This window comes from Pseudochaenichthys georgianus, chromosome 19 (assembly GCF_902827115.2).
Source record: "Pseudochaenichthys georgianus chromosome 19, fPseGeo1.2, whole genome shotgun sequence".
NCBI classification, from domain to species: Eukaryota; Metazoa; Chordata; class Actinopteri; order Perciformes; family Channichthyidae; genus Pseudochaenichthys; species Pseudochaenichthys georgianus.
In genome coordinates this window covers 28173314-28317492 of record NC_047521.1, presented here as the reverse complement: position 1 = coordinate 28317492, position 144179 = coordinate 28173314, and the positions used below count along the sequence as shown (strand labels likewise).

The window sequence follows — 144179 nt, the reverse complement described above, 5'->3', positions numbered from 1 at the left end:
GTAAACGGTCAATTTACGGCTACAAACAGTCACTTAACGGTCATTAAACGGCTACAAACGGTCACTTAACGGCTGCAAACGGTCATTAAACGGCTACAAACGGTCATTTAACGGCTACAAACGGTCATTAAACGTCAAAATATTAAATATTAAAACGTGTCTCACCTTCATGAAGTCGATGTATCCATAAACTTCTCGAAGTCCACACTTTTAACCCGGAAAACAGCATTTTACGGTTGTCTTTCAACACAGAAACAGCTCAAACCTGTGTGTTTGTCTGATTATCAGTTCAACATTCCTCTGATCTTTGGGCAGAAAACTGAGAAAAGGCGAGATAACAACAACAACAACGTTAATCTTTTCCCGGACTTTGTGTCCTAACTAGTTAATCAAATATAAAAGATAACTACATTAACGCGTTTTTTCTTAATTGTACTGTAATACTAACTTTATTACTACAGTTATGACTTCAGTTCTAAAATCATAACAAACCGTTTTCAAGGCTGCACCTCGTGTGTTACACCTGGAAGCGTCCGTGTGGAACACTGACCTTCAGTACGTAGGTTCCGCAGTAACAACTGACATTTAGATATAAGATAGTACAAACAATAAGCCATATAATAATAATAATAATAATAATAATAATAATAATAATAATAATAATAATAATAATAAAAAGGCAATAACAATAATAATAAATGTTATTGTATTCAGTGTTTTTACAAATACATTCCATGGTATTTGACCTTTTTACATAAACATTTTATGATTTTATGACTAAAATGAGAAAATAAGACTTCAATAAAAAAAAAATAGACATGTTTTTCATATAAAATGTTTAGCAACACAACTATTTTTAAATAACAATTACATATTGTTTGTAAATGTGGACAAAGATGTTCTGTTTGCGTAAAAAGAAACAAACACAAAGATACAGGACTTTTAATGTTTTCACTTCCTTTATTATCTTTGTGAGTGTTCATGTTTTGAGAGGTTTGGGCCAGCCTAAAGGAGCAATGTTATATTTTCTATTAAGAGTTTACTTATATGTCCAAATTGCACATCTTGGCCCTTTCTCAATTCTCTAATTTCCCCTCCTCGATTCCTCGACTCCTCAACTCCTCGACTCCTCGGTCCTCCGGTAGTAACCCGGAAATGGATTTCAGCGCCCCATGTTGAAGGACATCTCATTTCTCTAACCACCTGCTGCTTCCCCTCCTCTCTCCTCGGCCCCCTCCTCCTCCTTTATTACATTTCTTTGTGCACGCTATTTTTCACAACATGTATAATTTATACTATAAAAAAAGCCATAAAGCAAAACAAACACCTGTAATGCAACATACATTTAATTTGTTTATTTGCACAATCAACAGCAATCAAATACAGCAAGCATGCTAATTTACATATGTGGTCTCGAGGGAGACGACATAATCAGACACATCTGAAGTCACAATTTACAAGTGCAAATAAACAATTCACAACTCATTTTCTATTTCTTAAAATTGTTTTATAGTGACAGTGTAACTTAGGCCCCGTTCACACGGAGACAAAACCGATTTCGAACCGAAGTTGATTTCAAAAAGGTCTTCCGTCCACACGGAATCGGCTCAAGAAACGTGTCCGTCCACACGAGACCGCTCGAAACCGCTGGAGACGCTGTAGTACATATGCCGGGCCTGTAAGTGGCGCTGTACTTCCGCCACAAAATACACCAAAAGCAGCGAAGAAGACCTTGCATGGGCATAAGGCATAAACAAACAAGCTGTAGATGTTGCACTAACATCTGTAGCATGGTCAGTAGCATCTGGAGCACGAACGCAACCCTGTGATCCGCCATTGTTGTTGTTGTTGGCGAAACGCATCAGCACTGACGCGGGGTGAGCAGGAGAGGTGGGGAGAGGCGGGGCTATGGCGTCATCGATTCAGGAAATGATCGTATAGGTCGTACACACGGAGCCGCAAGCGTGTCGTCTCCAGACTTGCCCACTTTGGGAGCCGGTTTCAAAGTTGATCGGTTTCGGAGGCTCCGAAGCCGTGGCTCCGTTTCGGCTTCGTGTGGACGAGCCGTCTATTGGATAAAGGACTTTAGCGGATAAAACTGAAATCGTCTCCGTGTAGACGGGGCCTTAATGAACATGTGTAAAAAATACAAAATGTAAAAAGTTTGCAAACATGCTAATTTACATCTGTGGTCCCTCGGGAGATAATCAGACACATCTCAAGTACAAATATACAATTCTCGAGTACAAAAGACAACCATCATTGCAGCACACGTTAATGGTGATTGCAGTTCTGGTTTGCCTTGAGACAGTTTTTAGAAATGGGTCCTGAAAGTAAAAACAAAATGTCAAATCAGACAGAAAAAAAGTTCAAACTCTATTTTTGAGTCTCAACGCAAACACCTGAAATGCAACGTGTAGAAAAAGTGCTTGCTCTGCAGGTTTTTTGAGCTGAAAAGGCTACAGGATGTGGTCTCTGCTGGCTTTTCTGCAAAGATAAACACAAAATGTCGTATTTGAAAGGAAACGGAAAGCAGAAGGTGAAACACGTCTCAGCTGCGGATGAAATAAATCTGTTTGAGGGGAGAGATTGAATGAGGAATCTGAAATCAGGAAATAACAGAAACAACGTTTATTCTCCTCGTTTGTTTCTATTGATCCTCTTTCCCAACACTCTTCATCCTCGATCACATTGAGATCACACTTCAGGATAACATTTGGAAATACAACATTTCAAAACGATTACACTTTAATCCTGATTATAAATGCTAATATTTCGTTTTTAATTATTGATTTTTAATGTTTGAGATTACATTTCAAATGTCCAAATGTAAATATGTGAATATGTACATTTTCTTACATTTAAAAAAAATATTTTTAATATATGGGAAATATATATTTTTTAAAATATTTAATACAAAAAAATATATAGATTTTTTGTTCATATGTTTTAATATTTTCACATGCACTTATTCATTTTCAATTTTTTTCTATTTGTTTATGTTTTAATATTTTGTATATATATATATATATAAAATATATAGATTTTTTTTTTAAATATAGATATAGATTTTTTATTATTATATATATTTTTTTTTTTTAAATTTCCAAACGTTTTAATTTTTTTCTAATATTTTAATGCTTTGATATCCCATCTTCCATGACATTTCTAAAGGGTCCATCTGAAGTCCAGAGATGTGACTAAGGCCCTTTCTCATTTCACTAATTTCCCCTCCTCGACTCCTCGACTCCTCGGTCCTCCGGTGGTAACGCGGAAATGGATTTCAGCTTCCCCTCCTCGACTCCTCCGCCCGCATCTCCTGACTAAGACATGAGGATAGGAGTCGAGGAGGGGAATTAGAGAAATGAGAAAGGCCCTATGTACGTGTGTTGAGGACAGGTTTTCAAAGTTTACATTTTTCTAATATTTTCAAAAATGTTCTAATATTTTCTGATATTTTCACGTTATCTTTTAAAACGTTGATATCTCATCTTCCCTGGCCTTCCTAGAGGATCCCCCTGAAGCCCAGAGATGTGACTAAGTACGGCTGGTGCTGAGGACAGGTGTGCTGAGGCCTCGGGGGTCGGGGGGGTCCGGGGGGATCAGCGGCTCGACCCTGTGTGAAGCCTTTCTTAAACTGCAGAAAAACAAAGAGAAAACATTTTATATATATATATATATATATACCTGTCCTTTGATTAAAATACAAACCTTTTTTAATACAGTATTAATAAAACAAAATAAAAAACATCCCTTATTGAATCACTTCAATCTGGAAGTGAAGACAGATTAAAAAAATAATAGTAATATAGTTATAATTTAAGAAAATAAACATTGAAAGGGACATCTAAATAATAAACAAACAAAAACTAAATTTATTAAATTTAAATGTATTAAAAAAAAATATATACAGATATTATTTTTTAAATAGTTTTGACCATAAATGTGCATTTTTCAAAAAAACAAACACATTTTCTTTTTTCATTCAGTATAAATAAATACAATGGAAAGCCTTTAATCCGAAAGCATCTTTTCTAAGTGAAGTAAAATGAATTTTAATAATAATAAAAACAGAAAGAAGAATAGCCCAACTAAGTCTCTTCTTTGCAGGACTCCAACAGCAGGCCCACCCGGCGTTATTATCCTTTCAGTTGTCTCTCGTTTATTACTGAAATGGTTTAAACAGTCGTACTCACGCGTCTGTGTCTCAGAACCATGGCTCCAGTGAAGAGGAGCACGATGACGGTGAACGCCGTCACGCTGAAGGCGATCAGGACGACATTCAGGATGTGATTTCCGAACCCGCAGAGTTCCTGCGGGTCTTCCTCTGGAAATAAATGATCGATAAATGTGAAACAGCCTCACTGAAAAAACTGAGACGTTGACTTTAATTAAATATATGATGTCAGGGGGGTCAAACTCAAACACACCGTGGGCCAAGATTAATAAATGGGTACTAGGGGAGGGCCGGACTGGTTCAGTGTTTACTGCAGAACTTATTGAAATGAACTTATTGCACATATTAAACCTGGAACTAACGAAGCTTCAACTATTGCCTATAAAAACAACATTAAATAATCAGTCGCATTCATTTCTTATGGCTCTATCTGCAGCTTCTCCAGAGTCACTTCTTATGAGTACATTTTCCCACAGGCCAACAGCAGCTTCAACAAAACTATTCCCCTCAGAGAGAAACCAAACATGCCCTGTTGTCGAGAGAGAGAAAGTGCAGAAGGAAGCATCCATTGAAGTCAGTGTGCTGCTCTGATGCTAGCTCAGACACTTGGCGTCTCATCAGGGTGCAAGGTCATCAATGTTTGGGGTCCGGCTCTGAGCGGAGGACACCCTCAGGATGGAGGGAAGGTGTGCTGCAATATACCGGCGGGCCAGATCTAATAGTAATTAGAAATTATCCATCCATCTTCTCCGCTTATCCGTGGTCGGGTCTCAGCTCCAGCAGAGAGCCCCAAACGTTCCTTTCCCCTCATCACCCAGCTCTGACTGGGGGGTCCCAAGGCGCTCCCAGGCCAGCGAAGAGATATCATCCCTCCACCTGGTCCTAGGTCTACCCCTCGGTCTCCTCCCAGCTGGACGTGCCTGGAACACCTCCCTAGGGAGGCGCCCAGGTGGCATCCTAACTAGACGCGAAGGAGAAATTATCCTGCAGGCCGAAATTAAATCCACCAAGGGCCTGATTTGGCCCCCGGGCCTTGAGTTTGACACGAGTGTATTATGTCAACAGATTTCACATTACTGCATTAGGTTAGTTGAAAGCAATAATATGAATATGAAATAAGAAATATTGGGTCAAATGTACATTATTGCTTTCAAATAATACAGTAATGAAATCTGGTGACATAATACATTTAATGAAAGTCAACGTTTCAGTGCTTACGTTGACCCAACACAATATAGTTCGTATACTGTATGTATTTTATTTTGTACTCTTTAATGGATGGATGCAAGAACAATTTAATTTTCAAAATAATTTGAAGTATTGAATTTACAAATTGTATTTTTGTTCAACAGGTTAGACACAATTTACAAGTATTGATTGTGCAGTAACATTTTGTTGAAGTACTGAAACGCCTCCATCGGATTCCTCTGTTTACTTCCTGAAGATGGTGACATCAATATGGTACACTAGCGCTTCTATTGGCTAGCACTCCAACACATATCTCTAAGAGGTTGACCAATCACAACAGAACCAGCCAGCTAACCAATCAGAGCCGACTGGGCTCTGGTTTCAGACAGAGGGTGAAAAGAGGTGCTGTAGCACAGACAGTATAGATAGCCAGTAGAGACACTCCATACTGATATACACCTGAACATCAGCAGGAGAGGACTCTTTAAAGTAGAGACACTACATACTGATATACACCTGAACATCAGCAGGAGAGGACTCTTTAAAGTAGAGACACTACATACTGATATACACCTGAACATCAGCTGGAGAGGACTCTTTAAAGTAGAGACACTACATACTGATATACACCTGCACATCAGCTGGAGAGGACTCTTTAAAGTAGAGACACTACATACTGATATACACCTGAACATCAGCAGGAGAGGACTCTTTAAAGTAGAGACACTACATACTGATATACACCTGAACATCAGCAGGAGAGGACTCTTTAAAGTAGAGACACTACATACTGATATGCACCTGAACATCAGCAGGAGAGGACTCTTTAAAGTAGAGACACTACATACTGATATACACCTGAACATCAGCAGGAGAGGACTCTTTAAAGTAGAGACACTACATACTGATATACACCTGAACATCAGCAGGAGAGGACTCTTTAAAGTAGAGACACTACACACTGATATACACCTGAACATCAGCAGGAGAGGACTCTTTAAAGTAGAGACACTACATACTGATATACACCTGAACACCAGCAGGAGAGGACTCTTTAAAGTAGAGACACTACATACTGATATACACCTGAACATCAGCAGGAGAGGACTCTTTAAAGTAGAGACACTACATACTGATATACACCTGAACACCAGCAGGAGAGGACTCTTTAAAGTAGAGACACTACATACTGATATACACCTGAACATCAGCAGGAGAGGACTCTTTAAAGTAGAGACACTACATACTGATATACACCTGAACATCAGCAGGAGAGGACTCTTTAAAGTAGAGACACTACATACTGATATACACCTGAACATCAGCAGGAGAGGACTCTTTAAAGTAGAGACACTACACACTGATATACACCTGAACATCAGCAGGAGAGGACTCTTTAAAGTAGAGACACTACATACTGATATACACCTGAACACCAGCAGGAGAGGACTCTTTAAAGTAGAGACACTACATACTGATATACACCTGAACATCAGCAGGAGAGGACTCTTTAAAGTAGAGACACTACATACTGATATACACCTGAACACCAGCAGGAGAGGACTCTTTAAAGTAGAGACACTACATACTGATATACACCTGAACATCAGCAGGAGAGGACTCTTTAAAGTAGAGACACTACATACTGATATACACCTGAACATCAGCAGGAGAGGACTCTTTAAAGTAGAGACACTACATACTGATATGCACCTGAACATCAGCAGGAGAGGACTCTTTAAAGTAGAGACACTACATACTGATATACACCTGAACATCAGCAGGAGAGGACTCTTTAAAGTAGAGACACTACATACTGATATACACCTGAACATCAGCAGGAGAGGACTCTTTAAAGTAGAGACACTACATACTGATATACACCTGAACATCAGCAGGAGAGGACTCTTTAAAGTAGAGACACTACACACTGATATACACCTGAACATCAGCAGGAGAGGACTCTTTAAAGTAGAGACACTACATACTGATACACACCTGAACATTAAAGCATCGAGAGGACTCTTTAAAGTAGAGACACTACATACTGATATACACCTGAACATTAAAGCATGTCCCAGTAGAATATTGGGTGCATTTTCATGATCATTTTGTGGTCTTTTTATATGAATGTTTAGTGTGTGCATATTCAAACATTAACAACTGGTTTTATTTACCTCTGACGATGATGATGGTGCCGTTGGTGGCCAGTTTTACGGGCCCTTTGTCCACGTGGCTCCAGGTGCAGAAATACAGGTCGGTGTCCTGCAGCTGCATCATATCGATCTTAAAGGAGACACCAACGCCTCCGTCCAGCTGCTTTCGTTCAGATACTTGAATCCGTTTTTTTAACTCCTCAGTCATAGTCATTTTTTCTATCGTTCCCTTTTGAAAATACAGGAAACTGACGTCTGTTCTGCTGTGAAAGTTCCTCTGCAGAGACAGGCTAACGGGGTCCGACAGAGAGGTGTAGCAGGAGATCTCAGCGGAGGAGTTTATTGTCTTTATGGAGGTGGAGGAGGGCTCCTGAGAAACTGACAGAATAAGAGAAACTGTTACTGAAGCCTCAAGAGGACAATCAACATAAAGGATTCTACACAGATTATTTGCGAAGTTCCGCGACAGGGCAAACATGTCGCTAACATATGTGAAAAAATGGGTACTCTTCTTTAACTGATCTGATTTAAAGAGTCCTCTCCTGCTGATGTTCAGGTGTATATCAGTATGTAGTGTCTCTACTTTAAAGAGTCCTCTCCTGCTGATGTTCAGGTGTATATCACTATATAGTGTCTCTACTTTAAAGAGTCCTCTCCTGCTCATGTTCAGGTGTATATCACTATATAGTGTCTCTACTTTAAAGAGTCCTCTCCTGCTGATGTTCAGGTGTATATCAGTATGTAGTGTCTCTACTTTAAAGAGTCCTCTCCTGCTGATGTTCAGGTGTATATCAGTATGTAGTGTCTCTACTTTAAAGAGTCCTCTCCTGCTCATGTTCAGGTGTATATCACTATATAGTGTCTCTACTTTAAAGAGTCCTCTCCTGCTGATGTTCAGGTGTATATCAGTATGGAGTGTCTCTATTTTAAAGAGTCCTCTCCTGCTGATGTTCAGGTGTATATCAGTATGTAGTGTCTCTACTTTAAAGAGTCCTCTCCTGCTGATGTTCAGGTGTATATCAGTATGTAGTGTCTCTACTTTAAAGAGTCCTCTCCTGCTGATGTTCAGGTGTATATCAGTATGTAGTGTCTCTACTTTAAAGAGTCCTCTCCTGCTGATGTTCAGGTGTATATCAGTATGTAGTGTCTCTACTTTAAAGAGTCCTCTCCTGCTGATGTTCAGGTGTATATCAGTATGTAGTGTCTCTACTTTAAAGAGTCCTCTCCTGCTGATGTTCAGGTGTATATCAGTATGTAGTGTCTCTACTTTAAAGAGTCCTCTCCTGCTGATGTTCAGGTGTATATCAGTATGTAGTGCCTCTACTTTAAAGAGTCCTCTCCTGCTAATACAAAAGGTGCCCACAGTTTAAACTAGTCGAAAAACAAGTAAGCTAATGAGACACATCTCAATCTGTCTGTCAGATTTACCACAAACACACACCCATGTTTCTATCAGGTGCCAAAGCAAACAAGGTGCTGTCGGCACAGAGTGGAAGTGAAAATGCAATCTGTCAAAAACTCCAGGAAGTTATCTTCTATGCTATCAGTCAACACTTGCAGCAAGATTTTCTGGCTGTTCTGCAATCCTCTGAGCCGCAGATATAAAACAAACGGTCAAAGTTCAAGTTATTTGTCCTACCTGTATGAATAATAAGTCAAAGCAACAGCCGGTGAGACTGAAGACGGTCTGATTCCTCCAATCAGAAGCATGCTGATGTGATGACACTGATTTATAATTAGTGAAATTGAACATCTAGTTGTATTCCTTTAAAATATATATGATGTCATGCATTATCATCTTTAAATAACAACATGGATAACTAGCAGATATATGTAGGTTTAATATATGCAAATGGTGTTGGTCTGGACCGAATATCAACTTGCAGAAAGTGTTGCAACCGTCCGCAGACTCCCCTCAGCTCTTTTAGAGGTAGCTGCAGGATATACTAAAATATATATATTTTTTTAAATGACTAAAAGGTTAAGCTGCAGAATGGATATGTATGTTTGCCTCATTAATCTTCTCACAACCTCCCACTGCTTAGCCTTATGACTGTTCTCCACTTCCTGCAGTCTGAGTGTCTCAATGCACAGTTATATATGTTAACCGAGGTGTTCAAATATTCAGTGTTGTCTTTAAGTCATGGATGTTTTTAAAGAAGTGCATGAACTCTGTTTCTGTGGGTGTTTTCACTTCCTGCTGCTGCTGCTGCTGCTGTACTTCACTGCAGGACAAACACACTGACTGATCTTTTGCTGCTTTATATTTATTTCACAAGGCTAATGTTGGGCTATAAAGGAACTACAGCACGGTCACATGACTTCACGTCACCACCGCTAAGCTAACGGAGGCTAATGTTGGGCTATAAAGGAACTACAGCACGGTCACATGACTTCACGTCACCACCGCTAAGCTAAAGGTGGCTAATGTTGGGCTATAAAGGAACTACAGCACGGTCACATGGCTTCACGTCACCACCGCTAAGCTAAAGAAGGCTAATGTTGGGCTATAAAGGAACTACAGCACGGTCACATGACTTCACGTCACCACCGCTAAGCTAAAGGTGGCTAATGTTGGGCTATAAAGGAACTGCAGCACGGTCCCATGACTTCACGTCACCACCGCTAAGCTAAAGGAGGCTAATGTTGGGCTATAAAGGAACTACAGCATGGTCACATGACTTCACGTCACCACCGCTAAGCTAAAGGAGGCTAATGTTGGGCTATAAAGGAACTACAGCACGGTCACATGACTTCACGTCACCACCGCTAAGCTAAAGAAGGCTAATGTTGGGCTATAAAGGAACTACAGCACGGTCACATGACTTCACGTCACCACCGCTAAGCTAAAGGTGGCTAATGTTGGGCTATAAAGGAACTGCAGCACGGTCCCATGACTTCACGTCACCACCGCTAAGCTAAAGGAGGCTAATGTTGGGCTATAAAGGAACTACAGCATGGTCACATGACTTCACGTCACCACCGCTAAGCTAAAGGAGGCTAATGTTGGGCTATAAAGGAACTACAGCACGGTCACATGACTTCACGTCACCACCGCTAAGCTAAAGGAGGCTAATGTTGGGCTATAAAGGAACTACAGCACGGTCACATGACTTCACGTCACCACCGCTAAGCTAAAGGTGGCTAATGTTGGGCTATAAAGGAACTACAGCACGGTCACATGGCTTCACGTCACCACCGCTAAGCTAAAGAAGGCTAATGTTGGGCTATAAAGGAACTACAGCACGGTCACATGACTTCACGTCACCACCGCTAAGCTAAAGGAGGCTAATGTTGGGCTATAAAGGAACTACAGCACGGTCACATGACTTCACGTCACCACCTCTAAGCTAAAGGAGGCTAATGTTGGGCTATAAAGGAACTACAGCACGGTCACATGACTTCACGTCACCACCGCTAAGCTAAAGGTGGCTAATGTTGGGCTATAAAGGAACTACAGCACGGTCACATGACTTCACGTCACCACCGCTAAGCTAAAGGAGGCTAACGTTGGGCTATAAAGGAACTACAGCACGGTCACATGACTTCACGTCACCACCGCTAAGCTAAAGGAGGCTAACGTTGGGCTATAAAGGAACTACAGCACGGTCACATGTTGGTTTGCAGCTACTTTGAATGCATGTTTCTTAGCTGATGATTTTGTATTTTTGCTTCTGCTTTTACTTCGTCCACCTTTGTTTATTCTCATAATCGTCAGTGTGTGATATTAAATATGTCTTTACAGTATATGTATGAATTCAAATTAAATGAAAATGTATCATTGCTTAGTTCACCAAATATATATGTTGTTTTCATTTTGAGGAATGCAAACTAAAAATGTATATAAACAAAACATTTAAAATAAATAATAATATACATAATACATATTTAAAAATGACATATATTATTTGATATTAAAAATAAATATAATAACATTTTTAGGATGTATTAGACTTATAGCATTATATATATAAATTCTCTATAGTAAATCGTTGTACAACAGTTGTATTACCTTTAAATACAATATTTACCTTTATACGGTATCAGGGTAAAATGAGTACATGTCGAACACAGGGGATATTTTTCTACAGAAATACTGGGTTTATTTAAAACATTCAGTCCATTTTACTATAAAAAAGAGCAACAAATATCATCATTTTTAAATTGAATGTTAGTTTTAGAGAATAGAAAGAGATGCTTCGGCTCAGAGGTTTGAAAACAGGAAACGAACAGGAAGACGTGACTCGTCTTCATCATTGTGGATGTTAAACAAAAAAAACAGAATTCCACATTTTCCTCACACACACACACACACACACACACACACACACACACACACACACACACACGTACCTGTCCAAGTGTGCAGCAGGACCTCAGCAGGCAGGCAGAGGATCCCCAACACACAGCTCCACCCGAGGGCCTGCATCCTCTCAGGCCGAACACACACTGACAGAGGAAGTGTGATGGTGTGTCTGTATCATCTGTGCGTGCGTGCGTGTGTGTGTGTGTGTGTGTGTGTGTGTGTGTGTGTGTGTGTGTGTGTGTGTGTGTGTGTGTGTGTGTGTGTCTGTGTGTGTGTGTGTGTGTGTGTGTGTGTGTGTGTGTGTGTGTGTGTGTGTGTGTGTGTGTGTGTGTGTGTGTGTGTGTGTGTGTGGGCTGCATTAAATCAAAGAAGTTAAACTGCTTATCGACAACAACTTTATTTTACAACACCTCATGTCACATGTACAAAGACTTATTTAGCTTTCACAGTAAAAAAAAATATTGCACAGTATAAAACAACACTTTCTTACTTGGTTTGTTTTTATTGCAGAGTTGATTAAGTGGCTTTGTAGTGCTATTTTGTAAAGTGGGTTCAAGCTCCAGAAAATCTAAAGGCATCTTAATGTCCAACTCTTGTGTATAATATGTACAGATATAACCCCAAACATATATATCTTACATATATACACATGGTTAAATACATTTTCTTCTGTATTCACCACCCACCTCTAAGCTAAAGGAGGCTAATGTTGGGCTATAAAGGAACTACAGCACGGTCACATGACTTCACGTCACCACCGCTAAGCTAAAGGAGGCTAATGTTGGGCTATAAAGGAACTACAGCACGGTCACATGACTTCACGTCACCACCGCTAAGCTAAAGGAGGCTAATGTTGGGCTATAAAGGAACTACAGCACGGTCACATGACTTCACGATACCACCGCTAAGCTAAAGGAGGCTAATGTTGGGCTATAAAGGAACTACAGCACGGTCACATGACTTCACGATACCACCGCTAAGCTAAAGGAGGCTAATGTTGGGCTATAAAGGAACTACAGCACGGTCACATGACTTCCCGTCACCACCGCTAAGCTAAAGGAGGCTAATGTTGGGCTATAAAGGAACTACAGCACGGTCACATGACTTCACGTCACCACCGCTAAGCTAAAGGAGGCTAATGTTGGGCTATAAAGGAACTACAGCACGGTCACATGACTTCACGATACCACCGCTAAGCTAAAGGAGGCTAATGTTGGGCTATAAAGGAACTACAGCACGGTCACATGACTTCACGATACCACCGCTAAGCTAAAGGAGGCTAATGTTGGGCTATAAAGGAACTACAGCACGGTCACATGACTTCACGATACCACCGCTAAGCTAAAGGAGGCTAATGTTGGGCTATAAAGGAACTACAGCACGGTCACATGACTTCACGATACCACCGCTAAGCTAAAGGAGGCTAATGTTGGGCTATAAAGGAACTACAGCACGGTCACATGACTTCACGTCTCCACCGCTAAGCTAAAGGAGGCTAATGTTGGGCTATAAAGGAACAACAGCACGGTCACATGACTTCACGTCACCACCGCTAAGCTAAAGGTGGCTAATGTTGGGCTATAAAGGAACTACAGCACGGTCACATGACTTCACGTAACCACCGCTAAGCTAAAGGAGGCTAATGTTGGGCTATAAAGGAACTACAGCACGGTCACATGACTTCACATCTCCACCGCTAAGCTAAAGGAGGCTAATGTTGGGCTATAAAGGAACTACAGCACGGTCACATGACTTCACATCTCCACCGCTAAGCTAAAGGCGGCTATGTATTTAATAATACATGGGATTTTTATCGTGCTTTTCGTAATGCTCAAAGACGCTTTATTTAGCCACTTATTTAGCCCGCCGTTTTTTCTAAATTTCCCATATGGGTATTTAATGACATATGTTATGTCGTAGAACAACAATCTCTTCTTGCTGGGTTAACCACAGACCTTTTTTTTTGCAACCAAAAACACATGGGAACAGGAAGTGCAAAAATGCTGACTCATTCCCGGGTTTCAGGACTAATTCTTGCAGCTCTTTATTGTTTATTGTCATGCAGGACTGCACGCTCCATGTCAGGATCGTTTTCTTGTGGCGTTGCCTTGTTGATACGATTAATGATTTTCTTTCCAAACAGGGCACCAAAAAGCACCAATGCTATCACAGGGACGAAAATCCCCAAGAGGACCGGAACATGAGTTTTGGTCGTCTCAATTGGACCTGAAAAATAAACATCGAGATTAAAATGTGGACTAATCCAATGTATTTTAACTTTAGATGGATAATAATGATGCACGCTTTACGCACATTTGCTAAAAGCCAATAGGAAATGGGAATGTGAGGACACAAGTCGGCCATCTTTGAAGGATACCATCGTCCGCAACCCATTGACCAACCTGTACTGTACTAACCTGTTGAGTTAAGAGGTGCATAAACCCAACTTTAACTTTTTGAACATGATCCATTGTGAAGATTTAACAGCCAATTCCACGACCAATAAGCCATCAACAAATTACCATCCTATTTTTCCTGACGGCCGGAAATACTAGTTGTGTTGTCATTGTCTATATTGTCGCCGTATTGTATAATTATTTGTTTGTTTTACTTTAATGTGGGTTTATTTATTTATGTTTATTTTCATGGCTCTGTTGTTTAAGTTATATTGATAAGCATTTTGTTGCTGGTGGAGGGAGGGAGGGGGGAGTGTAGTGAGTGTACTGTGGTACTGTGATATTACAATATAAATGAAATGGCATCGATTACTGGACACTATAATGAAATAAAAAGACTGTGACCATGGAATAACAATTTATTATTATCCAACATGGAGGGTCAACGTGGGAAACGTAGCAGCAAGATACGCCTGAATGTTTATTGTTAATTGCTAAATTGACACAAACCAATACGGAGGGATTGGTTTCAACCCAGTAAAGCTCTTGCTTTAGACCAGGGGCATCCACACTGCGGCCAGTGGTTCATTTTGAATTGGCCCGCAGCAAATTCTAAAACTATAATGGAAAATGGGTCACATATGAAACTTGTGCTTGTCTTAAATTATACTTCCTGAATACATATGTAAATATATATTACACAGTAGTATTCATGTGTTAATAAGCCTCATTTTCAAATAGATTCAGTCAATTAAACTTGAACACATTTTAAAACAAATCTTTGTCGATTAAAATAAATCCAGATTACTTATTTGCACAACAAGCTTGAAATAGACCCTTCATATTTCCCCTTATTATCTGAGGCTTCCGTTTTTAAGGAATAAGCAGCTAACACTGTTTGTATAAGATATAACACAGTCAACAATTAATCTATTGATTTGTGTTCACCAACACGATTTCCCAACAAAACAAAATACAGATGTCAGTATTCTGAGGCTCCGAGCCCCATTAGTTTTCCTCGCGGACGGCAAAAAGACGGGGTGCAGGCACGAAACATGCTACCAATAGAAATACATTGCTTTTAAATCGTTCTGTCTGACACGGAAAAAAGAAATGGGAAAATCGTGTTGGTGAACACGAATCAATAGATTAAATACATTTCGTGACTATAACACGAAATGCCGTGAGACTGGGTTGGTATATAACAAGATAAATGAAACCCTCTGGAGAGCTGTGATGTCAGCTCTATAGCAAATTCAAGTATCAAGCATAATTGACCTACATTTAGCGAACTTATATCTTAACTTATGAGGCAATACACCCTACCTCTATTGAGGGGAGCAGCCCTTCATATATCTTTACCTGTATTTGGCCATCAGTGAAAAGAGTTTTGACACCCTGATCAAAAGGGGTGGGGAACCTTTCTCCGAGGGCCGTACAAATTATTGACCTCTGCTTAAAATACTAAAATCACAGCCCATTCATTTGGCCTTTCTTTCATGCTGTGCAAAGAAACAGCAACCTCTTAGTCCAGATATCTTACCATGACTCACGTATGCATGCACTGCACGGTTGTGGCATGACCACCAAAACAGAACGATATGGACACAAGATGTGTGCAAATGTATTTAGTTTCCTATCCATGTGAACATGATTTAAGTGGGGGGGGACCTAACCTCCTCTAGGGGGGACCTAACCTCCTCTAGGGGGGTCCGGGGGCATGCTCCCCCGGGAAGATTTGTTTTTTAAATGTTGTGAGAGCAACGTTAGGAGATCTATGGATACATCTCTCAACACCCAGATGAAACAGAACTGTAAGCAGATTTTATTTTTCTTTATGGATATTTTACAAATCACTTCCCTTTCAAACTCTATTCTTGTTTATTAATAACAATTTCTTTTTACCGTCATATAGTATTTTATACCTGTTTACTTTATTCTCTTATTTTTGTATAACTATAATGATCATATAAAGATGTGCCTTTCCCTCACTGGTTGGAGAAAATGCTTCTTATACCCGTTAGCATAGCTAGCTAACCAGATGCTAATAACAACAAAGTTATCGACTGTATGATCAGTATGACAGATGAACAGATCGCCACCGGGCTCTCAACTAAAGACACAGCCACGCAGGAACTGCAGCATGTGTTCCCCACCCCGCATCCAGACGCTATCCTTCAAAGATGGCCGCCGTGTCCCAGAATGCAACACACTTACCAGGAGTCGGACTAATGGAGCGAATGGGATCAGGAATTATTATCTGTACTTTGATGTGAGGCGATTTGGCCGTCCCACAGTTAGTAAGGATGTTGACGGTGTAATTCTTCTCCTTCCTGACCTCTGAGATGGTCAAGGACAGGTGACTCGCACGAGCCCCCTCACAGGTGTGTTTCCCGGAGTCATGGTTACACTCTATGTTTCCATGCGTGTCATTCCACAGAGACCGAAGAAACGTGCAGTTCTGTGGCAGGGTGTATGTGCAGTGTATGGTCACGTCTTGTCCCGACGCGGCCTCTGTGTCGTTGCACTTCACCGACACTACAGGGCGAGAAGGAAGAAGGCGTGTAAGTTTATTTGTTGATTTGATCAGCTTCATTTCGAAGGTGTAAAATAATAATACACAAATTGAACATGAGAATTATTATACAATACATTACTTGACAAAATGAATCAGAATCAAATTGATAAACAAACTGATTCTAAATTATGTATAAATAATCTACTTAATTACACATCTGAAAAGGGGTGGGAAGAAGTTTACACTCTTTAATCCCACCTCTTTCCCAAAAACTAAATTAGTAACAAAAACATATCCTTTCTTTCTTCTTAAAGAAATACATTTGTTATGGAAAAAAAAAAACATAAATAAACAGATAAATACATAACAGAGGTAAATGATATATATTTGTAAAAGGTATAAGGACAAAGCAAATGGTTATTCGGTTATAAAATACCATATTCTGAGGAGGCAGCGCTGAGCCGCAGAGGAGCAGCAAAGAGCAAACACAGCCACGTGAAGGTCATCGTGAAGGTCAGCGTGAAGGTCATCCTGGAGGATCTGGAGTCTGCAGAAACCTGAAGAGAGAAAGCAGCAGACGTTAAAGAGGCCCTTTTATACTTTAACGACCCCCTGTTCTACTGTTTATGGATGTCATCATATGCCGTTGCCATGGCGACAGATCCCTCGCCATGAAATACGGTGTTGTCGTAATTCAATGGAAAATCGTCCAAACGGCGCCAGACTTCAGACTATCATTAATGGTCCGGCCCTCAACAGCTCAATGTCAATTATGGGATGTCATCATATGCCGTTGCCATGGCGACAGATCCCTCGCCATGAAATACGGTGTTGTCGTAATTCAATGGAAAAACGTCCAAACGGCGCCAGACTTCAGACTATCATTAATGGTCCGGCCCTCAACAGCTCAATGTCAATTATGGGATGTCATCATATGCCGTTTCCATGGCGACAGATCCCTCGCCATGAAACATGGTGTTGTCCTAACTCAATGTAAAAACATGCAAACGGCACCAGACTTCAGATGATGGCTAATGGTCCGGCCCTCAACACCTCAATATGAAAGTACTGAGTTTTCCCCAAAAGCTGTTGCCATGGCAACACACCCCTCGCCGTTAAGCACAATATTGCTATAACTCCTGTGTAAATGGTGAAAAAGTGTTCAAATTTCACGTGTGCTAACCGTCAAGCCCTCGAGACATATATGTGTCAGTTTTGAGATTTCCTCAAATGTCGTAGCTATAGTAACAAAATGGTCGCCGTGAAACACCGTTTTCTCATAACTCCAGTTAACATTCTCCAAACGGCACCAAACTTCACAGGTTTGATAAAGATGCGGTCCTCAACACATCTAAGCATATTATGGGGTGTCATCAAATGCCGTTGCCATGGCGACAGATCCCTCGCCATCAAACACTATGTTTGTGTTACTGCTGTAACTCCCATGTAACTTGTCCGATCGGCCTGAAACTTCCCACGTTTGCCAACGGCCTAGTCCTCGAGACACCTAGACACACACGTCGACGTGCGGACAACAACCTGCGGAGCGTCGAAGACCCGCTCAACGCTGCTTGCAGCTTTAATTATTATTATTATCAGTAAAAGTTCGATTAAACATCGGGTGGTGATTTGATTAAGACCTTCTATATCTGAAACCTGATAGTGTTTCTCTTTATCTCATATTCTGTTATTACCAGGAGCAGATTTAATGTGAACAAACAGCAGATGAACCGTTGATTAACTCACAGCTGTTTGCACAACCCTGCAAAACGTTCATGCATCACGTCCTCAGTGAAGGGTTAGGGGACAGTGAATTGAACTCTTACTGTTTGCAAATACAGCAATGACGATTCACTTTCATTCATTATTAGAAGGCTAATGCTATTAATTACGGTAATAATGTATTTATTATAACAGTTACGGAAACAGAAAGTGAACGTTGGACAAAGCCAGGTTCAAAGTATATGTTTCATTTTGTTGTCTTCTTAAAGTCAACGTTTGTTACCGAGCGGTTTTTAGATATCTCTTTGTATAACTTCAGAAATAAGACAATACTGCCATAAAATGTGTATTTTCTTCATGATTTTAGTCATAACGTGTATACATAAGACACCCTCTGTACACAGCTTCACAACTATCTGTGTAGCTTTGAATTATATAATATATGCATCAAACAAAAACCTTTGCAGACTAATCAGAGTAAAGCTGGTAGTTTGATCCTAAGCGCTGAAACAACACCGACAATAAACATTGAATTGTGAAATGCAGTTCTTGCTACTTAAACATGTCTCGTACTTTTACTGCAAAGATACGTCTTCCACAACTACACCGATAGCATCTTCTCAATACACACATTTATTTTCATTTGTTGTGTGATTTTAATGCTCGCTTTCAATTGAAATCTCCTGAATAAACAAACGTACCTATTTTGATCTGATTGCGCAATACATAAAGCCCTATCCTGCTAAACACACACACACACACACACACACACACACACACACACACACACACACACACACACACACACACACACACACACACACACACACACACACACACACACACACACACACACACACACACACACACACACACATATTCAGAGGCACTCACCTGAAGAACAGCTGCTTTCTCACGGAGCACCTGCTGTGATGAAGTGAAGCGATGTACTTATGGAACACTCATTGAAAAGAGGAAGTTGAAGCGCTTTCTGCCCACGCTGCTCCGAGGGGAAAACCATCCGTTGTGAAAACTAAACAATGCCTGAAGGAGGCGACGAGATTAGAGACCAGGAAACAACACGCACCAACATATGGATGCTTTATTTAACGATGAAGAGGTATCACCCTGAAACTCCCCCAGCTGACATTCAGACACATATTAATTATGTGTGTTGTGAAACGTTATTTAGTGTACGTTTCATCATCAGGAATGATCCGCGTGAGCTCATGGATGTTTTCCAGAGGAATGTGGACGTTGGAGTCATTGGTTCACTTCCAAGTCTCTTTGTTTCAATCCACTTCTGCTCTACAAAAGAAATAACTACATATTGTTGGAAACTATTACTTATTTCCAGAGGTGGAAAGTACCTAAATAGATTAACCCAAGTACTAGTTTAAGTGCAATTTAGAGGTACTTGTACTTGAGTATTTCCATTTATGCTACTGTGTACTTCTACTCCACTACAGTTCAGAGGGTGTACTTTTGCTCCACTACTTGTATCTAATACCTCTAGTGACTTCACAGATCTGGATGAATGATGTGAAATATAACCAAGTGTTGAATCAGACTTTAGTTCCACCTGGAGTAAATCCACCAGCTACCCTGCAGCCTACAAAGTACTTCAGACTAGCTGCACCTTCACCAGCTACCCTGCAGTCTACAAAGTACTTCAGACTAGCTGCACCTTCACCAGCTACCCTGCAGTCTACAAAGTACTTCAGACTAGCTGCACCTCCACCAGCTACCCTGCAGTCTACAAAGTACTTCAGACTAGCTGCACCTTCACCAGCTACCCTGCAGTCTACAAAGTACTTCAGACTAGCTGCACCTTCACCAGCTACCCTGCAGTCTACAAAGTACTTCAGACTAGCTGCACCTTCACCAGCTACCCTGCAGTCTACAAAGTACTTCAGACTAGCTGCACCTTCACCAGCTACCCTGCAGTCTACAAAGTACTTCAGACTAGCTGCACCTTCACCAGCTACCCTGCAGTCTACAAAGTACTTCAGACTAGCTGCACCTCCATCAGCTACCCTGCAGTCTACAAAGTACTTCAGACTAGCTGCACCTCCTCCAGCTACCCTGCAGTCTACAAAGTACTTCAGACTAGCTGCACCTCCACCAGCTACCCTGCAGTCTACAAAGTACTTCAGACTAGCTGCACCTCCTCCAGCTACCCTGCAGTCTACAAAGTACTTCAGACTAGCTGCACCTTCACCAGCTACCCTGCAGTCTACAAAGTACTTCAGACTAGCTGCACCTTCACCAGCTACCCTGCAGTCTACAAAGTACTTCAGACTAGCTGCACCTCCTCCAGCTACCCTGCAGTTTACAAAGTACTTCAGACTAGCTGCTCCTTCACCAGCTACCCTGCAGTCTACAAAGTACTTCAGACTAGCTGCACCTCCACCAGCTACCCTGCAGTCTACAAAGTACTTCAGACTAGCTGCACCTCCTCCAGCTACCCTGCAGTCTACAAAGTACTTCAGACTAGCTGCACCTCCTCCAGCTACCCTGCAGTCTACAAAGTACTTCAGACTAGCTGCACCTCCTCCAGCTACCCTGCAGTCTACAAAGTACTTCAGACTAGCTGCACCTCCTCCAGCTACCCTGCAGTCTACAAAGTACTTCAGACTAGCTGCACCTCCTCCAGCTACCCTGCAGTCTACAAAGTACTTCAGACTAGCTGCACCTCCTCCAGCTACCCTGCAGTCTACAAAGTACTTCAGACTAGCTGCACCTTCACCAGCTTTGAGAACACTTTCATGATCAATCATTATAAAACATATCATATATATTATTCTGAAATGGACCAATCTGCACAACGACTACTTTCACTGTCTTTCACTATATTTAGATGAGAATACTTTCTACTTTCACTTGAGGAACATTTTGAATGCTTTTACTGTAACAGAGTATTCCTACACTCCGGTACTTCTACTCAAGTACAACATCTGAGTACTTCTACTTTTACTCAAATACAAGATCTGAGTACTTCTACTTTTACTTAAGTACAGACCTGAGTACTTCTACTTTTACTCAACTACAAGATCTGAGTACTTCTACTTTTACTCAAATACAAGATCTGAGTACTTCTACTTTTACTCAAGTACAATATCTGAGTACTTCTACTTTTACTCAAGTGCAAGATCTGAGTACTTCTACTTTTACTCAAGAATAAGATCTGAGTACTTCTACTTTTACTCAACTACAAGATCTGAGTACTTCTACTCAAATACATGATCTGAGTACTTCTACTTTTACTCAACTACAAGATCTGAGTACTTTTACTTTTACTCAAATACAAGATCTGAGTACTTCCACTTTTACTCAAGTACATGATCTGAGTACTTCTACTTTTACTCAACTACAAGATCTGAGTACTTGTACTCAACTACAAGATCTGAGTACTTCTACTTTTACTCAAGTACATGATCTGAGTACTTCTACTTTTACTCAACTACAAGATCTGAATACTTCTACTTTGACTCAAATACAAGATCTGAGTACTTCTACTTTTACTCAACTACAAGATCTGAGTACTTCTACTTTTACTCAAGTACAAGATCTGAGTACTTCTACTTTTACTCAAATACAAGATCTGAGTACTTCTACTTTTACTCAAGTACATGATCTGAGTACTTCTACTTTGACTCAAATACAAGATCTGAGTACTTCTACTTTTACTCAAGTACAAGATCTGAGTACTTCTACTTTTACTCAAGTACATGATCTGAGTACTTCTACTTTGACTCAAATACAAGATCTGAGTACTTCTACTTTTACTCAAATACAAGATCTGAGTACTTCTACTTTTACTCAACTACAAGATCTGAGTACTTCTACTTTTACTCAAGTACAAGATCTGAGTACTTCTACTTTTACTCAAATACAAGATCTGAGTACTTCTACTTTTACTCAACTACAAGATCTGAGTACTTCTACTTTTACTCAAGTACAAGATCTGAGTACTGAGTACTGAGTAGATTATATTGATCAGATGAACAGTTTCAGTTTCACAGAAAGACATCTCAAGATAAGACACGCAACACAGTTGTTGGCTAGCTGGCAGCTGACCAACAACTGTGTGTGTTGGCTAGCTGGCAGCTGACCAACAACTGTGTGTGTTGGCTAGCTGGCAGCTGACCAACAACTGTGTGTGTTGGCTAGCTGGTAGCTGACCAACAACTGTGTGTGCTGGCTAGCTGGCAGCTTCAAGGTGTTTCCATGGAAACAAATACCTTTCACTTGTGCAATCAAACATGATTCAACACCGTGGATCAGCAGGTGTTGACATCTCTCTTTTCCCGCAGACTTTCGCTGCTGATGATTCGCTTTGTATCTGTGGGCTACAGGGTTGCCAACTTTGGGTACCTGGCTGGAGTGACATTTTGGTATCATGGGTTTAATTACACATATGCACACGAAATGACTGCTATTGTGTCAGTAGCGGGACCTTAGCATATATATAGAATATATATAGAATATATACAAATACACAATATTGGACACAGACTATAAAGGGCACACAGTTTCATTCACTAATGAAAGTCAAACACATGTTTGTTTCCACTGTTTTATTGCACGATAAACAATTAATTGACGTATCGTACGATAAATAAAAATGAACTCGATACATTTCCATTTACATGAGGATGTGACTAGCAGTTTGAATGGATGTACTTGAATTATTATTATATATTATCATTATGTCAGTGGTCTAAAATGGTCATACCACGGTGCCAACAATATTATCGTTTATCGCAATAATTTCCGGGAAAATCTATCCAACAAAATTAATTATCGTGAGAGGCCTATACATGAAACACACACACACAAAAATCTACAGACTTACTCCAAACTGCCAAATATATTAATTAACACACTCTCACTCTCATACTCTTTGACTATTTTGGCCTAGTAGAACAATAAGCAGCAGACTTTTACTTTTGATCATTTCAACTGGATCTTAGATCTGCGCTTGCGCAATACGGGTCCGGCAGTGGCGGCTCCGGAGTATTTTTGTTGGGTAATCTATGGTAGGGCTAACCCATACAGCGGTGGGGCTCAAGTCAGTATTTGCAATGTAATTACACGCTCCCCTTGACAGTGAAACGCCACGCGTGAGGTTTAGATTATTTCCCTGGCTCAATCCAAATTGAACTGTATGAAATAAAAAGGCACATTTGTCTTGTAGTAAATAAAAAGGGCGACCTGGAGCCAATCCTGCAATTTCCCCACAGGTGAAAGAGTTGACCTGCTGAAAGCCCAATCCCTGCAGGGGGTCTGGGGGGATTCTCTCCCAGGAGATTTGTTTAAATACTAATAAAACACATTCTGGTACTCTCTTGAGAAGAAAAATAAATACATCTATTACGACACGACATATTTAAACAAATGAATGCCATTTTAGTTTTGTGTTACTTTGTTCTGAAAGCTGAACCTGCTGCTCCTCACAGAGAGAAGAGGGAAGAGGCTGTGAGTGACTTTACATTGTGGATAAGGGTGGATAGCCCCCATTGTTCTGCGTGTCAACATGAAAGACAGCCCACACATCAATCATCACACCGTGGGGTCTTATAATGTTGCATCGATGTATATAGAGATGTACTACAGCAAAAGTATTCTCCGTCGGGACTTCCTGCAACAACACCACGCCGTTATCTTGATTCTGATTGGCCAGAAGACATTATCAAAGATGTTCTATTGAGAAGACGATCACTACCTGACAAAAGTTTTCAAAACCGTTTCTAGTCTTCGGTATTCTTGTTTTGGCGTGAGAATCGTTTGGGCAGCGTGAGAGCGTGAGGTTGAGAGTGAAAGCGTGTGTCACACGCCAGATGCGTGAGAGTTGGCAACCCCGATTCCTCTACTCCTTATATCTCATATCTTTTCAGGCGTATTCACTTTCTCCTGAGACGCTTTGAGGTGTGACATGGTAAAACTTGGCACCATCTGATGTTTACAAAACGGCAATATTGTCATGCATAAGGACAACAAAGTGCAGTAGTGATCATGCTAAGCCAGGGGTGGGGAACCTCCGGCCTCCGGGCCGTATACGGCCCGCGAGACAATTTGGTACGGCCCTCGATGTCATTTATAAACACACGCAAAAAATGAAAGAAATCTAGACCGCAAACAAATTAAACAAGCGAGTGCCTGTTTTGCCTGGCCAAGGTCAGGGTCCTTGAACACAACACGAGCCTAACGTGTCATCACGTGGTATGTCTCGACTGACAGGGGTGCAGTTCTGACGGAGAGCACCAGAACGCCACTCCAGAAATTGCAGTACCGATAAGTCCATACACATGCCGCAGTTTCTGCGTGTCTGTGTCTTTAGTTGAAAGCCCAGTGGCGATCTGCTCATCTGTCATACTGATCAGACAGTCAATAACTGTGTTGTTATCATTAGCATCTGGTTAGCTAGCTATGCTAACGAATATAAGAAGCTGTGTCTACAACCAGTGAGGTAAAGGCACATCTTTATATGATCATTATAGTTATAAAAAAAATAAGAGAATAAAGTAAACGGGTATAAAATACTATATGACAGTAATTAATAAAGAAGAATACAGTTTGAAAGGGGAGTGATTTGTCAAATATCCATAAATTAAAAGCAAATCTGCTTACAGTTGTGTATGGGTGTTGAGAGATGTGTCCATAGATCTCCTAATGTTGCTCTCAAAGTGCACCAGATTGATGCTTTTAACTTCAACATTTAAAAAAAAATCTTCCCAGGGGAGCACGCCACACCCTGCACGTGCATGCATACGCGAGTCATGGTGAGATATCTGGATTAAGAGGTTGCTTTTTCTTTGCACAGAATGAAATGAATGAGCTGTGATTTTAGTTTTTTTAAGCAGAGGTCAATAACTTGTACGGCCCTCTGAGGATATTGTAAAAATTGAAATGGCCCTTGAGAGGAAAAAGGTTCCCCACCCCTGTGCTAAGCTAATGGACTCACATGCAGGGAAGCACCACGTGTTGCCTTTTCTGTGAACTTTTCTCGCCATGCAACCTTTGAGCCTGTTTCGCTTGAATAATGACAATACAGTGCTTTAAGTTAGGACTCATACTGTAAGCTAATAGCTTCCGGTCACCGGCTCGATACTAACACCCCCACAAATAACCATCTTTTCAGAAAATCCCAAAAAGCTGGTCGTTTTTTTACCATTTTATTTTAAAAACTGTTGATTAAAGTATATTTTTCATGAATGAATTGATTGATGGATTCAGCACTTTACATACTTAACCCTTGAAGCACCATCGAAGGTTTATTTAAGACAGAAAAATAACATTTTACTCACTGATTTCTTACCGTTTTGAGCCTTGTAGACCGTTTTCAGATATATATAAAACACTTCAAATACACTGGAATTTCTTTTGTGGCATTCACAGCATTAAAGAAGCACATACTGGAGGATCTACAGAGCTGGATTTCAAGACGTTAGGGACTTTCATAAGTAAACAGCAGCACACACGTAATAAGGATCCACAGACTCTTGGTTTGTCAGAACACTTTAGTGCTTTACACGTTTGATCTCTGTAAAACAAAAAAGGACAAAACACAGAAACAAATAACTTAAAAAAACACCCGTTTGTGGAATGAAAATGAGAATGGAGTCCATTTCACAACAACTATAACGCCTCTTATTCTGTCTGGACGGATGTCTGAGAGACGGTGAGATGAGCATCTGTTGCATAGTTATTATCTTTCAGCGAGGAGCAGCAACATGATTTACACCGGAATACTTGGATGTGAAATACTCAAAAATGAACATTCAGCATCCATCCTTTGTGGGCCGGGCAATATAGATCCATATTCTGTCATTTAAAATAACACGTCTCTTGTTTACTTTACAGTCATTTGTTTATTTTCTTTAAAGTCATTTTATCCACATGATTGATGTTTTTGCTTTAATCTAATTGTGTAAACATTTTTATATTCTGGCATCGAGCTATTTGCAGTTGGGCCTGGCTCATTTCGTGGCATCTGCAGGCAGTGGCAAGTCCTTCCGGCATCTGCCACAGAGGCCGCTACTTGCCGAGGCATCTGCCGCTGCTCAACGGGAGTTGCCACAAGATGCCAGAGTAAGAGAAGCTTTACGGTAGCTGCCACTCGCCTTCCGTGGCAAATGCTGCTATTTAGACCCGTATTTATCGTGTAAAATGTCGCTGTTTAGGCATGACTTTATCGAACTGATCTGTACACAGGACTGATGATCTGTGCACAGGTTGGGTTGTAACGGCGTTCCGTAATCAGAATACACAAACCAAGTAGCCTAACTGTATTCAGCTCGCGTTACATTTGATAAACAACTAATCCGAATACAGTTACTTTCGTAAACCTGAAGTGAATACATTTTGGAATACTTATTGGAATTATTGGTGGAAAAGTTTCCTCACAAAATGTATCCTAATATTCATTAGCGGCAGAACTGTGTGCACACATGGATGTATAATAAGAGTGTGCACAGCGCAGCAGCATGTCTGTGAGGCCCCGCCCCCGCACGCAGATGAGAGAGAGATCTCTTTTTAAATATATTGAAAGTTAGAAACGGAGATGGTTCGATAAAACGTGCAAGATAACGTTTATGTAGCATTTCTTTATCGAAATGATGACATTTCATAACGGGATCAAATCAAATTGAATGGCCTGCTGCTGCTGGAGGCATGGGGCAAATATAAGTCCTTTGCCTAATTTATAAAGTAATCCTTACTAGCATCTCACTAGCAGTGGCTTCTGCCCTAAGTCTGTAGCCAAGTCTAATAACACCAGCGACAATTGCCAAGGGCGTTGCAATCCTCACTCGCCAATATTTCATCATAGATATAGCACGTTTGTTTATTTTAGCAAACCATGCTCCAAGTAAAATTGAATAGAAATGATAATGTATAATCTTTTTGAAAGACAGAGATCGCACATCAGTCCTGTGTACAGATCAGTTCGATAAAGTCATGCCTAAACAGCGACATTTTACACGATAAATACGGGTCTAAATAGCTGCATTTGCCACGGAAGGCGAGTGGCAGCTACCGTACACCTTCTCTTACTCTGGCATCTTGTGGCAACTCCCGTTGAGCAGCGGCAGATGCCTCGGCAAGTTGTGGCATCTGTGGCATATGCCGGAAGGACTTGCCACAGCTACCACAGAGTAGCGGCCTCTGTGGCACATGCCGGAAGGACTTGCCACTGCCTGCAGATGCCACGAAATGCGCTTGCTGTCTCTCGCTATTTGGTCAAAAAAGAATAGTGATATTTGATATAATTTAACATTTCAAAGCCGCACCATTTGACTGATACTGCAATTGCGGAGAGGTCATTTTTGAGGTTGGAAAGTATATTAAATGTATCATGGTGCAGCCCCACAATACTACAATTACATTTGTACCCATATGTTGCCTTTAACAAACATTGTGCACCCTGAAAGGTGGATATGAAACTAGTCCGAATTGCATTTTGCGTTAAATGCCAACTAATTGTTCAGCTGTGATCCATATCGTCCGGCCCTAAACGCCTCAGCTGTTTATTGCTCTGTAAATGTTCCCCCTCTTCCCTCCCGCACCTCATTGATCTTCTCTGAGAGGATTTTCTGGTTCTCCGGACCCTCCTTCCTCCTCAGGTTTTGGCACAGTTCAATCCTCCCTGTTTTTTTAAACACAGACGTCTCCCCCTAGTGTCCTAACGGAGGAACTGCTTCCTGCTCCGACACGGTTCTTCATGATAACATGGTCCATCTTCCTCCTCCTCCTCACCACTGCATGTGTGGGGGTTGTGTGTGTGTCTGGCTGCTGTAGTGTGTGTGAAGCAGTGTGTGTGTGTGTGTCGAGTCGTGGCCCTGCAGCCAGTCCCGGTACAGAGTCTGCAGAACGGGGTTCAGCTCGGGCAGGCGGACCGGCAGGCTGCTGTAGGCGTCCTCCATCTGCTGCACCAGAGCTTTATCCACACGGCCCCCCCCATTACTTTCAGCCTGACCCCGGCCGCTCAGACACCCTGCAGCAAAAGAGGGGGTGATTAAGTGTTTGTTTGTGTGTTTAAATGGACATAAAAAGATGCTTTAAAAACACAGTTTGACATTTTTCAGAACAAAGTTTCTAACAAGTGTCTAAATAAGACGACTAAACCTCATCATTAGCCGCCTTTAGCTTAGCGGTGGTGACGTGAAGTCATGTGACCGTGCTGTAGTTCCTTTATAGCCCAACATTAGCCGCCTTTAGCTTAGCGGTGGTGACGTGAAGTCATGTGACCGTGCTGTAGTTCCTTTATAGCCCAACATTAGCTTTTTACTTAAAAAACATTAAGTGCTGTATATATGTGCTTTAATCTGAAGGACACCAGTATTTTCTAGACCGTTAAAGGTAGTTTTTGATTCTCGATCTGGCGGGATAACCCTTTAATTGCAAAGTCCTGTATGTGGTTGTGTGGTTACCTCTGGGGCAGGACAGCACCTCCACCAGCTGGTAGGGAACGCGGCCCTTCCTCATGCGGTGAACCAGAGTCTGGATGTTCCTGAAGCCGTAAACCGCCGCAAACTGCAGCAAAGTTTCCCCGTCGCGCTCCAGAGTCACCTCCTGGAAGTCCCTGTTCCTGGAAGACCAACGAGGAAGAGAAGAGTCTCAGACTGCTGTGTCGTTGACGCACCACTGCAACCTATACGCTCGTGTTGGAGGGTCTTCCCTGACTAGAGACTCAAACACTGGCACATCCTGATATATAAGGCTACTTCTTGGTGCTCTTCCTCCCTATCTAAGGATCTACTTTTCTCTAGTGTGCCTCACCTCAGAGACTTGTACGTGATCTCCTGAACCTCCAGACCGAACAGTTCTTTCGCAGCGTGTTTGAAAATGTGCTCCAGGAATCCTTCAGATCCTCGGCCCTCGTGCCTCAGCAGCGCCGCGTCTCCAGCCTCACCCAGCCTGCAAGCACAGTATTTTATATATACTAAATACATGTATATATATATACTGCACACTGCTAAAAACAGACGTGGTGAAATACTCGTAATATTCTACGAGATTTAACGTGGTTGATTTAGTGAAACAGCACAGAATATTGAGATTTCTCTTCCTGTAAACTCATGATAACCAGTGTAAGTACTCACACGTGGTCCAGTGGAAGTGAGTCCAGCTCCTCCACCGACACCTTCCTCTGCTCCATCAGGTGATAGATCTCCCCTGGACACCAAATATTAAATCAATGCATACACACTGCTGCTGGGGTCTCAGAGTCACACCAAGCCTCCATATAATAAAGCTGTATTTAACATAAACCACGAGTTCAAAATGATAAGCGTTTTGTTAGTGTGAATGACTATATCCACTTTTACAACGACTACTAGCACTACTAATACTACTACAACTACTACCGGTACTACTAATACTACTACAACTACTACCGGTACTACTACAACTACTACAACAATAACTAATACTACAACTACTACAACAACTACTACCGGTACTACTACAACTACTACAACAATAACTAATACTACAACTACTACAACAACTACTACCGGTACTACTAATACTACTACAACTACTACCGGTACTACTACAACTACTACAACAATAACTAATACTACAACTACTACAACAACTACTACCGGTACTACTAATACTACTACAACTACTACCGGTACTACTAATACTACTACAACTACTACCGGTACTACTACAACTACTACAACAACTACTACCGGTACTACTAATACTACTACAACAATAACTAATACTACAACTACTACAACAACTACTACCGGTACTACTAATACTACTACAACAATAACTAATACTACTACTACTACAACAACTACTACCGGTACTACTAATACTACTACAACTACTACCGGTACTACTACAACTACTACAACAATAACTAATACTACAACTACTACAACAACTACTACCGGTACTACTAATACTACTACAACTACTACAACTACTACCGGTACTACTACAACAATAACTAATACTACAACTACTACAACAACTACTACCGGTACTACTAATACTACTACAACTACTACCGGTACTACTACAACAATAACTAATACTACTACTACTACCGGTACAACTACTACAACAATAACTAATACTACAACTACTACTACAACAATAACTACCACCACAACAACTACTACCGGTACTACTACAACTACTACCGGTACTACTACAACTACTACAACAATAACTAATACTACTACAACCGGTACTACAACTACTACTACAACAATAACTAATACTACTACAACTACTACAACTACTACCGGTACTACTAATACTACTACAACTACTACCGGTACTACTACAACTACTACAACAATAACTACTACTACTACTACAACCGGTACTACAACTACTACTACAACAATAACTAATACTACAACTACTACTACAACAATAACTACCACCACAACAACTACTACCGGTACTACTAATACTACTACAACAATAACTAATACTACAACTACAGTACTACTGCTACTACTACCGGTACAACTACTACAACAATAACTAATACTACAACTACTACTACAACAATAACTAATACTACAACTACTACAACAACTACTACCGGTACTACTACAACTACTACAACAATAACTAATACTACTACTACTACAACAACTACTACCGGTACTACTAATACTACTACTACAACCGGTACTACAACTACTACAACAATAACTAATACTACTACTACTACTACAACTACTACCGGTACTACTAATACTACTACTACAACCGGTACTACAACTACTACAACAATAACTAATACTACAACTACTACAACAATAACTAATACTACAACTACAGTACTACTGCTACTACTACCGGTACAACTACTACAACAACAAAAATAATAATAATAATAATAATAGATTTAATTTGTTAGCGCTTTTACAGGTGCTCAAAGACGCTTTACAGATGTAGTGAAGGGAAAAGAAAAGGAAGGAACAACAAATAAATATATATTTAAAATTAAAGTCAAATAATACAAAAACAAGCACACATTAAAAGCCAGATTGAAGAGGTGAGTGCTTTGAAGGAGGTGAGGTCAGGTCTCTGAGGGGTTGGGGGAGTGAGGTCCAGAGGGAGGGGTGTGGTGGTGCAGCAGGTCTGTTCACACACACTTCCTAGTTGCTATGGAGATGGAGGTGAGTGTACCTGAGGTGAGGACGCAGTCCACGTCGCGGCTCTCCAGCAGGCCGTTGTAGAACTCCTCTCTCACGGCCTCCAGCTTCTTATCGAAACACGGAGCCACCAACACATGAAACACCTTCTCTGGACTCAGCTTCTGCTCAGAGACACGCACGCCATGAGAGGCATACGATGAGGAGGAAGCTGGTGCACGGAGCGGTTCACACAAACATGTTCGATAAACCCGGAGTCTCCAGAACGTGGATCTTAGAACAGCAAACGTGCTTGAAATGTTTAAAAGCCTATCTTTTTAATATGGCTTTTGATTTGGGTTAATTTCCCATTGTCCAAGTTTTACTGGTTTGCTTTTTAATTGTTTTATTCATTATTAACATGTTGTGTTTTCCGGCTCTGTGATTGGTCCACAGTTTAGGGATGTCCCGCCCCTCGACTCTCAGCTCACCTGCTGTTTGGAGAAGAAGTCTTTAACCAGACATCCCATAATCTGCTGAGGAGACCTGGCCGTGCAGATATGAGGAGTCACCAGACTGCCCAGAACACGCTCCGAGTACCGGATCCACCCTGCACACACACACACACACACACACACACACACACACACACACACACACACACACACACACCACACACACACACACACACACACACACACACACACACACACACACACACACACACACACACACACACACACACACACACACACACACACACACACACACACACACACACACACACACACACACACACACACACACACACACACACACACACACGATTATTAACCATATGCAATGTAAATACTGCTATTTTTACTATTTCTTTTCATGTTTTTATAGTTGTCTTCTGTTTTATTTCATGTATGCACCACAACACCTTGTACAAGTCCTTGTTTGTGTTAACCTCCCTGTTGATAAAGCCGTTTCTGATTAACACTCATTGTGAAACTAACACTTAACCCTCTACACACAACACTCTGAGTGAGTGGAAGTCATGTGTTGGAAACAGTCTCTGGGTTCATGTCTGTGCTGAAGGGAGTGGTGGGAGCTTCTCTATCTCTGCCCGGCAGCCCCACTGATATCTCGGCTACAAACCAAGCTGCAAAACCATTCACTCCTCCTCGTGTCGAGGGCTGTCGTGCTGCGAGCTCAGCAGAGTTAAGAAACTAGGACACTTCTCGGGCCTCTGAGGTATTTCATAATAGCTGCTGCTGGATCAGCGCCTGTTTAAATGTATGACATAAACATGGATATAAAAGAGATCACTTCCCCACCCTAAGTAATACACTACTCTGAGTTCAGTGTTGTTGCTCTGCTAAGATTAAAAAGGTTATTTTGGGGAACCCGAGGAGCGGAAAGACAAAACAAAATACGAGAATATTCACTCATTTAAAAAACGAAATGTACGAGCTGTTAAAACTAAGCACTACGGTTGAAAGCTCTTCAGTTTAACCTCAACTACCGGGACACACATCTGCTTTAAGGTACTTTGTGCAAACTGATGCCTTACATGTTATGTCCTTCTAGGTAACATGTCCTCAGAATAAACAACAACAGATGTTTGTATATGTTCTGCTAATACTCAGTGTCAACGTCCCTGGCTCAATACAAAGTCTATTTGTGTGTCGATGTGCTTTTTCCTGTCAAATGAATAAAGGTTTTCAGTCACTCATACGTGTGTCGCCCACTCTTTGTTTCAATATTGCAAAATCAACAAACATTACAAATCTCACATTGACCTAAAGTCCGGTTTCCAGTTTCCCTCGTCAACAACAAGCCATTTATACATCCTCTGGTTTCTACCATTAGGGCATCACCTCCAGAGATGTTAAAGTACACACTTCCTTTCCTCAAGGAGAAGTACAGATACTCGTGTTTAAAGATACTCTGGTGAAAGTAGAAGTACTGACTAAACTTCTTTCCTCAAGTCAAAGTAAAGAGGCTTTGAAGTGTACTTCAGTAAAAAGTACCCATAGCTAGCAGCTGCTTTAAAGAGTACCTGACCTCCCTTTATATCAACAGAACAATAATGTCATTGTTAGCTAATGAATGTTTCCATGGTGACCAACGGCAACATGACAACGTTTCCATTGGTCCCTCTTCTTTAGAGAAGACCAGGAAGTGATGGATACACGGATCGTGTTCCAACCAATAGGCACGCAGTGACTCTGAAGAATAATGACCACGCACCAACACACATTCAGACTAAAGGAACCAGCTGTTTGGAGAATGAGAGAAGTAGAAAGTACAAGTATTTGAGTTCAACATGTAAGAAGTAGAAAGTACAGGTATTTGGGTTCAACATGTAAGAAGTAGAAAGTACAGGTATTTGAGTTCAACATGTAAGAAGTAGAAAGTACAGGTATTTGAGTTCAACATGTAAGAAGTAGAAAGTACAGGTATTTGTGTTCAACATGTGAGAAGTAGAAAGTACAGGTATTTGAGTTCAACATGAGAGAAGTAGAAAGTACAGGTATTTGAGTTCAACATGTAAGAAGTAGAAAGTACAGGTATTTGAGTTCAACATGTGAGAAGTAGAAAGTACAGGTATTTGTGTTCAACATGAGAGAAGTAGAAAGTACAGGTATTTGAGTTCAACATGTAAGAAGTAGAAAGTACAGGTATTTGAGTTCAACATGTGAGAAGTAGAAAGTACAGGTATTTGAGTTCAACATGTAAGAAGTAGAAAGTACAGGTATTTGGGTTCAACATGTGAGAAGTAGAAAGTACAGGTATTTGGGTTCAACATGTAAGAAGTAGAAAGTACAGGTATTTGAGTTCAACATGTGAGAAGTAGAAAGTACAGGTATTTGGGTTCAACATGTAAGAAGTAGAAAGTACAGGTATTTGAGTTCAACATGTAAGAAGTAGAAAGTACAGGTATTTGAGTTCAACATGTGAGAAGTAGAAAGTACAGGTATTTGAGTTCAACATGAGAGAAGTAGAAAGTACAGGTATTTGGGTTCAACATGTAAGAAGTAGAAAGTACAGGTATTTGGGTTCAACATGTAAGAAGTAGAAAGTACAGGTATTTGTGTTCAACATGTGAGAAGTAGAAAGTACAGGTATTTGGGTTCAACATGTAAGAAGTAGAAAGTACAGGTATTTGAGTTCAACATGAGAGAAGTAGAAAGTACAGGTATTTGGGTTCAACATGTAAGAAGTAGAAAGTACAGGTATTTGGGTTCAACATGAGAGAAGTAGAAAGTACAGGTATTTGAGTTCAACATGAGAGAAGTAGAAAGTACAGGTATTTGGGTTCAACATGTAAGAAGTAGAAAGTACAGGTATTTGGGTTCAACATGAGAGAAGTAGAAAGTACAGGTATTGAGTTCAACATGAGAGAAGTAGAAAGTACAGGTATTTGGGTTCAACATGTAAGAAGTAGAAAGTACAGGTATTTGGGTTCAACATGAGAGAAGTAGAAAGTAGCCCAAAGATGATTGTAAAACAGTAATTCAAAGAGGCCCTATTCTTCTGGGGGGTTTCCCTCTCCTGTGCGACCTCTATAGCAGGGTTTCCCTCTCATAGAATATACTTGGGCGGGCCGCCCAGGTATATTAGCGGCCGCCCAAGTATATTTCGCGACCCATTTAGGTTTTTTTTTTTTTTAATAATTTTGTAATAATTTTTTTTATAACTTTTTTTTTTATTCCTCCGTGACCACGACGCCATCTGCGATCGATTAACTTGTGGACAATGATCCCTCGCTCCCTTGCACTGATCTTGCCTCCTTCTGGCCTGTTAAGTGGCCTGCCTCACACAGGGTGACTGGCTGTCCACATGATGTGGCCTGCCGACATGGCCACTGTCATACAGATCATAAATCAAAGCCCTTGATTGGTCTCTGTGTGTCATTCAAGCTCGGGATAAGCTCAGCTCAGGTGAGGTAAAGGACTCTCTGAGTGTTTAGATAGTTAACTTAGTCTAAGTTCTCAGTGGGTCTCAAACGGTGTGGTCACCAGTTATGTAAACACATATTAAGGTGAAAAAAGGTAAGATACACTTTTAAAACTTGTTGAGAGAAAACTAGTCTTTGCTGCTGCCTCAAAGAGGAGGAGAGGAGCAGGGGGAGAGGAGGGAGACAGGAGAGGCTGGTTCAGGAGCACAGACACACTCACAACTATAAATGAACCAAACATAAATTAATAAACAAGTTTCAGTGTTTTTTTCATATAGTAACCCATTTCCATATGTTCATGTGTGGGTAGTAGATTTAAACTATAGGGCTATCATTATGGGCCCTGCCTGTATCTGTTCGCTCTGCCATCGCGTGAAGGGTCTGCCAACAAGCGACCAACAGAAAGGTTAATGTTGTTGCACGTCATCCCCCCCCCCCCCCCCCCCCCCCGCTACCACCACCCCCCCAAGTATATTTCAGATCTGTGGGAAACACTGTGAGTTCAACATGTGAGAAGTAGAAAGTACAGGTATTTGAGTTCAACATGTAAGAAGTAGAAAGTACAGGTATTTGTGTTCAACATGTAAGAAGTAGAAAGTACAGGTATTTGAGTTCAACATGAGAGAAGTAGAAAGTACAGGTATTTGAGTTCAACATGTGAGAAGTAGAAAGTACAGGTATTTGAGTTCAACATGAGAGAAGTAGAAAGTACAGGTATTTGTGTTCAACATGAGAGAAGTAGAAAGTACAGGTATTTGAGTTCAACATGTAAGAAGTAGAAAGTACAGGTATTTGTGTTCAACATGTAAGAAGTAGAAAGTACAGGTATTTGTGTTCAACATGTAAGAAGTAGAAAGTACAGGTATTTGAGTTCAACATGAGAGAAGTAGAAAGTACAGGTATTTGAGTTCAACATGTGAGAAGTAGAAAGTACAGGTATTTGAGTTCAACATGAGAGAAGTAGAAAGTAAAGGTATTTGTGTTCAACATGTAAGAAGTAGAAAGTACAGGTATTTGAGTTCAACATGTAAGAAGTAGAAAGTACAGGTATTTGTGTTCAACATGTAAGAAGTAGAAAGTACAGGTATTTGTGTTCAACATGTAAGAAGTAGAAAGTACAGGTATTTGTGTTCAACATGTAAGAAGTAGAAAGTACAGGTATTTGAGTTCAACATGTAAGAAGTAGAAAGTACAGGTATTTGAGTTCAACATGTAAGAAGTAGAAAGTACAGGTATTTGGGTTCAACATGTAAGAAGTAGAAAGTACAGGTATTTGTGTTCAACATGTAAGAAGTAGAAAGTACAGGTATTTGAGTTCTACATGAGAGAAGTAGAAAGTACAAGTATTTGAGTTCAACATGTGAGAAGTAGAAAGTACAGGTATTTGTGTTCAACATGTGAGAAGTAGAAAGTACAGGTATTTGTGTTCAACATGTAAGAAGTAGAAAGTACAGGTATTTGAGTTCAACATGTGAGAAGTAGAAAGTACAGGTATTTGTGTTCAACATGTAAGAAGTAGAAAGTACAGGTATTTGAGTTCAACATGTAAGAAGTAGAAAGTACAGGTATTTGTGTTCAACATGTAAGAAGTAGAAAGTACAGGTATTTGTGTTCAACATGGGAGAAGTAGAAAGTACAGGTATTTGAGTTCAACATGTAAGAAGTAGAAAGTACAGGTATTTGTGTTCAACATGTAAGAAGTAGAAAGTACAGGTATTTGAGTTCAACATGTAAGAAGTAGAAAGTACAGGTATTTGAGTTCAACATGTGAGAAGTAGAAAGTACAGGTATTTGTGTTCAACATGTAAGAAGTAGAAAGTACAGGTATTTGTGTTCAACATGTGAGAAGTAGAAAGTACAGGTATTTGTGTTCAACATGTGAGAAGTAGAAAGTACAGGTATTTGTGTTCAAAGTGTAAGAAGTAGAAAGTACAGGTATTTGTGTTCAACATGTAAGAAGTAGAAAGTACAGGTATTTGTGTTCAAAGTGTAAGAAGTAGAAAGTACAGGTATTTGGGTTCAACATGTAAGAAGTAGAAAGTACAGGTATTTGTGTTCAACATGTGAGAAGTAGAAAGTACAGGTATTTGGGTTCAACATGTAAGAAGTCAAAGTAAAAAGTCGTCAGAAAATTAAGTAGTGGAGTAAAGTACTGGTAAAGTACTGGTACCAGAAAGATGTGCTTAAGTACAGTAACGAAGTATTTGTACTCCACTACTTCCCACCTCTGATTGGCTGAACCAGGGAGACAGGGGGGGGTAAACGGGGAGGAGAAAGGGAGGTTTACCCGGGCAGGAGGAGGTGAACATGGGCAGAGCGGTAGAGTCTTGGTTCCTCCGGCGAAACCTCTGAACAAACTCCTTCTGACTCTCTAAGATACTGAAGCCTGCAGCCAGAGTGCTGTCCAACACAAAGTGCACACCTACAGGGACACACAAACAACAACAACAATAAAAGAGAGGTGAGGGAAATCAAACTTTATTTATCAAGCACTTTTCATACACAAAAGTGACGATCACAATAACAATAACATAATTAAAAAAAAAATGATAAAAATAATTATAATTAATTTTTAAATAAAATAATAAAAAGGAACAAAATTAAATAAGAATACAAATTAAAAAAAAAGAATAAAATAACAATTATTCTAAGTGCTCACCTAAACTCTTGAGGAAGCCGCAGAGTTTGTGCGCTGCCTCCGTGATGTCCACTCCGAACTTCACAGCGAAGAAAGGCAGAGACTGCGGACACACCGAGGCGACCAGGACGCGCCGCTTCGACACGTCACACTTCTGAGAGCGAGGACACACAGCAGAGGGAAATCTTCAAAGTGTGAAACTCCCCTTTTTCAAGAAAATATATATAGATCAAACATTATATACACACAACACACTGACATCAACGGGTGCACACACACAGAGTATAACATAAAGAAATAAAGGAAATAGTGACAAACACTAAAGGTAAGGTGCATCAAATACACATATTTGGTCTCGATTGCCTTCCCTTTCTCAGTTAAGTGTGCATTATTTGGTCTGGAGCCATTCACATTTTTCTCTTGTGAATATGAAATGCTCCCAAAAGACAAAACTAGTTGTATTAAAAAAAAACAATAATTGTAATCCATCACCTTTAAAGTTTATAAAAATGTCCTCACCCTGAAGTTAAATCGTTTGTCCCGTTTCTCGGACGTTATTCGAAGTGCAACACTCCCCGACGTTGTCCGATTTCAGAGGTTGTTTTATTATTGTTATTATTATTAGTTTATACCTTGTTGAGCGCCAGCACTCGCTCCAGCTCCTCCAGGTTCTGCTGAGAGATCTTCAGACTCTCCTCCTCCGACAGACAGCCGTCACAGGACAGACAGGAGCTGAGCAGCAGGGGGGATTCTTCAGGGAACTGGGGGGTAAAAGAGGTGTAGATCAGTGTGTAGTGTCTCTACTTTAAAGAGTCCTCTCCTGCTGATGTTCAGGTGTAGATCAGTGTGTAGTGTCTCTACTTTAAAGAGTCCTCTCCTGCTGATGTTCAGGTGTAGATCAGTGTGTAGTGTCTCTACTTTAAAGAGTCCTCTCCTGCTGATGTTCAGGTGTATATCAGTATGTAGTGTCTCTACTTTAAAGAGTCCTCTCCTGCTGATGTTCAGGTGTATATCAGTATGTAGTGTCTCTTCTTTAAAGAGTCCTCTCCTGCTGATGTTCAGGTGTAGATCAGTGTGTAGTGTCTCTACTTTAAAGAGTCCTCTCCTGCTGATGTTCAGGTGTAGATCAGTGTGTAGTGTCTCTACTTTAAAGAGTCCTCTCCTGCTGATGTTCAGGTGTAGATCAGTGTGTAGTGTCTCTACTTTAAAGAGTCCTCTCCTGCTGATGTTCAGGTGTATATCAGTATGTAGTGTCTCTACTTTAAAGAGTCCTCTCCTGCTGATGTTCAGGTGTATATCAGTATGTAGTGTCTCTACTTTAAAGAGTCCTCTCCTGCTGATGTTCAGGTGTGTATCAGTGTGTAGTGTCTCTACTTTAAAGAGTGCTCTCCTGCTGATGTTCAGGTGTATATCAGTATGTAGTGTCTCTACTTTAAAGAGTCCTCTCCTGCTGATGTTCAGGTGTATATCAGTATGTAGTGTCTCTACTTTAAAGAGTCCTCTCCTGCTGATGTTCAGGTGTATATCAGTATGTAGTGTCTCTACTTTAAAGAGTCCTCTCCTGCTGATGTTCAGGTGTATATCAGTATGTAGTGTCTCTACTTTAAAGGCAAGGCAAGTTTATTTATATAGCACCTTTCAACACAAGGCAATTCAAAGTGCTTTACAAAAAATGAAAGACATTAAGAAAATGGCATTTAAAATCATTACAAATAAAAGCTAATAAAATAAACATTAAAAGAAAAAGTACATGGATAAAAGTTACAGTGCAGTCTAAGATATGAATAGTTCAATTAAAAGCAGCGGCAAAAAGAAAAGTCTTCAGCCTGGATTTAAAAGTAGTCAGAGTTGCAGCGGACCTGCAGGTTTCTGGGAGTTTGTTCCAGATACTTGGAGCATAATAACTGAACGCTGCTTCTCCATGTTTAGTTCTGTCTCTGGGGACAGAAAGCTGACCAGTCCCTGAAGACCTGAGAGATCTGGATGCTTCATCATTTAGCAGGAGGTCAGAAATGTATTTTGGGCCCAAACCATTCAGTGCTTTATAAACCAGCAGCAGTATTTAGAAATCTATTCTTTGCCACACAGGAAGCCAGTGTGAAGACTTCAGAGCAGGAGTGATGTGATCCACTTTCTTAGTGTCTGTGAGGACTCGAGCAGCGGCGTTCTGAATCAGCTGCAGCTTCCTAATAGATGTTTTAGTGAGACCTGTGAAGACACCATTGCAGTAGTCGAGTCTACTGAAGATAAAAGCATGGACAAGTTTTTTCCAAATCCTGCTGTGACATTAGTCTTTTAATCCTAGATATGTTCTTTAGGTGATAGTAGGCTGATTTAGTAACTGTTTTAATGTGACTGTTGAAACTCAGCTCAGAGTCCATGACTACACCTAGATTTCTGGCTTTATCTGTTGGTTTGAACATTGCAGACTGAAGCTCAGCGCTAACTTTTAAATGTTCTGCCTTGGCTCCAAAAACCATTACCTCAGTTTTATCTTTGTTTAATTGGAGAAAGTTCTGACACATCCAGTCATTGATTTGTTCAATGCACTTACTCAGTGTTTGAATTGGAGCATAGTCTCCTGGTGAAATTGTTAGGTACATTTGTGTGTCATCCGCATAGCTATGGTAACTTATTTTGTTGTTCTTCATTATCTGAGCCAGTGGTAGCATGTAGACGTTAAAGAGAAGAGGCCCCAAGATGGAGCCTTGAGGAACCCCACATGTCATATTTGTCAACTCAGATGTGTATTTACCTATAGAAACAAAGTTGTTTCTATCCTTTAAGTAGGATTCAAACCAATTTAGAACTGTTTCCGAAAGTCCCACCCAGTTTTCCAGTCGGTCTGGGAATATGTTGTGGTCAACAGTGTCAAACGCAGCACTGAGATCTAATAATACTAACACTGAAGTTCTGCCACTGTCTGTGTTTAAGTGGATGTCATTGAAGACCTTTACAAGAGCAGTCTCAGTGCTGTGGTTTGGAGGAAAGCCTGACTGGAACACATCGAAACAGTTATTTAAATGCAAGAAATTACTCAACTGTTGAAAACAACTTTTTCAATGATCTTACCTAGAAATGGCAGGTTTGATATGGGCCTGTAATTGTTCATTACTGAAGCATCTAGATTATTCTTTTTTAAGAGCGGTTTAATGACTGCAGTTTTCAGGGCCTGTGGAAAAATACCTGAGTGAAGAGATTTGTTTACTATATGAAGTAGATCTGAGGCCATGCAACGAAAAAACATCTTTGAAAAATCCTGTTGGAATAATATCAAGGCAGCAGGAGGAGGACTTCAGAAGTTGAATAATGTCCTCTAGGTTTTTATCATTAATCTGATGGAATTGTGTCATGGTGTCTGAATAGATGTTAGTTGGACACAGAGACAACACATTTGCTGTTCCTGATGCAGAGGCACTGACTGCTGGTCTGATGTTCTGAATGTTGTCAGTGAAGAAGGCAAAATCATTGCACGCCCTGGTGGATAGAGATTCAGAGGCTACTGACACTGGGGGGTTAGTTAGTCTGTCGACGGTAGCAAACAAGGCACGTGCGTGGTTTTTGGTAATGATGTCAGAGAAGAACGACTGTCGTGCGTTTTTCAATTCCAAATTATAAAGGCCAAGTCTCTCTTTATAAATGTCAAAGTGAACCTGGAGATTTGTTTTTCGCCACCTGCGTTCAGCTTTTCGACATTCTCTTTTTTCTGTTTTCACGGTCATGGCCTTTCTCCATGGAAATATTTTCTTCCCAGTCACTTCCTTTACCTTAGTTGGAGCAATGGCATCTATAACATTTTTAATGTTTGAATTAAAATGATCTACTAGCTCATCTACTGAGATGTTAGCAGGGGCAAGTGTGGAAGAAATATTCTGAGTAAACATTTCCCTAGTATTTTCAGTTAAATATCGCTTTGTGGTTACCTCTTTTTGAACACTTGTGTGAACAGAAATAGAGCTCTCAAAGAAAACACAGGAATGATCAGAGAGCGCAACATCAGTCACCACAACCTTAGAGATATTCAGACCCTTTGAGATAATTAAGTCCAGAGTGTGCCCCTTATTGTGCGTGGGCTCCGTCACATGCTGAGTCAGTCCATAGCTATCAAGAACACAAAACAGTTCTTTAGCCCCTCTGTCCTGGGGGTTGTCAACATGGATGTTAAAATCACCAACAATGACTAGACGGTCAAAGTCAATACACACTATAGACAGCAGTTCGGTAAAATCATCAAAAAAGCTTGCACAGTATTTGGGTGGTCTATAGATATTTAGGAACAGAGCTCGAGAGGAGCATTTCAGCTGAAGGGCCACATATTCAAAAGAATCAAAGTTTCCATACGATGTCTTCCTGCATTGAAGGGAATCATTGAACAGAATAGCAACTCCACCTCCTCTCTTATGCATTCTTTCCTGACTCATAAAACTAACGTTGGGAGGGGTTGATTCGATAAGAACAGCTGCACTGTTATTTTGTTCAATCCAAGTTTCTGTTAAAAACATAAAATCGAGATTGTGCTCAGTGATAAAATCAGTTTGGGCGCTTCCTGTTTCTAAGATGATTCACCGCTCTTAATCTATTACCTATCAACACAGATATCGGCAAAGCTCCTGGCAGGCAGGGCCCCGGCATGTCGTGGAAAGAGTTGAGAGTGCCATACGCCCTTGAGCCTGGACCCAGCAGATATCAGTTTGCAGCGTTTTGTACACACACATCCCTATCAGGCTTTGAAGGGGAGGGACCACCCTGCTCCTCTCATCATAGGAGGGCAGGGTGAGGGCTACACTGTAGGAAGGGGGGTTTGGAAATCTGCTTCCATCTTCCTTGTATTGTTTTGGTTTGGATGATTGTGGTAGGCATGGTGATGAAGCCGGGGGAGATGGTGCTTTGGTGATTTTGGAGGGCGTCGTTGAGGGGCGGGGGTAAAGGACATGCTGCCAACCCTGCGTGTCGCCTTCATGCGGTCATTGAACTCCAGGGGGGAGGGCGAGGGTGAAGGGTGAACGGGAGTATCCTCGAAGGCGTTGCCAGGGGGGGGGGGGTGACGGGCGGTGGGACTCCTCCGTGTGTCTCATAGGTCTCCCATAATAGAACATTCCTCAGGCGGGGCAGTGATACTTCTTCAGGGTTGTCTGTGCGATGTGTTGTGTCTTTCTCCTGTTTTGATTCCCTCTTGCCGCTTGTCCTTGGCAGAGGGAACAGATTGATGACGCAGGCAGTTGAATATGTTAGAGATAAACAATTTCACTCCTGACTTGTTCAGGCAAACTCCATTTGCCTTGAAAAGATGTCTGCGGTCCCAGAAAAAGTTAAAATTGTCAATAAAATGGACAGAATGGTCAGTACAGGCAGGTGAAAGCCAGGTGTTCAGTGCACACAGTCTGCTGAGTCTCTCCACTCCTCTTCTGCCTGGCGGTAGAGGCCCACTGATGAACACCTCTGCATTTAGAGAGCTGGCAGTTTCCAACAGACATTTAAAGTCTTCTTTCAGCACTTCTGACTCTTGTTTCTCAACATCATCTGTTCCAATATGTAGTACCACATTCTTCACAGTCGGATGTTCAGCCCCAATATGCAGGATCTTCTCAGCCAAGTCAGAGACCACATCCTTGGGAAAACAGAGCACTTTGGTGTTGTTCTTACTACACAGACTTTTTAAAGAGTCCTCTCCTGCTAATGTTCAGGTGTATATCAGTATGTAGTGTCTCTACTTTAAAGAGTCCTCTCCTGCTGATGTTCAGGTGTATATCAGTATGTAGTGTCTCTACTTTAAAGAGTCCTCTCCTGCTGATGTTCAGGTGTATATCAGTATGTAGTGTCTCTACTTTAAAGAGTCCTCTCCTGCCTGATGTTCAGGTGTATATCAGCATGTAGTGTCTCTACTTTAAAGAGTCCTCTCCTGCTGATGTTCAGGTGTATATTGTAAGGGAAACTTCTGTGCAGCAATGCAGTGGGAGTCACCGACTCAGGAAGGAGACACGGTGGAGCAGGAGCTTCGATGTCAAACACTGGAGGTTTATTTGGAGTTAAGGCCGGAGCATTCACATCACAAGTCACAGCAGTCACGGTGAGACTGCACGGGTGGTTGCCACGTCAATTCTGGAGCGCCTCTCTCTCGTTAGCCCATTTAACTGGTTTCACAGAGTAATCAACATGTTTTGATAAGATAGCTTTAGGCAGTTGGGCACACTGAGTTACTTGCGTCCATCACTTATGGCCTCGAAGATGTCATACCTTGGAGTCCACAAACAACAAAGAAGGAAGTGTCCCAGTGCACCCACAACAACAGACCAGCTGTGACCGTGTGTTGCCCGGTCACAGAATGGGAACAATAACATTATGGCTCAAGCAGCCTATCTCCTTAAAGGAGATAAACAGACGTCAGGGTTGGTCCTGTACGTCATATCTAGGAGTCTAGGATAATAATTTCCCTAACATATATCAGTATGTAGTGTCTCTACTTTAAAGAGTCCTCTCCTGCTCATTCTCAGGTGTATATCAGTATGTAGTGTCTCTACTTTAAAGAGTCCTCTCCTGCTGATGTTCAGGTGTATATCAGTATGTAGTGTCTCTACTTTAAAGAGTCCTCTCCTGCTGATGTTCAGGTGCATATCAGTATGTAGTGTCTCTACTTTAACGAGTCCTCTCCTGCTCATTCTCAGGTGTATATCAGTATGTAGTGTCTCTACTTTAAAGAGTCCTCTCCTGCTGATGTTCAGGTGTATATCAGTATGTAGTGTCTCTACTTTAAAGAGTCCTCTCCTGCTCATTCTCAGGTGTATATCAGTATGTAGTGTCTCTACTTTAAAGAGTCCTCTCCTGCTGATGTTCAGGTGTATATCAATATGTAGTGTCTCTACTTTAAAGAGTCCTCTCCTGCTGATGTTCAGGTGTATATCAGTATGTAGTGTCTCTACTTAAAGAGTCCTCTCCTGCTGATGTTCAGGTGTATATCAGTATGTAGTGTCTCTACTTTAAAGAGTCCTCTCCTGCTGATGTTCAGGTGTATATCAGTATGTAGTGTCTCTACTTTAAAGAGTCCTCTCCTGCTGATGTTCAGGTGTATATCAGTATGTAGTGTCTCTACTTTAAAGAGTCCTCTCCTGCTGATGTTCAGGTGTATATCAGTATGTAGTGTCTCTACTTTAAAGAGTCCTCTCCTGCTGATGTTCAGGTGTATATCAGTATGTAGTGTCCTCCACTTTAAAGAGTCCTCTCCTGCTGATGTTCAGGTGTATATCAGTATGTAGTGTCTCTACTTTAAAGAGTCCTCTCCTGCTGATGTTCAGGTGTATATCAGTATGTAGTGTCTCTACTTTAAAGAGTCCTCTCCTGCTGATGTTCAGGTGTATATCAGTATGTAGTGTCTCCACTTTAAAGAGTCCTCTCCTGCTGATGTTCAGGTGTATATCAGTATGTAGTGTCTCTACTTTAAAGAGTCCTCTCCTGCTGATGTTCAGGGTGTATATCAGTATGTAGTGTCTCCACTTTAAAGAGTCCTCTCCTGCTGATGTTCAGGTGTATATCAGTATGTAGTGTCTCTACTTTAAAGAGTGCTCTCCTGCTGATGTTCAGGTGTATATCAGTATGTAGTATCTCTACTTTAAAGAGTCCTCTCCTGCTGATGTTCAGGTGTATATCAGTATGTAGTGTCTCTACTTTAAAGAGTCCTCTCCTGCTGATGTTCAGGTGTATATCAGTATGTGGTGTCTCTACTTTAAAGAGTCCTCTCCTGCTGATGTTCAGGTGTATATCAGTATGTAGTGTCTCTACTTTAAAGAGTCCTCTACACTTCCCATAATGCAACTTGATGCCATCTCTCTTCCCATGCTTGGTGAATGCTAGGAATCTGACGGATGTGTGAGAGTTTCTGCGCCGTGAAGCTTGAGCTCGTGTTTACCGAAGAGGGGCTCACAAGTCCTTAAAAACACTATAACTCAGATACAATGTCTAAAGAAATGTAAGTCAACGGAGACTAAGAGGACCCAACAAGCGAAGTGCATCCATACAAATGTGTGATTAAAGAAGCTTAGTGGTTTAAGAGAAGAGAAAACACAGCATCAGGTTTGAGCAGATACTCAAGGCTGGGATATTAAAAAGTGGTATCGAGCCAGTCTGAATAAATGCTTTGACACACATGTACCGCGTTGTTTAAAAACTTGAGTGTAGGAACATCGCGGGAGGATTTATTTTGCATTACCTGTCCATTGACTTCCTCTTTCTCCAGGTGTGAGTCGGCGCCATCTTCACTCTGCTTCTTGTTGCACTGTGTGAAACATTGATACATATTACATTAGTTTTTAAATTCAGCATGCATAGGAGAATCAACTGATATATATTAGGGATGGGAACGATTAATCGAATATTCGAAATTAGTTCATGAGCGTGCTCCCCCGCCCCCTGTCAACACTCGCGACACATGGCCAGCCTAAACAACAATAAGTGCTGCTTGGCAACCGTGTGTGGCGGCAAAGTACAGAGACATTTTGACTGGAGAGATTTAGTTTTGCCGGTATTCCACATATTTTACCAGTCATAGTCCGGTAATTATTTACACTCTAAGAAGAGTCCTACACAACAGACATGGCGTCAAAAAGGAGTGTGGAAATATTTCGACCAGGTTAGTGAGTGCGGTGTAGAGGTCAAACTCTGCCAAATTAAACCTATATACACATGCTATACCTTGCTATACCCACAACCTCCGTTCCAGCTGAGAGGGTCTTCTCTCCAGCTGGGCTGATTGTGAATGCCTCTACACATGAAAGCTGTAGGCCTATAGCTGTCAAACTGTGATCACCAGTTCAATACATTTGACACATTTGACTTGGTTTCTACACTTATTTGAACATGTATGTATTTAAAAATTGTATGTATTTAAAAATTGTATGTATTTAAAATTGTTAACAAAAAAAAATGTACCCAATTTTGTACATTTCGGATAACCGTTTTTTGGGGGGTCGAATATTCGAATATACATTTGCTTTCAAATTCCCAATACATATTACATTAGTTTTTAAATTCAGCATGCATAGGAGAATCAGCTGATATATATGTGAGCAAAAACTAAGTCTCCAACTAATTATGGTTTTCATTATTTCTTAAATATCCGCAAACTCCACCAGGGGATCTCTTTAGTGTCTTGTTTTATCGGTCAAAGCCACTTTCTGTCAAACTACTATTTTGTGCAGCTTTTCTCCTGAGATTACAAAGCAGATCCAAATATAAAGTCACTATAGGGCCACACACACAGCAATACAAGTACACACAAAACAGACATGGTATTTAATGCTAGAATATGCTGTTAAAGTGACACAAGCCGAACGCTGACATTTCCGTATGAAAATGTGCTTTAAATATGATGCAGGAACTCACCTGTTTGGTGCAGTTCTCACACTTCTCCTTGCGCTTCGGTACGTTGACCTCTGACATCTTCCTCTGCGGTTATCTGTGAATAGAGCACGTTATGTAAAGATTAAAGCACTATTAGCTTCCTATCGCTGGTCATGTCCTCTGAAGCATGAGGACTGTCCTGCTACTGGGAGATGTCTTTGCCTCTAAGCCCCGCCCTCCTCTCACTGTTATCCAATCACAGGCAGAGCACTAATCATGGAACAACAGCCATATAAATGGTGGGAAATGAACACACACTAGTCATTAACTTTTAAATAATTATATACGCAGTAAAACAGAAACAGAGACAAAAAGCAATCACAGAGATGTAATTATGTTTCAAATACGTCACGTAAAATACAGAAACATGTCAAAAAGTGGTGTGTGCTGTATTTTATACTTAAGGAAGAGGATTAGGGACATATGAGGACATCTCAATTATCTGATTTCAATAAGAAACAATAAAGAAATAATAAATATTAAAGGTCCCATGTCATGGCCATTTCTACTGACCATAGCTCCATCGTTGAGTCTACTAGAATAGATTCACATTGTTCAATGTTCCAAACTCACATTGGTTTCTCACAGCATCTCTGTATAGTCTGTGTGTTCACTCTGTGTCCTACACGGCTTGTTGGAGCTCCTCCCCCCTCCCTGTGAGCCCAGTGGCCGACAGCGAGACACAGCGAAACCCAGCCCGAACACATACACACACCCGCAGCCTCGCCACTTCCCACCGTCTCAGGGAGGAGAAATCCTGAGAAAAGAGTGTGTGTGTGTGTGTGTGTGTGTGTGTGTGTGTGTGTGTGTGTGGCCTAGCATTACTATACTTGTGGGGACCTAAATCTGTTTACACAGTCACGTGTGGGGACTCGTCGCCCTTATGGGGACAAATTGGAGGTCCCCATAAGGGGAATCATTAATTTTAGGGTGAAGACTTGGTTAAGGTTAGGATAAGTCTCCAGGAAATGCATGTAAGTCAATGTAATGTCCCCTGAAGTAATGTATACATGGTATGTGTGTGTGTGTGTGTGTATGTGTGTGTGTGTGTGTGTGTGTGTGTGTGTGTGTGTGTGTGTGTGTGTGTGTGGAAGTCTTAACGTAACGGCTCCACGGATTGGTCCATTGGTCCCCTCCCTGTGAGCGCACTGTGCTCTGATTGGTCAGCTCGCCCACTCTGTTCTGATGAGTCCACCACCGTTACAGCAGAACATCAGTGATTATGTTTTACAATGGCGTTTGTTAGCAACCAGGAAATGACTCCAGTGATGACAAACAGACGAGAATGCTGCGTGGGGTCTGGGGGCCGTGTTGGCGGGACGTTGCGGGCCTCGAGGAGCGGACAGTGTGAGCTGGCTCACTGGTGTCGTTTCCTGGTTGCTGCGAGGCACCGCGAAACTCCCCTGAACTCAGCCTGAGCACACACACACTCACTGGGTGTTTCTCAATGTCGAGTAAAGCTGCTTCAGAGTCACGGGCCGTTTCTCAATCTCGAGGATTCTGGCTTCCAAGCCAATATTTCAAGGATGCTACGTAATCGAGTGCCGCCGAAGGACTGTTCCAATCTCCAGCATACTTGGAATTCCACCGAGGCCGCGTCCTTGGTTTGGGGGACATTTCGAGGCTGCACATGGGTAGACTTCGCGTCCTTAAAATCCCCACAATGCTTTGCGCACGGACCAATTTAAAAAACCCTTGCGGAGAATGGCTGAACCGACGCAGCACACATTTAAATGTAAGTATGTAGTGGCGTAGAACATGTGTTGGTAAATATGTGACTTTGTTACATTTGTTTGTTATCACCAAAAGCAAGTTCATAATTAGATAGACATCGTGAGGTATTTATTTTCGGTACAGTTGTTAGCCTGTTCCATTCTTCTTCGTTTTCCAAAGCCGTGGCTTGGAAGCATACTTTCTTCGTTTCTGAAGGAAGAGACTTGGAAGTACGCGACTACCAAGCCAGCATCCTCGAGATTGAGAAACAGCCACTATTTCAAGCATACTACGTCATCGAGTGCCGCCGAAGGACTGTTCCAATGTCCAGCATACTTGGAATTCTACCGAGCCCGGTTAGGCGTACTTCGTAGCGAGACATTTCGAGGCTGCACATGTGTAGACTCCGCGGTCTTAAAATCCCCACAATTCTTAGCGCACGGACTAATTTCCCCAAATCTGTGGCGTAAAATGTAAGGCGGGGCCTCTCATCTGACGCACACCTGCTAGCCTGTTCAACTCTTCGTTTTCCGAATGCCAGGAAGCATTCTTGCCTCGCTTCTGAAGCAAGTGACTCAGAAGACATGTGCTACCAAGCAAGCGTACTCAAGATTGAGAAACACCTACAGCAGTGACCACCAACTGGCGGCCCGCAGACCACATCCGGCCCGCCAGACATTCTCATCCGGCCCGCACGACGGGGGTGACTGTGGCGTTGTTTACACGTGAGTAAGGTGCAGTACCGGAGTCCAACAGAGAGGCAGCAGCTGCGGGACAGTAGACTGCGTGCTGCGAAACCTTCCCTCCCCTGAAGAAGAAGTGATCCTTCGTTGTGAAGACTCTGGTTAATGCGCTCCGCACCACAGCAGTAGCCCCGCTGCGACAGAGTGCAACAGAGAGGCTGGAGCTGCGGGACAGTAGCCTAGAAGCAGGGTTGGGTTGTAACGGAATACATAACGGCGTTACGTAATCAGAATACAAACATCAAGTAAGCTAACTGTATTCAGCTGGCGTTACATTTGAAAAACGAGTAATCTGATTACAGTTACTTTCGTAAACCTGAAGTGAATACATTTTGGAATACTTATTGGAATTATTGGTGGAAAAGTTTCCTCACAAAATGTAATATTCATTACCGGCAGAACTGTGTGCACACTGCACTGCGCTGCAGCATGTCTGTGAGCGAGAGAGGTGCAGCGTGTCGGTGAGGCCCCGCCCCCGCACGCAGAGGAGAGAGAGAGATCTCTTTTTAAATATATTGAAAGTTAGAAACGGAGATGGTTAGATAAAATGTGCAAGATAACGTTTATGTAGCATTTCTTTATTGTCGAAATGATGACATTTCATAACGGGATGAAATCAAAGTGAACGGCCTGCTGCTGCTGAATGCATGGGGCAAGTGACTGGACAAAGTTTTAAAAGTTATTACATCGTTTCAGATAATAAATAATAATGATGATTCATTCTATTTAGGGGCGCCTTTCAAAGCACCAAGGACACCTTACAATGCATAACATATTCCAAGGAAAGGTTTTAAGACAGGACAAAGAATGCAGTCCGGGTGATGTTTTTTATGTCGTGTTTGTGCTCTTGATAAGTCATGAAAACAGTCAAATAAGTGTCTCCTGTGCACCAAAACATACCCATCTGTTATGGAAAAAGAAAGTATTCCAAAAGTAATCTGAATACTATTTATAAAATTCTGGGCTATATAAAAATCGCTGGCCCGCGATAGTGTCTCTTGGTTACATTTCGGCCCTTGGACAAATGTAGTTGGTGACCCCTGACCTACAGCCTAAGAAAAGATAAGGCTGAGTGAGTGTGTGTGAGGAGCTCCGCGGATTGGTCCATTTGGTCGTCGTTACTTCACTGTGACCAGGAAGCAAACAATGGAAAAAGAAAAATGTCCAACGAGGCGTTCTGGGGCAGCACAGACAGGTATTCTCTGTGTTAGAGTTGTACTCCCTACAGCATGGGTGTCAAACTCAAGGCCCGGGGGCCACATTCGGCCCGCGACTTCATTTTATGTGGCCCCACAAGAGTTTGCAAAGAATATAATATGTTTATTATACGGTTACATGGTACAGAAGCACATTGCCCATAAACTACATGTCCCACAATGCATCTCAAATATGACTTTTTTCTCAGAATTTGCCTTTTTTCTTCAAAATATGCATTTTTTCATAGAATTCCTTTTTCTCAGAATTAGATTTTTGTTTCAAAATGTCACTTCTGTTTATTTTTCTCCAGAATTTGGCTTTTCTTTTTAAATCATTTTGGGACATACGCACTGAAGAGACTTGCCCTATACTTCTGCTTTCAGACGTAGTTAATTATGAAGTTATTACCCTATCCGATGATAATCCAATGCAGAGGCAATGATGTAATATAATACATTATTTTATATATATGATATATTTATATATGTATTTTTATATAGTCTTAAAGTTACAAACCGGCCCTTTGAGTGCAACCATAATGCTGATGTGGCCCGCGATGAATTGAGTTTGACACCCCTGCCCTACAGGGTGTACTTTGAGGGTTTGTGACTCTGCAGACTGTTCACATGCAGAAAAACCTTCATAACACACAAGGGGACGGGTGATAACCAGAAAAGCATGTCATGGGACCTTTAATTACAAATATATATATATATATAACTGTAATAATATAATAAAAAAAACAGATCAGATATTTTTCTCAGAAATTCAAAGGTATTTTCCCTTTGGTCACATCCGGTCACATCCCAATAAATTCTATCTCATATGGCCCTAATCCTCTTCCGTAGATAATTAAACAGCTCGTATCTTCCGTAGCTAAATAAACAGCTCGTATTTCCGTAGCTAAATAGACAGCTCGTATCTTCCATAGCTAAATAGACAGCTCGTATCTTCCATAGCTAAATAGACAGCTCGTATCTCCCGTAGCTAAATAGACAGCTCGTATCTCCCGTAGCTAAATAGAGAGCTCGTATCTTCCATAGCTAAATAGATAGCTCGTATCTCCCGTAGCTAAATAGACAGCTCGTATCTCCCGTAGCTAAATAGACAGCTCGTATCTTCCGTAGCTAAATAGACAGCTCGTAATACATAATAATATTAAAGTTGATTCCTAACCCAGATGAATTAGAAATATGTAACACAGTCAATGCTATAATATATCTTACCACAAGATTAGCCAGCCCCTGAAGGAGCCCATACGACCTCATATCTTTACAACATGTATTCCTAATAGATAATCGGAACATTAAAGCTTATATTTTAAGATTTGTACTCACCTTTGACTCTTATTTCACAGACAAAGACGCAGAAGGACTTCAGAGGACAATCAGACACAGCAGGGGAACTCGGTTACTCAGCACTATTTCAATATTAAGCAGTATTTCTTTAAAGTTTAATCATTTGTAGACGGTGTCACAGTTTCCTGGGTTAACCTCCGCTCTTATTTTATAATACTGGTGTATAAAAGTGCTTATTGCTTCCGTTATTTAAGACAGTCTGGTGTGTACATCTGACTCCATTGTTTTCTAACCAGTGTGCCGGAGTACGCATGCGCAGATGGTTTTTGCCGTTGATTTGGAGCCCTACTGCCATCTGCTGGACTACAGTGGATAACATAAATAAAATGTATCAATACAATAAATACATACAATTAAAATAAGAAATAAATAAAAGAAAGAAAGAAAATATTTGATAAAACAAAAGCATTTATACACACAAATAAATATGTGTGTAGTGATTCTTATAGCACTTTACTTTATGACAGGGAAGTTAACACAAATAATGTGAGGTAAACTAGGACAGGGTATATGCAGGAATCCTGTGTGACAAGCTACAAAATGTAATACCTTGGAAAATGCCGTTTAATACTTTTTAATAGCCTTCATTTTCGCTAAATTGATGTATCAACTTTTAATACTTTTTAAGACCCCCGCGGACACCCTGTAAGATCTGGTAGGATGTACATATATACAGATAGTGAGCAGGATAGATATGTTAAATATATATACATATTAAAAACCCATATCGTATTTTTCCAAGAGTAGACCGGAGTAGACGTGATATACGTTAAGAGTAGTTGGCTAATTTCACAAACAAACAAAAACACGAATATTCTAGAATAATGTTAAAGTAAAAGCTAGTATAACAAATAAGGAAGATAATGTTTATTGAAAATTGTATTCTAGTTGTATTAAAACGAAAAACGTGCGCAGTAAATCTACATGTATGCGTTTGATGCTTTTATTTTGAAGGCAGCGAGAAAGTGAGCTCGTCCAATCAGAAGCGGAGAGATCCAGGAAGGAAGTAGTGTTGTTGCATTAACATGAAAATAACTTCCTTATATTTCACTACATGTGTTTCCTCCACAAATAACCGTTTTCTAACACTGTAACGCGAAAACTATCGCAGAGGAAGAAGATTTAAAGGTAAGTACTGCAACATGTATTCAAGTTTGTATATTTATAAAGCTGTTTTGAGGTAGAGAAGTGTCCATTACATCCAGTGCATCTTCTGCAGGAACATCTTTGTGTCTTGGTGGGTTTTTAGATTTATTTAAGGAGTTTAATTGCTGAAAAATAATCGCAAAACATGTATTTTATTCCCCTACCTCCTGTGATATGTAACCAGGCATATAACCTGTTTGTATTTGTGTATCCACCTCTGTCCACACCCTAACACAATAGAGGTGGATGGACTCTGCTGATACAAAGTCTGTGGATAATCCTCCGGAATACTGTCCACAGATTAAAGTTTGGAGACTATTTCTGTATGTATAAAACAGAAACAAATCTGCATTACCCTAATTAACTTGGACATATTTGATTAACAGACTAGCTGGATCAACTCTCAATGATTAACATCTGCAGAGAAATCCACATAAGACACAAAAACCTCTTAAAGAAACATTAACAATTAATCTATTTAAGATTTTAGTGAACGTTGGCACATTTTAACGGTTAAAGTAAGGAGACTTCATGTCAGATTACGGATAGTAAGGATGGTTGTGATATACACGTTCCCTTTGTTAAATTTAAGATAGGAGTAATTCATTAATAACCTTTATCTATTTTGTCTCATATTTGACAAAATCAGGGCTTAACCTGAACTATCATGGTTACCGAAGACAGGATAAAGAACTTTCTGTATTTCAACTCCAGGGTATATTTCAGTGGTTTGTCTTAAAGGTCCCGTGTCATGGCCATTTCTACTGATCATAATTCCATCGTTGAGGTCGACTAGAATAGATTCACATTGTTTCAATGTTCCAAACTCACATTGGTTTCTCACAGCATCTCTGTGTAGTCTGTGTATTCACTCTCTGTCCTACACGGCTTGTTGGAGCTCCTGCCCCCCCCCCCCCCCCCCCCCCCCCCCCCCCCCCCTATGAGCCCAGTGGCCGCCTGTGAGACAGCGAGACACAGCGAGACACAGCGAAACCCAGCCCGAACACACACACACACCCGCAGCCTGGCTGGGAGTCTGTGTGTGTGCCGACTCACAGCCTCGCCGCGTCCCGCCGTCTCAGTGAGGAGAAATCCTGAGAAGCTGAGAAAAGTGTGTGTGTGTGTGTGTGTTGTGTGTGTGTGTGTGTGTGTGTGTGTGTGTGTGTGTGTGTGTGTGTGTGTGTTGTGTGTGTGTGTGTGTGTGTGTGTGTGTGTGTGTGTGTGTGTGTGTGTGTGTGTGTGTGTGTGTGTGTGTGTGTGTGTGTGGTGTGTGTGTGTGTGTGTGTGTGTGTGTGTGTGTGTGTGTGTGTGTGTGTGTGTGTGTGTGTGTGTGTGTGTGTGTGTGTGTGTGTGTGTGTGTGTGTGTGTGTGTGTGTGTGTGTGACTGCAGACCGTTCACATGCAGAACAACCTTCACAACAACAAGGGGACGGGTCAGAACCAGAACAGCATGACACGGGACCTTTAACTGGTATTGATATCATGTGAAATGTGCTTTAGCTACATGTAAAGTATGAGTACGTGTGTCTGAGTTCAGATGGGCTACATGACGGTAGAAGAGCACAGCGCCACGCTGCTCCACCTGAAGAGATCTCCAGGCCTGCGCTCCTGGTCTCTGCTCGTTGGTAAGTGCGTGTGCAAATGCTACGATACGATAGGATAATACTTGAATGGTCAGATCACGTCTGAAATGCTGCTTGCGTCACAGCAGCTCCATGTCTAACATCAACAGACACACATCAAGACACACGAGAAACAAACAACAGACATGGAGCACAGCAGCAGGACCAGTGAGAGCTGCTCAAAGCGTCCATTTGATCTGGATTCAGCTCTTGTTCACACAATCTGTCCAATGAAACATAAATAAACATCCAGAACTAATAAAACAGCAACGCTACGTCGATTGACATTAAAGCAATACACAGGTTTCATTTATAATCCAATAGTTAGGTATTTCTTCGGAAATGCCACAAAATGCTATTTTTTGCTTCTCAAAGAGATGTTTCTGCTGTTCTCTGTTTTTATCTCTTCAACGCACTGTGGGTTAGTAGCACCAAAGACCCGGTTCGGTATGACTTTACCACGCTTCTTTGTACATTTTATTACTTAGAAATGGTTTATGACCCTCTGTAGTGACTTCAAAACATATATTTAAAGGTGGGGTAGGTAAGTTTGAGAAACCAGCTCGAGATCGCTGGAATTGGAAAATACACAACCGGAGAAAATCTGCCACTTCCTCACAGAGCCCCTCCCCCAACACACACGAACGCGCACATGACCAATGAGGGCACGAGATAAGTTTGTGCCCCGATGGAAGGCTGACAGGCAGGTAGCCCATCGGTCATTGGTTGTACTTTTCACAGTATCACGGCTTCTACAGATGACATTTTTTTTTATGGATTTGTTGTCAAAGCACTTCAGATATTCATTGCTATCGGGATGTTGAGAGCATTCCATGGAATATAACAAGTGTATCTCGAGCCGGTTTCTGAAACTTACCTACCCCACCTTTAAATGATACATATACTGCTACTTCAAACATCTGTTACTCTCGCTAATTCATCTAGTGAAGTACGTAGTAGCACATTTTTCTACATTAGCAGAGAGGAGTGAAATCAAATCCATTTCACAATCGAATCTCCCCATTGTCCATTTAAAAACACAGCATGAAAATGGATGGCCAGCAAGGCAAGTTTATTTATATAGCACCTATCAGCACCAGGCAATTCTAGGTGCTTTACAAAAATGAAAGACATTCAGAAAAAGGCATTTAAAAACAGTAAAAGATAATAAAAGAAACATTAAAAGAAAAACAAAAAATGAAAGATATTAAGAAAAAATACATGGAAAAGTAAATAAATAGTGTGAAAAATATTCTAATTTATGTTTTTGAATTTGTGTGCTTGTTTGTTTTTTAAATATATGTTTGTATGACTTTATAATATTGATTATCTCATGTTTCTATTTGGTGTATTGGTGTAAAAAAGGGATTTAAGTGGCATGTCCTGCCTTCACTGTATGCACATGAATGGACTGTACTTTTAATATATGAAATAATAATAATACATTTATTTTGTAAGCGCTTTTACTGGTGCTCAAAGTCGCTTTACAGAGATAGTGAAAAGAACAACAAATAAATATAGTTAAAGTCAAATAAAAATCAATCGACAACAATCACACATTAGAAGCCAGATTGAAGAGGTGAGTTTTTGAAAGTTGTTATATGAAATAAAATCAATAATATGTCTCGTTTATTTTGCAGGTATAGCATCTGTTGGGTTGGCGGCTGCATACTACAGCTCAGGTACATCAAACTAAATGATATGTGTATGTAGTTTAACTTGCTGCAGCTCCATTATAGTCCCTGTGTTTGGAACCCCACAGACAGCATGTTGTGGAAGCTCTTCTACGTGACGGGCTGCCTGTTTGTGGCCATGCAGAACATGGAGGAGTGGGAGGAGGCCGTGTTCGACAAAACCAAAAACCTGATCGAGCTCAAGACCTTCAGTCTGTACGCTTTAGTGCTGACGCTGTGGAGGAAAGGCCACGAGAAAAGTCAGTAACACTGGAGCTATCCATCCATCCATCTATCTATCTTTCTATCCATCTATCTCTCTATCCATCCATCTCTCTCTCGATCTATCCATCTATCCATCCATCTATCTCTCTATCCATCCATCTATCTATCTCTCTCTCGATCTATCCATCTATCCATCCATCTATCCATCCATCCATCTATCTATCTGTCTCTTTATCTATCTATCCATCTATCTCTCTCTATCTATCCATCTATCATCTATCCATCTATCTATCTATCCATCTCTCTCCATCCACCCATCTATCTATCCATCTATCCATTCATCTATCCATCTATCTATCTATCCATCCATCTATCTATCTATCCATCCATCCATCTATCCATCCATCTATCCATCTATCTATCCATCTATCTATCTATCCATCTATCTCTCTCTCTATCCATCCATCTATCTATCTATCTATCTATCTATCCATCTATCTATCTATTCATCTATTCTCTCTCTCTCCCTCTCTCTCAGTTGTGCTGGATCTGACCCAGCTGTGTGACGTCTGCGTTCAGGAGGAGAAGGTCAGATATCTGGGGAAGGGATACCTGCTGATGCTGAGGCTGGCTGCAGGGTTCTCCTACCCCCTCACCCAGAGCGCCATGCTGGGGGGGCGCAGGTAAAAAAGATTCTCTCTCTTTTTGATCCATTTCTATAAAAACCTGTCTGAAAATGAGCTGGTCAGATTTTGGCCCCTTGATGATGTCATAAAGATGTGTTGTCTTGTGTAACCATTAGCCAATCAGCAACCAAGGTAGCCCCCCCCCCTCCCCCTTATCCCCTGAACCTCCTCTAGAGCTCCATTGAGTTCTTTGTAACCAGATGTCTCTCAGAGGGGCGTGGGGAGGGGCTCCTTGTTTTCATCTGAAGTAACAGACAGAGAATCAGCACTTTGGAAACAGGGCTGAAACAGAGGGGATTATGGGTAATGCTGCAATGATCTGTTTGGTGTTTCAGCCAATCAGAGACGGGCTCTGGATATATCAGAGACCTGTGATAAATTGATGGAAAACAGTATAATAGGAGACCTTTAAGCCCCCATATATCAGAGTTATAGCCCTGTAAGGCCGTGGCTTTCATCCACTGTGCCCTGAGAGATCATCAGGTTTGCTGCTTCAATTGAGATGCTGGGGGGGCGCAGGTATGTTTTCCACTTCTGAAAGCCCCAATACATCAGAGTTATAATCCTTCATCCTAAAATCTAAGTATTTGTCTTCTTTCTTATAATGCAATGTATCAATGCTGAGGGATAAGGACCCCCATCCTACTACTACATTTTTTGCATTCATCTGTTGGATTTAATATTGCTTTATGTTGAGCATTTGTGTATTACAGACCTATTTGTATTCTCTTGTTCCTAACAATGCACATACTTTTAAAGGTGGGGTAGGTAAGTTTGAGAAACCGGCTCGAGATCGCTAGAATTTGAAAATACACAACCGGAGAAAATCTGCCACTTCCTCACAGAGCCCCTCCTCCAACACACACGAACGCGCACGTGACCAATGAGGGCAGAGATAAGTTTGTGCCCCGATGGAAGGCTGACAGGCAGGTAGGCCACAAATGTCATCTGTAGAAGCTGTAATACTGTAAAAACCTGTAAAAAATCCGTTTAGCTGGCTAAACAGATTGGATGTGCTTTTTACAGTATTACGGCTTCTACAGATGACATTTTGTATGGATTTGTTGTCAAAGCACTTCAGATATTCATTGCTATCGGGATGTTAAGAGCATTCCATGGAATATAACAAAAAGTGTATCTCGAGCCGGTTTCTGAAACGTACCTACCCCACCTTTAAGTGAATAGAAAATAAGGTGTAATGTAGCTTGATTAAATCCAGGATAAAAAGATATCCACACAAATGTGTCTCTCATAACAAACACATAGATACAAAACACATATTTGTCAGCGTCTCAGCCTCTCAAAAGCTCATGATTTTATTCTGGTTCTCTCTCACAGAAAAAACATTGCGAACAGTCATACATGTATTTAAAGACATCATTATGAACGCAATGAATGTTGTAAAACGTGGATGCAAAGCCTTCTTATTGTCTGATGATATAGTTATTATTGTAACTGGGTTTTCTTTGGAAGTTTTTCCTTGTACGATGTGAGGGTCTAAGGACAGAGGGTCTGAGGACAGAGGGTCTAAGGACAGAGGGTGTCGTATTGTCATACTGATATTCTGTACACACTGTGAAGACCACTGAGACAAATGTAACATCTGTGATATTGGGCTATATAAATAAACATTGATTATTGATTATTATTAAAGCCAAATAGCATTCGGAAGAAAAGGCTCTTTCTAAATAACACAACACAACAAATTGGATAACATCCGTGTTCCCCTCCTGTTTCTCTCAGCGATGTGGAGGCGTTGGCTGCTTTGCTGAAACGTTTCCTGGGTCTGGAGGAGCTGCAGCAGCGCAGGGAGAAAGAGGAGATGGCTCAGTATGCCGAAAAGGAGGATTCTCTGGATAACAGCAGTGATTCAGAGGAAGAAGCAGAACAACTCTGATCTCTCTGAACGCATCAGAGGGTCCAGGTTTACTGATACTGCCAGCATGAAACATCTAGCCTCTTCCAGGTTTTTGATACGTCAGGTGGGATAACGGCAGCTTTAGGAGGCTAGAGTAACATATTTAAATGACATTTTTCATGTGACTGGGACGGCAACATTATCAAATTGAAGTACACTGCCATTTGTATGGTGTCATAGCTGATCATGGAAGTTCATTGTTCCAATCAGATTCTCCTGGTTAGGATTATTTCGTTTTTCATCGTTCAGGAGGTTTTTAACAGAAGCCAAATTATCCACAGAGGTCTCCTTACAAAAAAAGCACTCCTTGTTTAAAACTGATGAAAACCCCTGAATAAATCAAATTTATCGTTAAAAATCACTGTTTCCTTGGTAGACACTGGGCAGAAGCTACTGCTAATGTCTGCTTTGCTTGTTTATCTGATCATTTAAAATCCAGATGTTTGATCAATAAAGTATTAAGGACGATTTTAATTGAAGCCGAACAATCCACTGAGGTCTTCTCCTCTCCAAAACAAACACATGTATTGAGTAACACCCCTTCATACACTGAATAAATCAGTTTTACGTTAAAATCAGTGTTTCTCCAACACTGTTTGGATGGTAGCAATAGCATCCAAACACAGATTACATACAGATTAAAAGGAACATTTGACCTGCAGCAGAATTATCTACAGAGGTGTCCTCTTCTTTGAAACAAACATTCATTCATTAAAACCGATAAATACACTGAATAAAGCAGTTTTACTTTTAAAAACCAGTGTTTCTCCAATGCTATTTGGATGCTAGCTTAAGGCTAACGTTAGCTCAGCTTGTTTCTTTGGTAATTTAAGGTCCAGATGTCCGATTACTAAATTATTTCATCTGGTTAAAGAGGTACACAAAATCCTACTGAATATACCAAAAGTGTATGCTAAAAATATGGCTTAAAATTGTATAAAAAGTCAATTTATGACAGCTTCTGGAAAACGCTGACTCATGCTAAATCCTAAAGGCTAACGTTTGCTCAGCTTGTTTCTTTGGTAATCTAACGTCCAGGTGTCTGTTTACTAAAATATATTTCACCTGGTTAAATATAGAGTTAAAACCTTTATATATACAGTCTATGGTTAAAACCCATCAATATACAAAATGTATGCTGAAAATGTGGCTTAAAACTATAAAAAGTCAATTCATGACAGCTTCTGGTAGACAACGCTGACTCATGCTAATGTGACACCTTAACAGGAGAAATTACACATTTCCCTGAATATACACATCTCAAATAAATATATAACATAGGTCTTGTTTTAAGAAATGTAATGTGGAAATGTTACATATAGACCCTTTTTTAAATGTGTTGTCATCCATAGTTGTGTCAAACCTTCGAACAATTTTACGAAATATGTAAAAACGTTCTTTCTCAGTAAATGAAGATGCCTTAGCTTTTTGATCTAATTACTGTTTGGGAATACACTCCAGATTAACTGTGCCTTCCTACTGAACTCTAATGAGTGTTTATGGGTGGAAATGAAAAGGAAAGTGCTTTTTACCCAGAGTGTTGTGGGACCACCCAGGTAATAATCACCTTTAGCACGTTGAGATGAACGTATAGCAAACTGTAATCGAGCATGAGTGATTTTCAAGTGAAATGCTTTGATTTATGGTCGTTTTTCTGTTCTTTTTTTAATACTTTGTGAACCAAAGACTGCATCTCAGGCAAACTATACCCTTTGTTTCTGTATTGTGTATAAAATGGTGTCTGTAGTTCTTAATGTCGAATTGTTAAATTTCGACCTTTTCCCCCAGACTTTACCGTTCCTTGAGATTAATGCCAGTGTCTTCTGTTCCCTTAGAAAGAAAATGAGAATTGTGATTGTGTGTTGATTTATTAGTCTTTGTTTATTTTTGATGTTTTGGAAGGAATTATATAAAAATGATTTTGTAACTAAACTCAAAGTCCCATTTTTTCTTTTATTTCCTTAACAGTTTGTGCAATTTACATTAATCAGTTTGCTCTTACATTCACTCCTGTTCATCTTAAATGGCACTAGACCAGTGTTTCTCAAACTTTTTCATACCAAGGACCACTCAACCAATAAAAAAACACTCGCGGACCACCTAACTCCACAAATATCCAAAAACACATCATTTTTTACAAATCGCCTGAAAATGGTACAAACAAGTGGCAACATGTGTGATGAAGGCAACCCAGTCTCACGGCATTTCATGTTCACCAACACGATTTTTAATCTATTGATTCGTGTTCACCAACACGATTTCCCCCTTTTTTTCGTGTTGCACAGCACGATTTTAAAAGTAATGTATTTCTACTGCCTGCAGCACGTCTTTTTCTCCGGTCGGGTCGTGGGAGACCGGAAGCTGTGTGGTTCATAAAAACATATTCTTACTCAATATCAAGCCACAGTTATTGTTTTTATTTTAAATCGTATAATTTCTGACTTTTGTTGCCGTCTGTGAGGAAAATAAATGGCTCAGAGCCTCAGGATACTGAAATCTGTATTTTTTTAAAAAAAAGTCCTAATTCGTTATTCTTTTCAAAATAACACACTGTTATGTGTTGGTGAACACGAATCAATAGATTACAAATCGTGTTGGTGAACACGAAATGCCGTGAGACTGGGTTGGATGAAGGTGTTGCGCTGGGCTATATCATGCAATCGAAAGTGAAACTTAAGCTCGCGAGAGTGCGGAGATATTCCCGCGAGAGTGCAGAAAACTTAAATGTATTTATTTCAAATGTGAAATTTTACCAATATACTCACGGACCACACTTTGAGAAGCACTGCACTAGACATTTATTTTATACTTAACCCTTAAGTATGAAGCAAATGTACACTGCTGCACAACGTCAGAAAAGGAGACTTCGCTCACTATAAGCCTGGCTTTTACAATGCAATTCTGTCTGCCACGGGACAATTAAGGCTCAATGCAAGCGTTCAATATGAAATGTGACATCATATATTGAAATTAGGACTGTCAAGCAGATACAATATTGAATTATGATGAACTGAAGGATAATAGTAAATCGCAAACACATTATTTTCAGGGAAAAATGTACCCTAAAGCGGGATTTTTCAAGTATTTAATATTTGTATTAACATGGCAGTGAGCAATATGCTTTTTACGCAATATAATGCAGATTGACAAGTGGAAATGAACCATTTGAATCTTGCAATGCTAGCGAGTTGCAATCTGACGGAAACATAACTGCGTTAATACAACAAATGATTTATTACAATTATTGTACGGTAACTTCGACAACCCTGATTTCTTGCTTTTACCCCTAATTGTCTTAATAAGTCACCACATTTGTAGTCAGTCGGCTTAGAGGTAAATGAAAAGCAATCAGGTTGTTTTTTCCGTTACAACCCCAACAATTACACCATTTGGTAGAACTAAAACAGATGTGTTGTGCCACTTAAAGTGCTGGTTGCAACAAATCAACATTGAAATGCATCAAAAAGCAGTCTGATATTGAGCTGGTAAAATAGTCTACGGCTGCGTTTCGGTCACACAGGCAGAGAAATCCTCCACGATCCTCTGCAGAGGAGCCACCACGGGGCTGACGTGCTCCTCGATCCACTCCTCAGCTGTTGAGTCTGGGTAAAGACGAACCATCTCCTCTTTCAAAGCCTCCACCTTCTCCTGGACCGCAGCCAGATACCTGAACGCAGAAGGGATTTCGGCAACACGTTGTATTAAGGCGAGGAAATGTGTCCTGTTTCTATTCCGTCTGGACCAATGAATAAAGCTCATCTGATTCAACAACGATCTCCGCGAAATTAGTTTGAAACCCACAACAACACAACAACAACACAACCACAAAACCGACAGAGAAGCGGCTTTTAAATGTAGACACGGATTAAAACGCCACCACACATGTTCACCATCAACTAGTTGTTCATTAAAATGCATATTAGAAGTATACTGGCACTTTATTAGTCATTATAAAACACTTATTAATGCCTTATTCAACATGACCATATTCTACAAGTCCTAGGCCATTAGCTAAGAGCTTTTCCTCAATAACCCTCAAATTAGTGCCGATTTATTTTAAGTAAGGACGTTGTTGTACGTGAGTCTGGGTTTTAATATGCTCAATATGGGCCTAATAAGGCAGTAGTACCACACGAATAGTAATTCTCCCATAATTACACTAAACTTGTTTTGCTGTTGTATTTTATTGTCTTCTGTTTTGCGATCGTAGTAATGTGTTATTCATTATTTGCATGCACAGCACTTTGGCTCGACCAAAAATCATTTTAAAATGTGCTGTATAAATAAAACCTGATTTGATTTGATAAACAAACATTGTCTATTCTTACTAAACAAACATTGTCTATTCTTCTGTAACAAGACATGAAACTACAGGCGTTAATTGTGTCAAGATAACTGAAACAGAGGTATTTCTAACTCAGAATATGTTGAAATGAATGAAAGGCAAAGCTGTGGAATGAAATAAAAGCCTGTCACGTTGATGCTTGGCTGTGAATCTGCCGGGTGATGAGGGAGGTGACCATCTTCCTCCGTCTGTGGAACGGGCTGAACCACCCTCTGACGTACCTGCAGGAGCACAGGCTGTGATCACACACAAGTAGCTACAGAATAGCCCCTTTAGTTTACTTACTGCAAAGGGCACAGGAACAGTTTGGAGATTAGCTTATTCTCCACTCATGCCTTTAACATGGATTAATACATGTAGAAAGGCGTGTCACGTGGCTTGCTTCTTCTACTCTACAGATGTGAAGTCAAAATAGTTTGAATATGTTAGCGCGTGAAATACTCGAGACACCTTCACTTTCGAGAGAATCAAAATGGTCGATCAGGAAGTTCCTTTTCATAGCATCAAATATGTGATTTAGCCACATTTATCAGGAGAATTAATACTTTTGCCCAAAGATGTTTTTTGTTCTTATCAAACATAAGAACAAAAAACATCTTTGGGCAAAATTCAAAGACTTACTAACTTCCATTTTACCCCGTACCTGTATTTTCACATCTATATAAAAGGCACGAGAGTGGCATCGATGGCCTTGGGAATAATAGGCGTTGGTTTTTTGCTGCAATGGGATATTTCTCGGACTATTTGGGCTTCGTTAAAATGGGAAGTCTGCCCATAACTCACATGTTGTTGTCAAAGAATCGTATGTCGTCCGAGTTCAGCAGCGCATCGAGCTCCACGGTTAACTCCGCCAGCCTCCGTCCTGGGAACAGAGAGTCGTCTGCAGAGGTGCTGAAGACACATGGGACAACATACTATCAAGATACCTACGGGAGGGAGGTGCAGGAAGGAGTCAGCAGCTCCTGGTCCCTCGTCTGGAAGTCAATGGTCTTCTGAACGTGTTTTTGGGTTAGCCTCCAAACAAATCCCTGCGCCGCTCAGTGAAGTTCATAAAACAAGGTTTTTAGTGTATTTCTTATCGTGCCGCGGACAGTCCCCGTTGATCAACCGTCACAAAGAGCAGTCAACGGGGAGCTTTAGCCAACATGGCTCATTTCCAGCTGTTGTCCCCGGCCGGATGATAATAGACACATTAGTTAGAAAGAAAGGATGGAAGACGAGTAGATGGAGGCGAAAGGACAAAAGAGAACAATAAACAACACACGTTGCTACATACATGTCACATATAGCACGTCACAATCACACAACCAGGGACAACATCCATGATCACAACATGTCACGCGTCATATCCAACACAGACTAGTGTGTGCCGGTGTGGTTCTCTTATGAGCTGTGAAGTGGTGTGTGTGTGTGTGTCTTTGATTTGAGTCAGACTGACCAAAGGAACTCTTCCTGAAGGGGACTGATGGGTCGCCACGTGTGGAGCTTCTAGAGGTCAGTCTGGCGTTGCTACGTTGAGTAACCGATGAGTTAGAGGTGGAGGGCGGTGTGGTGCAGGATGTTGTACACCAGAACGATTGTGGACCTCCCATCACAAACAAATCCCAAATGGGGATGAATAAAGTACTTCCTACCTCCCGATGTCCTCCACCTCCACTGAGGGGATTCCCAGTCTCTCCGTCACGCGTCTCTGAGCCTCGGCACTGAACTGACCCAGGATCAGCGTCTGCAGACAGGCTGCGAGAGACGGGAGCGCCGCGGGCATCAGCTCACACAGCACGGACAGGTGGTCGTACCTGCAAGCACATCGTATCGCAAGCTGGGTCTTAACGTCACATGGACGTAATGTTCGAGAAACATATGAAAAAGAGAAATGTGTCTTACGATACGATACGATACGATAATACTGTGCTTGCATCACAGCAGCTCCATGTGGAACACCAACAGACAGATAGCAGCAGGACCAGTGAGAGCGGCTGAAGGAGCCTTCAGCGGGCATCTGGCCTGCAGCTCTGAGTCTCGGAGAGGACCGGAGCACAGAGGAAGCTCCAGTCCTTACTGATCGATGTGACTTACCGTTGCCAGCCGGTGAGAGCGATGCCCTGCAGGTGCACGGCAGCGGAGACGCGCGCAGCGACCTGAAGCCACCTCTCGTGGTTCTGCAGGTGTCTCCGGGTGCTCGGCACACAGGTGTGGACGCAGGTGGAGCCTTTAAAGGAGCTCGCTGCCCAAACGTCAGACAGACCTGCACTGCAGTACTTCTCCAGCAGGGACACTGCTCAACACACAGAGCACTCGATCTGCACATCATGTTCTATTCACATCAAATCAACGTGTCTGACTGGAGAGCCCCAACTCACAAGACAGGCCCAACGGGCTCAACGCAAACAGAAGCAAACACAAAATGCAAACATCATAGCTTAACAATTATACAGACATTATACATCATTGTACATTAGGTAGAACTAGGTGGTGGAAAACAAAAATACTAAGATGTATAAAATAAAATAGGAATAAGAAACTGAGTATATCAATTTTTACCGGCACACATACATGTAAATATACTGCATCTAATACGTGACTCAAATTCATTTCTTATTTTATAGTTACTTAGCTGTATATCATTTAAATGTTAAACCCTGTTGCTGTTAACCTACTGAATTTCCCCGCGGGGTTAATAAAGTTCCATCTTATCTGATAATCAAGTACTGGACATTAAATAACTATAAGAGCCTAATGTTTTAATACTGATTTCCACAGTACTCAGTTCTTACCGGTCTTTTCCACGTCCAGATTCGGGGTGTAGTCCCAGAGCATGGGCTGCACCAGGCCCACCAGACCGCTGGCTGCCACGCGCACCAGAGAGAGGACGAGGTCAGACCCAGACACAAAGAATCTCTCCCTCTCCCTCTCCCTCTCCCTCTCCCTCCACCTCTCTCTGTCTCCCCCTCCCTCTCTCCCCCTCTCCCTCTCTCCCTCCACCTCTCTCTGTCTCCCTCTCTCCCTCCACCTCTCTCTGTCTCTGTCTCTCCCTCTCTGTCTCCCTCTCTCTCTCCCTCTCTCTGTCTCCCTATCTGTCTCCCTCTCTCTCTCTCCCTCTCTCTCTGTCTCCCTCTCTCTCTGTCTCCCTCTCTGTCTCCCTCTCTCTGTCTCCCTCTCTCTCTCTCTCTCCCTCTCTCCCTCCACCTCTCTCTCTCTCTCCCTCTCCCTCTCTGTCTCCCTCTCTGTCTCCCTCTCTCTGTCTCCCTCTGTCTCCCTCTCCCTCTCTGTCTCCCTCTCTCTGTCTCCCTCTGTCTCCCTCTCTCTGTCTCCCTCTCTCTCTCTCTCTCCCTCTCTCTCTCCCTCTCTGTCTCCCTCTCTCTGTCTCCCTCTCCCTCTCTCTCTCCCTCTCTCCCTTTCTGTCTCCCTCTCTCTCCCTCTCTCTGTCTCCCTCCATCCCTTTCTCTCTCTCCCTCCCTCTATCTCTCCATCCCTCCCTCCCTCTCTCTTTCCCTCTCTCTCTCCATCTTTCCATCCCTCCCTCCCTACCTGCCTGCCTGTGCATAATAATAATAATAATAATGCTTTTCATACAACACGTGCAGCTCAAAGTGCTTTACAAAATGGCGACACATCTCAAGGTAAAAATAAACAACAACAAATTCCCCTCAGATTATTTAAGAACTTTAAAAGGTACACGCAGCAAAGTATAACATCAGGTTAATAGACACAAGGAGGTAAAAGATATGATAATAAAAACAATACAATAAAATAAATAATAATTTCTCTCCGACAGATAAGACACAAGACAACTGAGTCGATGCGACAATATGAAACCCCTTCAACCAAAGTGAACAACAGAAATACAAATGTCATAATTCTAGTAAAGGTTAAACGATTAAAATATTAAAAAACCAATGTGAAAAGAAGGCTTAGTTGCAGTTGAAACGGTTCAATAAATGATATAAGATAAAACCCTTTAGGACCTGGTTCAGTGTTCAATGATATTGCCTCCTCACCTTTCAGCGTCTCGGGGCTCATTTCCCTCATCATGTCGTCCCACATGATGATGCTGATGTTCGGCCATGTTGCCTTCACTGCCCCGGCCACTCTGGTCACGTGACTCAGGAACAGCTGCTCCACGGTGCGTTCAGGGGACGAGAGCCACAGCTTGGACTCCTCACCTTCGCCCAGCAAGTACACCTGCAGGAGATTTAGGCAAGGACAGGACATTATGGGTTACTCGTGAGCCGTAATCAAAATCAATGTCGTCCCACACTGTGGAAAGATTTTGGCCACTTTGTGATGTCATAGCGATGTGTTGTCTTGTGTAACCATTAGCCAATCAGCAACAAGGTAACCCCCCCCCCCCCCCCCCCCCCTTATCACCTGAATCTCCTCTAGAGCTCCATTGAGTTCTTTGTAACCAAATGTCTCTCAGAGGGGCGTGGGGAGGGGCTCCTTGTTTTCATCTGAAGTAACAGACAGAGAATCAGCACTTTGGAAACAGGGCTGAAACAGAGGGGATTCTGGGTAATGCTGCAATGATCTGTTTGGTGTTTCAGCCAATCAGAGACAGGCTCTGGATATACCTGAGACCTGTGAGATATTGATGAGAAACAGTACAACAGGAGACCTTTGAACCCTCACCTCGTCCGCTCCGATGTGCAGAGTCTTCAGTCCCGGATGAAGCTCCACCACCTGCTTCATCATCTCCATCAGCAGCTGCAGACCCTCCTCTCTGTGGGGGGTCAGGGTCCCGATGCAGGACGCCGTCTCCCTCAGGCTGCTCAGGGAAGCGTGCTTCAACACAAACTGTAACACAGAGGAAACATCCAGAGTGCTGTATATCATATTCAGAGGTAGGAAGGAGTGGAGTACAAATACTTCGTTACTGTACTTAAGAAACATGTTTCTGTATCAGTACTTTACTCCACTACTTATTTTTCTGAGGACTTTTGACTTTGACTTCTTACATGTTGAACCCAAATACCTGTACTTTCTACTTCTCACATGTTGAACTCAAATACCTGTACTTTCTACTTCTTACATGTTGAACCCAAATACCTGTACTTTCTACTTCTCACATGTTGAACTCAAATACCTGTACTTTCTACTTCTCACATGTTGAACCCAAATACCTGTACTTTCTACTTCTCACATGTTGAACTCAAATACCTGTACTTTCTACTTCTTACATGTTGAACACAAATACCTGTACTTTCTACTTCTCACATGTTGAACCCAAATACCTGTACTTTCTACTTCTCACATGTTGAACTCAAATACCTGTACTTTCTACTTCTCACATGTTGAACACAAATACCTGTACTTTCTACTTCTCACATGTTGAACCCAAATACCTGTACTTTCTACTTCTTACATGTTGAACTCAAATACCTGTACTTTCTACTTCTCACATGTTGAACACAAATACCTGTACTTTCTACTTCTCACATGTTGAACTCAAATACCTGTACTTTCTACTTCTCACATGTTGAACTCAAATACCTGTACTTTCTACTTCTTACATGTTGAACTCAAATACCTGTACTTTCTACTTCTCACATGTTGAACACAAATACCTGTACTTTCTACTTCTTACATGTTGAACACAAATACCTGTACTTTCTACTTCTCTCATGTTGAACTCAAATACCTGTACTTTCTACTTCTTACATGTTGAACTCAAATACCTGTACTTTCTACTTCTCACATGTTGAACTCAAATACCTGTACTTTCTACTTCTTACATGTTGAACACAAATACCTGTACTTTCTACTTCTCACATGTTGAACTCAAATACCTGTACTTTCTACTTCTTACATGTTGAACACAAATACCTGTACTTTCTACTTCTTACATGTTGAACACAAATACCTGTACTTTCTACTTCTCTCATGTTGAACTCAAATACCTGTACTTTCTACTTCTTACATGTTGAACTCAAATACCTGTACTTTCTACTTCTCTCATGTTGAACTCAAATACCTGTACTTTCTACTTCTTACATGTTGAACTCAAATACCTGTACTTTCTACTTCTCACATGTTGAACTCAAATACCTGTACTTTCTACTTCTTACATGTTGAACACAAATACCTGTACTTTCTACTTCTCTCATGTTGAACTCAAATACCTGTACTTTCTACTTCTTACATGTTGAACTCAAATACCTGTACTTTCTACTTCTTACATGTTGAACTCAAATACCTGTACTTTCTACTTCTCACATGTTGAACTCAAATACCTGTACTTTCTACTTCTTACATGTTGAACACAAATACCTGTACTTTCTACTTCTCTCATGTTGAACTCAAATACCTGTACTTTCTACTTCTCACATGTTGAACTCAAATACCTGTACTTTCTACTTCTCACATGTTGAACTCAAATACCTGTACTTTCTACTTCTCACATGTTGAACACAAATACCTGTACTTTCTTTTTAAAGAAGTTTAGTCAGTACTTCTACTTTTACCAGAGTATCTTTAAACACGAGTATCTGTACTTCTACTTGAGTTAAGGATGTGTGTACTTTTGCCATCTCTGATCATATTCTATGTACTTGTATATAGACTCTTCTTGCACTATTTCTATTTGTATTTACTTGCACATCTCAAAACATTCTCTTGCACTATTGTATCTGTTTTATTCGTTCTACATCCTATATATATTCCTGTTGCTCTGTTGGAGGAGCTGTAAGGCGTACATGGTGCTGTGCTTGCTACAGAATAGAATGAATGAGTAACTTCTTTATCAGGATATGAAATGCAATAGAAGCAGATTCCCTCACCTCCATGTGACCAAACGTCTGCACCAGTGGGATGACCTCCAGGCCTTTGGACTGAGCAAACTCCTGCATGGATGAAACCTCCTCTCGGCTGGGGAAACAGAGACACAGTACACACAGCTTAACTTTTCCACTATTCAACAAACAGATGCTTTGAACATATTGTTAGAAAAACATCCCTGGTCCCCGGCTTGAGCTTAATATCAGGATCCGTGTGTCTGTGATCCTCTCTGAAGGGAAGCAGTCATCACATACAGAGCATCAGCTAGTTCCTGAACAGTGTCCTTCACATGCTGATATCAAGAGAGGGAGTCACACAGTCACAAGATGGAGGAATGTCTTGGAGGTAATCATACATCCTGTCATTTACAAAATACTGAGTTTTTTCTCAAAATGTTTTCTTTTTTAAGAAAATCTCAAAATTCTGACTTTTTTCTCAAATTCTGATTTTTTTCCTCAAAATTCTGACTTTTTCTCTGAAAATCCTGAATACTTAACATTTTTAATAATCCCTGGTCACCGGCTTGAGCTTTCATTACATACTGAGCATCCACTAGTTCCTGAGCAGTGTCCTTCACATGCTGATATCCAAGAGAGGGAGTCACACCGTCACAAGATGGAGGAACAGAAAGCAGTATCAATGTTTACTTCAGATTAGCTCCACGTCAGAAATGAGCATGCTTGATGTCTCTCTCCATAGAGGCTGAGTCATCATGTTCATCACATAGCTATCATCTGCCTCACTCAGTCCTGATGCTGTGGAGGCTATTTTTATATAACATTAGAAAGACTGATTCTTATTATTACATTGCCCCCCCCCCCACGTTTTGATGGGGAGGAAAGGAACGAAGGGAAAAGTCACATGAGAAAGTGTTTAGCTTGCAATATTGAAAGTAGCACGGTCAGGTGCAGAGACTGAGAGAACACAAAGAGGGAGTCAGAACAGCACATCGCACCGGCCTTGACTTGAAAGGAAGCAGCATTATGGTTTCCCACTACACCTGAAGAAACCTTAGAGAAAACAGATGACTGTGATGGAGACAGAGTAGGGAGGGACTTCGCCAGCCGGCCCAATGATGATTGGAGGATCGTGTTGCCAAGAGACATCCGAGTCTGCGCACCAACCAAAGAGAACCAAGGCTGCTTCTCAGGTCGACTATTTTCATTTCCTCGCTCCTCGGTCCTCGGTCTCACCGGAAGTTGATTTGCCTGCGCCATCTTGAGTAGCGTCCCATGGCTCTTATTTCTGCCGGAGGAGCGAGGAGCGAGGAGCCATCATGGAGGAGCGATAACCGAGGAACCACCAGTCCATCCTCAGATGAAATCCTCAGACACTCGCCCCGCCCCCTTACTGTGTATCGCTCACTGATTGGACGAGGCAGTGCATGCACTGATCTGATGCTTCTTGACCTGAGAGCAGTTTCCCAGCGGAGTGAAGAAAACACATGAACCTCACGGGACGGGAATTGTATTCCTATTGTGCACTCTGATCAATATTAATCAAACTATTGTTCGTTTAAATACATTTTAAGAATGGCGTTTATCTTTTTTGAGAATGAGTTCTTATTTGATTTCATGTATTTGGATCTACAACAGATGATACTAATGTTTATGTCAGTAAATGTGCACTAACAGAGTGTGTGTGGAAATAACGGGGACAGAGCTGCTGCCAGACGATCAGCTGTGCAGCGTCATCACAAACGGACGTCGCTTCACGTGACGCTCCGGAGGAAAGGACGTCCCATTGCTCTTAAAACTAATGTCCCTGCTTCTCGTGGTTTCCTTTCGTCTCTCCTTGCTTCCTTGGTGGGAGGGACTAGTCACAGGGAAACAACGCAAGTGAGGGAAGCAAGGATTTCATTTAATCGACCTGAGAAGCAGCCCAAGTCTAAACCGCGGTATCTCTTCATCTGGTCTTGACCAATCATAAATGTACGGGCAACGCCCTGTGTGATCAAATGTATTGTCGCACGAGGTTCGAGGCTCTTTAAGGATTTACAGATTACAGCTTGGCTGCCTGTGATTTCCAAGACGTGACGAGTCCTTGGCCAAGTAATATATATTTTGCTCTCTTTACAATAAATAGTTAAACTTAGAAGTTGTCTGTCTTTTCTGGAGTTCTGAACCCAACAATGCTCTTCGAGGTAATCAGACATCCTGTCATGTACACAGCTACAGCTGGGACACCTTTGTTATCATGTTACTCTCATGTTGGAAGAGTGCATTCAGTGTTTTCACAACACATATAAAAAGGCATACTCGTGCAGGTGAAATGCAGGAATGATTATAATGTTATAACATATATAAAACCCCACCTCTACCTGTAAGCAGGGTGCTGTGTGGCCTGCAGCAGCTTCAGATCCCCCTCGTAGGGAAACATGTCTTCATACTCCACCAGCAGACCATCCGCCCCCAGCTGGGAGAACAGCTCGATCAGCTGGGAAAGGGAAATGCAAGAGTATACAAGCTGTAAATATCCATGTACTCAATAGGGAATCTAGCGGTGTGCTCACCTTGTGCAGGTATCCTACTCTTGGAGGGGCTCCTTTCAGATCCAAGTGGACTAGTTTCTTCCCTTTGGGCCATGGTGGATTATTCATTCCTCCTGCAAGAATAAAGCATATCAAGAACAGTACAGGTGTGTTTATGCGTGTGCATGTGCTCGTTTGACTCACCTGGATAATAGAGGACATGCAAGGAGTATGTTGTTGTTTTGAGGCACTTTTCTGCAGAAACGCCTCGGTAATCGATTAGTTCAGTCTCCCTGTGAAGAGCAATGGATGGTCGAATGCACGCTGCATGCAGTAAGGAGTTATAGGTTTATGTATTTTAGCTCATAATAGTAAAAACACTGTTCATATATAGATCTGTTGTTGCATGGATCGTGTGTTTTTGCAGATGTGCGCCGTGTTTGAAGCATAGGTTTGAAGCCAGTTGGTCGTGTGTAGTGTTGCGTTCAAGGACGATCCGATTCTTCTGAACGGGTCTTTTTAACATGAAGATTTGCACTGTGTGACCGTGAGAGCTGTCTTTTTATTGCTGTACCCTAATTACACTGCCAATTATTATTTACATATATTTATTTGAACACCTTGTCAAATGGTACTGAACAATATACTGAATTTGTACATCTCTAAAAACAAATTAACCGTATATTTTGAACTTTCTCTCGGTTAACAAAGGATCAATAACAACTGGATCGCTCAGAAGAGACAAAATCCCCATCAAGATGACGTAGTCCAATAAAAACGTTGCTTTCCTTTCCAGAGAGCCAATCACCCGGCGGTTACGCGTCAACCCGGAAGTGGCGAAGGAGGGAGATTTATGTCTGTAGCGCTACATGCCGTTAGCGTCTCTGCTCGGTTTGTTGTCTTATAAACAAGACATTTGGTTTATGACGGTGTTTCTGTGAAGGGTTGCATCAACATGGCGCTGCTGCGGATGAGGGCTCCACAGGGGGCCAACGCCACGGAGATAGAGAAGAAAATCAAGAGGTGAGTAAATACAACGAGGAGAAGAGAGGGAGGGCCAGCTGCTGTCAACACGTCCTAACAACACCTCAGAAACACTGACAGTAGGGTCTGAATGAAACTGTTTTTATAGACGTGAATGCAGGCTGCAGACAGAAGGAAGGTGCATGCATGCTGGCGGTTAATTTGTGCTTTAATTTGGAGTTAATGGCGTTTATTTGCAATTTACTCAATGCTACTAACACAGGTCAGTGTCATGCAGGACAGAAAATGACTCCACCATAATTAAAACATGGTTGGTTGTTCCCAAATTAAGTAATACACTTTTCATAAAAGGCTGAAGTAAATAGATTGAATTAGTTAATGCATAAATAAAGTCAAATCATGGGACATACATACATGTTTTGATTTACATTCCTTATTTCTATGCATTTACTTTTACGCCTATTGAGTATGTGTTTTAGTGATTTAAAAGTTCTTTAAAATAAGAGGAAAACATTTTTTATGATGTATTCACAGAAAAATAGCCAGCTCAAAATCTACGTCCGAATATTTCGTTTTTATTCGATTCTTTGTTTATTTCTTTTCATCGCGAACTTTTATTTTAACTGCTGATTTTTATTAACGTATCGTAGAATGGAGCAGAGTATTGTGATCTGAATCTGAGTGTCCTCTCTTGTTCAGGGGCAATGCTCTGCGGCAGGGTTCTGCATGGCGGGGGTTTCTTGGTTCTCGCTGGTTCCTGGTTCTGCTGCTGGTGGTGGTTCTGATGAGCGGGGGGGCGCTGTGGGTCTACCTCTCTCTGGACAGCGAGGTCACAGAAACACTCGTCAGCCGAGGGGAGGTCGTCTCTCCTCATCCAAGGATCTACAGCGTGCCCTGCTCCGAGGACTACAACAACCACAAACGATACCCAGGTGAGAACTACAAATGTTAGCCAGTGAGAACTACAAACAGTACCCAGGTTAGATAAGCAAATGATAGCCAGGTGAGAACTACAAACAGTATATATGTGAGAACTACAACGATATCCATGTAAGAACTACAAACAGTATCCATGTTAGAACTACAAACAGTATCCATGTTAGAACTACAAACGATATCAATGTAAGAACTACAAACAGTATCCAGGTTAGAACTACAAACAGTATCCAGGTTAGATAAGCAAATGATAGCCAGGTGAGAACTACAAACAGTATATATGTGAGAACTACAACGATATCCATGTAAGAACTACAAACAGTATCCACGTTAGAACTACAAACAGTATCCATGTTAGAACTACAAACGATAGCAATGTAAGAACTACAAACAGTATCCATGTTAGAACTACAAACAGTATCCATGTTAGAACTACAAACGATATCAATGTAAGAACTACAAACAGTATCCATGTTAGAACTACAAACAGTATCCATGTTAGAACTACAAACGATATCAATGTAAGAACTACAAACAGTATCCATGTTAGAACTACAAACAGTATCCATGTTAGAACTACAAACGATATCAATGTAAGAACTACAAACAGTATCCATGTTAGAACTACAAACAGTATCCATGTTAGAACTACAAACGATATCAATGTAAGAACTACAAACAGTATCCATGTTAGAACTACAAACAGTATCCATGTTAGAACTACAAACAGTATCCATGTGAGAACTACAAACGGTATCCAGGTGAGAACTACAACAGTATCCATGTTAGAACTACAAACAGTATCCATGTTAGAACTACAAACGATATCAATGTAAGAACTACAAACAGTATCCAGGTTAGAACTACAAACAGTATCCAGGTTAGAACTACAAACGGTATCCAGGTGAGAACTACAACAGTATCCAGGTTAGAACTACAAACGGTATCCAGGTGAGAACTACAACAGTATCCAGGTTAGAACTACAAACGGTATCCAGGTTAGAACTACAAAATGTATCCATGTGAAAACTACAAACGATATCAATGTAAGAACTACAAACAGTATCCATGTTAGAACTACAAACAGTATCCATGTTAGAACTACAAACGATATCAATGTAAGAACTACAAACAGTATCCATGTTAGAACTACAAACAGTATCCATGTTAGAACTACAAACGATATCAATGTAAGAACTACAAACAGTATCCATGTTAGAACTACAAACAGTATCCATGTTAGAACTACAAACGATATCAATGTAAGAACTACAAACAGTATCCATGTTAGAACTACAAACAGTATCCATGTTAGAACTACAAACAGTATCCATGTGAGAACTACAAACGGTATCCAGGTGAGAACTACAACAGTATCCATGTTAGAACTACAAACAGTATCCATGTTAGAACTACAAACGATATCAATGTAAGAACTACAAACAGTATCCAGGTGAGAACTACAACAGTATCCAGGTTAGAACTACAAACGGTATCCAGGTGAGAACTACAACAGTATCCAGGTTAGAACTACAAACGGTATCCAGGTGAGAACTACAACATTATCCAGGTTAGAACTACAAACATTATCCATGTGAGAACTACAAATGATATCAAGGCTGGAACTACAAACCGTATCTATGCGAGAACTGCAAACGATAACGAGGTGAGAACTGTGATGTTTTTAAACCTAGGTGTTGTTAAAAGTTGTAGGGTTTTAGTTAACGCCTACCTTTCATCAGCACATGTCCATGTTAAATGTCTCTTGTTGGACCCGTAGTGCCTACAGACCGCAGGGCCTGTGTCGATTTGCACTGCGCGAGTTGATCCTCCATATTATTCAGCTACGTACGGCAACCCAAGTGGGACATTTGACACAGCGGCGTTTCGCAAAGAAGAAAAAACCCGACCGCATTAATCTGAACGAGAGATGAGTTGTTGTTTTTATGACGTAATTCCACGATTATTTAAAATAAGTGAGAAATGGATTTAACTTTAGTTCGACAGCCTTCACGCTGGAACAATAAGAAACTGTAAATGTATGCAATCATTTATGGCGTCCATAATTAATATCTAATTCTTAACTGTGAATGGTTTTCATGTATTTAACATTAGAAAAGTATTACTCTGGACGAACCTTTTCTGTTGAGATTCCTGGAAAAGGGAAATTACTTTTTTTTATGAAAAGGGACAACACTCTGTTATTAGATCAGTACGGACGTCAAATGTCCTGTTTGGGTTGCCGTACGTAGCTGTCCAACATGGAGGAAGAACTTGCACTTGCGCAGTGCAAATTGGGTCGTCACAGGGCCTATAGTGTTGAGGCATTGTGTTTATTGACTTTATTAGGATCCCCATTAGCACTAGCATGAGCATTGGCTATTCTTCCTGGGGTCCTCACACACATAAACATACATACAACAAAATTAAAACAGCTCATAATTTCATGCAATTTACAGTGAAATGAAGTGAAAACTAAAATGGTCATCCAATTATCGCCATCCTAAGGCCGAACAAAAGTAAATACAAATTAGTGTACATAATAATATATGCATACATAGCCACAGGCACAGTTCAAATTTACTTTGTAATACTTAACGTGTCCATGCTTTTATCTTCAGTAGACTGGACTACTGCAATGGTGTCTTCACAGGTCTCACTAAAACATCTATTAGGAAGCTGCAGCTGATTCAGAACGCCGCTGCTCGAGTCCTCACTGACACTAAGAAAGTGGATCACATCACTCCTGCTCTGAAGTCTTCACACTGGCTTCCTGTGTGTCAAAGAATAGATTTCTAAATACTGCTGCTGGTTTATAAAGCACTGAATGGTTTAGGCCCAGAATACATGTCTGACCTCCTGCTAAATGATGAAGCATCCAGATCTCTCAGGTCTTCAGGGACTGGTCAGCTTTCTGTCCCCAGAGTCAGAACTAAACATGGAGAAGCAGCGTTCAGTTATTATGCTCCAAATATCTGGAACAAGCTCCCAGAAACCTGCAGGTCCGCTGCAACTCTGACTACTTTCAAATCCAGCAAGAAGACTTTTCTCTTTGTCGCTGCTTTTAATTGAACTATTCACATCTTAAACTGCACTGTAACTTTTATCCATGTACTTTTTCTTTTAATGTTTCTTTTATTAGCTTTTCTTTTAATGACTGATTTTAAATGCCATTTTCTTAATGTCTTTCATTTTTTGTAAAGCACTTTGAATTGCCTTGTGTTGAAAAGTGCCTTGCCGTAAATATTTTTTTAGCAACCTTTTGAAATGTGCTTGAGAAAGTTCCTGAAGGATGTGAACCTTAAGGCGCTAATGATCAGAACTCCTTCTTCCCGTGAAACAGAGGATCAGTCTTTCTGTTGTAACGTCTCCTCTCCTGCAGGATGCACCCCTCAGAAGTGCGGTCGAGCCGTCACAGACAGCATTGTGACGCGGGAGGAGGCTGAGACGCTCAAGAGGTAAAACATCGCTTTATATTCAACAGAAAGCTCCTCTGTCCCGCTGTGCGACCTTTTTGACTCACTTTCTGTCGTCTGCTCTCAGGCTGGCTGAGAGAGGGCTGGCTCTCGCTGGATCCGAGGGAGGAGTGAGTACCCACAAATTAAACGGTCAAAATAATCCGTATTTGGTTGATTCTAGTCTTGATCTTTTTCATGATTTGCCTTCCCCCGTACTTTAATTCTTAGGATACAAATAGTTGTTTTTGTAAGTTATTATCTGACCTTTTTACAAACAATACCATCAATTAAAGACACATACTCATCAACAAATATACTGTGCAGCCCCAATAAATTAATTCACTAAATATTAGATGCTGAAAAACCTTCCTCTATTATACCATCATTATTATTATTTAAAATAAACTCTTGATTAATTTAAAGAGGATAAAGTCACATTTTGTTCGATGTCCTTTCTACAGCAGTGTCCACTAGATGGCGCTATTGAACACATTATAGAAAACCTGTATTTAATGTCACTTAATTAACAAGTGTTGTGAGATTACAGAATAAGAGAAGGGAATCTTTTACATATCAATTAGCACCTTTTATTAAATATAATATTGCCACCAGTCTCGACTTGAACCCACATTTGCAAAACAGCAATAAATGCATGAACTAAAAATTGTTAAATTAATAATTAAATGCAAAAAGGAAAACAAATAAAACAAAATGAAAATAAATAAAAAATCTATAAAATAAAGTGAGGCTGGAGCCCAGTCTATACGTTTTATTTTTCCTCCAAAACAATGAATTAAAAATGTTTAAAATAACATATAAATGAATAAATGTCTCATAAAAATATATCAAATGTAATCGTCATTTTCACTTATTCCTGGTTCTCTCTTTTTGTCCCTTGCAGGCCTCCATACTGGACTTGCACTCTGGAGCGCTGTCGATGGGCAAACAGTTTGTGAACATCTACAGGTGGGAAACACAATTAACTTTCTCTCCTCTATATCTCCTGTTGTTCACGCCTGCTGCAGAATGACGGGTGGATATCAGTACTTTAAAGAGTCCTCTCCTGCTGATGTTCAGGTGTATATCAGTATGTAGTGTCTCTACTTTAAAGAGTCCTCTCCTGCTGATGTTCAGGTGTATATCAGTATGTAGTGTCTCTACTTTAAAGAGTCCTCTCCTGCTGATGTTCAGGTGTATATCAGTATGTAGTGTCTCTACTTTAAAGAGTCCTCTCCTGCTGATGTTCAGGTGTATATCAGTATGTAGTGTCTCTACTTTAAAGAGTCCTCTCCTGCTGATGCTCAGGTGTATATCAGTATGTAGAGTCTCTACTTTAAAGAGTCCTCTCCTGCTGATGCTCAGGTGTATATCAGTATGTAGTGTCTCTACTTTAAAGAGTCCTCTCCTGCTGATGTTCAGGTGTATATCAGTATGTAGTGTCTCTACTTTAAAGAGTCCTCTCCTGCTGATGTTCAGGTGTATATCAGTATGTAGTGTCTCTACTTTAAAGAGTCCTCTCCTGCTGATGCTCAGGTGTATATCAGTATGTAGTGTCTCTACTTTAAAGAGTCCTCTCCTGCTGATGTTCAGGTGTATATCAGTATGTAGTGTCTCTACTTTAAAGAGTCCTCTCCTGCTGATGCTCAGGTGTATATCAGTATGTAGTGTCTCTACTTTAAAGAGTCCTCTCCTGCTGATGCTCAGGTGTATATCAGTATGTAGTGTCTCTACTTTAAAGAGTCCTCTCCTGCTGATGCTCAGGTGTATATCAGTGTGTAGTGTCTCTACTTTAAAGAGTCCTCTCCTGCTGATGCTCAGGTGTATATCAGTATGTAGTGTCTCTACTTTAAAGAGTCCTCTCCTGCTGATGCTCAGGTGTATATCAGTATGTAGTGTCTCTACTTTAAAGAGTCCTCTCCTGCTGATGTTCAGGTGTATATCAGTATGTAGTGTCTCTACTTTAAAGAGTCCTCTCCTGCTGATGCTCAGGTGTATATCAGTATGTAGTGTCTCTACTTTAAAGAGTCCTCTCCTGCTGATGTTCAGGTGTATATCAGTATGTAGTGTCTCTACTTTAAAGAGTCCTCTCCTGCTGATGTTCAGGTGTATATCAGTATGTAGTGTCTCTACTTTAAAGAGTCCTCTCCTGCTGATGTTCAGGTGTATATCAGTATGTAGTGTCTCTACTTTAAAGAGTCCTCCTGCTGATGTTCAGGTGTATATCAGTGTGTAGTGTCTCTACTTTAAAGAGTCCTCTCCTGCTGATGTTCAGGTGTATATCAGTATGACAGCCAGCATGATACGTGACATTTAGAGAAATACAGAAAGATGTATTCAGTGAAATATCATCATCAATCTCCCTCATGCTGTTCTCTGAGTCCAGTGATCCACACGACCCCCCCCCCCCCTCCCTCATTCATCACTGCCAGCTGCTGTTTCCCTCCCTCCTTCAAACATCTCCCCCTTTTCTCCCTTGTCATGCAGCATGATAAGATAATACTCAGGCATTGCAGACAATTGTGCCACGAATTACACATATGATGTTTGTCAAAATAAAAAAATAATTTCCAAGTCAAAAAAGTCACAGTTTGTCGTAAAACTGTTGAAATATAAGACGATGAAAAATACGCAACTAGAAAGACTACGAGTCCCGGTCCCGCATGCTGGCTCTCACGGACCGACTCACTCCCCTTGTGTGTGTGCACAGCTCTCAACGTGCCCAGACTTGGGGTGATTTTCACCTCTTTTAATACTTTCCGCCTCGTTCTGAAAGAAAGAAGTGAAAGGTGACGGCCGTCTTGGTGTGTGGTGCGAGACGGGAGACGTAGCAGGGGGTCCGCGGGGGTCTTAAAAAGTATTAAAAGTTGATAAATCTATTTAGCGAAAATTAAGGCTATTAAAAAGTATTAAAGGGCATTTTCCAAGGTATTACATTTTGTAGTTTGTCTTCAATAAGTATATAAATGGTCCAGAGAGGTTGTGTTCTACAGTCTGCCTGAATGTAGTCATGGCGTAGGTGTGTAGTGAGATTCTGTGTAGTTTATTGATGGCATCCCGTTGGCTTTGACGTCATCTGAACAGGACATCGCACGCTCACTGCTTGATAGCGCAAAGGTCCGTTCACGCCGGTTGCTAAGCAACATCGTTATGGGGAAATGCAAGTCTGCGTCCAGATGGTTGGAAGATAAGGAGGAAGGACAATCAATACTGTATATAGTCAATGTGAGGTGAAGTGTGTCGCCAAGGTAACCAAACTCCAAGTGGCGATGAGGTCTTAAAGTGTCTGGAAAGGGTCTTATAGGTCTTCCATGTGACTTCAGGGTTCCTGCAGACGGCCTGTGGAGTTCATTGAGCGGTTTCACACAAAAAAAGTGTTACTTCACAGTTTTACGGCAAAATATTATTCTTTTGACTTGCAAAATTATCTTTTAAATTGACAAACATCATGTGTGTAATTCGTGGCACAATTCAAACGGGATCGAAAGATAATCCTTCTCTCGCCATTGACTTTGATACATACTTTTTCTGAAACAAGGCCCCATGGAGGAGAGGGAGGGACTTCGCCTCGCTATAAGCTCTCAAGAGGTTCACCTTAACCTTATATTATACTACAAGACCTGGTTGACTATAAAACCATTCAAATTATGTTCAAAGCTGCAAATCAACCATGACCTCATAAAATCCAGGGACTTTTCACACGGAGAGAAAGCATGCACACGTTGAGAGGAAACTGCATTTTCAAAAACCACCCGTACGAACAAATGCCAAACTTCAAGAGGTGTTAGTCTGTGGAACAGCTGTAACGATGAAATATTGTACAAGTCTATCTGAACTGAAAGTATTATTTAGGAGCCAGATCATGGTTATGAACGGGACCTGTGAAATCCCATTTGTTGTTAGTTCTTGTATTTGTAAAAGTAATTTCTTTCTGATTGTTTTGTAAAAAAGCAACGAATTAACAAGACGAACATGTCGCTGATGACCTAATGTTTTATTTATAAGGAGAATCTATGCTAGAGGGGGGAGGACCAGAAACGTTTTTTTTAAGCTTCCTCTTGCCCCTGTTGAACATCAGATTAATCACAGCTTAAAAAATAATCAATCAGATTAATCACCATTCGAACTATGTCCAAAATATGCCATTTATTTATGTATATTGTTGGGAATGGAAAGATAAACGAAAGAAGGCGGATATATCCATTTAACACAGTATCTATGTATATTATAACATTGTTCTGCGTGTCAAAATGAAAGACAGCCCACACACCTATCACTCATCAAACCGTGGGGTCTTATAATGTTGTATCGATGTATATAGAGATGTACGACAGCAAAAGTATTCTCCGTCGGGACTTCCTGCAACAACACCACGCCGTTATCTTGATTCTGATTGGCCAGAAGACATTATCAAAGATGCTCTATTGAGAAGACGATCACTACGTGACAAAAGTTTTTTTCAAAACCGTTTCTAGTCTTCGGTATTTCCAGACGAGTGGCTGCTGAAATCAATCTTACTAACTGCTGTCTGTGCAGTTTACTCCGCGAGTTGGCGGACTTTATTTTGCTTACTTTAACATCGTGTGTCATGGTGGGGCTAAGCCATTTCTTGGTATGGGTGTAGCCTACCCCAGTCATACCCTGGCGCTGCCACTGGTGGCACGTATGGGGCGGGCCATTCTGTATGCGTTAAATATTCTAACGCAATTAATTCAAAAAATTAATTACCACCGTTAACGCGATCATTTTGACAGCATTAATATATATATATATATTATTGAACATGTTTTTGTTTCTAACATGTTCAATAAATTGACTAATAATACAAATCTGAACACCAAGAGAAGTTCTAGCCAACGTCTTAGCTTGTGTATATAAGACACACCGCTGTCTATACATCTCGTCGTCGTCGTCGTCGTCGTCATCATCATCGGGTTGTAACGAAATACATGTAACGGCGTTACGTAATCAGAATACACAAATCAAGTAACTGTATTCAGCTCGCGTTACATTTGAAAAACGAGTAATCTGATTACAGTTACTTTCGTAAACCTGAAGTGAATACATTTTGGAATACTTATTGGAATTATTGGTGGAAAGATTTCCTCTCAACATTTAATATTCAAGTAGTAACAGCCGAATCATCACAGCCCACAAAACCTATTTCCGCCGCAGATGGACCAAAAAAGCGTTTGAAAAAAAAATCGCGGGTCCGCTCAGTGGAACAATAACAACGAAACATGGAGGAACAAAAGTCTGCGTTTAAATCGCCTGTGTATGTAGAGGTGTGTGTGTGGTTAAAACACATCAGCCTGCGGTCGCTCTTTAGCCTTACTAATGATTATTTCTGAAGGTACACACAGTGAAGGCGGTGCGTGAAAGGCGCAGCACGCTCGTCTTCTTTCTCAGAGGCGGAGTTAACCCTCCCGCTGCCTCCTGGCGCTGCAGAGAGGTCGTGAAGGAGGTTTTCCTTCTAAAAAACAGCTGTATAGCTCTACACCCCTGGCCGACATGTCCTTAAAATGAAGTCCGAGTTCGACATTTTAATTCATGTCCTGCCAACACTGGCAGGACAGAAGGCGACACGCCCGTTCTAAGCCGTGTCCCTCTCCTCACATCCCAAGCTGCATCCCCACAACGTGTATTATGTTGTTACATCGTTTCAGATGTGATGTTTCAGTTGTGCTCTTGATAAAAACAGTAAAACATGTTCAGTTTCCTTTTGCTTTTTGTGTCTCCTGTTCACCAAAATATACCCATCTGTGATGGAAAAAGAAAGTAATCCAAAAGTAATCTAAAAGTAATCTGATTACGTTACTTTTTTAAGACACGTAACTGTAACTGTATTCGGATTACTTTCAGAGCCATGTAATCAGTAACTGATTCATCATCATCAGCCATTTCACCTGAGGATGTGTCCCAGATACTTCGTGTTCCAGCACACAGACGGCACCTGTTGCTCGTTTTCATATTCCTATAAGCTCGAGTGCTGGAGTTGGTTCTTGCTGCATCGATGCGTCACAGGGGATAGCGCTGCAGCTCATGCTAATGTCTCACTGCTGCAGGTACTTTGGGGAACAGATCGGGGAGGTGTTCACAGAGGAGGATTTCCAGCTGTACAAGTGAGTACAGCATCTTAAAGAAGGGGTTTTAGTGCATGTAAACGGTCTGCAAAGGCTCAAATCCCCGTGTTTGCAAATACGTACAAATATAATATGAAATTAAATAATGTAAATTAAAACAAAATTAAATACGGTTTATTGCGGTATCTTCTAAATCCCAAACTATTAAAGTGCAGTTGAAATCATCCTTTTATTAAACTTTTTTTTACATCGTTTTTCCAGAGACGTGCGTGGGCGGATCCAGGCGGTGATTGCGGAGACGTTTGGTTTGGACCCGGCTCTGATGTACCTCACTAAGCCGACATTCTTCTCCAGAATCAACAGTACCATCGCCCAGACCCAACACGACGAGTACTGGCACCCGCACATCGACAAGGTGACGAGAAATGCAATAAAAACACACTTCTACCTCGGTAACTTTGAGAGAAGCACTAGTCTTTAAAAGTGGCTTCATCAAACGGATCATTTATTCACTAGTTAGATTTTTAGAAATGGTACTGGGAGCGCCAACACATTGTTAGTGATAGGCTAAGGGGGCGGGACATCTCTAAGCTGTTGACCAATCACAACAGAGCCGGCCAGCTAACCAATCGGAGCAGCTTCAGACAGAGGATGAAAAGAGGTGCTGTAGGCAGTATCACAATAGAGACACGACATACTGATATACACCTGAACATCAGCAGGAGAGGACTCTTTAAAGTAGAGACACTGCATACTGATATACACCTGAACATCAGCAGGAGAGGACTCTTTAAAGTAGAGACACTACATACTGATATATACCTGAACATCAGCAGGAGAGGACTCTTTAAAGTAGAGACACTACATACTGATATACACCTGAACATCAGCAGGAGAGGACTCTTTAAAGTAGAGACACTACATACTGATATACACCTGAACATCAGCTGGAGAGGACTCTTTAAAGTAGAGACTACATACTGATATACACCTGAACATCAGCAGGAGAGGACTCTTTAAAGTAGAGACACTACATACTGATATACACCTGAACATCAGCAGGAGAGGACTCTTTAAAGTAGAGACACTACATACTGATATACACCTGAACATCAGCAGGAGAGGACTCTTTAAAGTAGAGACACTACATACTGATATACACCTGAACATCAGCAGTAGAGGACTCTTTAAAGTAGAGACACTACATACTGATATACACCTGAACATCAGCAGGAGAGGACTCTTTAAAGTAGAGACACTACATACTGATATACACCTGAACATCAGCAGGAGAGGACTCTTTAAAGTAGAGACACTACATACTGATATACACCTGAACATCAGCAGGAGAGGACTCTTTAAAGTAGAGACACTACATACTGATATACACCTGAACATCAGCAGGAGAGGACTCTTTAAAGTAGAGACACTACATACTGATATACACCTGAACATCAGCAGGAGAGGACTCTTTAAAGTAGAGACACTACATACTGATATACACCTGAACATCAGCAGGAGAGGACTCTTTAAAGTAGAGACACTACATACTGATATACACCTGAACATCAGCAGGAGAGGACTCTTTAAAGTAGAGACACTACATACTGATATACACCTGAACATCAGCAGGAGAGGACTCTTTAAAGTAGAGACACTACATACTGATATACACCTGAACATCAGCTGGAGAGGACTCTTTAAAGTAGAGACTACATACTGATATACACCTGAACATCAGCAGGAGAGGACTCTTTAAAGTAGAGACACTACATACTGATATACACCTGAACATCAGCAGGAGAGGACTCTTTAAAGTAGAGACACTACATACTGATATACACCTGAACATCAGCAGGAGAGGACTCTTTAAAGTAGAGACACTACATACTGATATACACCTGAACATCAGCAATCAGCAGGAGAGGACTCTTTAAAGTAGAGACACTACATACTGATATACACCTGAACATCAGCAGGAGAGGACTCTTTAAAGTAGAGACACTACACACTGATATGTCCTCTTTAAAATGCAGATTTTTGTATTTTGCAAAGAATGGTTTAATCGTGCGTTTCCTTTCCTCATCCCTAAACAGTGTTGGATTTCATGGATTGGGGCTAATTGAAAGCTTAGACTCCAGTGGATCCAAGCAGCCCAGTTGATGCGGGATGATGTAAATTCCTGTAATCAGCCGCTAATTGCACTGCGACCAACTTTGAAACTTGTTTTCGCTGAATAAAATGGCACTGCAGAAGTTTAGAAAGTTTTAGAAACAGCTTCTCTTCAAGCTTCTCTTTGAGTGAGTTGTATTCCCCCCCTTTACGGCAGACCCTTAGTTTCCTGCAGCCCCTCTGTTGTGTTCGTGCACACAGAGTGAATATAATATGAAAGTTATAAATATTCATGCAGCTTTACTCGCTCCCTGCTTTGCGGAGTGGATATATTTAGACATATAAAGGAGGACACATCCTCAACTGATAGAGACTGGGGTTAGTGGGATACTGGGAATGTATTTAACTTCATTAGAGAAGCTGGAGAAACCGACTGCAGCAGGAAGTACCACAGGAGACAATTACAAATATATTTGTAGATGGATTTTTATAGACCTATAGCATGGCAAATGTGCAGTGTAGCTGTGTGCGTCACTCTTTAGTGTCCCCTGGTCTCCCGGCTGTGTGCGTCACTCTTTAGTGTCCCCTGGTCTCCAGCTGTGTGTGTCACTCTTCAGTGTCCCCTGGTCTCCCAGCTGTGTGCGTCACTCTTTAGTGTCCCCTGGTCTCCCAGCTGTGTGCGTCACTCTTTAGTGTCCCCTGGTCTCCAGCTGTGTGCGTCACTCTTTAGTGTCCCCTGGTCTCCAGCTGTGTGCGTCACTCTTTAGTGTCCCCTGGTCTCCAGCTGTGTCCGTCACTCTTTAGTGTCCCCTGGTCTCCCAGCGGTGTGCGTCACTCTTTAGTGTCCCCTGGTCTCCAGCTGTGTGCGTCACTCTTTAGTGTCCCCTGGTCTCCCAGCTGTGTGCGTCACTCTTTAGTGTCCCCTGGTCTCCAGCTGTGTGCGTCACTCTTTAGTGTCCCCTGGTCTCCAGCTGTGTGCGTCACTCTTTAGTGTCCCCTGGTCTCCAGCTGTGTGCGTCACTCTTTAGTGTCCCCTGGTCTCCCAGCGGTGTGCGTCACTCTTTAGTGTCCCCTGGTCTCCCAGCGGTGTGCGTCACTCTTTAGTGTCCCCTGGTCTCCCGGCTGTGTGCGTCACTCTTTAGTGTCCCCTGGTCTCCAGCTGTGTGTGTCACTCTTCAGTGTCCCCTGGTCTCCCAGCTGTGTGCGTCACTCTTTAGTGTCCCCTGGTCTCCAGCTGTGTGCGTCACTCTTTAGTGTCCCCTGGTCTCCAGCTGTGTGCGTCACTCTTTAGTGTCCCCTGGTCTCCCAGCTGTGTGCGTCACTCTTTAGTGTCCCCTGGTCTCCAGCTGTGTGCGTCACTCTTTAGTGTCCCCTGGTCTCCAGCTGTGTGCGTCACTCTTTAGTGTCCCCTGGTCTCCAGCTGTGTCCGTCACTCTTTAGTGTCCCCTGGTCTCCCAGCGGTGTGCGTCACTCTTTAGTGTCCCCTGGTCTCCAGCTGTGTGCGTCACTCTTTAGTGTCCCCTGGTCTCCCAGCTGTGTGCGTCACTCTTTAGTGTCCCCTGGTCTCCAGCTGTGTGCGTCACTCTTTAGTGTCCCCTGGTCTCCAGCTGTGTCCGTCACTCTTTAGTGTCCCCTGGTCTCCCAGCGGTGTGCGTCACTCTTTAGTGTCCCCTGGTCTCCCAGCGGTGTGCGTCACTCTTTAGTGTCCCCTGGTCTCCCAGCTGTGTGCGTCACTCTTTAGTGTCCCCTGGTCTCCAGCTGTGTGCGTCACTCTTTAGTGTCCCCTGGTCTCCCAGCTGTGTGTGTCACTCTTTAGTGTCCCCTGGTCTCCCAGCTGTGTGCGTCACTCTTTAGTGTCCCCTGGTCTCCCAGCTGTGTGCGTCACTCTTTAGTGTCCCCTGGTCTCCCAGCTGTGTGCGTCACTCTTTAGTGTCCCCTGGTCTCCTAGCTGTGTGCATCACTCTTTAGTGTCCCCTGGTCTCCCAGCTGTGTGCGTCACTCTTTAGTGTCCCCTGGTCTCCTAGCTGTGTGCATCACTCTTTAGTGTCCCCTGGTCTCCCAGCTGTGTGCGTCACTCTTTAGTGTCCCCTGGTCTCCTAGTTGTGTGCGTCACTCTTTAGTGTCCCCTGGTCTCCAGCTGTGTGCATCACTCTTTAGTGTCCCCTGGTCTCCCAGCTGTGTGCGTCACTCTTTAGTGTCCCCTGGTCTCCGTTGTGTTTTGAGCTTCTGCAGCTTTTAGTACACGCTGCACGTCTCCTCAAGCTGCTCAAAGTGTTTCTTCGTGAGGAACATCTGGGTTTTTATTCCTGCGTCCTTTCTGAAGCTGCAGCGTGTGTCTCCTGGTGGAAGAGTGTTGGGTTGTTGTACTCTTTAAATGCATGATTGCTTTTTAACCAGCTGGCGTTCACACAGTATTTCCGTCAGCAGCGAGAGAGGCAGAAGTCTGCGAAGAGAAAACGGCACATTTATTTCCCTGCCGCCAATGAGCTGAAAACACGGTGACATCGCATCAGGAAGATGATCGATGAGGTTGGGTTCGCCAATTAGTTCCAAAGCTGGAGACAGACAGATGGAGGAAGAGGGGAGGGCCCTTCCAGAGTACGTCCTGCCAGCTGTCGAGGGGACGAGGTGACACATATTAATAAAGGAGAGGAAAACTCCACAGAAGCTGTTTTATAAATAACTCCATCTGGAGCTCAACACACGCTTACCATGAAGTTTAAACGTAGAAACTAAACGTGTTTGCTAATAAGAGGAGACGACACGTTGTAAGGAGACTGGGAGAAAGACATTAGGAGATTTTTTTCGCTCGACTAAAATCTTGTCGGGGAAAGAAACTCTTGAGGGAACTCCTCTTTTTAGACTTTGCAGACCGTTGACATGCACCAAAACCTATATCACACACTAACAGAAAGGGAAAACTCCAAAACCGTAGTTACGTCCGTCTGTTGAAGCTCATTTGTGAAGACTATCGGGCTGAAAAAGACGTGTAGTATCATAAAAGTTTGCTGTTTTATCAAATAATCCCTTTGGCCTCCGTCAACACAGTGGTACGATCTGGTTTGGCCCAAAAAATATCCACTCATGCTAACGTGCTAAACTAAGATGGGGAACTTAAAGGGGACCTATCATGCGTAATGCACTTTGTGATGTCTTCTCTATATCACCATGTGTCCCCGGTGTGTCCCCGGTGTGTCCCCGGTGTGTCCCCGGTGCGTCGGGGAACTCACGCAGCGTCAGGAAATAAAACCCTCTCTCTTTTCCTCCGTACACAAATCTCTAAAAACGGGGAACAACGGAGCTGATCCAGATTTGCGTCCGATATGACGTCATATCTGAAATGTGGACCCACGGCCCAATCAGAAACGTTGCTATCAGAAACAGTCTGGTCGATCGATCGACCGGTCGCGGGGAGATTCCCAGTCGATCGCGAGATGTGTCTAAAAATAGAACAACAATATTCTGTTTTATCGTTAATGTCCTGTAACATAATCTTCCTGTGCCAGAATAATGCACTTGAACGCATCAAAGCTTTGTGATTGGCCGGCGTGACCCGTGGCTGGTGGGCAGTGGGCACTAGTTTGCTGACGTTGTCCGTGGCAACAGGAGTGACAGTCCGCACAACCGCAATTATGGCAGAAGCAAAAAAGCCCAACATATATAATGTTCACTCCGAGTGGGAGGATGATTATGTTTGTATCTATTCCAATTCAAAGTCCATCTGTCTCGTCTGCAATGCGAGCGCGGCTTTATCGAAGAAGAGTCATTTAGGAGCGGCATTTCAAAACAGTGCACAAACGCTACGAGACGGAATTCCCTCCTGATTCTGCCCTACGCTCCAAAAGGGGAGGGGCCTGAGAGGACAGCTAAAGGGGAGGGGCCTGAAAGGACAGCTAAATGCACAGCAGTCCATTTTCACCAGGCCCAACAACAAGAGCAAGGCTGCTCCAGAGCATCTCATCGTGTCAGTCACGTTCTTGCGAAACACATGAAGTCTTTCAAAGACGGCGAAGTTGTGAAAGAAGCTTTCCTGGAGGCTGCGAGGCGCTTTTTGGTGACAGTAAAAATAACCGAAGCATTTCAACAGGTTTTTGATATAATGAAAACTCAAGTTAGATACCGTTATTAATCAGCTGTAAGTTTTAGTTTGTTTGAACATTATAAGTATTGTACAAAATGGTATAAGAATGCAAACTTAAATTGATTATAGTCTATTATCAATTCAGGTTGAGAAACTAGTGTTGCTTGCATCCTATTTTAAAGGCATTTATTTTTATACTCGACTAAAATGCAACAAAAAAAGGGTTTGATTTTATTAATGTTGTCTCTTTTATTGCACGTTGGCAGCAGATTCCTGAGTAGCTTCAGATCTGAGTTGTCTTATTAGTAAACCTCATTTATACTTTTGTAGCAACACTATTTTTATATAATGGCAAAGAACGGGTTCAGAGTCTTTTCTTTGTCCCTGTCATATGTGGCAGCACTTCAATGTTTCTTAAACATTACCCACTGTAGTGACGTGTGGATAAACTCCAACTCTGTTGTGTAACTTCAGTTAAATACTTGTATGTGTGTAGATTAGAAAGAGGTAAGATAAAGGATCTGCAGTATTTTATGAAGTATAAATCGTACGAAGGTCAGTTTTATACAAGTAGTGTGTATTTACCTGGCAGTAGGCCGTCAGTAATGCCTCTCTATTTGGACTGGTAGATCTCGGCAGACTGGCAACTTTGAAAGTAGCTCTCGGTTCAAAAAAGGTTGGGCACCCCTGGGTTAGACGGTAGCTGCCGGGTCCCGCATGAGCCCCCTCCAGAATCAGCACTTTAGAAACAGGAAGTGAAACAGAGGCACGGCTAGAATTATCTGTTTGGTATTTTGAGCAAAACACTTCATTTGTATATATCTGAGCCAACAGCATGATGGGTGACCTTTAAGGTGGAAATCAGCCTTTTAAAGGTCACCTATTCTGCAAAGTCCACGTTTGTATGTCTTGTATTGTGTATATTATTATGCATTGCAACATATCTGTGTATTAATCAGTGCAAAACACACATTTCTGTATAAATAAGTACTAAAGCCGTCCTCCAGGGAACCCCAACGTGATTTAGGTTTCACATCTCGTCACCCAGTGGAGTTCACAGGGCCGTGCATCACCTCTGGACGTGATGGGCGTCTCGTTGGTGCAGGAGCTGTATTTAATCCGTCCCTCGGGTGTTGTGAGGTTTCAGGTGAGGAGTCAGCAGAGCCCGTTAACAATTCTCTTTCCAACAAGAAACCCGACTGAACGAGACGCTGAGAGTGCAGCCTGCGTGTCTTCCAGCTGCTGCTTCACATGCAGTATCACAGCAACACCTCCGGGGGTCCCCACGCGGCTCGAGCCTTCAGGGGCCGGCTTTCTTCTCACTGAATGTCTTTAGGGAACAGATTGTCGCTGAGCACAACAGTGTTGATTGTCAACGGAAATAATGACCTTTTTTCCACGACTAAGACGAGACGTCACTAACTGTGGGTATACAACATCACGGCAACAATCATAATCACGATTATTTTGGTCAATAATTGATGTCACGATTATTAAATACGATTATTCATTGACTTTGAAAACATCCATTTATTGAACTTTAAAACAAATTAAAATAATAATTTGAACGGTATCTCTTTAACTGTTGATCACCGTGGACGCAGAATTCAACTGAAACGAATAAATAAAATAAATGATATATTTATATTTAAATAAATAATATCAAAATAAAAAATACCAATAAACAAGATCACACTTAAACAAGCTACTAAGCATATATAAACATGATAAACATGTTGCAGTGCACTGTCGCAACCTGTGTGGCAGGTCAAATTCGTAATTGGGTTTAAAATACGATTAATTGCCCGAACCGACATGCAACAAAGAGCAGACTGAAATGACTTTAAGACATACACACTTTGTTTTAGAAGAGGAGGCAAAGAGACGAGGAGATTCTGAGGAAGACATGAGGGGTGTTAGCCGCTGCAGACCGTTTACATGCACTAAACCCTATAGCGCACGACAGGAGAGCAACGACTCCAGAAGGGCTTCTTTAAATGTACTTTATTCTGTCGATTGATGTTCCTTTGTGACTTGATGTCGCGGTGCATTCATACAAATAAAACAAGCATTTTTAAACACGGATAGAAAACTATTTGAAGAAACTATAATAACATAACAAATATATATATATATATATATATAGTAAAACATAGCAGTTGAATAATATGATTGAAATTGTAGAAATATTACATCACATTACACTTGTTAGACGCTTTTATCCCAAGCGACTAACATACTCAATACTGTGGCTGAGCTCTGATGGAGTCAGGACTCAAAGAGACACGAGGAGAGCTGGAGCTCTGATGGAGTCAGGACTCAGAGAGACGAGGAGAGCTGGAGCTCTGATGGAGTCAGGACTCAGAGACTCCGAGGAGAGCTGGAGCTCTGATGGAGTCAGGACTCAGAGACACGAGGAGAGCTGGAGCTCTGATGGAGTCGGGACTCAAAGAGACACGAGGAGAGCTGGAGCTCTGATGGAGTCAGGACTCAGAGAGACGAGGAGAGCTGGAGCTCTGATGGAGTCAGGACTCAAAGAGACACGAGGAGAGCTGGAGCTCTGATGGAGTCAGGACTCAAAGAGACCAGAGGAGAGCTGGAGCTCTGATGGAGTCAGGACTCAGAGAGACGAGGAGAGCTGGAGCTCTGATGGAGTCAGGACTCAGAGACACGAGGAGAGCTGGAGCTCTGATGGAGTCAGGACTCAGAGAGACGAGGAGAGCTGGAGCTCTGATGGAGTCAGGACTCAGAGACACGAGGAAGAGCTGGAGCTCTGATGGAGTCAGGACTCAGAGACACGAGGAGAGCTGGAGCTCTGATGGAGTCAGGACTCAGAGAGACGAGGAGAGCTGGAGCTCTGATGGAGTCAGGACTCAGAGACACGAGGAGAGCTGGAGCTCTGATGGAGTCAGGACTCAGAGACACGAGGAGAGCTGGAGCTCTGATGGAGTCAGGACCTCAGAGACATGTCTCGGGCCACGGTCTGACCCACACGGTAGAAGATGAACCCTCCTGCAGCTCCAGGTTGTAGTTCAGAAGTGTGATCACCAACATGCTTCAATAGAGAGACTAAACAGCTGAGGACAACTGGATCACATGTGTTTGTCTCTTATCGGCTCGGGGTCCTCTCCACCCGAGGAGAATGTGTTCCAGGTCACAAACTGGTGACAACAGCAACTCGCTAGCAGGCCCCTCCTCAGGGGGCTAGCGGCTGCTCGAGGCTGGGCCTCTGCGTCAGAGGGGCGAAGGGTAAACATGTGTACAGGATGATTCCCTGACACCCAGTGATATGCCGTGGCCCCATTCCGCCATCTAGTGATCAAAATAACAAAAGGCATAAAGCATTGTAACCTGTTTAGCTTCAGCATGTGAGAGTAATGTCTTCCCTCTCTCCGTCTGCAGGTGACGTACGGCTCCTTCGACTACACCTCGCTCCTCTACCTGTCCGACTACGGCTCCGACTTCTCCGGAGGAAGATTCATCTTCATGGATCCTAATGGCAACCGGACCGTGGAGCCACGAGCAGGTAACCGTTAGGAATAGTAAATCCAGTCGCGAGTAATCAGGAGTAACACCCTGGCTTTGTCTGGTAATCCTCTGAACCCACACTTAGCAAGTAAGTCGGAGATAAGGGGTTTTTACTATACTTGGAGTTATAATTGCTGCTTCAGTAATCCAGAGGTTTGACTGTGTAAGAAGAGGATTAGGCTTTATCCGGCATTTGGTACCTGTGGGGTTTGACTTACGCATCGTGATCTCAAAGGAAATACAGCGCAGTGTGTGTGTGTGTGTGTGTGTGTGTGTGTAGAATTTAAAGAAAATATAGTTAAGTTAATGGATATTTCCCACATGGCAAAATAACCTTTACAGGGAGTGATGTTTCCCGGAGTCCGATTGGCCTTGGCAGGAGATTAGGATCTACTTTCCGCCTCCGCTCTTCCATTTTGACTGATTTCTCCTTTTCTTTGTTCACTTCCCCCACGCTTAATGTATCACCTTAACAATGTTCCTCATCAACATGGGAAGGTCATGAAAGGAATCTTGTCGACTGGCAGGAAGTTGAGAGGAATTTAAACGAGGGCCAACAGTTGTGTGTGTTTCAAGTCAACGTTATTCATCTACTGTAGGTCATAAATGTGTCTGAAGGGGCTTTGCTGTCGGTACATCACACACCGCCCTCCATCTCGAGGCGGGGGAGTCGACAGAGCCAAAGGCGGGAGTCGACAGAAGTTGGGGAGTTGTTGGGAAACTACTTTTCCTGGTGAAATAACGCAACTACTGTGTAAAAGATGTACCGTAACTTTCGGACTATAAGGCGCAGCAGATAAATTGAATGATGTGTACATATACAAGCCGCACTGGACTATAAGCCGCAGGTGCTTTAAGCTTTAATTAGATTAGATTAGAATCTTTAATGACCACACAGCCAGGCTGGTGGACTTCGTGTTCAGTGCAGAGTATTACAGCTTGTTCCATACAGTTCAACATACAATAAACAGACAATAAAAAGTACAGCACACAGCACGGGCAAGACATAGGATTATTATCGTTCATTGGGGTTATTTAGAGTCCATTTAGTAATTACCAAGCAGTCCAGCCTTTCGGAGCCCGTTGGTGATCGTGGATTGTGTTGACACTCCTCCACGCCGTCAGGATCCACTCGCAAACTTGAGCGAAAGTTGCTTTTCCCATGCGACCAGTTTTGGTGAATGATTTATCGCCGCTGGTCGTCCACGCCTCGAACTGATGCGAAGGGTTTGTGCATGACAACGTCCTTGCACAAACTGCCCTCGCTCTCGTAATGTCCGTCTGTCTTGCTCTCGTTCTGTCTCTCGGTTCCACCTTTTACTTTGGCGCGCTACCTGTATCGCTCTTTTCCGGCCCTCCAGCTTTTCCTGCTGGAGCAGCCGCTTAGAGGTGGCGGGCGCGGACCGGTTCCTAGAGCCCATAGCGTTAAAGGTGGTGGACTGTAACCTGTAACATCCAATAGATGTAGGGAGGTCCCCTAGTGGCCGTTAGCTGTAAACATCCATAGATTAGCCGCACCGTTGTATAAGCCGCAGGGTCGTAAAATGGGAAAAAAGGCGCGGCTTATAGTCCGAAAATTACGGTGGTCTATTTTGGTGTTTCGAGTCCTTGAGTTTGGTATTTTTCGCCATCTTAGAAGGACCCTCCTTTATCTTGTATTTGACTCTAAATGTGATCTTAATCTACTAAAGGAACATCGTGCGGAATCAAAGAGGAATCAAACCGAGCGATTGAGACCATAAAATCATCATGTTCACTAAGGTAATAAATCCCGTGAGAAGTAAGGATATGTTTTCATAGACTTCCACGCAATTTGTTTTTGGAGATATTTGGGAGAATGCAGGATTCTCCTCGTCGGACATTAAAAAAACATATCCGTCAGTTTTATTCATAAAGTACAACGACTGTGCTGTCGCAGTTTACGCTCTTTCAAAATCCTAATGTGTAAACAGTGGATGCATTAGCTAGTTGTGGTGTTGGCGGTTCAGAGCGACTCTACCCCGACAAAGGAAATAGTTGGGATGCAGATGTTAGGAAAATGGAGACAGAAGTGCAACTTGCTTGAAAACAATAAATCTAAACGCTTGTTTCAGACACTTCAACACGAGTGTAACTTATTTTGTCTTAAAGCTCCCGTGTCACGGCCATTTCTCCTGACCATAGCTCCATCGTTGAGGTCGACTAGAATAGATTCACTTTGTTCAATGTTCCAAACTCACATTGGTTTCTCACAGCATCTCTGATAGTCTGTGTATTCACTCTCTGTCCTACACGGCTTGTTGGAGCTCCTCCCCCCTCCCTGCGAGCCAAGCTCTGATTGGTCGGGACGTTGCGAGGCTCGTTGCTGCGAGGAGTGGACAGGCTTCCGGGTCGGCGATACAGCGAGAACAAGCGAAACTCATCCTGAGCACGCACGCACACACACACACACACACACACACACTAGTTAGCCAAGGGGTCCTGGTGAGTGAGGGGCTCCACGGATTGGTCCATTTGTTGTTGATGTGGGTGTGCACACGTCACAGAACCCAGGAAGCAAACAATGGAAGAAGAGAAATGTCCAGCGAGGCGTTCTGGGGCAGCAGACAGGTCTTCTCTGAGTTAGAGCTTTACTCCACAGGGTGCACTTTGAGGGTGTGTGACTCTGCAGACCGTTCACATGCAGAACAACCTTCATAACAAGGGGGCGGGTGAGAACCAGAACAGCGTGGAGCTTTAAGTACCTCATAAGTTGTGGAAAGGAGATACTGTTGACCTTCCCATGTAGAGGATATATATTATTATTCCGCCTGACGTGATGTCAAAGACGACTAACTCCCTTCATGTTTTATTTGAAAAACTCGTTTAAAGATGTTTTGTTGGATGTCTCATAGCATGTCAAAACAGACCCAAGGAGACACGGTTTCTCATGGTTTATCTGTTTTCATTTACGGTTGTAAAATACTAACAAAGGATAGAGTATATCAGGGGTGTCAAACTCAATTTTCATCACGGGCCACATTCGCTTTATGGTTGCACTCAAAGGGCCGGTTGTAACTTTAAGACTACATAAAAATACATACATATTTAATATATAAACTAATGTATTATATATTACATTATTGCCTCTGCATTGAATTATTATCGGATAACTTCATATTTAACTACGTCTGGAAAGCAGAAGTCTAGGGCAAATAATTGCAAGTCTCTTCAGTGAGAATGTCACAAAATGATTTTAAAAGACATTTGGAAAAAAGTCAATTCTGAGAAAAAATGCATATTTAAAAGAAAAAATTCAAATTTGAGATGCATTGTGGGACATGTAGTTTATGGGCAACGTGCTTCTGTAAATCGCCATGTAACCGTATTACAAACATATTATATTCTTTGCAAGCTCTTATGGGGCCACATGAAATGAAGTCGCGGGCCAGATTTGGCCCCCGGGCCTTGAGTTTGACAACCCTGGAGTAGATGAGAAGTAAAGAACATGGAGACAGAAGTCCAACAGCTTGCTGAAGTAATGCTTCAAGCAAACATATTTGAGTCATCTTTATTCAGCATGTCTGGTGTTTAGCCGTCAGTGTAAATCATTTGTAAACCTCTCACCAGATAACCTGCAGGAACGTCTGAATCAACCAGTGAGCTTTCCTCCAATCAGAGAATTTAAATCCACCAAAAACTCCTGAGCCCACTTTAGTGAATCTGTTCAACATGGACACCATCTCGTCTTGCTGACATCCCGACTCTCTCTGTTCACCTTGTCCCGTCTCACTCCTCCTGCCTCACCTTAACTCACCCATTGTCCATCATCCGTCGCCCTCCGATCCGACACTTTTAATCAGACGGCTATTCAGAAAACCAGCAATCCTTCACTTCACCTCGCCTCAGGATTTCCCTTTGGTGGAGGACATTCTTAAAGGTCCCCGATTATACTCTTCTTCATCAATATATCACAGGTCTCAGATATATCCAGAGCCTGTCTCTGATTGGCTGAAACACCAAACAGATTACAGCATTACCCATAATCCCCTCTGTTTCAGCCCTGTTTCCAAAGTGCTGATTCTCTGTCTGTTACTTTAGATGAAAATAAGGAGCCCCTCCCCACGCCCCTCTGAGAGACATCTGGTTACAAAGAACTCAATGGAGCTCTAGAGGAGATTCAGGTGATAAGGGGGTTACCTTGGTTACCTTGGTTGCTGATTGGCTAATCGGGGTTTCCCACACATAGACTATACTTGGGCGGGCTGCCCAGGTATATTAACGGCCGCCCAAGTATATTTCGCGACCCATTTATTTATTTATTTTTTCTAAAAAAAAAAAATGTATTCGTCCGTGACCACGACACCATCTGCGAATTATGACACTTTTCTCTGTGTGCGGCAAAACAAGCTCGGCAAAATGGCTTCACCGGTCTTGCAGTATTTTAAGGTGTCCGAAAATGACAATAAAATAGCGGTATGCAACGTGTGTGAAGCAGAAATCCTGCAGCTCCACCCGCTGTGACGGACCGGAGAGCAGAGCGACACACACACTAAGAGTTAGACCGAACACACTCAGCTGTTTGATCTACCTCTGGAACAAGCTAAACTAGTTATACATATATTTATTCTTCACTGTCGGGTCACTCATTACTGGATCAGTGAGCTGCATGAGATACTGACAGGCTGTCAGAAGAGAGAGAGTGCTTCTGCTCATCTCCGTGTTATTCTCCAAAGTTAATGTAAACTTGAATAATGTACTTCATTTGAATGTAATAATTATGTTGGTTTGTTGTTTGTGGAAGCGCCAGTGAATGAGCATTAACTGAGTTTAAACATCACTTTTAAATGGAAGATCCCCCATAGGCCCCGCCCACTCGATCGGTATTGGCCGATACTGATTCCGGCAATCGGCCCCCAAAATTAGCGATCGGAGCATCCCTAGTAAATACTAAATAGATAGAAGTGGGAGAAGAAACATGGAAAAAATACTAAATGTGGAAAACCAAATACAGTTACTAAAGAAGACAGAAAGGGGAAAAAGACGAGAACGAAAAAAGACAGAAAAATACGAAATATTGAAGAAGATGAAAAGACAAGGACGAAAATAGACATAAGAAGACCAAAAGCAGTTTTAAAGTAACAGAAGTTCAATCAGGAGAGACGGTTTTTTGTAAGAATACATATTTATTGCCAGGAATACACAAATTAATGTAATGGTGATTTTGGCAATTAGGTCCCGTGGTGCGGGAGTATCATTCGGGAGGGGAGAAACGATCCCGATGAAACCCCCCGCGGTCTAGGCACTGGTGGTGAATGGATGGTTGGGTTCGGTCTGAAGGGGAGGGGCTTAGCTTGACCCTGGTGGTGGTGAATGGATGGTTGGGTTCGGTCTGAAGGGGGGGGCTTAGCTTGACCCTGGTGGTGGTGAATGGATAGTTGGGGTCGGTCTGTAGGGGAGGGGCTTAGCTTGACCCTGGTGGTGGTGAATGGATGGTTGGGTTCGGTCTGAAGGGAGGGGCTTAGCTTGACCCTGGTGGTGGTGAATGGATAGTTGGGGTCGGTCTGTAGGGGAGGGGCTTAGCTTGACCCTGGTGGTGGTGAATGGATAGTTGGGGTCTGGTCTGAAGGGGAGGGCTTAACCTGACCCTGGTGGTGGTGTGTGAATGGATGGTTGGGGTCGGTCTGAAGGGGAGGGGCTTAGCTTGACCCTGGTGATGGTGAATGGATAGTTGGGGTCGGTGTGAAGGGAGGGGCTTAGCTTGACCCTGGTGGTGGTGAATGGATAGTTGGGGTCGGTCTGAAGGGGAGGGGCTTAGCTTGACCCTGGTGGTGGTGAATGGATAGTTGGGTCGGGTCTGTAGGGGAGGGGCTTAGCTTGACCCTGGTGGTGGTGAATGGATGGTTGGGTTCGGTTCTGAAGGGGAGGGGCTTAGCTTGACCTGGTGGTGGTGAATGGATAGTTTGGGGTCGGTCTGTAGGGGAGGGGCTTAGCTTGACCCTGGTGGTGGTGAATGGATAGTTGGGTTCGGTCTGAAGGGGAGGGGCTTAGCTTGACCCTGTTGTGGGGAATGGATAGTTGGGGTCGGTCTTGAAGGGGAGGGGCTTAACCTGACCCTGGTGGTGGTGGTGAATGTATGGTTGGGGTCGGTCTGAAGGGGAGGGGCTTAGCTTGACCCTGGTGATGGTGAATGGTAGTTGGGGTCGGTATGAAGGGGAGGGGCTTAGCTTGACCCTGGTGGTGGTGAATGGATAGTTGGGGTCGGTCTGAAGGGGAGGGGCTTAGCTTGACCCTGGTGGTGATGAATGGATAGTTGGGGTCGGTCTGAAGGGGAGGGGCTTAGCTTGACCCTGGATTCAGAGGGACAGGAGGTGGAAAGGGGGGGAGGATGGTTGCGTTGAGTCACCTGAAATGACAGCTGTCAGGGGGGGGGAGAGCAGATTTAAAAGGGTTAGCGGAGCGCTATGATAAGCTTGTGGGAATAGAGCGAAGTTATTGGCTAAGCTGGGGAGTGACGCCCCCAATCACTTATTGAGAGGAGAGAGAGTAGTAACATGGAAAGAGTAAACGAATGAGTAAAGACGGTCTTCCTGGTTGAACTTACGCTGAGCTTCATAAGAAAAGACGAGTGTGGAAAGGAAATGAAGAAGGGTCAAAGAAGATGACAAACGGTATAAGACGATGGAAGAAGGAAAACTCGGAGGAAGAAGATGATAGACGTAAGGAGAAAAGAAGACGGAACTAAAAAAGATGGAAAACAAAGAAGTAGGAAAAGAGGAAGAAGAAAAATACAGAACATTTAAAAAGAACTAGAAGACAGAAGAAGGAGGGATGGGAAAATGTCTTTTTTTTTGTAATTCTCATTGGAGGAAACTCAAAGATCTAGACCCGTCACTTCTAACATATTTAGAGGAGCACCTGAAGACCCCACATGACGCCTCAGTGGTGCAGATAATTGTTTTGATGAAACTCACCTCACCTCAGGAGCTCTTAGGAGTCGTGTTGGACAGTTTGACTGACAGGTTTTGATTCCGACGCTCACATTTGGACGGATGATTAATTCGCTTGAGATGATTATGAGGTGACTGCGGCACAAACGGTTGTAATTATAACACCAGGACGACAATCAGAGAGACTAAAAGTGAAGAGGGAAATGGCAGACCGCCGGGGGGTTGTGGAGATGTGGAGGAATTAAAATAAGAGAATGACTGATGTGAACTTGTCCCCTACAAAGCTGCTGCAGGTAATGTATTTTGGAGTTAGCATCTCCCTGGATCTCTCCACAAAAAAGCAATAGGAATGCCAGATTTTGGATCATAGCAGAAAATAAACCTTTATGATACTTATACGCTTGTCAGCACGATAATCTCCACATATTAACACTACTTTATGAAGTAAGAAGCTAACGATAGACTATAAAGGAACTACAGCATGGTCACATGACTTCACGTCACCACCGCTAAGCTAAAGGCGGCTAATGTATAGGCTATAAAGGAACTACAGCACGGTCACATGACTTCATGTCACCACCGGCCTAAGCTAAAGGCGGCGAATGTGGGCTATAAAGGAACTACAGCACGGTCACTGACTTCACTTCACCACCGCTAAGCTAAAGGAGGCTAATGTTGGGCTATAAAGGAACTACAGCACGGTCACATGACTTCACTTCACCACCGCTAAGCTAAAGGCGGCTAATGTTGGGCTATAAAGGAACTACAGCACGGTCACATGACTTCACGTCACCACTGCTAAGCTAAGGCGGCTAATGTTGGGCTATAAGGAACTACAGCACGGGTCACATGACTTCACGTCACCACCGCTAAGCTAAAGGAGGCTAATGTTGGGCTATAAAGGAACTACAGCCCGGTCACATGACTTCATGTCACCACCGCCTAAGCTAAAGGAGGCTAATGTTTGGGCTATAAAGGAACTACAGCACGGTCACATGACTTCACGCCACCACCGCTCAAGCTAAAGGCGGCTAATGTTGGGCTATAAAGGAACTGACAGCACGGTCACATGACTTCACGTCACCACCACTAAGCTAAAGGCGGCTAATGTTGGGCTATAAAGGAACTACAGCACGGTCACATGACTTCACGTCACCACCGCTAAGCTAAAGGTGGCTAATGTTGGGCGTGAAGGCGTTTAGTCGTCTCATTAGACACTTGTTAGCAGTTTTTAAATCCAACCAGTTGGGTATTTACTCACATATTTTGTGTCATAGAATAAAACGTTAACATCTCTTCAGCTTGTGTTAACCACAGACCTTATTTCAGACTAACAAATCAACAAGTTACACATTCAGAAACACAATGACTTCCAGACAAAGGAACAGGAAGTAAACACCTGCTAACTTTCTGGGTTGTAGGACTTATTCCTGCCACTATATGGCAAGCAGATAGACGGTTTGGGATGTTTGGGGGAAGGCACATACAGGCAATTGCTTGGAGGTAGATAAAGTGTAGATAAAGAGTAGATAAGTGATGCAGAGATAGTGTGTCTGGCTGGGAAAGGCAGATACCAACTGAGCAAAGGAAGGACAGACGTCCTGCCTTTGGATTAGCCGATGGGGGGTGTGAACCGGCCGTTAGAAACCCACAGCGAGGAATAGATAACCTCAGCTGGACTTCTGCTTTAAAACCACCTGTCTGACCTCGGTGGATTCCCTTCTGCAAACAGCGTATATAACATTTTTCACATGCTTCAATATTTATACTTGTTTTCCTGGACTGAAGGGTACGCCATTGATAGAATATAGATAGATAGATATATTATTTAATGATCGCTATTTGGGAAATGTTTTTGTTACAAAAGTAAAATGGTGATGTAGTTTGTAGAGATCAGCAGCCCAATGGTTGTATGCACTAAAGCACCAAGAATTTACATTTGAAAGATATTCCTTATTAGATTGGCTCCATGGTATATAACCACCATGTTTTATTTTGGGATGTACCACAGGAAGGCCGTATTGTCAAATTTGTAATTGTTTCTCAACACATTTAAAGAGTTGGTTTATTGGAAAGTCAAGGAAAAAGCTAGATGGCACTAGAGTTCAACAACAGCTTGCGTTCTCATAGTTGTTGAGGTGTACCTGAATGCACCATGAAATCCCTGGAGATGTAGATTTCAATTTGAAATAGTACGACGACAACTCCCCGAATATGTACTGAAAGTAGGTGTGATGAGACGGCAGATTCTGGTGAACTTACCGGAGTCTTCTTTCTGTTTCGCCTCCTCCAAATATCGTGTTTCTGATGAGTTCTTAGTTTACATAACTTACGGGGAGGACACACATAGTGATTTAGTGATTTAGTGATTTACGTGAAGCAGGAGATTTTCTCCTGAAACCAAGTCAAAGCTCAGAGGGGCCGTTGCTTCTCTGTCGCGGCTCCCGCACTGTGGGACGCTCTGCCCCTGGAGATCAGACGGGCCTCCACACCGCCTGCTTTTACATCGCTTCTTAAAACCCACCTCTTCTCCTTAGCGTTTTAACATTTGGCGTTTCAACATCTTTCAGAGTGTTGTTTTTTGCATTTAAATAGTTTTTTGTTTTCCTTGTACTTGTGTTATGGCGTGAGAGCTGAGCTGTGTGTCATCTGTTTGCCTGTACAGCACTTTGGTCTGGAGGTTTAAAGTGCTTTATAAATAAAGTTGTATTGTATAGTTCTTTCCTAACATCCTAAACTTCAGCAGTGTTTCCATAGCTTTACGAGTGGCATGCTAACACACAGCTAGCAGCAGCAACATATCCAAGGAACAGGAAGGCTGTGTACCGAGTTGTAGTCCTCCCACCTCTCTGGGAGAAAAGCAAAAATCACTTCCATGGGAATTTGTTAACGTCTTGATTGGATTTTTTGATTATAGACGAACTTTAAAAGTCCGTATTATGGATCTCCTAAAGCTGGATCCCACTCTTCCCATGATGCAACCAGTCTAATCCTTTAGTAACACCTTTCCTCCCTGATGGATCCCAACATATTTGAACCTCTGGACCCATACATTTTCAGTCTCCATGCCCTGAATAAATGACCAGAAGCCATTATCAGGGGGCTATTCCCTCTGCCTGTTGATGCTCATGGCTCTTATCAATAGCACCTGCAGAAAAACAACACATAATTGCTTTTTCTGGGTCTCTGGTGTTGACATTTCTATAATTCGTGTAGTATTTGTTTGTCGGGGTGTTCTGGGAGTTGGTCTCAGGCTCTCCTACAGTATCGTTTAAAACTCTGAAAAACCCATACAAATGGAAAACGAGTCATCCGCCGACAGCCTCAGCGCTGCTCGATAGAAGCACGGTGCCTTGGGAATATAAACACACATGGAAAATGCTTTCTTATCCGCTCCCGGGTTTCAAATTGTAGCTTTGGGCTGAGTCGCAAAGTAAACCAGTTAATTGCGTTTGGGAACGACTTTTCCACCCGAGACGTCCCCAGAATTGTTATTTTTGTTAATTCAGCGTCCTCCTAACATCGTTTAGCTCCCTGCTCCCTGGGGACTCCACACATGATTCATCCGGCAGTAATTCAATATAAAAGGCTGTGGGAGTTATCAATGCATCGATTGGACGGCTGGTCCTGGGCATTGCAGCAAATCTCAGTATTGGCATCTGATGAGTCACGTACCGTTTAGCATCTTGTTAGCATTGTATACTCGTCTCTGAAGTGAAAGACCTCGCTATGTGCAAATCAGCGTCATGGGGCTAGGGTTAAAAGCAGGAATAGACTCGAGGTGTGACCTGGAGAGAAGAACGTTGTTGATTACAGAGTTAGAAGTTGCTCAATGATAGCAACAAACTATAGGCAGTGAATCTACAAGTTAACTGCTAACCATGATTTATAACGTGAAAAAGGTTCAGGTTATTTATTTGTACCCGTAGGTAGATTCTGTTTGCAGAGAAAAATACAAGGGTTCCATCCTGACACTAAAAACAGACACAAACGTCTCTAATAAAGGACTAGTAAAAGTACAAGTACACCCAGCTCAACCACATCTCTTTTTAAGAAGGAAAACACTAGTACAAACAAACATGGACATTCAAAATTCACAATTCAAAATTAAATAAATAAATAAAAATAGGCATCAGTGGGACGCTCCTATGATGTGTTGATGTGTGCAACAGCTGCTGGGATAAAACTGTTTTTATACCGCTTCGTTCTGCTCCTTGGGACGAGTAACCTCCGGCCCGAAGGAAGAAGTTTCCTTCCGGAAGGGGAGGGACTTCGCCTCTATTGCCCAAAATTAGCATGATAGGTGACCTTTAATTGTGATACACAGGGGTAGACATTAAGGGTAAAAAGCCTCCAGGAATTGCCCGGAGCATTCGTCCACCAAAAAGAAAATCGACTAATAATGAAGAAAATTAACACATTTGTTGCCATAGTAATGTATGCACTAACTACATTACTACTTGTACTACAACATTTGAACAATCAGTTCTTCCTCATTTTCCTCAATTGTTCATATTTGGTTTATTAAAATAATGATATTGTGGTCATTGTTAAAAAATGTCTGCTATTATTATGAGTATTATTATTTGTATAATGCGCTTTCTGCCTTCCTGTCATTAGGAGTTAGACATGTAATGGCTATATGTAATTGATTTGATTAGAACCTTCATTATCCTCAACTGGGACACTTCCCTCGAGCCAATACCTTTATATGGTCTCCTCTTCACTTGCTGTCAGCAGAGGTCGCATTGATGCACAGAGCCGACAGAAGACCTTGTTTATGCTGGCATCGTATTGAGAGGTGCAGCAGTGACGCGTCCTGAAACCAGGAAGTAGCTGCTGGTTCCCTCCACAGAAAGCAACGGGATTTCTCCACAGGGTTTCGGGAAAATAGCTGGAAATAAGGTCTGTGGAACCCGTTTGATGAATGCACCTTTTGGTCAGCCGGATAATCTCCACATGTCTACTTTTATCATTTAAAGCAATATTTGTAGTGGCCCGAGCGGGCAAGTGGAAAGTACGTTATGCTACCCGGGGCGTCTAAATAGTGCCAGCGGGCCGTTTATAACGTCGAGCCCTGATACTGCAAAAAACCACATCGTAGAAAACTGCGACAGAAATGTTAAATAAATGACTATTATGCTCGTTTTGCACGAGTCTCCGTCCCCTGTGTGTCGCTGTCGGGGTTGATTGCACACGTGATCCGTTGTTCTGCTGCTGGTTGTTGAGCATTGAATACAATATGAGATATCCAAACATGTGTCGCTGAGTGAATGTTGGCTGAGAGTTCACTAAGTGATGGAAAAGTGCTGTTTGGAAACCAGCCTCTCTCTCTCTCTCTCTCTCTCTCTCTCTCTCTCTCTCTCTCTCTCTCTCTCTCTCTCTCTCTCTCTCTCGAGACTTCACACTTTTTTAATAACGCCCTGAGAGTTATTTCTGGAGCCGTTTGAATTCCCTTCATTGTGTTTCCACTAATCTGCCGACTGAGTTTTAGAAAACGTGCGCCGGATTATTCTCAAAGATTATTCCAGCGTTTATCGAAAGCTGATTGAGAAGGAAATTCCTCTTTTTCAATGACGGACAACAAAACAGACTTTCTTTGTGCGTCAACGCTCTTTATTCTCATTGTTTGGGTTTCCTGTGTGCATTAACTGAGAGTGCTTCCCCCGACGTCACACACACACACACACACACACACACACACACACACACACACACACACACACACACACACACACACACACACACACACACACACACACACACACACACACACACACACACACACACACACACACACACACACACACACACACTGAGACACACATTTGAATACTTTATTTGGTTCCACAAATTATATTACATAAGACAGGGAATCAAATATATCAGGGCTAAGCAGCACAGCACACTTAGGGGAACACATAGCACCTCCTTCTCCACACGGCTGAGCTGCCAATGTAAAATCCTGGGTGTCTGGGAAATAGCCTGGCTCTATTCTGTCAATGAAATTGTACCAAGGGGGCGTGGCCAGGGGAGTAGCCCTCGGCACAGTTTGACATTTGGCTTTATAGTAGTCATACACATTGGCTGTATCACTAACAGTGGGCGGGGTTTCCGGAAAACAGCTGTTCTTTAAAATGATACCGATGATTTGCGGTGTTGCCAGAGATATGCCAGCGTGTTCCTGGAAACGTTCCTTGGCTGCCGTTGTGTCTCTGTCCCGGCGGCCCGCAGCGCTGGTTGTGTTCTCTCACGGAGGAAGCGAAGCTGCATTTCGACCCAAGGTGTCAGCGAGGCAGCTGTAAGGTCCACCGGGCCGGGTCGCAGAAAGAGGGAATTTTCTTCAGGATTCTGGCGACATATTTCAGAAGCTGGAATCCGTAGCGTGTTTCGTTGCGTCGCGGAGAATATTCCATTAATGAAAAAAGCGCTGGTCAGGATTGTCACCAGTCTGCCCCACTTCTCTGCGCCTCCGAGAGGAACAGCAAAGCTAGATCTTACCTGGAGCAGTGTTTGTGTCCAGTGTCGCCCTGTACGCTCTTTCATCTCTCTGGAAAGTAGTCCACTCACAATCTGACAATAATCGCACATATTGCTCGAAGTCTACACGAACATCTCCGGCCGGTGTGGGCTCGGGTCGCAGACGTTCAGGCGTTGCTTGTTTAAAGGCCAATCTCAGTCGTGGGAAACGAGACACCACTGCGTACCAAAAGCGTCCAGTGCATCCTATAAACCCCCACTGCCATAACGATGGCAGTTCCAGCGGGTGTCTGTGAGCTTAGATGTTAAAAAAGGTGAGCGAGTTCCTCTCACCACTCATGCGTGGCCGCCATGACACACACACACACACACACACACACACACACACAACACAACACCACACACACACACACACACAACACACACACACACCTGAGACACCACACACCCACACACACACACACACCACACACACTGAGACACACACACACACACACACACACACACACACACACACACACACACCACCACTCACTGAGGACACACACGCAGACGCGCACACACACAGGCCCACACACACACACAGGCCCCACACCATACAACATCACACACACAGACCACATCACAGCACACACACACACGCCACACGCACACACAGACCACGGGGCCCACACACATACACACAGGCCCAGCACAGCACACACACACACACACACACACACACACACACACACAGGCCCACACACACACATACACACACACACAGGCCCCCACACACACACACACACAGACACCAGTTGCCAAGTATCTCTTGGAGGAGAAACCCACGTAGGGCTCGATGAGTCCAGCTTTTCTTCACAGAGCGCGATAACCCCTTCAAAAGAGGAGACACTGGAAGCCGTCTGAAAACAGTTTATACAATTATATGAATCTAGTTATTATGGGCCGAGCTGCGTCACCATGTCTCACATTTCAGAGCAGATTGCATTCCTGCATTCCTTAGCTTGGAATCGAAACCTCTCGTAAAAGAAATAAAGATAACTTACTCGGAGCTCACACTGCGTTTCTGTCCAGGAGAAAGAAAGACAGTGGAGTTTTGTCCTCGTTTATCTCCTCGCGGTTTCACCTTCCCTTCCCTTCGTTTCCTTCCTTCTGAAAGCAAGTCTGCATAGTTCACTTTGAGTTATTTACTGTCTTCCCCAGAACGACACGAGAGCATGTTTACTTGAGTGAGGATGAGGTGGACCCTCGCTTAGCATACAGACTGGAACGGGAGAAACGCTTAAAGTAATTAATACTATACGTCCTTCCTTCACCGAACAAAGCAAGCCATCTTAAATCAGGGCATGCTCAGCCTGGTTTAGCACAGCGACTGGAGGAAACGGGGTCATGGACAGACATGTCTTTGGAGAGAATATGTCATGTTAACGGGAAGTTACACCTAAGTGGAGATAATGATGGAGATAAAACCATGTCAGTCATGTTAGTAATCCATCGCGTTAACCTCCTGATTAGCATAGCTTCACATCAGGACACGTGAAGCTTCGCATCAGGACACGTGAAGCTTCGCATCAGGACACGTGAAGCTTCGCATCGGGACACGTGAAGCTTCGCATCGGGACACGTGAAGCTTCGCATCGGGACACGTGAAGCTTCGCATCAGGACACGTGGAGCTTCGCATCAGGACACGTGGAGCTTCGCATCAGGACACGTGGAGCTTCGCATCAGGACACGTGGAGCTTCGCATCAGGACACGTGGAGCTTCGCATCAGGACACGTGGAGCTTCGCATCAGGACACGTGGAGCTTCGCATCAGGACACGTGGAGCTTCGCATCAGGACACGTGGAGCTTCGCATCAGGACACGTGGAGCTTCGCATCAGGACACGTGAAGCTTCGCATCAGGACACGTGGAGCTTCGCATCAGGACACGTGAAGCTTCGCATCAGGACACGTGGAGCTTCGCATCAGGACACGTGGAGCTTCGCATCAGGACACGTGGAGCTTCGCATCAGGACACGTGGAGCTTCGCATCAGGACACGTGGAGCTTCGCATCAGGACACGTGGAGCTTCGCATCAGGACACGTGGAGCTTCGCATCAGGACACGTGGAGCTTCGCATCAGGACACGTGGAGCTTCGCATCAGGACACGTTGAGCTTCTCATCAGGACACGTGAAGCTTCGCATCAGGACACGTGAAGCTTCGCATCAGGACACGTGAAGCTTCGCATCAGGACACGTGAAGCTTCACATCAGGACACGTTGAGCTTCACATCAGGACACGTGAAGCTTCACATCAGGACACGTGAAGCTTCACATCAGGACACGTTGAGCCTAGTCCAGCAGAGAGATGAACGAGCCTGACCCTGGTAATCAGGTGTACACGTGACGATTAGCCATGTTAGCAAGAGTTACGGTACATCTAACTGGAGCTCAGGGTAAGGGGAATAAAACCATCTTTAACATGTCCCCCAGTTGTCTTTGAATCCACTTCAGCCTGCTCCAACACTGGCTGCCTCTTCAGCTGTAAACCCCTGAATAACCCGTCTCAAACGGACTTGTTTTTCTAGCAGAGTCTCAACCGTTTGGTGCAGAAACTTTAAGGAAGTCTCTGGATTTAGTGTATGCACCCCATGTCAAGTTAGCATAGAGCTAACCAAAGTATGTCTTTATGTCTTTATTAGGATCCCCATTAGCACTAGCATGAGCATTGGCTATTCTTCCTGGGGTCCTCACACACTCAAACATACATAAACATACAACAAAACAGCTCATAATTTCATGCTATTTACAGTGAAATGAAGTGAAACTAAATGGTCATCCAATTATCGCCATCCTAAGGCCAAACAAAAGTAAATACAAATATGTGTACATAATAATATATGCATACATAGCCACAGGCACAGTTCAAAATTTACTTTGTAATACTTAAATAATTTTTTAGCAACCTTTTGAAATGTACTCTGAGAATTTTCCTGAATGATGTGAACCAAAGTAAGGCTATACCGTGATTATCAGGTGGACATTACAGTTACAGTACACATACCTAGGGCTCAGGGTAAGAGGAGAAAACAATCTTTAAAATGTTCCCGATAAAATGTCCCCCCGTTGTCTTTGAATCCACTTTAGAGTACTTCAGGGCCGTTTCTCAATGTGGAGTACACCTGAAAAACCTTGAATACATTGTATTTTTAGCGCCGAAACACTCTCGCTGAATTTCAACTATTTGGTGCAGAAACTTTTGGGAATTCTAAAACAGCCTTTTGGATTTACCCCAGTCAGTGGCGGTCCTAGAGTTTGTGGGGGCCCAAGGCAAACATTCACTGGGGGCCCCTTGAACCAGCTTTTCATCACCACGCACAGTAGGGGGTTTCCCGACATGTCGTTGCAGTGAATGAAAGGGTGTTTCATGTTGTCGTTGCGGTGGACCTTCTTAATCTACCTTCTTTGGGGGGCCCCAAGCAGTGGCCTGCAAGGTGCGCCCCTGACCCCAGTTCAAATGAGCATAGAGCAAACCAAAGTTAGACTTTTACCCGACAAGACACTTATCAAAAATGTCTGATGGACCAACATCAAGGATTTCTATTGGCTGTTGGTTGCTAAGCTTCCTGCTGCCTCCAGTCTTTATGCTAAGCTAGGCTAACCACATCCTCTTTTTAACTTCAAGAAACATTATTGAAATGATTGGGGTATCTGGTCTCTGAACTTGAGTGCACTTTGCTAAACATTCAGACGTTTCTCCTGCTTCCAGTGTTTCCAATATGTTTCTTTAAAAAACAGAAATATTTTGTAAATTATAAAGCATATTTGTTGGTTTGTTTCATTACCTAATGTATTTTTTAAAACAATTGTAATGTTTCTCCTGCTACCGTGGGAGGCGTGTGACGTAGTGGGTTGTGCGTTGGTGTTCGGATCGGGGGGGCACAGGTTCAAACCCCACTGCAGTCATTGTGTCCCTGGGACCCTTCACCCCAAAGTGCTTCTGTGGGGATTGCCCACAGAATTGAGTATGTAAGTCGCTTTGGATAAAAGCGTCTAACATGTGATGTGATGTAATGCTACCAGTACTATCGCCTTGTCTCCAGTTCAGTGCAGCGATAATAATACTGAGATAGTAAGTAAAGCAAATATTTCCTGAAATGTCAACTTTTTTCTTTACAAAAGCAACATCAATTAGTAAAAGTTCTGTTACTATTTATTTATTTCTCCTGCCTCCAGTCCTCGTACCACATCCTGGATATTTATATATATATATATTAAGTACGTCTTTATCAGCATGTTTCCGTCTTTATCTCCTCTCTCCTAAAATGTCCGTCTGTTTCCTCCTCAGGACGAGTCTCCTTCTTCTCTTCGGGCACGGAGAACCTCCATCGGGTGGAGAAGGTTTCGTGGGGAACGAGGTTCGCCATCACGGTTGTCCTTCACCTGCGACCCCGCGCACGCCATCGCTGACCCCGCCATGCCCTAAATGTGGGTATTGGGGGGGGGGAGACCCTGCAGAGAGGAGGAAGAGAGACTTTACTCCGGCTCAACGGTCCATATCTGACATTTCCATTTTCAGATTGTGACTCGCTGGAGAAAAGCGCACAGGCGTTCACCGTTTCCTTCCTTTGGTTTCATTTTGCACAATTGAGAACATTTACTATGATTTTTGACAGATTTTCTGACCGTCTTTGCAGCGTTCTCTCTGTAGAGCTGTTTGGGTTCCTGACTTTCTAACTGATCTGTGGTGTTTTTATACATGTTTCTACAGCCGTTTCCATGGTTTCTAGCACCGTAAGAAGGTTAGAATTCAGAGACTTCTCTCCGGGCTAGTACGTTTAAATCTGACATTTCCTTCCACTTTCAGATATTGACCCTGCTGGAGAAAAGCACACAGGCGGTCACTGTTTCCCTTCCGTGGTTTCATTTTGCACAATTTAGAAACATTACTATCATTTTGACAGATGTTGTGATCAGTGTAAAGGAGGGATTTATCATCTTTCATCGTTCTCTCTGGAAAGGTGTTTATTTCTGACTTTCCAACTGATCTTTTAGGTTTTTATCCGATGTTTCGACGGCTGTTTCCATGTGTTTTCTCGCACCGTAAGAAGGTTAGAATTCAGTTGAGGGTGTGCACGATTATGGATTGATGAGGGATTGATCACTGTTGCATCATTATTCTCAATATAATTTAAAGATACATAAGAAAAATTCTCATGTTGTGATTTCTTAGGAAGAGAATAAGGGTCGAGCGACATTTCTTTTGAGATCCGACCAAAAGTTGATGTTTTTTTTTTTGTTCTGAGAAAAAAGTCAGAATTCTGTGAAGATTTTTTTCTCTGAATTTTGACTTTTTTCTCCGCATTCTGCGATTAGAGTCAGAACTGACTTTGGGTCGTTGCCCTTTGTTTTGGTCACAATCTCAATTCAAGCTGGAATATCTCTGCATTTCTACCTTTATCAAATACTGTGCTTCCTGCCATTTAAATATTGCACCCGTCCATTTTCCCTTTCTGTTCCACTTTTGCCTTATTCTTTTTGAAATGGTTTAATTTCTTGCTGACTTTTTTTTTTTTTTGATCAAATGTTTCTACAGCAGTTTCTTTTTTTATCTCACCATCAGTTTCGGTGTTTCCATGGTTCCTGAAGCTCATGTCCGCTCTCTGCGTCTCCTCGGTATTTGGCGCCTCTCGGCTTAAAAGAGGCTAACGATGGGTTGCGTGTTTTCTCGGTGTTTCGGTCGAAGCCTCGAATAAAAGAGAAACTGGTGGTTCAGCGATTGGATCATTGCTCTCTGACCCAGGAGGTGTTTTCTTCTGAGAAGAACCCGCTGGAGGGATTTCTCTTTTTAGTTTGTTACCGTTTACTTCAAAGTGTTCGGGGAGGGCGCTTTGAAATAAAATACTGACAGTAGAAAATAAACCTAGTCTCTTTGACTCGTTTTTTTTGTACAACGGCTTCTCTGACTTTCATGTTTCTCCCTCTGAAAACATCATTAACACATTTTAGATTCTCTTCACCTCAAAACATTCAATTCAAAAAGTATGTATTTATTTTGTTACTATATTAAGTCTTTGATCACATGGTATACACCTGAACATCAGCAGGAGAGGACTCTTTAAAGTAGAGACACTACATACTGATATACACCTGAACATCAGCAGGAGAGGACTCTTTAAAGTAGAGACACTACATACTGATATACACCTGAACATCAGCAGGAGAGGACTCTTTAAAGTAGAGACACTACATACTGATATACACCTGAACATCAGCAGGAGAGGACTCTTTAAAAGTAGAGACACTACATACTGATATACACCTGAACATCAGCAGGAGAGGACTCTTTAAAGTAGAGACACTACATACTGATATACACCTGAACATCAGCAGGAGAGGACTCTTTAAAGTAGAGACACTACATATTGATATACACCTGAACATCAGCAGGAGAGGACTCTTTAAAGTAGAGACGCTACATACTGATATACACCTGAACATCAGCAGGAGAGGACTCTTTAAAGTAGAGACACTACATACTGATATACACCTGAACATCAGCAGGAGAGGACTCTTTAAAGTAGAGACACTACATACTGATATACACCTGAACATCAGCAGGAGAGGACTCTTTAAAGTAGAGACACTACATACTGATATACACCTGAAACATCAGCAGGAGAGGACTCTTTAAAATAGAGACACTACATACTGATATACACCTGAACATCAGCAGGAGAGGACTCTTTAAAGTAGAGACACTACATACTGATATACACCTGGACATCAGCAGGAGAGGACTCTTTAAAGTAGAGACACTACATACTGATATACACCTGAACATCAGCAGGAGAGAACTCTTTAAAGTAGAGACACTACATACTGATATACACCTGAACATCAGCAGGAGAGGGACTCTTTAAAGTAAGAGAAGTAGTCTCTGGCCACACTTCAGCGACCTGATGAACTCATTACAATAATTAAATGATTCCTTTGTGTCTTGTGATGAGCGTTATCTCTTCCCCCGTGCAGACTGACGCTTCGGAAATAATTTGATTTATCTGTCGCACAGGAACTGTTCGAGCTCAGCTTTCTTATTTTCCACACAACTGATCACTAAACGCCTTTTTTTTTTTACTGTTTTAATTTAAATGTTAATGCCACACTCTACACACTGGAATGAGTTGCATTTTCTTTGTAGTATAGTTCTGACATGTCTTGGTGTTCGAGGAACTGTATGAACATTAAACGGCACAATGTGTCAACAGTTAGGGTACATTTAACAAATAGTTCTTTATTTCCAGAGCACTTTTCTGTTCTGCTTTGTATTGTTGTATTGGACTTTCTTTTTTTACTTGACAGCATTGTTCTGGAAACATGTTGTTCACGCGGCAGCTGATACAAGTCATTTTAAAATAGCAGCAGATATTTATGTGCAAATAACCGAAAGCTTTTACACTCATCCTCCTCTCAAGTGCATTTCAAAAGAATATTTAAATAGAAAACCATGAATAAAATAAATTGTAATAAAGTATTTTCTTTCCTTTGATGGCCCCAAATGTGTTTTTGTTTCTGTATTAAAATAAACCAAAAATATGAATGTAGTAGCAAACTTCCAGTAGTTAATTAGATTGGCTTTTTAAAACGGACCTCAAACTCTAAGAATCATTGAAACATTCTTCGTCCACTAAGACCTAAATGTTTAATGGTGTGTTTTTATCACCGCTCATTTAAATTCCAGACACAAGTCATAGTTCAGACGAAGGTATCGAGCACACACTTGACTCGACTCGTGGAAAACTAGGAGTCAAAAGTAAAATAATATTCTGTTATGTGCAAAACTGAAAGTCTCCAATGAAGGACACATGGCAGCTTCCTGTATGTAACACGTGAGGGGGAAGCACACTCTGAAGGTGTCCAGTTGTTTTGAAGGTCACTTCCTGCAGCGGTGAATATCGTTTCACTCCCAAACGTCTCCAGGGTCGAAAGACGAGTATGTTTATATTCTCTGACCCGTCTCTTCGTCCCTCTAAACCAGGACTGTGTCCAGCTCGTCTGCACCTGTTTTAAACATGAATTCTGTCTTTAAAAACTGTCGTAGGATTTCTCTGTGGCTCTTTTAAATCTCAGAATCAACTTCAGGGAGCGTCGCTCACATGACCTCAGCAGGGGGTCGACTCTGAAACCTTTAGCTGCGTGCAAACACGGGAGCATCGGAAAGGGTTCGGCCCGAGGGTTAACAGACACGTTAGAGGAGGGGATGCATTTTAGAATTATATATATATATATATTTGTAGAAATCCTCATAAATGTCAACAACAATCAAAGAATCAATGCTTCGACTCAAGAAAGGGAAATAACACAGTGGTCTGTGGAGCTCTGGAGAAATCTGTACAACATTTGCTTTGTACGACAGATCTAGCCTACCTGTCCATCTCCCTGTCTACCTGCCTCTCTCCTACCTGTCTACCTGCCTCTCCGTCAACTGCCTTTTACCTGTTTGTCAATCTGCCTACCTGTCTTCCTGTCTACCTGTCTGTCTACCTGTATGTCTACCTGTCTGTCTACCTGTCTGTCTACCTGTCTACCTGTCTGTCTACCTGTCTACCTGTCTGTCTACCGTCTGTCTACCTGTCTGTCTACCTGTCTGTCTACCTGTCTACCTGTCTACCTGTCTGTCTACCTGTCCACCTGTCTACCTGTCCACCTGCCTACCTGTCTACCTGTCTTGTCACCTGTCTACCTGTCTGTCTACTGTATACCTGTCTACTGTCTGTCTACCTGTCTACCTGTCTGTCTCTACCTGTCTGTCTACCTGTCTCTCTGTCTGTCTGTCTACCTGTATACCTGTCTGTCTACCTGTCTACCTGTCTGTCTACCTGTATACCTGTCTCTCCACCTGTGTACCTGTCTGTCTACCTGTCTGTCTCTTAATCACTGTCTGTGTACCTGTCTCTCTACCTGCCCGTCCAACTGCCTTTTCACCTGTTTGTCAATCTACCTACCTGTCTGCCTACCTGCAAGGATACATGTGAAACTACTTACCTGTCATACTACTCAAACCAACCTTGTTGACCTGCTTTTACCTACCTGTCTGACTACCTTTCCCTCTACCTACCTGTCTACCTCTCTGAAACTACCTGTCTACCTACCTACCTGTCTACCTACCTACCTACCTGTCTACCTACCTACCTACCTGTCTACCTACCTGTCCAACTGCCCACTTATCTACCTACCTACCTGCTGTCTGTCTACCTACCTGTCTACCTCTGAAACTACCTGTCTACCTACTTACCTGTCCAACTACCTACCTGTCTACCTACCTCTGAAACTACCTGCCTGCCTACTTACCTGTCCAACTGCCTACTTGTCTATCTACCTGTTTATCTGCCTGACTATCTACCTGGTAAACTACCTGTCTATCAAGCTACCTACTTGTCAAACTCTGAAACTACCCACCAGTTTGCCTACCTGTCAAGCTACCTTTAATGTCCAACGATCTACCTGTCTACCAACCTGCCTGTCTTCCTACCTGTTCACCTGCTGATCCAACTACCTGTCTGTATACCTGTCTGTCTACCTGTCTGTCTACCTGTCTGTCTACCTGTCTGTCTACCTGTCTGTCTACCTGTCTGTCTACCTGTCTGTCTACCTGCCCGTCCAACTGCCTTTTCACCTGTTTGTCAATCTACCTACCTGTCTGCCTACCTGCAAGGATACATGTGAAACTACTTACCTGTCATACTACTCAAACCAACCTTGTTGACCTGCTTTTACCTACCTGTCTGACTACCTTTCCCTCTACCTACCTGTCTACCTCTCTGAAACTACCTGTCTACCTACCTACCTGTCTACCTACCTGTCCAACTGCCCACTTATCTACCTAACTACCTGCTTGTCTGTCTGTCTGTCTACCTGTCTACCTCTGAAACTACCTGTCTACCTACTTACCTGTCCAACTACCTACCTGTCTACCTACCTCTGAAACTACCTGCCTGCCTACTTACCTGTCCAACTGCCTACTTGTCTATCTACCTGTTTATCTGCCTGACTATCTACCTGGTAAACTACCTGTCTATCAAGCTACCTACTTGTCAAACTCTGAAACTACCCACCAGTTTGCCTACCTGTCAAGCTACCTTTAATGTCCAACTATTTACCTGTCTACCAACCTGCCTGTCTTCCTACCTGTTCACCTGCTGATCCAACTACCTGTCTGTATACCTGTCTGTCTGTATACCTGTGAAACTACCTGCCTGTCTTCCTACCTGTTCACCTGTTTGTCAAACTACCTACCTGTCTGTATACCTGTCGAACTGTCTACCTGTGAAACTACCTGTCTGTCTTCCTACCTGTCCACCTGCTGATCTAACTACCTGTCTGTCTGTATACCTGTCTACTTTCTGCCATGAATGGCTGGGTCTAAATCCACAGACTCACATGTGAAAACAAAAGCTTGGTTACAGTGTGTGTTAAGATGATGAAGCGCTGACGATCTCTTTCTGTGAAGGATTACTAACTGTGTCTGATGTCTCTCTTTGGGGACCACAATGCTTCTGGAAGCTTCCCTGCAGCTCAGGAAACAAATCAACAACAATGAACGCAGCCATAAGCTGCAAAGTCGAGCCGAGCGTCTGCACGTTTTGCAAAGTGAGGAAAAAGAAAGATGAGTTTTCTCCATCTCCGCTGAGACGATGTTTGAGAAGCAGCGAGGCACCGGCTGCGTTACGGCACGAGGTTGAGATATTTTACGTGCAAATACACAAAAACAGTCAACGTGGAACAAAGTGTGAAACCACCGCGGGATCAGAGGAGCAGGAGGACGTGTTCCAATGCCAAGGGCAGGCACTTTCAAAAAGCTCTTGGCAGGTGATTGGATCAATCTGTCTATCACCTTCTATCATGGGCCACTTCTGATTGGTTAACAATGGCTGGTACATGTGGAGCACAGCACTTCTGATTGGTGTGGAGGACTGACACACAAGAAGAAGAAAAAATTGTAAAAAAGGAAAACATTTCGCAGGCTTTGCGATTTGATAATCGCATTATTTCAAATCGCGATTTCGATTTAAAATCGATTATTCGTTCAGCCCTACGCCCGGGCCTCGTATACAAGATGTCTCCGCGGACGTATGCAACTACGTGACGTCTCTGCCGTCTGCCGCTCTGTTTGACACCGTTTCTGACGAACAGAAATATTGTTTCTGCATCACTTTAACATTTTACGGGGAAATCTGCATTGTTGGTATGAGGGCGCAGTGGGTTGGACAGAACCCTGTATACAATGATATTTAAATACATGTCTATCGATAACATTGTTGCATCAAGCAGCATTTTACTTCTGTAGACAAACAAAGCTCTGATTTTTTATTTTAAGTAGAAGTACAAAGTAATATAACATGTAAATACTCAAGTAAAGTATTTAAAAATTGTACTTAAGTGCAGTACTTGAGTAAATCTACGTAGTTTCTTCCCACCTCTGTACGGGATAACAGTTTAAATGTCACTTTATCACATTATTCACTGTGTGAGTACAGAAGGTTGTTTCTGTCGTGCATATTATCACAGTGTGTTTCCCGTCTGCTGAATCAGACGAGGACGTTTTGCTGATGATCGTTAATAACTCAGATTAACGAGAAAGCGCTTCTCTTCAGCGCCATCCTGATGAAAGACTCATGAACTCTCCATTAAACATGAGGTGGGTTTTTAAGCATCGCTCATTAGGAACAGCCTGCACACCTTCTCCTCTCCGAACGTCTCTTTGAACGCCGAGCAGACCAGCAGACTATCTGTTTGATCCATAGACTGTATATATAACATCCAGATCCAACTGAAATGTGTTCGATGAAGGTCCAGCTTCGCAGAGGAGTCATGGTCTTGGTGTATGTAAGGCTAGTTAGCTTAGCTGCAGAGAATCCTTGTGTCGAACAACGTAGGAATAACTTCCTCCACTAAGACCTGAATGTTTCATATTTTGTTTAACCTTCCTGTTGTCTTCGTTTTCCCCCTCACTTTGGTGTTCGCGGTCAAATTCGACCGGTCCTGTTTTAACTGCTATTACATTAACACAAAAACCATTAATCATCACCACCCTTTCAAACTGTACATGTTGTATCAGAGTACTGGTACACATGAAGCACTGCAGTAGATATACAAAGAACAGACACTGAACGTGTGTTGGTGTGCCAGGTGTGATCCATGTGGGGGAGGGGCACATAAGAGCGGGAAATGTATCGTGTGTGTGTGTGTGTGTGTGTGTGTGTGTGTGTGTGTGTGTGTGTGTGTGTGTGTGTGTGTGTGTGTGTGTGTGTGTGTGTGTGTGTGTGTGTGTGTGTGTGTGTGTGTGTGTGTGTGTGTGTGTGTGTGTGTGTGTGTGTGTGTGTGTGTGTGTGTGTGTGTGTGTGTGTTTTATCTGATTTATCTGATCCGGATGGTTACTAATTCCTTTTCTTGATGGCGGTCATGTTTGACGGGAACACCATGGTGTTACAAAGTTGACTAAATCATCCAGAATGCAATGAAAGTGTTGATCAGCCATTGTACATGTTCAAAGTCTGCTGTGAAGGATGTCATGAAGCCTTGATGCAATCGAATGTAAAACAAAAAGGTTATGATTGATGAAAGTAGTAAATCGGTCAGATTTGACCCGAAGACAACGGGAGGGTTAATATTACACCTGATTTAAATTCAAGTCACAAGAAAGAGTTTTAGACGGAGGGAATGAGCTTGATTGATGGATAAACTAAGATATAAAAGCCCCAAAAAGGTGCTTTGATAAAGGTCCAGCATTGCAGAGGCGTCATCCTCCTCCTGGAGGCAAAGTAGGCCACAGACGGAGATGACAGAGCGCACAAAGCAGTGAGTTTCCTTCAGTAAAGTGGAACTCTGTGGGAGGATGCGTTTAAAATCAGTGAAAGTTATTGAGCGTGCAGGTGGAGGTTCTCCTGCCAGAGGATAAACCCATTCACTACAGGCCCCTGGCTTTTCTTGGAAAAAACGGGAGTGGAGTTTGCAAATCCAAAAAGAGAAACTGAGCCCGGGGCGGGATCAGAAAGTGAACCGAAAGAAAGAATCTGCACATGGTGTTAAAATCTGCCAGATATAGAGTGGGGGCACGTATTTGTGTAGCTTAACCCTGAAGGCAGCATCTCCCTGGTTTACTCATACAAAGAGATTTCTCCATTTGATTTTGAATTACTGCAGAAAATAAACTCAAGGTTTACGATACTTACACTTCTTGTTCAGCCGGAAAAACTCCACATATTAACACCACTTTATGATTTCTGAAGTAACAAGCTAACGTTCACGTCTCCACCGCTAAGCTAAAGGTGGCTAATGTTGGGCTATAAAGGAACTACAGCACGGTCACATGACTTCACGTCACCACCGCTAAGCTAAAGGTGGCTAATGTTGGGCTATAAAGGAACTACAGCACCGCTAAGCTAAAGGTGGCTAATGTTGGGCTATAAAGGAACTACAGCACGGTCACATGACTTCACGTCACCACCGCTAAGCTAAAGGTGGCTAATGTTGGGCTATAAAGGAACTACAGCACAGTCACATGACTTCACGTCACCACCGCTAAGCTAAAGGTGGCTAATGTTGGGCTATAAAGGAACTACAGCGCGGTCACATGACTTCACGTTACCACCGCTAAGCTAAAGGCGGCTAACGTTGGGCTATAAAGGAACTACAGCACGGTCACATGACTTCACATCACCACCGCTAAGCTAAAGGTGGCTAATGTTGGGCTATAAAGGAACTACAGCACGGCCACATGACTTCACGTCACCACCGCTAAGCTAAAGGTGGCTAATGTTGGGCTATAAACGAACTACATCACGGTCACATGACTTCACATCACCACCGCTAAGCTAAAGGTGGCTAATGTTGGGCTATAAAGGAACTACAGCACGGTCACATGACTTCACGTCACCACCGCTAAGCTAAAGGTGGCTAATGTTGGGCTATAAAGGAACTACAGCGCGGTCACATGACTTCACGTTACCACCGCTAAGCTAAAGGCGGCTAACGTTGGGCTATAAAGGAACTACAGCACGGTCACATGACTTCACATCACCACCGCTAAGCTAAAGGTGGCTAATGTTGGGCTATAAAGGAACTACAGCACGGCCACATGACTTCACGTCACCACCGCTAAGCTAAAGGAGGCTAATGTTGGGCTATAAAGGAACTACAGCACGGTCACATGACTTCACGTTACCACCGCTACGCTAAAGGAGGCTAATGTTGGGCGTGATCAGGGTTGGGAGGGTTACTTTGTAAATGTAATCAGTTACTGATTACTGATTACATGGCTCTGAAAGTAATCCGAATACAGTTACAGTTACGTGTCTTAAAAATCTACGTAATCAGATTACTTTTAGATTACTTTTGGATTACTTTCCAAACTGGGTATGTTTTTGTGAACAGGAGACACAAAAAGGAAACTGAACGTGTTTTTTCTGTTTTAATGGCGTATCAAGAGCACAACTGAAACATCACATCTGAAACGATGCAACAACATAATACACGTTGTGGGGATGCAGCTTGGGATGTGAGGAGAGGGACACGGCTTAGAACGGGCGTGTCGCCTTCTGTCCTGCCAGTGTTGGCAAGACATGAATTAAAATGTCGAACTCGGACTTCATTTTAAGGACATGTCGGCCAGGGGTGTAGAGCTATATTTGTTTAAGCACGGGATCGGCAAAACAGGAGAGTGTGTGCACCAGTCTGCCTTGATCTATGTATTCATGTCCGTGACTCTCACAGTATCTGCTGCCCACAGCTGTTTTATAGAAGGAACACCTCCTTCACTTCATGAACTCTCTGCAGCGCCAGGAGGCAGCGGGAGGGTTAACTCCGTCTCTGAGAAGACGAGCGGGCCGCGCAGTGCCTTTCACGCACCGCCTTCACTGTGTGTACCTTCAGAAATAATCATTAGTAAGGCTAAAGACTAAAGAGCGACCGCAGGCTGATGTGTTTTAACCACACACACACCTCTACATACACACACACACAAGCGATTTAAACCCAGACTTTTGTTCCTCCATGTTTCGTTGTTATCGTTTCACTGAGCGAGCGGACCCGCGATTTTTTTTTCAAACGCTTTCCATCTGCGGCGGTAATAGGTTTTGTGCGCTGTGATGATTCGGCTGTACCTTTAGTAATGAATATTAAATGTTTAGTTAGTGTTTAAGTAGGGGCGGTGGTGGCGAAGTCGAGTGGGAGTTGGCTTGGCAACTGGAAGGTCACCAGTTCAAGTCCCAACAAGACCAAGTGCTACCGAGGTGTCCCTGAGCAAGGCACCGTTCCCCACACTGCTCCCCGGGCGCCGTTCAAAATGGCAGCCCACTGCTCCTAACACTAGGATGGGTCAAATGCAGAGAAACAATTTCCCCACGGGGATTAATAAAGTATATCAAATCAAAATCAAACAGTACACCTGAACTTTCGAAAGAATATCCATAACATTCATTTGTCTGCAACTTATATCAATATTCCAATTACTTGTAGACTGTTGTGCATATTTCGACTATATACTATTTAAAGTATTGTTTTATTGTGTTGCACTGTGGGAGGAGTCTGTGACCTCAGATTGTCATTGTCATAACTAACTGCAGCTCAAATGACAATAAAGCCTTGAAACTTGAAAAAGTATTTACATGAGGAATTAATTTACTAAATATGTGCTAATTTGCGTACTGTGCAACTGTGTTTAAATGTAATATTACGCACCTATCGTGGTTCCAAAACCTTCCTCCTCTTCCTCGCCCACACAGGTCACCTCAGGGGTCCCATCACCAGGGTCTCGGAGTTGAACTCGAACTGGTTGCTGGAGGACTTCCCCCAGGAGTAGAGGCTGGGCGGCCGCTGTTTGAAGGAGCTGGTGTACCGGTAGAAGCTCCGGTGCCGGTTCTTCAGGTACTCCCGGTAGTTCTTGGTGAGCAGCGTGTAGAGGAAGGGGTTAATGCAGCTGTTGGAGTACGTGAGACTCGCCACCAGGTAGTTGATGCACTTCTTCGTCTCAGAGGCCATGTTCAGAGGTTTGTTGACGTACAGATCCAGGAGCTGCCAGATCCAGAAGGGCAGGAAACAAGCCCAGAACACCAGCACGATGGTGAAGATCATGATCAGGACCTTCTGCTTCGGAGACCTCTTCCCACCTCTGTCAGGGAAGGAAACAAATATGTTAATAATATCGTTTTTTGTGTGGAAATGTACTGAGACAAACCAGTAAATAATAATAAAATGGTGAGGAAACCTTTCTGTTATACTGAAATGAAGATTCTTGGATTAAGACGGTCTTCTTGGGCAGTGGTTCCCAACCTGGGGGGGGGCGCCAAAGATCGCGGATGATTTGAGGCCAAATATCATATTTAGACTTTTTTTTTTTATATATATATATATACATATAATTGTAAAGCAATACATGATTGTCACTAAGCCTTGTCTCTACATTACAATAAAATATAAAAAATAATTGATTAATTAATTTGAATAACAATTCAAGTTAGTATTAAAGGCATAACAAGACAGAAATGTATAATTCTTTCTTTAATAGAAATGTTTCTTCTGCCCATAAAGTGTCCAAACCGGGCTTTTCTGGATAAGCGCATGTTTAAAACATAGTCATTGTCCATGCCGGTTTCAGTTGGATTATTTGTCAGTTGCTCCGATCAGGTCGGTCTCCTCCATTCTGTAGATTATGTACGACTTTTGAATCCACATAAACACATCGGCAAAATCCGGCTTACTTTGAGCACGTGTTTTAAACAGTTTAATCCCTTTGTGAATTGTTTCCACTTCCGCCGTCCTTTCATTTCTTCATGCAGCGGGAATCCAGATGGATTAATCCTGAGTCCAATAACCATCAAAGTCGCTCCAATAGTGCTCCTTGATTACGCTTTCATCCTCCTTTAACAACACACTTCACTTTACATTTAGCTGACGCTTTTATCCAAAGCGACTCACAATAAGTGCGTTCGACCAACAAAATGCAAACTTGAAGAAAACAGAATCATAAAGTACACCAGGCTTCATAGAGCCAAGCATATCAAGTGCTACTCAACTGGCTTTAGGTAAGCCAGTCCTTTATTAGTATATAAGTGCTTTGTTAATAGTTCTATCCTCGAGGTGGAGTCGAGAGAGATGAGTCTTCAGTCCGGAAGGTGTGTGAGCTTTCTGCTGTCCTGATGTCAATGGGAGCTCATTCCACCATCTTGGAGCCAGGATAGCAAACCCACGTGTTTCTGCTGATGGGAACTTGGGTCCCCCTCGCAGCGAGGGTGCAGCGAGTCGTCTGGCTGATGCAGAGCGGAGTGCACGTGCTGGGGTGCACGGTTTAACCATGTCCTGGATGTAGGAAGGGCCAGATCCATTCGCAGCATGGTACGCAAGCACCAGGGTCTTGAAGTGGATTCTAGCAGTTACCGGAAGCCAGTGGAGGAGCGGAGTGGTGTTCCATCCAGTTTGTGATGGTAGTTGTAGCATTTTTTAGACTTTTAAACTTTAATTACCGCTGTTGCGCCCCCCCCTCCCCCCCTTGTGTGTGTGTGGGGCGCAACTTCCAACAGGAGTCATTTGGGGGGGCTCTTGGGAAAAAAGTTGGGAACCTGTTCGAGGGAGTTTATTCTGTCAAGAAGGTAAAACGTTACAGAGAGTCAAGCAGTCTGCAGCGAAGGACAACGATCAGAAGGTCTTCAGGGGGTCTTATGTTCACACCGAGAATAGAAGAGGAGACAAACAGAAAAGATAAAAGCAGTCTCTCCAGAGGGTTTAGGAAAACAGCTGGAAATCAGGTCTGTGGCTGAAACGCATTCAAAAGACGGGTCACGTTTTGTTCAGCCGGATAATCTCCACACGTCTACTTTTATCATTTTCTAATCATAAATCTAGTCGCCAGAAGCAAAATGCTAACGTGATGCTATAAAGGAGCTACAGCGAGTCCAGCAGCACGACTTCAACGTCACGCCGACTTCAGATCCAGATTCAAACACAGATTCTAGATGGTACGAGTTGAAGCTTTTGTCTGAACACTTTGCAGGAGGCAGGGACTTGCTTTCAAGCAGAACAGAAACTAACTCAGAGGAGTGTTCACGTGTTTGGCGTAATGACGTACAACGGCCTCCACGACTTCTGTAGTCCTGTTCAGCCACTTGGTAACAACCATCGTTTCTCAGACACGTCCACAGATCCGTCTCTTCAATGCGTCTCAACCTCAGACCTTAGTTCAGATAGTTTCCTAAACCCTACGGAGAGATCCCATTGGCTCTGAGACCAGGGAACAGGAAGTGGAGACATGCTGACTCACTTCGGGGTTTTAGGACGCGTCACTGCGGTTTTAGGATTCTTTAAAACATCTTGTAGCAAATGAAGAAACATCTCCACAAAAGGTCAAGACCATTAACCTTACAACAATAAATAGCTCTGACCCATTTACGACTCATTTAGGTTCGGATATTGTACTGCTACCTGTTAAATAGAAATAGCTTGTAAAAGAAGAAAAGATGGTGAACTTTAAATGCTCCCTTATGGTGCATTTCCACTGCAGCGGGTCGCCCCCTTTAAGCGTCCTTAAGCGTCCTCAAGCGGCCAGGCCAGTTGTTGGTGGCCTTTCCATATAGCGTAGCCCCGGCTAGCGGGTACTTTCCCCCTCTTTCTCCGGCCCCATCAAATCGTGGTTCTATCAGGCCAGGGCTGAACTAGAGACGCCAACACTCTCGACTGCTGATTGGTCAGAGAGAATCGTCACGAGATCGCGCGCGAGATCATCCCTCGCGTCGCATATATATCTAGAAGCAAGCTTGCAGCATTTTTGTAAACGGAGGAGCTACAAAAATGGCAACGTCAAAGAAAAGCACGCCGTGGTCGACCGAGGAGGTGACGACGTTCCTGCATCTCATTGGGGATGATACAATCCAGCGGGAGCTCGACGGGAGCCCCGCCTACACTGCGTTGCTATAGTAACTACCCCAGGTCCTAAACTGTAATGGGAATGTGCCGCGGCCTCGGACGGCCAGCGAGGCAGCCTGAGAGTGGACGCTTAGGGACGCTTCAACGGGGCGACCCCGCTGCAGTGGAAATGCTCCCTTAGTATGATACCAGTTTTTGGGAGTAGGGGGATTAAATAAGTGTAAACTTCTTCCCCCCCTTTTCAGATGTATAATTAGGTAGATCTTTTGTTTGAATATAATTTGTAAGTCAATAACAATTTGATACTGCTTAAGTTTGTACAGTATCATAATTCTCTTGTTTCATTATTATTATTATTATTATTATTATTTGTTGTATTATTTTTTACACATTCAAAATAAATCAAATCAAATAACTATTCAGAGGCTTTACTCGAGTAAAAGTCCTGCATTCAAAAGCGTACAAGGGCAACAAGTTTTATCAGCAAAATGTTGTTAAAGTATAGAAAACATTTATGCTATACTGAAAAAACTGAGACGTAGACTTTAATTAAAGGTGGGGTAGGTAAGTTTCAGAAACCGGCTCGAGATACACTTGTTGTTATATTCCATGGAATGCTCTTAACATCCCGATAGCAATGAATATCTGAAGCGCTTTGACAACAAATCCATTGAAAAATATCTTCTGTGGAAGCCGCGCTATAAAAAGCTCGACCAATCATCTGAGCTGGCTAAAGTAACTGGATGGCCTACCTGCCTGTCAGCCTCCCATCTGGGCACACACGTATCTCGTGCCCTCATTGGTCATGTGTGCGTTCGTGTGTTGGGGGAGGGGCTCTGTGAGGAAGTGGCAGATTTTCTCCGGCTGTGTATTTTCAAATTCTAGCGATCTCGAGCTGGTTTCTCAAACTTACCTACCCCACCTTTAAGTGTTTTATGTCAACAAATTATACTTAACTGTATTAGGTTAGTTATGTATTAATATATATATTTATCTATAACCAGGTTGAACCTAATATAAATGTGACATGTGTTGACATTATACATTTAATTCAGTGTATGCATTGAAAATCTTACTGAAGTAAAAGTACAAAAGTATTTTCAGCTAAATGTATAAAAAGTAAAATAACAATAATTAGCAATTTGTGTGACTTAAAGAGTTATAAGTAGTTTTTAGAGATGCATTTAGCTAAAGCTGTAAATGAGATAATGCCTCATTTGCATAATTAGACATCAGAAAGATTAGAGATGAATATTTAAGAAAACGTGCAATAGAAAAGATAATTGTTTTACACACATACATTATTTCCCTTCAAATGTAGAAGTGTAAAGTGGCATTACGTTCAGAAGCAGAATCAGTTTATCACCAGGTCGGTTGACACTACGAAGCATTTGACTTGATGTCGTGGCGCGTACATAAAAGTCAAACAACAATTTAAAACACAGATAAAAAACGATTTTAAGAAAACTATAATAACATTCAAATTTTTTATAAAATAGTAAAATATAGCAGTATTTACAAAACTCGAATAAAATATGAATAACATTGGGCAGTAATAAAAAAACAAAACATATTGTGTCCATTCTGTGCATTAATGTAATGTATAGTATATGATGTGGCTATTAACACCACTATATGTTAATACTAAAGTACAGTAAGTACCTTAACAATGGCACTTAAGTACAGTACAAGAGTAACTGCCCACCTCTGGACTCTGTGGATCACCGGGTTGCGCGTGGACTCCAGTAAAGTGCGCGCCAGCTTCACGTACAGGTATCCGATGATGAGTCCCGGGGCCATGATGCTGGTGCCAAACAGCACCGTGACGTACACTTTGTAAGCCAGGGGGGCCAGAGCCGGCGCGCAGATCCGCTTCACGCCCCCCCCGTGCACGCGCTGCTGGGTCTGCGACACCATCACCATCATGGGCACGGACAGGAAGAGGGACAGCAGCCACACTCCCCACGCGAGAGCCTTCCTGTAGCTCTTAGACCTCCTCACGGTGTCCAGAGGCTTGGTGACGGACAGGTAGCGCTCCGTGCACATCACCGTGAGCGTAAAGATGCTCGCGTGCATGGTGAGCAGGTCCAGGCTCAGCAGCACGCGACACCCCACGTCCCCGAAGTACCAGTCCTTCAGGAAGTATGTGACCACCACGAAGGGGATGGTGGAGAGGTACAGCAGGTCCGCGAGCGCCAGGTTGATGATGGAGATGTACATGGCGGTGGCGAAGCGGATCGAGTGGCACATCACCACGAGCGTGTACACGTTCCCCGCCACCCCGATGATGTACACGAGGGACAGCAGCGTCCCGAAGGTGGAGGTGATCAGCAGGTCCGGATCCGCGTGAGTCCCGGATGTGCTGTTGTTCATGGCTGCAGAGTCTCTCTCCAGTCTCTCTCCTTATCTTCCCGCGCTCTGTGGACGGGACGTTTTGGGTAAAAGATGCGCGCGGGCACAGGTTGCGTCTCGCGGCTTGCTCTCTGCTGCGCTTTTCTCCTGACGTCACTGCTGTAACTCTCACACTGAGGATGTTTTATATATCACAACAACACAAATGAGATATATTTAAAGATATTTGACCGTCTCTCAAGTGAAGCTGCGAGGAATGAAACATAAAGGAGAGGGATGGGAATTAAATAAGATACAAGTTTGGGGCACCTGATGGCACAGCAGGAACAACATACACGTCCAAGTCACTTTTACGCACAGCTCTGGATTAATTCAGGGCGAAACACACAATTTAACTATAATAGATATCACGATGAAACTTCCCCAGGTCAGTACCGATAATGAGACCGTTATTTTGTTCACGCATGTCCCGGATGCAGGAACACATAGACAACCAATCAAATCACTTTTACGCACAGATTAGCATAAATCACACTGAATAGGGTAAATATTTAAACAAACATATATCACCATGCAACTTCCCCACTTCACTACTGACATCAAAACAATAATTTTTCGTTTTGCAAGTTGTCTGAAATATTTCCCTCTGATGTCTAATTATGCAAATGACGCCTTATCTCATTAAATATGCGCATCCTCCGGGACAGAAGTCGAGCAGCAGCTGTAAATATGGTAAAGCTGCAAGAAATATGTGAGCAGGGGGTTTGGAGAGATGTGATTATGAAATAAACAAACGGTTGGTGAGCGCGTGAGGCACAGCAGGAGCAGAATAAACGTCACACTGACGTCAGGTCACTTCACAGATCTGCATGAATGAAGGAGAGACAATCATTTTAACTTTTATATATCACTATGACACTTCCTCAGTTTATCACTTATATAAGATCGAATATTTTTTGTATTTCAAGTTTTCTAAAATGGTATGTTTAAATATGTAAATGAGGCTTTATGTCATGTATGTGCACACTACAGGTGAATGGGGTAAACATTTAAAAGAATAGCTATCATCATAACACTTCCCAAGTGCCATTTTTTATTGTATTGCAAGTTTTCTGAAACAGTATGTCTAATTAAGAAAAGGAGGCATTATCTCAGTGTGCTAATTAGCATATCCGGGACATCTGTGAACTTGAAGCCGTCAGAACTATTTACATTATGTTAAAATATGCAAATGAGGCGTTATGTAAGGGTCAATTTAGGTCTAATCTGCAGACACAGTAATATAGACTCCTAAATGTGTATTTTGGATGTGTTTTTAATGTTTAAGACGAGATGCTATGGAAGCGAAACAGCCGGACATCTCAGCATTTCTCTGCATAAAAACCCATTTGACCCATTTGACCCATTTCAGTGTTTCACCGTAGTCTCCGGTTCCGTGGTGCAAAGGAGACGAGGACGCATGAACTTGCATAATGAGTCTGTTCTCCCCCAACAGACGACGAGCGCTCCTGACTCTGCAGCTAATGGCCTCTCGTCGTGCCTCCGGATCAACACCTGATGAGTTTCAAATGCCAGCGATACTGAAATATCATCCCGTCACGCTGTGCGTCGGAAGCATGATGACTGCTGCCTGATCAGAACACAGCTCACAGGCCACATGTATTCAATGGTGAATATACAGTTACAATATATACATTTAAATACATTACATCTTTTAGATTACTTTTCTAACAAAGGTTTTCATAAAAATAAAGTCATAAAATACAAGCTACCCTGCAGTCTACAAAGTACTTCAGACTAGCTGCACCTTCACCAGCTACCCTGCAGTCTACAAAGTACTTCAGACTAGCTGCACCTCCACCAGCTACCCTGCAGTCTACAAAGTACTTCAGACTAGCTGCACCTTCACCAGCTACCCTGCAGTCTACAAAGTACTTCAGACTAGCTGCACCTTCACCAGCTACCCTGCAGTCTACAAAGTACTTCAGACTAGCTGCACCTTCACCAGCTACCCTGCAGTCTACAAAGTACTTCAGACTAGCTGCACCTTCACCAGCTACCCTGCAGTCTACAAAGTACTTCAGACTAGCTGCACCTCCACCAGCTACCCTGCAGTCTACAAAGTACTTCAGACTAGCTGCACCTTCACCAGCTACCCTGCAGTCTACAAAGTACTTCAGACTAGCTGCACCTTCACCAGCTACCCTGTAGTCTACAAAGTACTTCAGACTAGCTGCACCTCCACCAGTTACCCTGCAGTCTACAAAGTACTTCAGACTAGCTGCACCTTCACCAGCTACCCTGCAGTCTACAAAGTACTTCAGACTTGCTGCACCTTCACCAGCTTTCAGAACACTTTCATGATCAATCATTATAAAACACATCATATATATTATTCTGAAATGGACCAATCTGCACAACGACTACTTTTACTGTCTTTCACTATATTTTGATGAGAATACTTTCTACTTTCACTTGAGGAACATTTTGAATGCAGGACTTTGACTGTGACAGAGTATTCCTACACTCTGGTACTTCTACTGTTACTCTAGTACAAGGTCTGAGTACTTCTACTTTTACTCAAGTAACAGATCTGAGTACTTCTACTTTTACTCAAGTAACAGATCTGAGTACTTCTACTTTTACTCAAAAACAAGATCTGAGTACTTCTACTTTTACTCAAGTACAAGATCTGAGTACTTCTACTTTTACTCAATACAAGATCTGAGTACTTCTACTTTCACTCAAGTACAAGATCTGAATACTTCTACTTTTACTCAAGTACTAGATCTGAGTACTTCTACTTTTACTCAAGTACCAGATCAGAGTTTTTCTACTTTTACTCAAGTACAATATCTGAGTACTTCTACTTTTACTCAAGTACAAGATCTGAGTACTTCTACTTTTACTCAAGTACAATATCTGAGTACTTCTACTTTTACTCAAGTACAAGATCTGAGTACTTCTACTTTCACTCAAGTACAAGATCTGAGTACTTCTACTTTTACTCAAGTACAAGATCTGAGTACTTCTACTTTTACTCAAGTACAAGATCTGAGTACTTCTACTTTTACTCAAGTACAAGATCTGAGTACTTCTACTTTTACTCAAGTACAAGATCTGAGTACTTCTACTTTTACTCAAGTACAAGATCTGAGTACTTCTACTTTCACTCAAGTACAAGATCTGATTACTTCTACTTTTACTCAAGTACAAGATCTGAGTACTTCTACTTTTACTCAAGTACAAGATCTGAGTACTTCTACTTTTACTCAAGTACAAGATCTGAGTACTTCTACTTTTACTCAAGTACAAGATCTGAGTACTTCTACTTTTACTCAAGTACAAGATCTGAGTACTTCTACTTTTACTCAAGTACAAGATCTGAGTACTTCTACTTTCACTCAAGTACAAGATCTGAGTACTTCTACTTTTACTCAAGTACAAGATCTGAGTACTTCTACTTTTACTCAAAGTACAAGATCTGAGTACTTCTACTTTTACTCAAGTACAAGATCTGAGTACTTCTACTTTTACTCAAGTACAAGATCTGAGTACTTCTACTTTCACTCAAGTACAAGATCTGAGTACTTCTACTTTTACTCAAGTACTAGATCTGAGTACTTCTACTTTTACTCAAGTACAAGATCTGAGTACTTCTACTTTTACTCAAGTACAATATCTGAGTACTTCTACTTTTACTCAAGTACAAGATCTGAGTACTTCTACTTTTACTCAAGTACAAGATCTGAGTACTTCTACTTTTACTCAAGTACAAGATCTGAGTACTTCTACTTTCACTCAAGTAACAGATCTGAATACTTCTACTTTTACTCAAGTACAAGATCTGAGTACTTCTACTTTTACTCAAGTACAAGATCTGAGTACTTCTACTTTTACTCAAGTACAAGATCTGAGTACTTCTACTTTTACTCAAGTACAAGATCTGAGTACTTCTACTTTTACTCAAGTACTAGATCTGAGTACTTCTACTTTCACTCAAGTACAAGATCTGAATACTTCTACTTTTACTCAAGTACTAGATCTGAGTACTTCTACTTTTACTCAAGTACCAGATCAGAGTTCTTCTACTTTTACTCAAGTACAATATCTGAGTACTTCTACTTTTACTCAAGTACAAGATCTGAGTACTTCTACTTTTACTCAAGTACAATATCTGAGTACTTCTACTTTTACTCAAGTACAAGATCTGAGTACTTCTACTTTCACTCAAGTAACAGATCGGAGTACTTCTACTTTTACTCAAGTACAAGATCTGAGTACTTCTACTTTTACTCAAATACAAGATCTGAGTACTTCTACTTTTACTCAAGTACAAGATCTGAGTACTTCTACTTTCACTCAAGTACAAGATCTGAGTACTTCTACTTTCACTCAAGTAACAGATCGGAGTACTTCTACTTTTACTCAAGTAACAGATCTGAGTACTTCTACTTTTACTCAATACAAGATCTGAGTACTTCTACTTTTACTCAAGTACAAGATCTGAGTACTTCTACTTTCACTCAAGTACAAGATCTGAGTACTTCTACTTTTACTCAAGTACAAGATCTGAGTACTTCTACTTTTACTCAAGTACAAGATCTGAGTACTTCTACTTTTACTCAAGTACAAGATCTGAGTACTTCTACTTTACTCAAGTACAAGATCTGAGTACTTCTACTTTCACTCAAGTACAAGATCTGAGTACTTCTACTTTTACTCAAGTACAAGATCTGAGTACTTCTACTTTTACTCAAGTACAAGATCTGAGTACTTCTACTTTTACTCAAGTACAAGATCTGAGTACTTCTACTTTTACTCAAGTACAAGATCTGAGTACTTCTACTTTTACTCAAGTACAAGATCTGAGTACTTCTACTTTTACTCAAGTACAAGATCTGAGTACTTCTACTTTTACTCAAGTACAAGATCTGAGTACTTCTACTTTTACTCAAGTACAAGATCTGAGTACTTCTACTTTTACTCAAGTACAAGATCTGAGTACTTCTACTTTTACTCAAGTACAAGATCTGAGTACTTCTACTTTTACTCAAGTACAAGATCTGAGTACTTCTACTTTTACTCAAGTACAAGATCTGAGTACTTCTACTTTTACTCAAGTACAAGATCTGAGTACTTCTACTTTTACTCAAGTACAAGATCTGAGTACTTCTACTTTACTCAAGTACAATATCTGAGTACTTCTACTTTTACTCAAGTACAAGATCTGAGTACTTCTACTTTCACTCAAGTACAGATCTGAATACTTCTACTTTTACTCAAGTACAAGATCTGAGTACTTCTACTTTTACTCAAGTACAAGATCTGAGTACTTCTACTTTTACTCAATATAAGATCTGAGTACTTCTACTTTTACTCAATACAAGATCTGAGTACTTCTACTTTTACTCAAGTACTAGATCTGAGTACTTCTACTTTCACTCAAGTACAAGATCTGAGTACTTCTACTTTTACTCAAGTACAAGATCTGAGTACTTCTACTTTTACTCAAGTACAAGATCTGAGTACTTCTACTTTCACTCAAGTACAAGATCTGAGTACTTCTACTTTTACTCAAGTACAAGATCTGAGTACTTCTACTTTTACTCAAGTACAAGATCTGAGTACTTCTACTTTTACTCAAGTACAAGATCTGAGTACTTCTACTTTCACTCAAGTACAAGATCTGAGTACTTCTACTTTACTCAAGTACAAGATCTGAGTACTTCTACTTTACTCAAGTACAAGATCTGAGTACTTCTACTTTTACTCAAGTACAAGATCTGAGTACTTCTACTTTTACTCAAGTACAAGATCTGAGTACTTCTACTTTTACTCAAGTACAAGATCTGAGTACTTCTACTTTCACTCAAGTACAAGATCTGAGTACTTCTACTTTTACTCAAGTACAAGATCTGAGTACTTCTACTTTTACTCAAGTACAAGATCTGAGTACTTCTACTTGTACTCAAGTAACAGATCTGAGTAGCCTACTTCTACTTTTACTCAAGTACAAGATCTGAGTACTTCTACTTTTACTTAAGCACAATATCTGAGTACTTCTACTTTTACTCAAGTACAAGATCTGAGTACTTCTACTTTCACTCAAGTACAATATCTGAGTACTTCTACTTTTACTAAGTACAAGACCTGAGTACTTCTACTTTTACTCAATACAAGATCTGAGTACTTCTCCTTTTACTCAAGTACTAGATCTGAGTACTTCTACTTTTACTCAATATAAGATCTGAGTACTTCTACTTTTACTCAAGTAACAGATCTGAGTACTTCTACTTTTACTAAGTACCAGATCTGAGTACTTCTACTTTTACTAAGTACAAGATCTGAGTACTTCTCCCATCTCTGTCTCCTTTGCAAAAGAAACAATGATTGGATCGGAGACCCTTCGTGTAAACTGCGTAACAGACATCCCATAATACACGCAGCATGGTGTTCGTCACAGGGCTTCTTCTGAACCTCTTGTTTTCAGCAGAACCAGCTCATCATTTATTATTCCTCTGTGTTATCGTCATCAAAGTGAGCTCCAATGTTCCTGCTGGAAATCATGGATCATCTTATCCAATCAAATCTTATCCAATCAAATCAAATCTTATCCAGTCAAATCTTATCCAATCAAATCTTATCCAATCAAATCAAATCTTATCCAGTCAAATCTTATCCAGTCAAATCTTATCCAATCAAATCTTATCCAATCAAATCTTATCCAATCAAATCTTATCCAATCAAATCAAATCTTATCCAGTCAAATCTTATCCAATCAAATCTTATCCAATCAAATCTTATCCAATCAAATCAAATCTTATCCAATCAAATCAAATCTTATCCAATCAAATCTTATCCAATCAAATCTTATCCAATCAAATCAAATCTTATCCAGTCAAATCTTATCCAATCAAATCTTATCCAATCAAATCAAATCTTATCCAATCAAATCTTATCCAATCAAATCTTATCCAATCAAATCAATTTTTATTTATATAGCACATTTATAAACGATGTTTGGTGGAGCCAAAGTGCTGTACATAAAATAAAATAGCCTGCAGTAGAAACACTTTACAGCAAATAGACCCTCTGTCCTTAGACCCTCTGTCCTTAGACCCTCTGTCCTCAGACCCTCTGTCCTCAGACCCTCTGTCCTTAGACCCTCTGTCCTCAGACCCTCTGTCCTCAGACCCTCTGTCCTTAGACCCTCTGTCCTCAGACCCTCTGTCCTTAGACCCTCTGTCCTTAGACCCTCTGTCCTCAGACCCTCTGTCCTCAGACCCTCTGTCCTCAGACCCTCTGTCCTTAGACCCTCTGTCCTCATACCCTCTGTCCTCAGACCCTCTGTCCTCATACCCTCTGTCCTCAGACCCTCTGTCCTTAGACCCTCTGTCCTCATACCCTCTGTCCTCAGACCCTCTGTCCTCATACCCTCTGTCCTCAGACCCTCTGTCCTTAGACCCTCTGTCCTTAGACCCTCTGTCCTCAGACCCTCTGTCCTTAGACCCTCTGTCCTTAGACCCTCTGTCCTCATACCCTCTGTCCTCAGACCCTCTGTCCTTAGACCCTCTGTCCTCAGACCCTGTGTCCTTAGACCCTCTGTCCTCAGACCCTCTGTCCTTAGACCCTCACATCGTACAAGGAAACACTTCCAGAGAAACCCCACAGTTTAAGGGAACATGGGAGAAACCTCAGGGAGAGCAACAGAGGAGGGATCCCTCTCCCAGGACGGACAGACGTGCAATAGATGGCGTGTGTGAATCCAAGAGATAATACATTTTACAGCAGATAGACCGAATGTTAGGAAATGCATGTGTCTGTAATAAGAAGATGAATCCACGAGGATGTCAGCTACAGTCCTGAGGAAGCCATCAGGGAAGCAGTAAGACGAGACCCAAGGCAGGACCGCAGAGACAGGTTCAGCCACGACCCGAAGGCCACCACTTAATCCAGAACTCAGGATAGAGGATCCAAGACACAGGACTACAGCAAGAGGATCAGCCTCGACTCCGGATCCCGGCGTAGAGATAGATACAAAACAAGAACAAAGATGTGGTTAATCGGAACAAGAGAATACACAGACACAGACAGAGAGGGAGAAGGTCACTGAATAAAAGTTATTCTTGATAACCCTCTAGAAAGATCTCATGAACTTCCCACTCAATCTATCAAGACCCAAGCAGTTCTATAGATATAGATAAGAAACAGAGAGAGGGAGCACAACAACCCATCTCTTCGTCAGATGCACTCCCCCGCTTATCTAAGCGACTCTGTACCCCGTTACCCTCTACAAGGCCATAGACCAGCAGAGGGGACCGTTACCCTCTACAAGGCCATAGACCAGCAGAGGGGACCGTTATCCTCTACAAGGCCATAGACCAGCAGAGGGGACCGTTACCCTCTACAAGGCCATAGACCAGCAGAGGGGACCGTTACCCTCTACAAGGCCATAGACCAGCAGAGGGGACCGTTATCCTCTACAAGGCCATAGACCAGCAGAGGGGACCGTTACCCTCTACAAGGCCATAGACCAGCAGAGGGGACCGTTACCCTCTACAAGGCCATAGACCAGCAGAGGGGACCGTTACCCTCTACAAGGCCATAGACCAGCAGAGGGGACCGTTACCCTCTGCAAGGCCATAGACCAGCAGAGGGGACCGTTACCCCTCTGCAAGGCCATAGACCAGCAGAGGGGACCGTTACCCTCTACAAGGCCATAGACCAGCAGAGGGGACCGTTACCCTCTACAAGGCCATAGACCAGCAGAGGGGACCGTTACCCTCTGCAAGGCCATAGACCAGCAGAGGGGACCGTTACCCTCTACAAGGCCATAGACCAGCAGAGGGGACCGTTACCCTCTACAAGGCCATAGACCAGCAGAGGGGACCGTTACCCTCTACAAGGCCATAGACCAGCAGAGGGGACCGTTACCCTCTACAAGGCCATAGACCAGCAGAGGGGACCGTTACCTCTACAAGGCCATAGACCAGCAGAGGGGACCGTTACCCTCTACAAGGCCATAGACCAGCAGAGGGGACCGTTACCCTCTACAAGGCCATAGACCAGCAGAGGGGACCGTTACCCTCTACAAGGCCATAGACCAGCAGAGGGGACCGTTACCCTCTACAAGGCCATAGACCAGCAGAGGGGACCGTTACCCTCTACAAGGCCATAGACCAGCAGAGGGGACCGTTACCCTCTACAAGGCCATAGACCAGCAGAGGGGACCGTTACCCTCTACAAGGCCATAGACCAGCAGAGGGGACCGTTACCCTCTACAAGGCCATAGACCAGCAGAGGGGACCGTTACCCTCTACAAGGCCATAGACCAGCAGAGGGGACCGTTACCCTCTACAAGGCCATAGACCAGCAGAGGGGACCGTTACCCTCTACAAGGCCATAGACCAGCAGAGGGGACCGTTACCCTCTACAAGGCCATAGACCAGCAGAGGGGACCGTTACCCTCTACAAGGCCATAGACCAGCAGAGGGGACCGTTACCCTCTACAAGGCCATAGACCAGCAGAGGGGACCGTTACCCTCTACAAGGCCATAGACCAGCAGAGGGGACCGTTACCCTCTACAAGGCCATAGACCAGCAGAGGGGACCGTTACCCTCTACAAGGCCATAGACCAGCAGAGGGGACCGTACCCTCTACAAGGCCATAGACCAGCAGAGGGGACCGTTACCCTCTACAAGGCCATAGACCAGCAGAGGGGACCGCTACCCTCTACAAGGCCATAGACCAGCAGAGGGGACCGTTACCCTCTACAAGGCCATAGACCAGCAGAGGGGACCGTTACCCTCTACAAGGCCATAGACCAGCAGAGGGGACCGCTACCCTCTACAAGGCCATAGACCAGCAGAGGGGACCGCTACCCTCTACAAGGCCATAGACCAGCAGAGGGAAAATGGGGGGTGGGTAAGGGTAAGGGTTTTTAAGACTAAACCGCAAGGGTCTAAAGGGAAAAAATATGAAATATAAGGTACTATATTTTAAGTAATCCTATCTACTATTCCGATCTTATCCAATCTGTGTGTGTGTGTGTGTGTGTGTGTGTGTGTGTGTGTGTGTGTGTGTGTGTGTGTGTGTGTGATGAAAACAGACATAACAGAAGCAGATGACAGTGGGTGTCACGGTGTTAACGGTCCCCCTCACCCTTCCCCTGCACTTTCAGCCCGATTAAATGACCGTTTATTTATGACTGCAGCGCGAAGGCTGGGACTCAAATTGTGAGTGATGAACACACACACACACACACACACACACACACACACACACACACACACACACACACACACACACACACGCTTCTGAGTAAGGATGGCACAGTGTGCCGGTGTGATGGATGAGGACACCGACTGTCTGTGGAATATTCCTGGATCGCTGCCTCTGAATAAAAGTCGATGTATGAAAACAAGGAGCAGCGGAAGTGAGAAAAAAAGAGAATACAAGAACAAAGTTGTGATTATTATTAAGGGTAACATGCTGCCGTTCAATCAGGAGAGACTTCATGTTTAGTTTAAAGTATGATGGAAATGTTAAAGGTCTAAATTCAGGATTAATAAAACAGATTACTTTTCAAAAATAACAGTCATTAACAGAAAAAACGGTGTATTTATGAGGCTGATCTTTTATTGTGGTAAAAACATTACCTTTCAATGCATGTGGTTTCCACGTCCTGCTTTATTTTGAAAGGACACTTGTCGTGTGTCACTTCCTGTCTTTGTGTGTCTTCCCACCTTGTTGTGATTGCTTGCCGCACTCTGATTGAATCCATCTGTCTTATATCAACCGCTTGCCTCTGTGTTTTTGTCTACTAGCTTGGTCTTGTTTTGTGTGTTTCCCGTTGTTAATTCTCAGTTTGTCACGAACGTTTCGTGACGTTAATCCTCTCGTTCCCTCGTGGATATCCTCCCGTATTCCTCCGGCCATCCCTGTTTGTTCTCAGGTTCGTTTCGGCTGCCTTTCTTTTTTCATTTGCTTATTTAATATGTTTTTTACAGAGTGGTGCCGTGACACGTCCTAAAACCAGGAAGTGAGTCAGCATGTCTCCACTTCCTGTTCCCTCGTCTCAGAGCCAATGGGATAGCTGGAACTAAGGTCTGTGGTTGAGACGCATTGAAGAGACGGATCACGTTTTGTTCCACGACATTAAATCATCAGCAGTGACCCCACTGAGAAACGATGGTTGTTACCAAGCGGCTAAACAGGACTACAGAAGTCGTGGAAGCCGTTGTACGTCATTACGCCGAACACGTGAACACTCCTCTGAGTTAGTTTCTGTCCTGCTTGAAAGCAAGTCCCTTCCTCCTGCAAAGTGTTCAGACAAACGCTTCAACTCGTTCCATTTAGAATCTGTTTGAATCTGGATCTGAAGTCGGCGTGACGTTGAAGTCGTGCTGCTGGACTCGCCTGTAGTTCTTTTATAGCATAACGTTAGCATTTAGCTTCTGGAGATTAGCAGGGTTCTTACGGTCATTGAAAACCTGGAAAAGTCATGAAAATGCTAAATGCTAATTCCAGGCCCTGGAAAAGTTCTGGAAAACAATATTTTTCCCAACGTTTTGGAAAAGTAACTAAAGTTGCATCAAATATAATGTATATTTTATCTAATCGCCGAAATAGTAATACTATAATGATAATAAATACTGTATCGTATAGTAATGAAACGTAGAATGGCATTTAACTGACGAGGTGTTTTGCTGGTGAGAGAGTTGAGTTGCTTTGGCGTGTAGAAGCTAGTAAGCCTATTGGATTTGTTTTAGATCGGCACAACATGTTTCAGATGCAGGCCTTATTTTCCTGTTCCATGTTCAAATAAACCATTTTCAGTGGTGCCGCTGAGAAAGAGTAATTTGTTTGGTCGTGGAAAATTAGGTAAAGGTCCTGGAGAAGTCATGGAAAATCATTGGTGAAAAAGTGTACGAACCCTGGATTAGATTTATGATTAGAAAATGATGAAGTAGGAAGACATGTGGAGATTATCCGGCTGAACAAAACGTGCATTCGTTTTCCACAGATCTTATTTCCAGATATTTTCCAAAATCCTCTGGTGGAGAAGTCCCGTTGCTTTTTGTCGAGCGAACCAGCAGCTTCCTAACGGGTGAATACGTCCTCCCTGCACCGCTCTACAGTAAGTTGGACAGTCACTTGATCATTGATCAACTGTCACAAAAAACAGTACATGGGGAAGCTTTAGCCAACATTGCTATTTTCCAGCTGTTGTCCAGATGATAATAGAAACCCTTAAAATCACAATATATGTATATATTTTAAAGGGGACCTATCATGCAAAATGCACTTGTCTTGTATACATGAATATGTGTCCCCGGTGTTCCAGGGAACTCACCAAGTGTCAGAAAACACAACCCTCTCTTTTCCTCCGTACCCAAATCTCTAAAAAAGGAGCTGCAACGGATCTGATACAGACTGATCCAGATTTGAGCACTTCTATGACGTCACAGAAGTGGCGCTACAGCTATTGGGCCATCTCCACCAATCAGGAGGAGACAGCCACGGACATTGCCGCTCGAAAGCGCTGGAGACGCTGTAGTACGTATGCCAGGCCTCTAGGTGGTGCTGTTCTCACAGAATCAGCCCGTGCAAAGACAGTGTTAAATTGAGCGAAATGAGGAATGGCTAAAATGCATGATCTGTTTGGTATTTTGAAAAATCAAAAGTATAAATATGCCTTACATAGGTATGGTCCTACACTATATTATTCAAATATAGCATGATAGGTCCACTTTAATATGTTTCTGCTGCCTTTCTTTTTTTATTTGCTTATTTAATACATATTTAATTGGGACGTCTGGTCTTGATGCAGCAATTTCCATTTCTTCAAGACCATTTATCCCCCCCCCCCCCCCGTGATGGATCATAGTAACTTTGAGCTCCAAACTTCTGTCTTTAAAATAAGTCTCTCAAACCTGTGTGTGCGAGTTTCACTTCCCTAACTCACTTTTTTTGGTGAGGATGCCAAATTTTAAACCCCATGTTGTTGTTAATCTGCTGCAGGCCGCGTTGTAATGCTGATGAGATTATTCCGGGATAAAAGCGTTACGCACACCCTGCAGAACAGGAAGTGGGCAGGATATAAATACTGTATATCCCAAGGTCTTAATATAAACATAAGGAAAAAAGGGGCAGAAAGAGAGTTAGTGTCACTGCAGCTGAAGCGAGAGATCAGGACTTTCTTTGGCAGAGAGAGGTGAATGTACTTCAGACCAATCATGTCTAACGGTTGAACAGAAGAGAGAGACAGAAGATAAATGCTTTTCTGATAAAGTAGAATTAAATCCTTTGTGTCTTTGTGAATAAGAAGTGAGGAGAGAAAGGGTTTTATCTCTAAGCTGCTGGTAAAGACAAGGTTCAGCAGTATAAACTCAGATGTCTTAAAAGAGTGAAACATTCAGCAAGTTCACCTTTAGAGTCAGGGACGACGTATCTCTGTTTATTTATACTTCTCCTATTATTTATCTTGCCTATTTTTACTCTTTAAAAAAAAAGTACTTATTTATCGTGTACACCGGATTTGTGCCAACGAGGGTTCTTTTAATAGTTTTAATTTGTGTTCTGTGCTAGAAAGTTAAAGCCGATTTATAAGAATACAGCTTTATTATTATTATTATTATGTTATTTAATTATATTTAATTTAATCAGTTTTAATTATTATTTCATTTTTTTATTATTATTATTTTTAACTATTATTTCATTATTAGTATTATTAGTATTATTATTATTATTATTATTATTATTATTATTATTATTATTATTATTATTATTATGGTATTTTTTTTTAAGGCAATTCATAATGACAACACATAATTATCAAAAGCATACATCAATACACATAGTAGCCAAGAGAATAGAAATACTATGAAATAGGACAGGTATGAAGTGACAGTGCAGCGTGAGACAGGTTTACAGTTAGATAAAAAGCTGCAGCAGAATGAAATCTCTTCCGCTGCGCAGTATTTTTGGATAAGTGTGAAAATGAATGTTGCATAACTTCAGATCTACCGTTTCTCAGTGTCAGAAAGTTCACGTGTGATGTCGGTCCTGTTCCTGGCTTTACTCAGTTTCCATAGAGATATGTTGTCTAATCGTGTGTGTGTGTGTGCGTGGTGTGTGTGTGTGTGTGTGTGTGTGTGTGTGTGTGTGTGTGTGTGTGTGCGTGTGTGTGTGTGTGGCCTAGCATTACATACTTGTGGGGACTTAAATCTGTTAACACAGTCACGAGTGGGGACTCGCCTCCCTTATGGGGACAAATTGGAGGTCCCCATAAGGGAGATCATTAATTTTAGGGTGAAGATTTGGTTAGGGTAAGTCTCCAGGAAATGCATGTAAGTCAATGTAATGTCCCCTGAAGTGATGTATACATGGTATATGTGTGTGTGCGTGTGTGTGTGTGTGTGTGTGTGCGTGTGTGCGTGTGCGGGTGTGTGTGTGTGTGTGTGTGTGCGCTGCGTGCGTGTGTCCTCTAACTGATTGCAGTGACCCATGTGATCGATGCTCTTCTCCTGTAAACAGTCATTCTGTTTCCTGTCATTATTGTAAATCAATCTCAACCTTTCCTCGGATGCTTTCACCGACAATCTTTATACTCAGAGCACTTCTCAGGATGTACACTCTAAGGTGCTTTAATAGGGGATAATGTGCGGCGACGCGGTCATTGTGGGGCAACTGAATATGTGTCGCCGTTTGATGTCTATGTCTGGACCGTTGCGTACAAAGGAGGGTTTCTGCTCCGTTACTTCTCCGCTGTTTTTTTTTGCATCACATTACATTACATTTAGCTGACGCTTTTATCCAAAGCGACTCACAATAAGTGCGTTCGACCAGGAAGACAAACCTTGAAGAAAACAGAATCATAAAGTACATCAGGTTTCATAGAGCCAAACATTTCAAGGCTTCTCAACTGG

General features: G+C 42.4%; 6 protein-coding genes and 1 long non-coding RNA gene across 9 annotated transcripts in view; 2 read left to right on the top strand and 5 right to left on the bottom strand.

Moving 5' to 3' along the window:
• LOC117464634 (uncharacterized) overlaps positions 1-515 on the bottom strand; it is a 5483-nt gene extending 4968 nt beyond the window's left edge. The window contains exons 1-2 of the long non-coding RNA XR_011645014.1: positions 449-515; positions 166-319 (exon numbers count right to left, since the gene is read on the bottom strand). This is a non-coding gene — a long non-coding RNA (uncharacterized lncRNA). The remainder of the gene's footprint in view (positions 1-165; positions 320-448) is intronic.
• Positions 516-3009: 2494 nt separating this feature from the next.
• LOC117465026 (uncharacterized) lies at positions 3010-11966 on the bottom strand. Its single transcript, XM_034107863.2, has 4 exons — positions 11875-11966; positions 7543-7899; positions 4197-4327; positions 3010-3637 (listed from the first exon to the last, which is right to left on the bottom strand). Exons 1-4 carry the CDS (start codon positions 11948-11950, stop codon positions 3506-3508), a joined length of 696 nt encoding a protein of 231 aa, XP_033963754.1. The 5' UTR covers positions 11951-11966; the 3' UTR covers positions 3010-3505.
• A 15576-nt stretch (positions 11967-27542) lies between these two features.
• Positions 27543-52811, bottom strand: narf (nuclear prelamin A recognition factor). 3 transcript variants are annotated; one of them, XM_034107185.2, is made up of 12 exons: positions 52549-52811; positions 47541-47613; positions 46369-46434; positions 38801-38929; positions 38190-38322; positions 37818-37952; positions 32073-32191; positions 31637-31766; positions 29569-29641; positions 29246-29383; positions 28897-29054; positions 27543-28460 (listed from the first exon to the last, which is right to left on the bottom strand). In XM_034107185.2, exons 2-12 carry the CDS (start codon positions 47595-47597, stop codon positions 28219-28221), a joined length of 1380 nt encoding a protein of 459 aa, XP_033963076.1. In that variant the 5' UTR covers positions 47598-47613; positions 52549-52811; the 3' UTR covers positions 27543-28218. The 3 variants fall into 3 exon arrangements, with proteins under 3 accessions (XP_033963076.1, XP_033963077.1, XP_071062868.1); XM_034107186.2 differs by lacking the exon at positions 52549-52811 and adding an exon at positions 52438-52498; XM_071206767.1 differs by lacking the exon at positions 52549-52811 and adding an exon at positions 48072-48090.
• A 765-nt stretch (positions 52812-53576) lies between these two features.
• cybc1 (cytochrome b-245 chaperone 1) lies at positions 53577-61771 on the top strand. The gene is made up of 6 exons (XM_034107187.2): positions 53577-53697; positions 55253-55340; positions 56978-57019; positions 57100-57270; positions 57774-57918; positions 59665-61771. Exons 2-6 carry the CDS (start codon positions 55253-55255, stop codon positions 59816-59818), a joined length of 600 nt encoding a protein of 199 aa, XP_033963078.1. The 5' UTR covers positions 53577-53697; the 3' UTR covers positions 59819-61771.
• An 82-nt stretch (positions 61772-61853) lies between these two features.
• Positions 61854-73949, bottom strand: hexd (hexosaminidase d). The gene is made up of 12 exons (XM_034108062.2): positions 73633-73949; positions 73471-73562; positions 73279-73394; positions 70961-71048; positions 68814-68978; positions 68183-68366; positions 66959-67030; positions 66261-66459; positions 65819-65980; positions 64968-65075; positions 64316-64405; positions 61854-63506 (listed from the first exon to the last, which is right to left on the bottom strand). Exons 2-12 carry the CDS (start codon positions 73555-73557, stop codon positions 63335-63337), a joined length of 1443 nt encoding a protein of 480 aa, XP_033963953.1. The 5' UTR covers positions 73558-73562; positions 73633-73949; the 3' UTR covers positions 61854-63334.
• A 286-nt stretch (positions 73950-74235) lies between these two features.
• On the top strand, positions 74236-112800 carry ogfod3 (2-oxoglutarate and iron dependent oxygenase domain containing 3). The gene is given in 10 exon segments (XM_034107583.2): positions 74236-74451; positions 75112-75344; positions 78731-78806; positions 78892-78934; positions 79708-79772; positions 84869-84925; positions 85148-85301; positions 94482-94605; positions 112327-112412; positions 112414-112800. Coding segments are annotated over 10 exon segments (957 nt in total). The 5' UTR covers positions 74236-74383; the 3' UTR covers positions 112465-112800.
• LOC117464859 (urotensin-2 receptor) lies at positions 112429-129276 on the bottom strand. Its single transcript, XM_034107582.1, has 3 exons — positions 128599-129276; positions 123717-124146; positions 112429-112490 (listed from the first exon to the last, which is right to left on the bottom strand). Exons 1-2 carry the CDS (start codon positions 129264-129266, stop codon positions 123762-123764), a joined length of 1053 nt encoding a protein of 350 aa, XP_033963473.1. The 5' UTR covers positions 129267-129276; the 3' UTR covers positions 112429-112490; positions 123717-123761.
• Positions 129277-144179: the final 14903 nt, after the last annotated feature.

What these genes read in the sequence shown, in the direction of transcription:
- LOC117464859 (XM_034107582.1), bottom strand. Translation starts at nt 129,266, where the DNA reads ATGAACAACAGCACATCCGGGACTCACGCGGATCCGGACCTGCTGATC. An exon ending in GTGATCCACAGAGTCCAGAG is followed by an intron (nt 124,147 to 128,598) that starts GTGGGCAGTTAC and finishes CTTCCCTGACAG; the next exon opens with AGGTGGGAAGAGGTCTCCGA.
- narf (XM_034107185.2), bottom strand. Translation starts at nt 47,597, where the DNA reads ATGTCAGAGGTCAACGTACCGAAGCGCAAGGAGAAGTGTGAGAACTGC. An exon ending in GTGAGAACTGCACCAAACAG is followed by an intron (nt 46,435 to 47,540) that starts GTGAGTTCCTGC and finishes TGTTTCACACAG; the next exon opens with TGCAACAAGAAGCAGAGTGA. An exon ending in GTTCACCTCCTCCTGCCCGG is followed by an intron (nt 32,192 to 37,817) that starts GTAAACCTCCCT and finishes GTGTGTGTGCAG; the next exon opens with GGTGGATCCGGTACTCGGAG.
- LOC117465026 (XM_034107863.2), bottom strand. Translation starts at nt 11,950, where the DNA reads ATGCAGGCCCTCGGGTGGAGCTGTGTGTTGGGGATCCTCTGCCTGCCT. An exon ending in CCTGCTGCACACTTGGACAG is followed by an intron (nt 7,900 to 11,874) that starts GTACGTGTGTGT and finishes TTATTCTGTCAG; the next exon opens with TTTCTCAGGAGCCCTCCTCC. An exon ending in TGGTTCTGAGACACAGACGC is followed by an intron (nt 3,638 to 4,196) that starts GTGAGTACGACT and finishes GTTTTTCTGCAG; the next exon opens with TTTAAGAAAGGCTTCACACA.
- hexd (XM_034108062.2), bottom strand. Translation starts at nt 73,557, where the DNA reads ATGAATAATCCACCATGGCCCAAAGGGAAGAAACTAGTCCACTTGGAT. An exon ending in AGACGTTTGGTCACATGGAG is followed by an intron (nt 68,979 to 70,960) that starts GTGAGGGAATCT and finishes TCTGTGTTACAG; the next exon opens with TTTGTGTTGAAGCACGCTTC. An exon ending in TCTGGACGTGGAAAAGACCG is followed by an intron (nt 66,460 to 66,958) that starts GTAAGAACTGAG and finishes TGTGTTGAGCAG; the next exon opens with TGTCCCTGCTGGAGAAGTAC.
- cybc1 (XM_034107187.2), top strand. Translation starts at nt 55,253, where the DNA reads ATGGGCTACATGACGGTAGAAGAGCACAGCGCCACGCTGCTCCACCTG. An exon ending in CTCCTGGTCTCTGCTCGTTG is followed by an intron (nt 55,341 to 56,977) that starts GTAAGTGCGTGT and finishes TTTATTTTGCAG; the next exon opens with GTATAGCATCTGTTGGGTTG. An exon ending in GAGGAAAGGCCACGAGAAAA is followed by an intron (nt 57,271 to 57,773) that starts GTCAGTAACACT and finishes CCTCTCTCTCAG; the next exon opens with TTGTGCTGGATCTGACCCAG.